We start from the raw sequence: 109,829 nt of genomic DNA on the forward strand, positions 1-109,829 counted from the left end.
TATTATAAAGTGGTCCCAAAAAGTCATTGTTATTTCTATTTGTATTTCTGCATTGTATTGCCAAGTTTGTCAATAGCTACTGCTCGGGGAAAAAATAGCACCACTCATTAAGGTTTAACTCAACAATATCATTATTTTGCCTCCAGAGTTGCTCTGCCACCTAGAAATGTTTAAAACTCCAACCTGCCAACTGATGAGATTTTAACCTTTAAACACTATCCATACCTTAATCTGGACATTCAGTGTTTTGGGTTACAAGTGTTTTCTCTTGGCTGCTTCCTGTATGACAGTTCCACTTTTTTGTAGAATGGGAGCATGTTTTTCCTCAACATCCACACAAAAAAATTCACATGTAGGGACAGACTAACTAAAGAAACCCCTCAGTTGCTGGCCTTCAGTGATCTAAGATGTGCCAGATTTCTTAATCATTTTAAAATGAGAACATTGGTGATGAAATTAGATCATTCACAAATAAACAAATGTTGACCTATATGCAGCCTCCTTCTTTATTCAGAATTTTTGCCAACTGTGAATTTGAGTACCTGTGTGGTCAGTGAAGCACCACCTACACGGGATGCAATGCAAGTAGGGGAAAGTTAGAGGTTTGAGGGGATCTCCCATTATAAATGAGTCTAAAACTTCCTTACAAGGTCAGAGGAAATGAGGACAATCCCCCAAGGTGAGGACATTTGTGCTGGTCCTCACTTCTACAAAGGGCTGCTCTGGGTCTGGGGATAAATGTAGTCAGTAGAAAGTCTTCAAATATAATATTGTTAATGCCAAACACTTGTGTATGCACCCCTGTGTGTGTGTGTGTGGGTGGGTGTAAGTGGGTGGATGGTGGTGGATATGTGAGCTTAGAATAAAATGAGAAAGAGGAAGCCTGAAAGTTGACTTGAATCTGCTCAACAAAGAACATACCAAATCTGTCATAAAACCTCCAGCAGCTCACTTTTAGTCAGCTCCTCTGATGTCTTTCACAGATGGGGTCCACCTTGAAAAAAGTGTGTTTTACTTTCACACTCTGTACATCACAGTAAGGCATGCACACACAAACACACAAACACACACACTCAGACCACATATCAACAAGTGGAGGGAACACAACACCAAAAGGAGGAAGGGAGGAAAGGAGGAAAGGGACCTTGGGCTAATTGTGAGAGATGACTGTGTTAGGCGCTCATGAACATCTGCTTCCTCCAGATTAAATTAAACAAACATTGAATGACCGCACTAATCTGAGAAGTCCCCTATTAACATGGCCAATGTATGTCAATACCCAACCTGACAAATAGAGTCCCACCCTCACACAAAAAACTAGTGTTGTATTTGCACTGTACTTGTAAGGATAGTACAGGTTTACCTTAACTGTGATGACAACTGCTAACCTTTATCCCAACCTAGACCACAATGTAATGCTGCAGTTACTTTTTAGATACTACCACAGGGGGGCACCAATTGTGGTTTTTGCATTTAGAAAATGGATGGGAAGCGAGTCTCCAGAGACACAGACAGATATTCTTTTAACTTTTAGATGCAGTCCAAAAACTTTAATATATTTCCAATAGACTCTAACTGAACCCAAAATCATGTTAGCTATTTAACTTGTTGTTCATACATTCCCTCATAATTTAGACCTACTCATTAGAATGTCAAATTATTGTTAACCAGCAATTTGTAAGTTATCACATTTACACAAGTACCATACTTAATTACAATTTAGAGGCACTTGTATTTTAATTGAGGACTTTAATTTCCTACCACTTTACACTTCTACCTCACTACATATCAAGGGGAAATATTGTACTTTTTATCCCACTGAATTTATTGTCAGCTGTTTTGATTAGTTACTTTTTAGATAAAGATTTAAAGAGTTTATGAAATACAATGCATTGTTACAGATTAAACAGTATATAACATTGTTAAAATTAGCTTCAACTTGACATGATCCAATATTAAAATGCTGCTTAAATGTTTATGACTTAATAATAATAACCTTTATTGTTGTATGATAATGTAACTCTGACAAAGGCCATTCTCTTGCATAATAGTTATTTATTTATATATTTTTTATTTATTTATTGTGTCAGCCCACATGGACTGACAGGATACCAAAACAGCTGCAGTAGTGAAACATTTGTCAAAAATAGACAAGAACAACACCTCTTACATTACATTGCAAAAAAAAAAAAAAAAAAAAATTGCTTCTGTACCGAGATCTACAAATAAAATAAGCTACAAAAAAGATTCCCTTCCTGAAACACAGCTCAAGTTTTTTTGTAATCATTCATCCAGAAAAAATAATCAGAAATTAAGGAAATTTGATTAAATAGTGTAGCCCTTAAATCATCATGTAATGGACATAATAAATACATTTGATACGGTAAGTACATTTTGTTGATTATACCTATGTAATATTTTGAATGCAGGGCTGTTACTTGTAATGGAGTGTTTATACATTGTGGTATTGCTACTTTTATTAAGATTAAAATTTCAGTGACATTGGTTCCAAAAATGCATTGAAACTGAACTGAGATCTGTTCAACCCAGTACTGGAAGCACAACCCTCTGGTTGTCAGAAACATAAAAGGAACAATCTAATAGATACAAGGGGAAGAAATTGAAATTAGTTAAAGGCTGCAGTCACAGTCAGAGTCCTATTCTGGGGCTGAGAGTTTAATTTTTGACAACTCTCTGTGTGAAGAGCCTGTTTTCCTATTGAGGCCACATTGAAGCTGTCTTGTATTAAAAGGGCCAGTTGGTCCACAGGGAAACAGCTCAGGGACAGCCAAAGGGCCTTTTAATGTGGTTTCCACTCTCCATGTTAAATATAGGACCACCCCAACTCCCTTATTAACCTACGAAATTAGGCTACCTTGCACATTGCACTTGAATGCCTGAAACTGGAATGTGGCTGTGTGAAAGGCATTGAAACAGGCCCAGAGAACATGTGAGGGGGAAATGGGTCATTTTTGCAGGAAGAACAGCTCAGCTGGCTGAGGTCATGGACATCTGGTTGCACTTGAGAAAATGGGCTGGTTTGGATCTTCTGTAAGGGATGCACAGCAGTCTCCATTCACACAGTTCCTGGAAAAGGGTGAAGTTAATGTCTTTAAGAGAAAACCAAGCATGTGGATCACGTATCCGGCAACCTGTCCCAACGTCTACAGGTCAGCATTTATGTGTGGTTGATGGCTCTTACCCCACAAGTAGACTACATGTGCATTAGTGACTAAAAATTTGCTGTTTGATCTCATCAGGAAATACTCACATTTGATTGTTTACCACCAACCACCTTTTGCCACAGCTGCTCTAATGGAGCATCTGTTTTACTCGATGTTTAGCTTATAAAAAGGAAGCTTATTTACTTCCTTTTATCTAATTAAGCTATGCTACAGCCTAGTTTTTGTTTTGTTCTGGCATCTGTTTACATGCAGCCATCTTGGAGGAGGATCATCTTTGAACCAGCCCAGCAAGGGTATCTTAAGTTTTTTTCCTCATAAGGTGTTCTTGGAGGGTTTTTCTTATCTTCACAGTGAGTCTAACAGCTGTTACAAATTGTACTATGGCTTTATGTGGTTTTGCATCATAGGTTCAAAGATAAAGCCACTCACAGGAGGGAAAGGGATCAAATGGTAATGATATGTTTGAGCATGTGTGAACATATAAATCTCAAAGACAGGCTTCATTGTATGAAGGGGAAACTTCCGTGGAGGATGTGACAGGATGGTGCTGAAACATCCTGTCAGTGAGGCTCTGGATGTAAATGTTGCTTCATCACGTCTCCCTTGAGCTGTGGAGAAAGTTTAAGTGTGTCTCTGGTTATATTCCCCAGGAGAGGACTTAGGGAATGACAGGAGGACTAATGTCAGAGAATCAAAGAGAAAGTCAGACATCTTTTATTAACAAGGGAACAGTATTCGGAGTGTAATTTATATGTTGACTTCATGGGTGATTTACATAGTAATATCTGCATTTGTAACCTTTACTTTTTTTTTTCAATGAGAAAAGCTATTCTTATTATTATCGTAATTGTTACTGCTAATAAACTAGCCTGATATGCTATTCTGAGATGCAATGGCAACCATAGTCATGACTCTTTATTACTCCATATACAACTAATTAAATCCACTAGTAATCAACTGTATATGATAAATTGGCTCCAGATTCTAATCACTTCATTTTTACGAGCAGTATCTTCCTGTTTCTCAGCCAGTGACCTATCCCACATCCTCTTCCTATCCACACATACATAAACAGGAAAAGCACACAGGGGGGCTATAATCCAAATATCCACAAATGAAGAGGAGGCCCATATGGACAAAGCACCTGAGTGTGTGGACTAATTAATCAACTGCTCATATTAGCATAACTATTAGATATCACTGCAAGAGTGCAGCTGCACATGACAGAGAGGAAGAGCAAGGACAGGGCCATCTGTAGAACAAAGCCTGACTGCATCAGGTCCTGCTGTAACCCCGGCAACGGAGAGAGGGATGGTGGAGACAGACAAAAAGCAAGGGGAGAGGGAGAAATATGGCTGAAGATCATCTGGCTGTGGCACTCTGTTATTGTTTGAGCCTGATGATGATCTCTGCGAGCTGGGTGGAGACAAAGAGATAAACAAACAGTGGTCGTGCAGGTAAAGCATTCATGTGGACCAACACATGAAAAAACATACAAACACACACAGAAGACCAGTCTTTACTTTGCTATACTTTTCCAACATCTTTAATCTGACTTTGCCACTTCAAAGGATTCTGCTCTTCAGGTTGACTTGGATCCAGTGAAGGTTTCTGGAGACATCCAGCATGACTGGTGTGTCATAAATATGAAGATGTAGCGGTAGGCAATATGTATGCATAATAGATACAGTCCCACCAGAGCATATCAGCTGCAGCAGTGAGAGAGAGGGGCTTCCCTGTTTCACAACCACCACCACCACCTCCATTTATACCCAGAATGAGGACAGAAACATGAAAAACCCTTCAAATGTGGAGGAGAAAATACTGCAAGGCTGAGGTTGATTGAACTGAGGACTCTAATGTTTTATCTGTATTGAAACTCTGGAGACTATGCAGGACTTTGATGAATTATAAAGCCTTGTAATTATCTATTAATTAGAGTGTTTGTCTCTGTGTTCTGCCCCAGTTAGACCCTCCTTAGAAATCAAATCTTTCTCAGACCAGAGAATCAGAAGAAGTAAGAGGTACAGCCATGAGAACAGCTGCTGAATAATTGCATTACGCGACTACTTACTTCATCTGTCAGTCTTCATGAGTCTCCCTTGATGGCAGATCTGGTAAGAGCTGGGGAAGCCATGTCCTCCCATGGTCTCAGGATTTTAAAAAAGCAGAAATGTGAGATCCCCATCACATCATATCACATCCCCTCCTTCCTCACCCCCAACCGCCACCCCCTCCTCCTCTTTCCCACGTTGACTGGCTCACACTTCATTTCTCACCTCATCTTCTCCCACTCCTTGTCTCTCACCTCCACTTCTCTCATTCCACACCTTATAATCTTTTTTCTCATCTGCCTAACTTTTCTGTCCTCTCCTTGGAGGCACAATACATAATCTCCTTTTTTCGCTCCCTCTCTCTGCTGCATACCTTTATTTTATTTTCTTTACTTTCATGAGCACCAAGGGAAGAAACACACATTTTCTGTATATTAGATTTTGTAATATATTACTTTTTTGCACAATCTCTTTGTGGCTGATCTGGTGCAATAATGTGATGCTTTTGAAGAAGAAAAATGTATTTCATAACATACTGACCTATGTTATTGTGCAGTCCTCTGATCTTATTTCATGATTTTATGCTATGCAATATTTTATTATGTATTTTGACAGAGTAACTGAATGGGTTCACTGTTGCAAGTGCTTGTTTATGTATTTTGATACATTTGTTGGGGGAATGTTTTTTTGTTTTGTTTTGTTTTTTATAAATGGAACATATTTGTACCCATCTGTGTTTACAGTTCACCTCTGTTTGACACGTTCCTCTCTGTGCCGCTGTCTGCTTTTCCACCAAGCCTCTGCTGAGGTAAGCCACCGTGTCCCCAGTTGGTCCAGATGATTGCTGGTACATGCAGCAGTGAGATATGCATCCTCAGAGGCGTACTGTCTTACGGGATGAACTTCCATTCTTAACTACCACATGATTCAATTTCAGACACAAATCAATTTAAAAAAATGTGCTAAATTGTTTTGGTTGTTAAGTGTTGGTTTTGCCTGGGAAAACAAGTAGATGATTATATGTTACACTTGTAGAGTCAGCGCTGTATACATTTGTAGTTTTCCCACATTGATTTGCTAAAGCAGCAATGTTTTACACAATAAAACCTGTTTTTTTGTTTTTCAGACCAAATAACAGATCCTGGTCAAAACAGAGGCTGGAGATGCTGTACATTCATCACAGTGTTTTCCCAAATCAATAATGTATGGGGCTGAAACAGAGTGAAACACAAAACCATTTCCTAAGCACCACTGAGCCTGCACTCCACTGAGAGAAAACCAGATTTACCAACAACCAGTTGGTAAATCTGGTTGTTGAACCAGATACATTTTTTGTCATTGCGGACAGTGACTAACTACAGAAGATCCACAGTTTCTGTATGTCAAATAACATTCAGGTGGTGATGAAAATTTACAATGTTATCTTTCACAGCCACATGGAGCCAACAATCTGTAAAGCTGCTAAGTGCAGCTTTAAATACAGCTTAGTTAAAGATTTTTGAATATACAACAATATAGAATCTATCGAATATCTGTTAAAAACGATGTAAAAGTCGCTCTTCATTTCAATATGCGAAACAGATGTGCACTCTTTGGCTTTGTTATCCTTTCAGCAAGTTGAAAAATTGCAGAGCCAAACATGTTACGCTGTAGATATGCTCAAGAAAAGTAGTTGAGTCAATGAAGTCATTTTCCTACCAGTACAACACCTGTGTCAGACTAATCTGTAGATATTGTCTTTCCCTCTAATTAAATTATTTAAGTTCTGTCCTTTTTTTGTGTCCTCATGTCGATCAGCAGGTGAAAGGGTCACTTAATGCAATATTATAGGGAATGAACGGAGGCTAGCTTCTGTATAAATGCATCGTGGGGGACTTCAGGGAAGGATGGCCTCCACTGTAGGCCACCCATCAATGCAATTTCCATGTTTCTCTACTGTGGCTTTCTCCCCACTGTGTGCTTTACAGATAGACAAAAAGGGAAAAGGAAGGTGTGTGTGTGTGTGGTGTGTGTTTGACTGATGGTACCATGGGAGGTCCATACCTTTTCAAAGCCTGCCTTGACTCCACAGAGGCAGAGGCAATAAGTCAGTAATAGAACTAAGCTGGCACACTCACACACACATTATGTGGCTGGAGCTCCTTGGTGGCCTCTCTGGCCTCCATGCACGCTCTCTGTCAGGCTGTACATCCTTGGTAAGTGGGTCAGCCTGTCTTTGCCAACAGCAACAGAACGGACATACACTTTTTTCCTTTATTTTCTTTTGCGTCTTTCACCTCTGATCACCTCTTAACATATTGGTGCATATTAATCTTGTGTCACCTATTTTTACTGTCGACTTTATCTCCTGAATTATCAGTGCAGGACATCTTGTGCTTTCAAAAAATGTGCATGCGAGTATACTGACATTCAAATTATCCATGCAAGTAATTGTTAATCCCCTTGAGTACAAGGTCACACAGGCAACACTACTATCATTGCAGATTCAGCAACTTTCATTAACATATTACAACACACATGACGAGCTAGCTCTTAGACTCGGTGCCATCTAAATAGCTTGACAAGGACCTTGGTACTATAATTATCATATGCATGCAAATGATGGTTAAAATTAGTCTAAGTACGTGCCATTTGACTTTGACATATTTGCTTACTTTGAAAAACCAGATTATGCTAATATTCATAAAAGCTTCCTAATTATTCACAGCAATCTGAGCTCATGTGGTAAATTATTACATGTCCAAGAAGGATTGATGGTCTTTTTAGGGTCGTACATGAAGAAAAGGAAAATGTAAAAAGAAAATGTCATATGTTTATACTTTTATAATAATACTTTGATCTGCTTTTTCACTTTTCTGGTACATACACAGATTTAAAACTGAGATGCGGAAATGACAAAGTGATACAAAATATGTATCTCTTATCTTTTATCTCAGTCTATTAATCTGGTTATGTGTACTACATTTACAACCTAAATGTAATTACTGTAATGCAGTTAACATTACATCTACTTATTTGTTATGAGCAGGTTGTTCTGCCCAGCCTTTACACACGGGCCTGAGCATACTATCATATTTTCTTACAGCAGTATAATCTTATTTGTCATTTGATTAAATTATGATCTCTGCTCTCTGTATTTTGAGAACTGCCTTTACAGTTTTTGCTGTTCAGGTCTGTGAGGATAACTGCTGGGCCTTGCAATAGCAAGCAGAATGGATTTCCTCCTGCTAGCAGATGCCTGCTGGGAGGAAACTTTCCCATCTTGTACTATAAGACTATGCTATAATACAGGATTCAGGACGGTGATTTTTCCAGCCCATTCACTGGCTCACTGTTTCACACAGTATCACCCCTGAAGATCAGAGGTGTGTAGTCCTACTACTTCCCTGCAGGAAGATCTAGCTGCACTCACACAAGCACCACTGCGTTGCACAATAATTGTACAAACAATAGTATTCTCAAAATAGTACAAAACAACCACTTGAAGTCCTCTGGGCAATGTTCTCACAACTGATGTGAGTGTGGAAGCTTGAAGTCATCATGTTTAACCTTTCAACAATGTAGAGATTAGTAGATTACAACAATTTAATTCCTGTCCATATCAAGATTATTTTCAATACAACTAATGTGTGAAGATTGTAGCAACTAGGATATTATGGATATCTGCATACCCCCCAATTTCTAAATTGATCTTTGCTAATCAGTTGTAGGCTAACGCCAAGGTTATGTATGAAAGCATAACTTTTTGTAATCCTGAGTGCAAATTAAAGTCCCTTGACATTATGCTCCAGATCATTCCTAAATCTAGAATAAGGCCTAAAAGGATCAGTGCAATTAGGTCTGCCTTTGTAATTGATATGCTATTATATGTGTTAATCTATCTTGTATCATGTTTTTTTTTGCCACAGCCTTCTTTTAATAGATCCTTTTTTACAAAAATAACCTACCATTGTATATTTACTGCAAATTAACAGTTTAATTTAATATGTTATTCCTTTTTTTTGTTATCAATTGTTTTTATTTCCAAAGAAAAAACATAACAGAATTTGTTACAATAACAACACAAAATAACAAAGTATAATAACGTAATATATCCCACTACAACGTGAAGGGGGCCCAAACTGATCTCACCACCGAGATGTTCAAACTCTCTTTCCCACACCTAATGGACAGTGAGAGGACCACACGAAGAATTCAGTAACAAGTTATTAACCTTGGAAACTAAACCACTTGACCAAACTCCCACATTAAATAAGAGATGGAGTTCATGGATGTAGAGAGGTTGCCCCCAGGGAACACCATGAGCATCCCTTGGGGGATACTGGGACATGTCAGCCTGTACTCTATTTAGAATGCCCCGAAAGTTTTTAGTTGTAATTAAATATAGGGATGGAAAAATATCCACTCCCAGATATTTGAAGGACTTCACCACTGGAATGTGTGGTCTGGTCCACTGGTCTGGTTGAGGGGTCAAAAAATGAATTTAATGGAAGTAATGATGACTTAGACCAGTTAATCTCATATCCTGACAAAGCATTAAATTCTTCGAAAGTATCCAGGACTTCGGGAAGGGAGGTTGGGACATTATCTAAGTAAAGTAAAATATCATCTGCAAATAATGATATGTGGTGAGATGTGTTACATAAAGTAATAGGAGAAATCAATGGATGCTGCCTTATCTTTTGAGCTAATGGCTCAAGTGAAAGGGCAAATAATAAAGGTGATAGAACACATCCCTGCCTAGAACCCCGTGATATGGGGAAGGAAGATGAAAAAATGTTCCCTGTAATGACCATAGCTGAGGAATAAGCATATAACGTTTTTATCATCTTAATGAACTTTGGACATCTGTCAAGTACATACCATAAATATTCTCACTCTAGATGATCAAAGGCCTGTTTAGCATCTAAAGAAAGGACTGCACAAGATGAGGGAATGTCCTGAGAGAAGTTGATCACATGGAGTAGTCTTCGTATGTTATCTGCCACTTGATGGGTTTTAATAAAACCAGACTGATCATGATGTAGTTTGGGCATATGTGTTTCAAGTCTGGTGGCTAACACTTTGGCATAAATTTTAATTTCGGCATTCAAAATTGACAGGGGTCAATAACTGTTACAAATGGTGGCATATTTGTTTGGTTTTAAAAGAACAGTGAGAATGGCAGAGTTAGTATCAGTATTTAAAAATCCTCTATCAATAGAAGTAGTGATCATCTGTAACATAAATTTACCTAAGCGACCCCAAAACACCAGGTAAACTTCAGGAGGAATACCATCCCAACCTGATGATTTGCCATTTTTCATTAGTTGTGTGGCATTTTCAAGTTCCTCAAAGGAAATAGGGGCCTGTAGTTGATCAGATTCCTCCTGATTTAAGGTCAGGAGATTTAGATTCTGAAAAAAAAGATCTATCTCTGTCTAGGGTAACTTCCGAAGAGTACAACCTTGCATAAAAATTTCTAAATTCACTATCTATTTCCTCGGGTTTGGAAACAGTATTATATAAGTGACTGGACTTGATAGCGGAAATAGTGGAGAATTTGTCATCATATCTCAATCTCTGAGCGAGAAGATGACTAGGTCTCAAGCCGTTAAAATAATAAATTCTTCTAGTTTTATGAATGAGAAATTCGGCTCTACGTCTAAGAAGAAAATCTAATTCTATGCGTGTTACCTGAATATCTTGGTCTCTAATCTCACGAAATGTTAACTGTTGTTGCTTTTCCAATTCAAAAAGCTTTGATTCCAATTCATGAATTTTACTAAATCGAGCTTTATTAAGATGAGAAGCAAAAGATATGGTAATGTTCCTAATGCATCCCTTTAATGCGTACCAAAATATCCAAGGATCATCCACAGTACCAGCATTCTCAGGCACAAATTTGTCAAGTTCACACCTGAAATATTTACAATAATCAGTATTTTTCAAAAGAGTGGTGTTGAATCGCCAGCGCGATGCTTTAGTGGGTGAATTTAATAAAATAAGTTTAACCAATAGGATAGAATGGTCAGACAAAGGAGAGGGAAACATTGTTGCATCATATATTTCAGAGATTCCTGAGGAGATGAAAGTATAGTCAGTGTGTGAGTAGGATCTATGTCTATTGGAGAAAAAGCTATACTGCTTAGCTGAAGGGTTAACCACTCTATATGCATCTAGTAAATTAAATTCTGATATCATATGTGACAAAGAGGTTGAAGCTGATATTTGAGAATGAGAACGATGATCCTTAAAGACTGAGCGATCTAAATTAGGGTCTAAGGCAGCATTCATATCCCCTCCCAAGATTAAAGCAAAATCCTGGAGTTCTGAAAGTATCCCACATAGGTTATGAAAAAAATATGTTCCTCATTTTGTTTGGTACTTATCTTGGTAAGGATAGAATACTATAATATCAGTAGTCTTTACAAATAAACAAAATGGTAAGAAAAAATGAAAAGGTGAGATGAAAAGGAGCAACTGCGTTATGTCTTCCACCACTGAGTGTGTTTCAACTGCTGCAGATTAACATGCTTGTCAGGACTGACTCAGAGGCCACTCCAAATACCAATACATGAGCACACACGACAACATATGACCACAAACACACGTGAACACACTGAACACATGCAGCCACATAACTGCAGCATCTGTCTGTGTGTTTGCAGGTCATCCACTGGTGTCTAGTCCTCCATCAGTCTTTCTCTCCTCTTGTCCGCCACTCACTCATTCATCAGACTCATCTTCCTTCCATCTGTCTTCATCCCCCATCACCGGCCTCTCTGAAAGGTGTTGCCTTGATAAATTATTCAGTTTTGGCATTTAGAAATCTCTGTCCTTGTGGACAGAGAACACACATTTAAATATGTGTTATGCATGTGTGTGTGTGTCCTCTCTGCCCATTACATGCCATTATGTTATTTTTAGTGTTCAATCACATGAAGACTTTATCACAGCATCGTTTTCCTGAAATGAGTGGCAGGTTGCACGGAAATGATAAAGTGCTTTACAAAGTGAGATAATAAATATGTAAAAAATATTTTGTGGTACAAATGTGCCAAGCCTGGTTCAAATAGTGTACTTTTGCCTCAGGTTGAATACAAAACATTAATGATCACAGACACAAATGTGTTCATTAACATTACAGTGTAAGTCATAACCAATTGTAAAAAAAAAAAAAAGATTAGGCATAGTTACTATAAGCCTCTTAATACATAACTGTGCAGCTAAATATTTTAAATATCATCGATGTGAACGCTAACATGATCAGAAGTATTGATTTTATTATAATACAAGAGAAGACACAAACATGAGAGCCGTTTTGACATTTGACATTACAAAAAATAGTAATAAAAAAAAATTTAAAAAAAGGACTGTGCAACAGACCTTGAATGAAAGCACTGAAACTAGGAAAATGATTTAAAATACAGATCCTATAATAGCTTTGCCCAGCAGCCCAGTCAGTGTTCCTGGGAGCAGTGATAACATTTTAATTGATAGCAAACAGTTATAATAACTCAGTGTTCTTGCCAAACATCCCCAAACATCCACCAATTAAATGTCAGAAATTCTATTCTTTCCTGAAACAACACATTTTTCTGCACCTCTGACTAAGACAGAAACAAGAGAGGCACATCCAACAGGCTCAGAGCCATTTACCAAAGTGGTTCCTTCTGTATGAAATGGAAATAAAAGGACATGAATTACAGTACACAATTGGATTGTTTAAAGGGGGGAATTTTGACAGTTAATTTCCACCTCACATTGCCATATTTAACTTGCAAGAGACTGTTATTACAGCAACTTCATCATCATAAAGCCCAATGACTTTTCACAGTTCACTGCTTTGTTAGTCTTGCAAGAAATATATCAACAGATTGCATACCTGTTTTTTTCCAAACAAAAACAGACATTTCTTTAATTCTCTTGTCACTGCTCTTTTTCTTTTTTTTTTTTTTAGCTGTCATTTGGTACATTGTGTGCTTGTGATTCAGTGCTGGTTAATTGGACACACAAGCTTTCTGTTCCCTGTTGTGAGAGAGGACAATGTGATGAAAGAACTAACCCAATTTCTCATAGCTTCCCATAAAAGGCTGCTGATATGATTATCTCAAGTTCACACACACACACACACACACACACACACACACACACACACACACACACACATATGAGGAGGTGCACAAACACAGCAACATATGCACACATACATGAACACATATATGCTTTTTGTCAGCTCTTGCAGTTTGCTGATTTATCCCTCTGTAAGCATGGAAGGATAAAACCTCTCCTGATGGATCCATGTTGTACTAATGACAATTTTTTTTTTTTTTTTTTACAAGTTCAGTAATCATTCAAGAGCTGGGCACTTCTACAAAAATAGAAAAACTTTCAAAACAATGTAAAGAACTTACTGTAAGATAATGAGTCCAGCATTCTATTTTAGTCAGTGGCGTCATTCAGAGGTTACAAAGTCAGTACATCTGTGCTTTTCACTCACCTCTGGTGGCCACTGTCCTGGGACCCTGCGGTGCTATTTCTATTCAGAAGAAAGAGGAGGACAGGAGGGTTGAAGCAGACGAGACATTACAAGTATAAAGTTATAGTAAGTACATAGAGTGTTTTCTGCTTTGTCTTTCCCCTCAGAACAGGGCAAAGGGCTAATAGCATTGAGACTACGGAAGTCCTGAGCAACTGGAGGAATCAGAGCAAATAAAAAATGCCGCACAAATGGATCCACATAGACATACATGCTGTAGAAACACACACTCACTCACTACAGACATCCCCAGCTACCCACTTTGACAGATGACTTCCTCAGGCATCTAGGGGATGTGAGACAGTGTGAATTGAATTTTAGGAGAAAAAAAAAAGGAAACATACACACACACTAATGCACAGAAATGCAGACACACACACACAGCCCATAAACAGAATGACATTGGCACAGTTAAATCTCAATTACACTGCAGCTATGGTGCCCTCAATCTTTATAAGACCGAACGTCTTTTTGTCCTTCATTGTGCCTTTCTATCCTTCCTCCATTTCTCACCCTTCGTCTCCTCCATCTTTCAATTTATTCACCGCTCATCCATATTCTCCTCCCATTCCAGGCTTATCCTGGGTGTATCTTGTGTGTTGGTGCATATTGCTGCATGCTCTTTTGGATGCGTGTGATTTTGTGCATCCATACGTGTTTATATTGGATGTTTATCCTAAGGGGAGACCCGTGTTTGAAATATTAAAAAAGCAGTCTGTGGCACAGGGGAACTGAAGCTGCAGGAACTATGATTGTTCTTGAGGAAGTAATTTCAGAGGCATGTGGCGGAACGGAGGCCTCAGAGTTGTAATTCTCACTGTCATTTCTCTGCCTGACCTCATTTACATAAACATACAGTGGCTAAAGGGCTCTGTTGGTGAACACATGGGGCATATGGGGGAAAAGTACACCTGGTAGAAAGAAGCCCAACAGGTGTGAGTGAAATACTGGATGTACAGAGGATTAGGGAATTGCACTTTCCTGCAAGTTCATTGTTGAGGTGAATCCAAATAAAAAACTATTATCATTTGCAACAAGTTCATGTTGAATCTGCACATTGCAAATAGAGTTTTTACATCCAGTGTTTTTTTTTAATATATTTATTTTGTTGATGTTTGTGGTTGACTGCACACATACAGTATATATATAGAGGAAGGAAGGAAGGAAGGAAGGAAGGAACTTTATTGTCCACTTTTTTGTTAATACAATTAACTTTATTGTTAATTGTATTGACGTTTAACAATACAGGACGCTGCATCAACAAACAATGTAATTTTACATAGATAATTACAGTAAAAAATTGTTAAAAAGCAAAAAAAAAAACCAAATAACTTGGGGTTAGGCTATGCATTTAGCATCCTCAATGCATTTGGCATAAAGACACATTTTTGGTCGCTCTTGCTTGTCTATAGCGTCTCCTGAGTGTAAAAGCACAAAGTGTGGGTGCAGTGGGTGGGAAGGATCACTAATACTCTGGGAAGCTTTACTCATTATTATATAGTAAGAGAATTAAGTAAATGTAGAAGAATACATTTATTTTTGAATATGCTTGTGAAAAAAAGTATTTTTTGGACACAGTCTTGTCAAAACAAACTGATTAGCTTTTTATCTAGAACTTATTACATCTGCATTAACTGAATTTGTGGCCACTTGGGGGCAGCGTAAAAAACAGCTGTGAAAATAACATGGACATATCACGATATCATCATGGAAAACTTGCTGCCTGTTTACACATCCAGCAGAAGTGCAGCAACTGGTGATCTGGTGAATGAAAGTACAATAACTCACTCTCCTTTTAGCTCTGTTTTTGGTCTCTATCAACAGCTGAGGGAAATATCCGTCTCTTTAGCTGCTAAATGCTCCACTATGTTCACCAGTCATTTGCTTACTTTGTCTGTCTGTTGCTGGGCAGGAGCATTTTCACTGAAAACAATAGTGACAGTAAAACAAAATAGTGAAATAGCAGGCAGTAAAACCAAAACAATGAGCTTAAAGATGCTACAAACACTCTGAGAGCGGAGGGGAAATGTAGAGTTGGGTGACTAAATACAAAAATATTGATTATAGCCACTTTAATATTGGTTGCCTTTTATTTCTTTTAAAAAGTGAATCATCCATTATTTTTCCAATATTAGTCTGAGTTTAACTATACAGGCTTGTATGTACTATACTGTATGTGTCCAGACTGGCCAACAAAGACACCAGAAAATATACATGACTTCTATGTCTATTAGTATATCCCTCAGACTAACTAAAGACACATCAAAAGGCCACCTGAAACTAAACTGTTCACCCCTGTGTGCCACTACCGGGCAGTGACCTTCAGGAGAACTGAACAAAGAAGAAAGTAAGAGGGAAAGAAAGGATATGTGGAATCATGGATGGAGGGATAGAAGGAGAGGGAGATTAAGGATGTGTATATGGAAGGGGGGTGGGTGGGGTCTGTTAGATTAAACAGCTCACTGTCCTCTGGCCTTTAATGGCCTTTGCCATAGCAACAATGCCCAGTAGAGATATGTTAATAATGTAACAGATAGGAGAATAAAGCTGCCAGTCAAAGAGCTTCAGTCCCTACTGCACTGAGTGAATTATTCACCACAGGCACTGATTAGAACAGGGGGAGAGAGCGAGAGAAAGAGACTGACAAAGGTGTGGAGGGCGTGACAAAGGAGAGTGATGTGACTTGAAGGGGAGGAAGAGAGACACACAGAAAAGACGAGAGGAAGAAAGAAAGGTATTCGCTTGTTATGTAACACAGGAGTTGAAAGGAGAGAGCAGAGGATTGTGGATCGTTTCAAAAAACTCACGACAAAATAACAGTCTTGTTGAAAGAGAGGGTGGAAACCTCATGGTACAGTACCGGTATGCTGGAACATAGTGCACTGCCCTTATATTTCTCCTCACGTAAAACCTGTTGTTCTGTGCTAAAGATGTGATGTCAGGCTTAACATGTTGATTTCCCTGCTCTGTTAACCTTTTCTTGACTGCTCCCATCTGTTCTTCGTGTTTCAAAGTCAGTTTTCTTACTTCTCCCTATTCCCATTGCATACTCTAAAGGCTGTGAGCTCTGTGTGTGTGTATGCACACACACAGAGCGCATATATAAACATGTCATCTTCTAGTCATTGATAGGAATGCAGATCTGTGTATGAGCAGCTGCGAACATGGTAGAAGACAATGACACATAACACAGTCATTTTCTTTTCTTTCCTCTTCACCTCTCTGTCTGTCTGACTCTCTCTCTCTCTCACACACACACACACACACACACACACACATAGTCTCTCTCGTCTTGACAAACACAAACACACCACCACTTCCTGCCCTTTCAATTAGCAATGTTTGAAACACAACGCTTCCTGGCAAACCTTTAGTCATTAGGATGCAATTAGAAACTTAAATACATTGAGCTCGTGTAAATTTAGCCTTTATATGATCACTTCATACGAGAAAAGGCAATGCAGGGATGGAAAGAAGTTGGTAATTAGAAGCCTGTGGCATTAAAGGAAATGTGCCACATAATCATTTACACGTGCATGCACACAAGACAGACATGTGGGTACACACACAGATGCACATACAAGAATTTTCCATCAGCAAATTTTTCCATAAGCTGAGGTTAAGGTTATTAAGTTCTTCTCATTTTTGAAATTTTCTTCAAGCCACTTCAAGTTTACTCAACTGTGCATGAGCGGTGTTTGAAACAAGGGAGATAAGTAATATTTCTATCAGGAGAAATGGTTTAAATAAGGTTTATTATTGTCAATATTCTAGAAATATATGTTTTAAATTTTTTTGTATATCTGCATTATTTTGATTTTCACCTTTTGACACAATGTCAAAGGTCAAAATCAATCAGGTTATGAATAATCTAACAAAGCAATAATTCCTGCCCAGGTTTATTACTATAGCCTTATCATCAAAACACTTCTGTGTAGCTCTGGACTGCACATCTAACACAGCACGTGTGTGAAAACACACCAGGCCACATGTGCTGCGGTGGTAAACCAACTCACCAGCCTTTCCTTCATGACCCAGTTTACTGTTTTTCCAGGATTGAGGGCAACCCTCCATGATGGAGCACTGTTAGATGAAACATCCTCTTTCCACATGTTGGATGTGTGTGTGAGAATGTGTGTGTGTGTGTAAGTCAGAGATAGAAAGAATGTGTGTGTATGCGTGTGTTTGCACATGTGTGTTTTGAGGGTGGTAAGACGTTGCTGAGCTTTGTTTTTGTCATGATTACACATGGTGGAATAACGCCTGAGGCAACCAGATGGAGTCTCTCTGTGTGAGAGCTACACAATCAAATTCATCTTTGCAGTCCACCATTTATTCATTGTGTAAGAATATCCATCCAGCAATGAAACCAACTGCACAAGTTGCCTTTCTTTGAATAATTATGTCCATCTCTCTGCCAGGAAAAGCGTATCAAAATAATACAGTCACTGAAATAATTGGATGGATGGAATGAGGAAACATAATGACCGGCTGGATGGAGATGTGAAGAAATCCCTAATACTTGTCATATATTAGAGGTAATTTTCCATCACCAGAAAAGGATTGCTTTATATGATCAAAAACAGAATGAAAGTCCTTAAAATTTGCATAGCTCTACTACTTTTCTTATTTTTCCTGTCAACTCTTTGCCACAAGAAGTTGACAAACCTCAGCATCTGTGTGGGTTCACAGAGGTCAATATTTGTATTTGACAAAGTACATTGCAAGAGGCTGTCAAATTCCTGTAATCATTTCCACAGTGCCCATGTTTACTTACTATCCTTTCATTAATGTTGGACAACATGGGAATTTGAGATTGGAAACTCATCCTCTGTGAGCCAATGTGGGGGGGAAAAAAATTGGCACCAGCTGTGTGTTTGTTTGGTGATTAAGAAGCACGCAAACTTTTAATTGCACTGGTAGCATGTCTTACAAAGCATCACTGAGGTAGCTGAGGAAAACCTGGACTGACTCCCATATTTGAGGGGTTTTACTCAGAAAAGTTCTCCAGGTAATTTAACATGTAACATAACCTTCATAATGGACATGCAAACCATCTACCAAACCTCAAGCGATATTTCACTATATTTATGATGAACCAGTAATGAAAATTATCAAGAAAGGTTACACTAGACATGTGGGACAGTTGCCTGAAACCATGACTTTTAACCTTACAACCTCCTCCTTTTAACCCTTTTAAGATTCAGATTCAGATCAACTTTACTATCCCACACAGGGAAATTTGTTTAGTTCTGTTTTCCAGGCATAAAAACACCATGAAATCCACAGTAAAAACAATAGAATACCCAAAAGGATCACAGCATAATCATAATAAAACACATGTGACCACATTGAGACAGAATAAAACAATAAAGTCAAATTAAAACAGTTAATCCAAAATCAGCCCTGGTTTAAAAGCCCCAGAAGACACATGTACGAAAGTTCTTTGCACAATTGTTGGCAAAGGAGAAGGGTGGAGTAATGTATTAATATTTAATTGTAACAAGGGACTTGTGTGTGATATTTTTTTGATTTATGCTCTAGTCTTTTGGGATCATTCATAAACTGAAACAATATAAAACCAGTTATGCTTTATAGAGCACATAAAAGTAAAATAAGTATAGCACAAGTGCAGTATGATCAGTGCAACAAGTCCCTGGCCTACCTCCATGTCGTCCAACAGATATATTCAGCACATTATGCAAACCTCTTACTCTTTCAGTCCTTGGGGGGGTTTGGTCTGATACATATCGCTGCCTTTCTCATACCTTTTATTTCTTTTGTTGCTGTGTACACCTAATATAGATGTGACATATAATACATCTTAAGTCATTTACCTGTTATGGAGCAGTTTGTGTGAGCAGTAAGATAAAAAGATCCTTAATCAGATAACTGCACATGCATAACATAGAGAGGGATTATCAGCACAAGTAAGATAGGACAGTTGAGGACAAGAAAATCTGTACTCAACCCTGATAATGTAGCCTTGTGTTTATATGTTTGTTGTACTTTGTAAGTATCACTCTTTAACTGACTGTAGACACTTCTTCTGTTAGGATTTTGCCACTGATACAGTGATACGAGGCTCCATTAGAGCAGGCCATGTTATGACAACAAGGCAAAACAGCTGAACATATAGATAGCTGGCCCTGAGCCCGATGTACACATTAAAGTGGACGAGCTCCAGTTTTATCCACTCCATGGCTGAGACACTTACCCTGTCAGATCACTGAACTATTAGCAGAGTAATCTCAAAGAGACTACTAAGAGATCAGCATCTGTGTGTTCCCACAGTGTGACACTGATAAATGACACTCCACATCCTAAACAGATCATTTAAAACCTGTAAGCCAAATACAGCATGACACTAAGACAGTTTATGATCCTTGTGGTTTATGAAGCTCCATCAAGGGTTTCATAAACCACAAGGCCTCAGACTGACACTCAGATGAATTGTTGCCCAAATTTTGTTCCAGCCACCATTTTCCACTGAGAGCAACATGACGACCACTGCTGCTCCCCAGTGGTCTTTAAAGGGAACTGAACAGGGTACACTTCACCAAAAGTTAAAAAGTTATGGAGTGGAAAGAGCTGCACATAATAAAGAAACGAGAAAGAAAAATTGTAGAGAAGGAGTGTAAAGGTAAAAAAAAAAAAGGCATTAAAAACATGAAGGAGGATAGGTGAAGAGAGTGAAATAAAGTTAAAAAAAAGCAACAAAAGAAAAGAGACGAAAGGGAAACAGCCCGTCTTTGTACTACAATACAAAAGAGCAGACAAAGAACCCTGGATACCTGATCACCAGGGCCTTGGACCAGAGAGAGAGAGCGCCCGCAGGAGAAAGAAACAGAGAGAGAGGCGGACGAGGGCATGAGGTGCATTTGAGTATGTGTGTGTGTGTCTGTGTGAGTGTGTTTTATCTGGGGAAGGGGTGAAAGCCAGGAAACAGGTCTCCATTGTGCAGCAGGGAGTAATGAGGGAGGTAATGAGGGTTTGGGTTTCCATAGCTGCCCATTACAAGTGCAACCTGGCTTTGCCCAAGAGAGCCAGGGGACTGAGTGTACAGAGGAGGGGCGGTGGGTATCAATGGAGATAGGGGAGCTTGATCTAGATAGCAGTGAACAGCCATCAGTCTCAAACTACCACACAGGGAGTACAAGTGTCACAGAGGATTTTAATGATGGCAGAAAATAGATGCTTGTGATTTCATATGTCTGTGTTTACATTTTCAATACAGCTAGCATATTTCTGTAAAATATGAAAATCAGCTTTTTCTTCAAGTAATGTTGCCACTTTGAGTAGACAGCAGGTTTGATTGTGGTATTCTTTTTTCATTCTTCTTGCGCTTGGTAGTATTATTATTGACCACCTGGGGGCAGCAAACAACACTGATGCTACAATTTTTCCTTCCAAGCCTTGAAAAAGGATCATGAACTTTTACCAGCACCGTGACTATTGACTACCCACCAGAGTTAAGCACATGTATACGTACACAGACATATACTCAAGGGGACCCTCACTGACAACTGTTCCCTACCTCCTACCATCACAATTACATGCCTCCAACCTATACCCACAACTTCAAACTACAACTACTTTTTGGTAATTTAACCAACACATCCTCATGATTCAATGACCTCATAATGTAGGTTGATTGTACTATGCGCTCCAGAACTACCCATAGGAGCATTTTTTTAAATATGCCGCCTTTATCCGTGCTTTCCAAAACTTTTACAAATCAGTTAAAAAATAATTATGTTTCATGGTGTGACAACATTGTGGTTAAGGTTTGGGTAGGTTTAGGCACAAAAGCCACTTGGTTAGGGTTCGGGAAAGGTTATAGTTTGGGTTAAAATGATCACTTGAAACATGGTGTGGGTTAAAGTTACTATTTCCTTGAAGTTAGGCAACTTTCATCGTCATGGCAACAGTAAACACAATGATAATCATAGTTACGGATTTTAAAAAACTGTCCTGACTTGTGGTTGAAAATGGGAAGTGAACAGCGGTCTCCTGCAGTTAAGTCTACTTTTTGCCATCTATCTAACCTAACCATTCACCCGACCCGCTACTTCCAATTATGGAAATTTGTCACCTTATATTAATTCAATCTGAACTGCGTCACTTCTCCGGGTCATTATCACTATAGCCAATAGATGCCATCTGTCACTCAAATGTAACTATAGGTCAGTTTTACTGGCTGAATTTTCGACCTATACTGTAATTTTTCTTTTGAGGACGGGCTGAATTTGACCTAAGGTATAGCAATGTGACATACTTTACAAGCTCATCATATACTGTATGTTGTATGAAATATTATAATCTACAAAGTAACAAGTAATTTAGCTGTTATATAAATGTAGTGGAGTAAAAAGTAGGCTTTTATATTTCCCTCTAAAATGTAGTGCAGTAGAAGTACAACGTTGTACAAATGGAGAAAAATTAGTAAAGTATGTGAAATTTACCTAAGTACAGTATTTGAGTAAATGTACCTCATTACTTTCCACCACAGCCAACATTTAACCAATACCTAATTCCAAGTTTAACCGTAAAACCAAATATTAACCACAACCCTCAAGTGAAATTTAAAATAAACCTTATTGTTATCTTAACCCTAAAACAGTGTCTAAACCTCTCTCTTTCTGTCCTTCATAGAAGTGAGGACTTGCAGGAATATCCTTACTCTCCAAAACGTTAAGGTCTAAAACTGCTTTTGTCCTCACAGACACAGAGGTACACCAAAGTACACTAAAACATTCTCATTGCACAGGGGATGACACAAAGAACACAAATTCAAATATGCCAAGGTGAAAGGGAACAAATGATGTTGAGGATGATGAATAAATTAAAACTGTTGACATACCACGCACACAAACACACACACACACACACACACACACACACACACACACACACACACACACACACATACAAACAAACACACACACACACAAACACACACGCACACAAACACACACACACACACACACACACACACACACACACACACACACACACACACACAACACACACATACAAACAAACACACGTAAACACTGAATGATGTGCATTTTTACTGCAAGACTGAGCCATAACCATAACTTCCTCTTCGACTTCCATAGCTAAACAACCTCCCCATAACGCAAACAATAACTTTTGCCTAATCTGAATGGCTGAAAGGCCATGGCGGAAAAAAAGAACACATTAATAGCCAGGTGAGGAGGGATTTACTGTAAAATACACAGTGAATTAGAGAGCCGTCATCTTTATGAAACAAGTCTGCAGGCAGTCCGCCCTGCTGACTCAGAAATGAAAGATTCACCAGCAACCCTGGACACATGCAGAGGTCATCTGATTGAAATCAGTCCAATCATGTGAATTCTGTAGTGACTCTTTGACGGTTAAAAGTCTCCCTCCTCTCAATTCGCACTATGTGTATGTCTTTAGAGCTTTACTGTCCCAGCTTTACAAGTGTTTGTCCAGAGACACAAATACCACCTGATTTATGTCTCTGTGTGTATCCATCAGAGCTGCAAAGCCTTGGATGTCACCTTGTCATCCTGGCTCTTCCCCCGGCTTGGTTGTCTGACTGTGTAAACTCAGGAGACTGACACTGAGACCAGGGCAGGACAAGCCGGCAAGTGGAATGTAAGCATTTGGGAAATGTGAGAACTTGTCTGCGACTTGCACTCTGTGTGCAGTCTAAAGCACGATTATGGTCTGTGCTTGTGCCTGTATGTCTGAATGTGTGTGTGTGTGTGTGTGTGTGTAAGAGACCTCAAAGTTTACCTGACTTATTTCTACAAAGATTTAAGTTGCTCGTGGTGAACATAATACTGCAGCTATAACAGGAAGAGTCTTGTGAAAATCTAAACACAATAGTTTTCCTGTGTCCTAAGCCACTTCGCAATCCCCCCTTCTCTCTTTTTCAGCACACATACAGTATGTTCAAGATGAAAAAAGATGAAACAGTGCATGAAGGTGACCAAGTTTAGAGAGAGGAGGTAAAAAGGTAACACCTTTAGGTTGTCTGGCATCTTGCCATGACCACTACACATTTTTAAGGAAACTGTGTGTGAGTGTATGCAATTCATTATACTATTGGGACATAATCTGTTCACATCATCACATGTGGAGACTCACCTTCCATATGGGGACAAAAATCCAGTCCCGAAAAGGTTAACTATTTTTGTTAGGGTTAACACTTTGTTTCAGGATTGTGTGTGTATGTGTGTGTGTATGTGTTCTTGTACTTCTATCTTTGCAGGGACTACTTTGGATTTAGACCTTGAGACATTTTTAGCAACACGACTCTTGGGACAGCAATGTCCGTCACTTAGTTGGTTCACCACTTTGGTCCAGACTCAAATGTCTCCAGAAATTTTGGATGGATTGCCATAAAATTTTATAAAGACATTCTTGGTCCCCAGAGAATGACTCCTAGCAAGTTTGGTGATACCCTGACATTTCATATAGTGACACATTGAGATATTTTTTATTTTTTTGGATTGTCTACAACTCTTGGATGTTGTATGACATTCATGGCCACCACAGGAAGACTTGTGATAACTTTGTTGACCCTTTTACTTTTATTTAGTGCTCATTTTGAGCTATCAGCAGGTTATAATTTTAATTTGTTCTATACTTTCAGTTATGACCAAATACCTGCAAAACTAATGACATACCCATTAGCCTCAGTTGTACTTTGTGTTTAGTGCTAATTAGCAAATGCCAACACGCTACATAAAATGGTGACCATGGTACACATGCTAAAAATCAGTATAGCCTCAAAGAGGTGCAAGGGTCCGTGTAACATTAATTTCAGTAGTTCAATTTTCCATATAGGTAATCAATAACAAAACATTCGAAAATTGAATTCAATCTAAGTGCCCCACTCAGCTTGCATCTGATCAGCTGGCAGGTCGCCTATCTCGCCCGTCATGCCTGCCTTCAAGCATTACATCTGGTCTGGTTACTCAGGAAATTATTGTAGATGAGTTACACAAGCTTTTTTTCCCTCGGTTTTCCATTGTTGATATTTTATGTGGAAAGTGGAACCGATAAGCATCAGCGAGGAAATATTTTGCCAGTCTTGAACTCATCAAAAGGCTGGTTAGAAGGTTAGGACTAGATTTTAAGATAAAGGTAATAATTAGGTTTAGGTTAATGTAAGGGTTGGGATTAGGTATGTAGTTGTGACGGTTGAGGTTAGTGCCTTGGTAATGTATACATCCAATAGGTCCCTCACAACTATAGAAGTACAAACAAAACATAGATCTTTTTACATTGTGACATGTGGGGACTTGACACCCATATGAGGACAAAAATAAAGTCCCCATAAGGAGAGCATTAAGTATATTAAATCAGTACTCATAGTACTCACTTTTTCACTCATAGTTTTGGCATGCATCAGTGTGCTGAAAGGAATATGAAATAACAGAGATCACCAACCTATTACAGACATAAATGCTGATCTTTGGCAGCATGTAAGAACATGCAGACACATTTTTCCACATGGTATGACTCCTACTGTATAGAACAATAATATGCCTCCATATAAAACAACATAACCAAAATATGATCTGTCTGTATCTCTTCATCTTTCCACAGCTATAATTTAGAGCGTAACATGCCACTGTAATTGACCACAAAACAATAACTGGCAGATCATTAGTTCAGCAGAAATATTTGAAAAGGTCCAGAACACCAATCTGAAAACAATTACTTGGGGGCAGGAGAGCAGCAGAGAGACTCGAATAGAAACAACATGCATTTCAATGTATGGTTATTTAGCATTTTGGCTACTGTCCATACCACCCAAATTCCACTTGCATTTATATAACTCCAGCACTGGGCTGATTTGGTTTGAGCTATGAGGCTGACTGAGTGGACAAAGGCTTTTAGGGTTGGTGATGCAGGCTACAGTTTGATGAATGAATGTATTAACAATTTGTGCAAAATAACTCCAAATTCTTTTCTTAAGAGGGGATTTGTAACTTTTCCCAAGTTGCAATTGCCTTTTTTTTTATTTTGGTCTTTGAATGCATTCCTAAAATGACTCCAAACTGTGCACTCCATAATTAATCAATACGCTCCAGATGTGTGTCTGCAAGTTGAGCTTTGTCATAGTGCTAAAGAGAAGACAGCAGCCTCCCTGTCAGCCTATTAGCTCTCAAATATACCCCTGACACTCAAAGCACACACCATTCAGCCCCGTTGCACAGCTCCTAGTTGTAAATTTCCCCCTTCTCTCTCTCTTATTCTTCTCTTCACAAACACACTTTTTGGCCCAGATCCCAGTCATGCTACTCCTCCATTAAGGGTCCTTGTGGCAATGGGGTTGCCCTATCAAATACCTGCATGCTGTTTGATCCCATCCTACATTTCAAAGGGGGACACCTGATCCCTGCCCTGGGTGAGGTGGTTGAGGTGGGGTGGGGGGGTCGGGCATTTGGAAAGACAGTGGGCAGGGAGTACAATGTTTGTAATAGATGGGTATAGGCAGGATCCTGGTCTCGTCTCTCTGCCTTTTTCTCTCTCTCTGTCTGCCTCTTTCTCCCCAAAGGATCTTGTTTCAACAGACAGGTAAAGATGGACAGGCAAGCAGGTGGACTGGGGTGGAGCTGGTTGTCTTCTCATATGTCAAATCCTCTACATCAGAGGCCTAATTTATCAGAGTTTTATGGGTGAACAGTGCGTGCTCTCAATTCCGCACTTAGAATCTGATTTATCAATCACTTTTTGTGCTTGAGAATGTGTTTGCGTTTAGAACTGCTATTACCTATGCATATATGAATAAATGTAATCATGGATAAACTGATTTTCAAGTCATGGACACAAAACCTCAACCACATAAGTATAATTGTTAGATTATCAACTATGGTTTGGGCTTTGACGCTGTATTCAATGCTGCTGCTGCAAACTTTAACATCATTTAAATCTCACGGTGAGTTTAAAACTAACTTTCTTTCATTATGACACTTTCACAAGGTCATAAGCACTGCTATTTACTCTGAGAACAAAGTAGTTTCTCCTACAGTGACATTTTGTTCTTTGTGATGCTGTGCCCAATGTCTCCATTGCGAATGGTGATTCACCATAGTTTTAAGGTCACCTATGCCACAGTTTTTTTTTTACTCTTGGTCAAGCTATTTGAAGATGAGACAAGTAAAAATGCCAAATAAAACATGTTGCTCCTTCATTTAGTAGTATCTCAATCTCACTGACTACATTTTTGCCCTTATTCCAAAAAATACAATATTCCTACTAAGCTGTGTACATGGCTAATGAAAATGAACATTCCACTAATATTCCCATTTACATGATGTTCCTTGATGTTTACTACACTGCTGAGTGTTTTTGGTGCATCACACCGAGTCGTCACTGTCAGTCCATGGCTGCATGTCAGGATAATAACCAATCTCCTCCGTCCACATTGTGGAGAAGGCACGCTCTGCTTTTCCAGCCTTCCTTGAACAGCTCTCCACTGTCCTCTCATTCCTCTCCTCTGTCAGCCTTCCTGCTCCAGCATATGTCATTTTGCCTGCCCAGGGGTGCGTTACACAACCAGCCTGTCATGCATCTCTATTCCAGCCTTGCAAACTGTTGGCTAGTGGGTTTGCTAAATGCAGAGAGTTGACCGTAAACAGGCAAGAGGGCCGTGTTTCGCAAACTGTGGTAAAAACCCCAACTGAGATGCATATTCTGAATGCACTGTGTACATGTCCAAAGAATGCTCCTAAAACCTAAATAATAGTGACATATTCCACTTGTCTTAATCAGAAAATGCTGCATGGATTAATTAGGAATATCCAAATGGAATATGCTGTTTACATAACCTGTATCAAATTCGGTATATTGTCATATTCAGAGTAATAGTGGAATATTAGTGTGCATGTGAACGTAGTCACAGTCTGTGGTGTTTGTATTCTTTATCTTTCTCAGTAGTCCTACATTAAAGGTACCAGGCCTTTTAATGTGATGTTGTGGTTGACTATATATGTCATTTTGGGGACATGTCTTTATGTAAATGAGCCAATTTGTCAGTCAGTTGGATGTAGAATATTTATCATGTCTTCTGTCTTATATTCATTATAAACAGGTGTGCGTACGCATGCTAAATACCAACATACCAATACCAACATTCTTGAGTACAGGCAGTTCTTATGCACAGATTTAGAGCTTGTTCTGGGCACACTTTGATAAATGAGGACCCAGGTTTAGATCGACAGACATTAAATCTCTACAATCCATCATTAGTAAACATAATTTCCGATGCAGCTTTTCTGTCTCTAAGTCAATGTTTTCTTTCTTCTGTTACCAGTTCTTTTTATCTTTATGTATTTTTCTTTCTCATCAATTTCTTGTTGCGTGTGTGAAGTGCTTTTAATGAAATTCTTGAGTCAGAGCGAGGTCAGGTTGGACGTGTTATAAACGTGGACCCTAGGGGCCTAATGTGCTCTGTAGCAATGGTAGGAATTTTTACAGTTTAAACACAGACCCAATCACCTTCTAAGCAGGTGGAATTTCTGCCAACGGATGCGACTGTTTTGCACTTGGGTTTTATGAATGTGGAAGGACTACCTTGGCTCTGATTGTTGAAGCAAGGCAGTAATCTGAAGCGCTGGCATCATCTTTTAGACATGTAAACAGGTGATTAACATGTGTTTGTTCAGACACAAACACAAATGGTGTGCAATCATACAGCATATACAGTATGTTATCCTTTACTGCACTCATCAGAGGAGGAACAGGTTGTTTCTTACAATATTTTGACATTGACATCCAGAAATTTGAGCCACACATCTTGAAACCCTGAAGAGATAAAACCTGAGCCAAAAAAGTGGTTAAATTTGAATAGAAGTGTTTCCATTGGACACAGACAAATTGTTTATCTCAGACACTTGACTAAAATCATCACTATCTCTTCCCAAATCTGAAATCATAAACAAGGAATACATGTTTCTCTCCCTACCTTATAAAGCAATGGAGAAACAAGGTCACTTGGTGCAATGTGGAAGGCAGTTCCACTGATGCATAGCTTACTGTTCTAATAAACTATGACCTAAATGGTCTTCTAAAGATAGATGGGAGTCCTAAAAGGATCACAAAGAAATCCTAAAATACCTTGATTTGTGCTTTCCAGTTTTCAGCAATCTGTAGTATACTTGAAAGAAATTACTTCAGTCATTATTTTGATTGATAAATCAGATGATATGTAGTTACATCATATCCTTTGTTAGATTGTTAGAGTGGTGAGTTTGCATTTTGGCCTGGATGTGTGTAGGGGTCCTGAAAATCTGCAGTACTGTGATTCCTCTATCACATGTGCATGTGTATGTGTGCCTGTGTGTGTTTATATGTGTTTAACAGGTAAATCATGCAAGGTCAGACCCAGAGGTGTCCCTGGTTTAGGTTGCACCACTATGTCACAGAGTCAGAGACACCAATGTGCACCTGTGTCTGGAGCTGTTCCTGCAATATGCACACAGCTGCTAAAGAGGACTGATGTTGAAAATACAGAAAAACAATATAGAAACCATTTTAATTTGATCAATATTTATGCACAGCAAAGAAGTCAGTTTTACACGTTTAATTTTGCAAGAAACTGCTGAAAAAGCACATGTTGATTTACAGTAATGGTTTGGAAAGAAGCTTACTCACACAGGGGAGTATGTTGGGATCTGTGGTGGTCCGTTTCCTTTTCTTTTATGAGGTGAATTAATGAAACACACAACAGCTCATTATGTGAGTCCTTTACTGCATTGGTTTAGTATGCAGCACCTTCTTTAATTTGTACAGTAATCATGATCTTTTACATGCATGCAGACAATAATATGCGCACATAAGCACACATACAGTATCCATATGCATGCGCACACATGCACACACACACACACACACACACACACGCATACACACACACACACACACACACACACACACACACACACGTACGTTCCTTAAAAGTTAAGTAATTATCTGCAATTAGGCTGTGAGAAAGTTTGCACAGTGGAAATATAATGTTACATCAATTAACTCCCACAAAGCAATTACAACATTAGAATTTCGAGCAATTACAGTAGCATTGCAGTCATGTACATTGTAATATTCTCTGCAGCATTTCCATATGTACTACACACACAGTTCACAGTACAACAGTTACACACTTCTGCTTGTTTTGCAAAATAGGACTTCTCATTATTACTAGCCTAGCATAGCTTGATAATGACATTACTGTGGCTAAACAGGCAAAACCATGGCTTTACGAGATCCTGTCTTAGTCATTAGCATTGTACTGTATTGAAGGCCGTATGGTAAGAGCATGACAGCCTGCACGTTTACTGCGTCAGTGTTAAAACCATTTGGACTGAATAAAAGTATGCTCAGCAATATGAACAAACAGATCTGTCTGTCTATGGGGTTTTATGGTGCTGCATAATCACACCTTTTAAAATAGTTTATTTATCCAATTATAAATAATGAGCCACATGAACAAAGAGCAAGGTGGGGCTGCTTTTCCCAAAACTAATCCTGTAATTTGTCATTATGGACTGTGTTTATATTTACTTTATGCATTGTGAGCCCTCACGATCTCCGCTCATCTACAGCAACACATTCCTCCAGATGGGACAGCATGTTTTTCAGTTTACGCTCCAAGTTCTTGTGCAAGTTCAGCACATCACCTGGAATTTCAAAAGGACCTGATTTTTTTTATGTCACTGTACTCTTGAGTCAAACAGACTTTCTGGATAAACAATAATGTCGCTGGCAGAAAAATCATCAGTGACAAAAATCCATGTGATTTAGATTATCTGGGAAAACATTAACCCCCCCAGCTCCGACCTGTGTTATGGTTTCCAAATTGAAACTCAAGCCTACAGAATGTCATACAGCAGTGCAATGCAGCATGCAACCCATGCTGTGCTCAGCATATGTGAGCAGGATTGGTTTACTAGGATCCAATGTTTTATTTAGCATGTGTCAAAGTGGTTTTGTGTGTGTGTGTATGTGTGTGCATGTCTGTCATGAGGGCATGTACCCGTGTGGTTCAAGGACCATCAAAGAACACTAATCAACAGTCTATTACAAACGTGATTGATGAACTTTGGCAGTCTACTGTAGCAGAAACTTGCATAGGCCAAATTGCTTTCTGTGTGCACATGTCTGTGTATCCATACGTGGATGATCTTTTATTCAGCAGATGTCACTGCCCCGGTCACACTCATCTGAACACGAAAACACACAGATGCAACCTAAAACCCCGGGCTTGGATGGCTCTCTTGTAATAACCCTGACATCATTAAAAATAAAGGGGGAACATGGCAATTACCACCTATTAGAGTCTGTCTTGCTCAGCCACACACAGTCCATATTGAGTATTTAGCCATGATGTGTGGTTGGAAGTTCTTCTGTGTGGACCAATTTTATTTGAATCATAATGTCCATAGTTAATTTTATGAGAGTCATTTTGAAAAACGTTTTTGTCAGCTTGCAACGTATTCTGTCTGTATTTGCAAAATACTGCTTTCAGTTATGGTAAGATTATGGCACGTCTATGACAGGTCACCTGAAAGCTTTTAAATTTGATTCTCCCTTCTTGCAAAGACATAAATAAAAACTAATTCAAGATGTAACATGGCCATAAATGTGTTTTACAAGCACATTTTTCACCAACATGTTGACCAGCATAATCAGAGCAGGAATCCTCCAGTGAGCCGACTCGAGAGGAGGGCGGAAGTCATTTGGTCTGAAAGCTGTGCTCTCTGGCCAAAACGCTACTCAGAGATGAATCTCTGGGTTGCATTAGCTCTGATCTTTGTTTATCTCTCCATCCACTTCAAGATTGACTGTGATGGATGTTTGTCCCTGGATATATAGCTCTCTGGGTGTGTTTGATGTCTGTGATTTTCAGTTCTATCACCATTTAGCCTTTTACCTGTGCACTCACTCTTTCTCTCAACCTCCCTCACTTCAATTGCTTCAAATTATATGCTTTCACGGTCCAATTGCCTGGAAAACTCAAGGTTTTTACAGCAGGATTATGCAATGATACTGGAAAGCCTTAAATACAGATACAAGTTCTGTATAAACCTTTTCTACCTTGTAATATAAACACTTTAAATGGTTCCAAGTTAATTTCCCCCACAGTGTTTGATGTTTGTAATCAAAAGTAAGCACATTGGGTTGTCCAGTCATGGTATTTCAGTCCACTGGAAACATGAATTTCACATCTACGATAAGGTCACAGTCAGGAAAACTGTGAACAAGACTCCGGCATGCCATTCTGACATAGATACGACCATTACCATAGTTAAATCATAACCAAAGGCTCCAGTTTCGCATTTGGTATAGACAAAACATAAATCACAAGAGAGGAAATATACACACAACCCCCCTCTCATCCAGATCAAGTGCATGGAAAAATACCTTTGCCTCTTTTAATACGGTCAATATGTGAATATTGTTGCCAAATCTGTATTGGCATTGACATATTATTTAATTGCGAGTGTCTGGTTATATGGTAGCAGTCCTGATTGCAGCATTGCTACCCGCTCAAGATGTATGACAGCACTTATTAGGATTTGTTTAATTGATCACCGCTGAGAACATTGTGGCAGTGATTTTCCATGGCTGTCTACCCAACCGCAGACATCAGGAATAAGCTTCCACCCTTGTGTGAATGTGAGACAGAGCTATAAACACATGTTAATGGCCATGGACACCTGTGAATACCTCACTGCAGGGCCTCTCTCTCTCTCTCTCTCTCTCTCTCTCTCTCTGTCTCTCTCTCTCTCTCTCTCACACACACACACACACACACACACACACACATTCATACAGCTCTCATCCAAGCTGCCCAAATCACATCTGTGTCCGTCAGAGTGGGTGTATGTAGTGAAAGTTAGTGGTTTTCCATGTCATTATTCTTTGCGGATTATTCTTTGTGAGTCATCTCCATGTGTATGCAAGCTCGCTCACACACACACACACACACACACACACACACAATCCCTCCTGCAGACTGATGATGGAGACCACCTGGTCACAATCAGTCAGGGCCAAGGGTTAAAATCATTGTGTCTTTAGTGTGGTGGAAAAGACTCAGAGGGATTGGCAAGGCAGGAAGGAGGATTGAGCTTGACTTGACAAAGAGTGATGCAACCACTCCTCAAAATGAACACCTTCAAAATACATTCATCTGTTGGTCGACTCTACCTCAGAAACTTGCCAACTTGCTCTTGGCCATGACGGATGTGGTTATTCTGTCATACTAGTTTAAATACAGAGAATTTCTGTGGTGATACTGTACACTTTCAGGCCTTTTACAGTCATAGCTCCACTTCCTTTACTCTGATGTGTTACAAAGGAAATAGTTTGTCAGAGCTTGTGATCAGGAAGGCAGTGGGTTAATTATCCACATTTCAAAGAACCAAACCTATGGGCACCAAGCTGTCTGATATTTTTACACCTTCTGACATATTACAGCAGACCTTTAATTCAAAAAGTAACATTAATGTCAGCCTATGTTATCTGCTCCCACAATACACTGCTGAGCCCAAGTAATCATCAGCAGCTGTCCACAAACACACATAGACAGAAGCATATGGGATTCTTTTCTTTCTTTTTTTTTTGTCAAAGCTACAGCTTTAAGAGCGAGCCAGCGGATTGACACTGACAAGAGCAGACAGTGGAACAAAAAATGGCAATCATGAAGCTGAGTCAAACAACGCAGGCAATTTCCTGCCACCTCTAGCCCGTTACGGAGCCTAAACCAGCCCCCGGCTCCTCCCACCGTTACACTGCAATGTGTCAATCTCCAGGTAAAAGCTGGAACTAGTCAAAGACAAACAAAGACGGTCTTGAGTAACGTGTTTTCTTTTTGCAGCTCTGTGATACTGTAAGTGCTTGTAAGGTAGGACAAGTGCCAATGGAGTCCAAGCGGCTTCCTGCAGAGCATGGAATGTTTCTGAGAGCACCTGCCTCTCACCATTCATCTCTGTCCAAACACTGAAGCCATACTGATTACTGTAGTTGTGTGGTTTGGACTCTGATTGACAGAGAGTGTTTGTAGGTGTGCGTGTGAGTGTGGGTTCCTGCAGACACTTAACTGAAGTTGTGCTTTCTAAACAGTTTGACAGCACGGACCCATCACTCTATTTTTGTTTGCCTGCTTCCTTTTACCACAGGTTAGAGTTTCAGAAGTAGCTGGAAGTCTTTGGCTTAAAATAGGGCTCATTCAGTCCCTGTGTTTCATCCTGCACTTACATACTCCTGTCTGCCAAATGGAGACTCAGTGCCATCTCTGATGTGGTGAAATCAATCAGTGGGATTGTCAGCTGGTTTTAATGGCCGCTTTGTCTCTGTGCCATGTCGTTCTTTTTGTCTGCCTTCTATCTCTAACTCTCCCTCTCTCTCTGTCTTTATTTCTTCCTTTCTCTTCTAGATCCTTTTTTTTAGTCAAGATGTAAACCAGAACTGGCCCCAAATGCCAACATACAAGAAGACGTTGTTGCTACAATAAGCATCTCTTAACAAATAAAGAAATAAATGTGTGAAAGCCAAGGCTGTTCGCTATAGCCCTCCGACATGTGGCCGACACTATGCAGACCTTCGATGTGGCAGCACGAACACGTGACATAATGCAAACAGGACATTTGTCATCCAGACATTGTTTTAATATTTGCTGAACTTCATTCACTATTTTCTTTCTTTTGGTTCTATTGAATCGCTTCCATAAAATGCCCTGAGTTAACTTTGAGTTTTTCATCGCATTGAGAAGTTCATATCTGTACATGCTGAGCATTCACAACAATATAAGACTATTCAACTCTGTTAATTGAGAGGCCAGATGTGAGTTGGACCTGACTGATGAACATTTCTACTACTTTTGTTTTTCAGATTATGTTATGTCTTTTTATGTATGGTCGACTGTGATTAATTTATCAGTGTGTTTTCCTTGTGTTGTTTTTAAGTTTCTTTGTACACAACACTACCTACAACAAGAATATGGGGGTTATAAAGATGAAACGTTAATCTTGTATCTTGTCCATGTTTTGAGACCAGTAGTTAGGAACCCTCAAGCTCATGTCATCCCTCTGCAGGAGGTTCTGGCTTTGACTCCTAGTTTTGGCAAACAAAAGTGTGCATGAGCAAGATGGAATGAATAACTGGCGCCTGCGGTTGCGGCTCAATAAATGACCCTGTGCTCTGATCTCCCCATCAACATAAACAAATAAATTGTTAAACATTCACATGGGCATTGCCAATATATTTTATTATATTTAAAACCACAGGCCACAAACTTAAAAAGGGCTTTTTGAAGTTAATTTGATATCAGACAGAAGCAAAATCTTCCTCATATCCCTGTTTCCGATTTTGTGTTGATATTGAGTATGTGGGTCATCTGATAAAGTAGGTCAAGAAAGATTCCTGGTTCATCCATGTCCCTGTTATACTGATGTCATATAAATACATGGCTTACACTCTTACATGATCATTGCATTTCCTATTTCTGTCGCTCTCTTTCACACGCAGACACACTCATATGCACATTGGCATGCACGCACATAGACACACACATAGACATGTCTTATATATGGTTTGGTTTGTGGTGATGTCATTTTACAAACATTCAGTGCCGCATGCTTCTCAAGATTGTGGAGATGAAAGCACGGGACGTTGGTAAGAAACTTTAAATCTTGTTCACAAGCAAAAAGACTTTGTAATTACATGAACGATACATTCTTACCCATTGTTCTTCATATTCAGTGCTCCGCAGCACTGCCTCAAACAGTAGCTGTGTACAGCCATGAAACTGTAACTGAGCACATGGTGAACTCTAGCTGACTGGAGAGTCGAGTTACAAACTGGTCCACTGACATCTGAAGCATTGCAAAAATGTCCATTTACATATACAAATTGTGAAGGTAAGGCCGATGGCTAAGCATTACAAAATGCTTCTTACTATTTTGGTCTCAGTTTTTCTGTCTTTAATGGTCAATGAGCACTCAAGGGAAGATTTATATGTGGTGAAGTTGGTTTAGCTATGTGTAAAGGTTATAAAAAAGCTCTGCAGTTAGTGGAGGATTTGGTAAAGGGTAGTAATGTTTGGCATGGTGTGGCTACAGAGTGATTGAGAAGTGGTCTTGTGTGGTCCCACTGGGTTAGGAGTGTGGTCCCATTTGGTTAGGAGTGAGTTAGTCAGAGGTTTATGAATGGAGTGGAAGAGACATCTTTATGGCTCTGAGGCCCTCTCTCGCCACTAGACTACACTAAATGCCAGGAGAGCTCAGTGCAGCAGACCGCTGGGAGCCCCACACATGACGTGTATGGATTTAAATGTGTGTGTGTGCACGCATGTGTGTATGTTGACTCCTCCATTAAGGGTAGATTTAATTTGCAACTATCCTTACATTAAGAAGAATAAATTATGTAGGGCCACCATTGCTGAAAAGTTAGTTGAGCATCCATTCTGTCTCTTTTTAGTGACTCTACAGTGTCAAGTAATGAATGTAATATTTAATATCACAGAGGAAAGATCCTAAGATTTGGTCATCATCTAATAAGAATGTTTTCTATGGCAAAGTGAGTGGAAAAACACGGCAGCAATTACTGTAAAAGTTAGGCTTGGCCATAAACGCAGACTGGAAATGCTTACTGCAACGCTCAGTGTAACACAGTAAGCAGCCCAACCTTTCATTGCGTAGACACAGGATATTGAAATCTCTTTGGGGTCCATAATGAAATGATTATGAAACAGTCCCCATCTTTGAGTGAAGTGATGGAGCTCTGTGCTGAACGGTGGGCGAAGCCGCGACATCTTTTCCCTGTTAAAGAGGCTTAGAGAACAGCCATCTAACTCCAGTGACCTGCGTTGATTAGAGAAGTGTCTGGCACAGAAGCAGGGCGTGTCTGCCAAGCTTTCACCACCCAAGAATAACGTTACACACACACACATACATGCGCACACACACGCACACACAGGGTGAAATTAAAAGAAACGCATTCCTTTTATTTTAGCAGACAAGTAAAAGCTGACTTCCTGAAAATATAACTACCCCCCTAATTTTGGGAACTCCTACCTCAAATGGCAACTGCGGATTGGAGGGAGTCTGGGTTCCACATCATTTCCAGTCAGTCAGGATCAATTAAGTGTTTCATTCCATTCCTCTGATGTTTCCTTCAGTCTGCATGAGACTCATGGAGACAGTAGCATCTTGTGAAAATTTGTAATGATAAAGACATGAGAGTTGATCAGTATTCGAGCAATTACAGACTGTTGCATTTAACCTGGTCTGCTGTGTTAAAGTACATACACCACAAACCAAATGAGCCTCTGCTGAGATGACAATTGTGTCAAATATATATTTAAATCAGCCTTTATCCCAAACCACAAAACTGAGATAATTGCACAGAGATATCTCTCATTATCCTGCATTTTTCCCATTACTCTTTTCTTTGTTTCACCATTTCAGTGTTTTCTGCCAACCCGCCCTTCATACTCTTCAGTGAATGGAAATCTCATGAGTTTTTGACCCTGCCTCTCCCACTCTGAAAGAAGCACATCAAATAGCTCAGAAGAAAACCAGACAGATGTATGTTTGAAGAGAACATCTGTCCAGACCTATCCCCGTGTCAAATGAGGTGCCAAATACAATGAAACTCCCAGAAAGTTTCTCTCAGAGGATTGAAAAAAAATATATGGAAGCTTTATGTATGTGAGGAGCTCTCTAAGTAGACAATTAGACACAAATTTCCTCTTAAAAAAGGGTTAGTTTACTGAGCTTTGGCCCAAGATATCTGCAGCAAGAGTAGCTTTGGATGCTGTGTGAGTATTTTTTGGCTGGTTGCACAAACACTATCTCCAGCCATTTGAAGGCCAGAAAGTGAGAGATTTTTGGAATACAAAGAAATGAGGTATTCAGCATTACTTTGAACACGATTTTGGTCTGAGAAATGAATGATGGCTCTAGGGATAACGTTTCAACATTTTACACAAGCCCTTGTGTTCAGCAGTTGTTATGTTCTAACAGAAAACATCCCATTGCTCCATTCCACTTGAATACAGCTGGCTTTTAAAGGATGATTCCCGGGTATTACATCTTTCTCTTATTTTCATTGTTTTTGGCCTTCCTTTCTATTGGTTATTACAACATTGCACTCAAAGTAATTGCTGAGATCGGGAAACATGATGACATTGCTACAATGAGGTGTGACAGAGCAGAAAATACAAGTGGCCGGAGGATCCAAAAGACATTTTGTAAACAAGCCAAACCTAAAATGAAATCACCAAATGTCTTGTATAATCCCTCATTGCAGAGGAAAATTTTGTGTGTGCACATTTAGGAAAGTACAGTAGATCAAAGTTGAACCAAGGAGTCGCTCTGTAAACTATGATAGATGTTTACAACTAACAGCTTGGGTGATGATCTTACATATTCCCTTTGTTTTCTACTCTGACTACGTTTGACTAAATTATGGGTTTTCCATGTGAAGCTTCTTTTTACTAGTGTCACCATTTTCCCAGATATCAGCAATGCAATTGCTACATACAATGTTATTAGTAATAATAAAAATGAAAGCCAAAACTACAAATATGGAACCCAAGTTGTACTAAAAAGATTAGGTGAAAAATTGACATATTCCCTTTCTGTTCAATTCTGAAGAAGTTTGGTCAACTTGTGAGTTTATTTAAAACCAAAACTAGCTGAAGATAAAACTACATACAAATGTATGTAGTATGGATTCAACAATTAGAGTAAGGGTGAATGGGTTCATGTATTTCAAATTGCAAAGAGTTAATCAGGACATGACTAAGTAAATTCCAAAACTGATGGATCACCATTTGATGTAATGTCTGTGTTCAATGATCCTGACCTGCTGTGAATAGTTGGTCGCCAAAGTGGAAGTAATAAAATGTGGAAAGAGAGAAAAATAACACCATGTGTGAGTATTGCCTTCCCCACCTGCATGCTGACAGAAAATATTTGAGACTTATGGCGGCGTCTAGACTCCGCTGATTTATATTAATCTATTAATCCCATCAATTTAGCAGGATTAGCCTCAGATATGCTGGATAATTTGTGTTCTATGTCCCCATGCTGCAAGACATTGTGCATGCACTACCTTCTGTCACAGCCAGTTTATAGCAGTCACAGCCGGTTAATAGTCCTATGCAACTTGTTTCACCAGATATATTGTGAAGATCTGTGTTGGAAGAGTCCATGAACCCAAAGAAGCTTTTGCCATGATGCTCTACAGCACCAAACAAAAGACATCTGCCTGAAATCCACCCAATACACACTATACTCTCCCCCCGTTTATGTTTTATGGTTTGGAGATTCCTTTATCCCTTCGTGACAGACCTTGTCACCGAAGGTCCAGTTGCTCATTGCTCTCTCAGTCAATACTTCTTTCTCTTCCCTTTTCACCTCTTTGTGTCCTGTCCATCCTTCACCGTGGAGCTGTAATGACTTTAGCAGATGCTTTTTTGAAGTAGCAGATCGTAGCTACTGTGTGGCAGCAGATGTGTCCTGTGTTCTGGGTTTTTGTTTATGTCTGTAACTAAGCCCTGTAGGCCAGTACCAGCCCTGCTGTCTGTCAGATATTAACTGCAACCCGCCACACACACAGACGAATCGAAGCACTTAACTTCTACAGAAACACTTATTGTTCATTAATTACTGACAGAACATAAAATTAATATATTGAAGTGAATGGGCTTAATGGGAAAGAGACAAAAGTTTGTTGTAGCGGGAAAAGACGCACATCCTTAATTCTAATCCTTGAAGTCAATTTTTTTTCTGATTTCAGAGGAAGACTTACGTAATATAAGAGGATTTTATTTTTCTGTTTGTTTGGAAACATTCAAGAGTTATCTGAAGTATGTTTTGAAAGAAGCAGCAAGTGCATGTAACCAAGAAATTCAGAGGAATCCATATTACTGATGCCACTGTTTACATCAGTAATTCACTGTGTGTAAGGCCTTTCCAGTAAACTCTGTGCTTTCATTAGATCCAAACAAATGACAAAAATGGTCTTGAAGACTTATACAACCTTGGGCATGGTAGATCTGGTGTGTGTCCCTCTTAATTGTGTATAAGTGTGTGCTGGTGTGTATGTGAATTATCCTCCCTACTCGCAATTCATCCCAGTCCCTTGGTGGCTCCGAGAGCAAGCTGGTGAGCTCATTTCCATTACATGTTGTGTGTTACGCTTGTATTTCCCATCTAATCCCCCTTGCTGACCCAGTCTGACACTGATCTCTTTTTGTCTAAGCATACAAAAGGACAGCTCAGGACAAAGGAACGAGCCTAAAAGCTCATAAAACCTTCAGATCAAACATACTGTTCATTTTCAGTGTTTATGAAAGACATTCTGGATCTTCATGTCTAAGTCTTGTGCTATGTAATTCCTTTCCAGGCTCATCACTTGATTTATCAAACATGGTCTTTCCGCATTAATGCGTACAAAATAAAGCTGCGTGATTCTATGATTTTTGTTATTGTCGACAAATGACATGAAAAGACCAAAAACCAACTACATGTTAGTCCGTCTTTCAGACTTCCCCAGCCTGTCAGTGGCACCATTTGTTCTTCCCGAAGATGTAAATCTTATCTTTTTAAAAAAGGATTGATTATTTCTTAAAATAACTGGGCACTGTGGTTAAGCAAACCTTAAACAGGAGTGAATTGTGTATTTGTTGCAAACTGTGGATGTGCTGCACTTTTATATTTACAGCAGACAGTGTGTGGGACTGACTTAAAACAAACTACAGTGCCCTAGTTAGTTGTATTGAAGGAACAGGTCACTTAGTGCAACAGTGTGTCTCACGGATGTGTTCAAGTACTATGGAAGTCTGTGGTGAGGAGGAATAAACAATATCAGGTTAGGCCACGCAAACAGTACTTTTAGTCAGAATTAGTCAGATGAATTCATTGCTGATTTGGTCTTTTCATGGAATTTGTTGATAATAAGAAAAATATAGAGTATCTCCAGACATATCCTTTTAAGGCTATTTAGTGAAAATCTAACTATAGTGAATCACAAATAGGGTCAAAAACTGAGAATGTGTGGTATAATTTAAATATTCACAATTGATACACAATCTAAATGCAGTGAATTAAGGAGAAAAAAAATCTAAAATTGTGCAGATTGAATGGTAGGTTTTAGTAAAATATGTTTATCATCAACCAGTGTGGTACAAGTGTATGCAATTATACCATGAAAACATACATTAAGGCAGATGCATAGATTATTTTACTTATGTGTCTTGTCCTAACTGCTCATGCTTCATTTTTATATGTGTTGACTTTACAAGGTTCCTGGTATGTTTTTGGAAAAAAAACCCCTCCCTTTAAGTTAAGTTACTCTCAGTGTCTGTCCTGTACCCATATATTGCAGTATTTGAGTCCAAACCAGTAAAAGACATTGGGTTGAGTAAGTGAATAACTTGTTAGTAGTTAGAGTACCTTGCATTTGATTTCACTGAGATCGGAGAGGGTGTGCCACACCACATGTATTTGCCAGTCTAGGAGTATTTTTGAGTAGTTGATAAGTTGTTATGGAGATCGGAGCAGGTCGACCTGAACACACGAGAGTGCAGTCAACAGAAACTTGAAGAATAAATCTTTATTCAAGACTTAAGAACAGGATACAGAAGTGCAGGCAGACAGAACCAAACAGACCAGAACAAAGCATCCAACAACACTGAACTGAAACACAGGACTAAAATAATAACTGAACTAATGAGGAGATGAGGTGCAGGTGGAAAGATGGGCGGAGAAACTCTGGTGACGGGAATAAGGTGATGAACATGAAACAGGAGAACAAAAAAGGAGTTCATAGGATGGAGAAAACACTTGGAACCAAAAAGGGCTAATGAGGCTGATGCAGGACAGCTGTGGTGGGAAAAAGCAGGCTGGGGAGGAGCACAGGAAGAAAACAGCGCAGACAGACAACCAAAAACGCAGAAAACACAATAAATTGGCTCAAGAAAGTCTTAAATGCTAGCAGGCCAAATGCAACACAGAAACACTCTGTGCTACAGAGATAAGTGGGCTGCAAGATAATCTGAGAGACGTGCTAACTCATAATGTCCAAAACATAGTTCTGTTCCATTACACAAAAACTGATCACTACCTGGCAGCTCAATGAAACCAGCCTGAAACACATTCACAAAACAATCTGGTCATTTAACAAACATTCTCATTCTTAACCAGTTGAAGGTAAAAGTATATCAGCTTTCACTTCTGTTCGCTCCTCCAACTGAGCACATGCATTATGAACTAGGCAGTTAAATGTCAGGAAAAAAATTCAATGCAATGAGCAACAGTTTCTCATGTGGTTCTTTAATATAATCTATCTTATCTGTCCTTCTCCCACTCAGCCTTGAACAAACAGGGAAAAGCCTGTAGGGCAACTGGTTGACTGGTGAAGAATGACAACTAAGGGACATAGAGCCAGACTGTGACAGGATCATGACATTAATATTTTGAGTAGTGTACATTCCTGCTATGTACAGTAATTACCCTCAGGGTTCCCACACTTTCACTCTTAACCTAGTTGGAAAACTATTCGGATTAGTCAGAGATGGAAAAACCCTGGGCCACGTAGTGTCATAAGGTTGCCATCAAATAACCTTATATCTGTCTGGAATAAACAGATAGTTTCCTGCTCCTTACGGGGCAGGAAACCCATGGTAATGGAGCATCTGGTGTACTGTAACATATTGTGGTACCATCCCAGTTTATTATAGCAGTGATTGTGTCCCTGGTTGCGTGTCAGATACTGTAGACCCCTACAACAAAGACAGTGTGAAGATGTGCTAAGTAGTGTCAGATTTGTCAGACTCAAACACGTTACATTGGTTACATTGGTCTCAGTGTCAACACGCTGGGAGACAGAAACATTAAACCTATGTCAGTCCAACAAAATGAAACATGACTGCACACTAGACAGGTTATGTTTGGACCTGTTTGTGTGTTTATGTGTGTAAGAATATCTGGGTGTATATGCGTGTATATGTTGACCTGGTTTAACCCTTTAAAAGACTCTCTGTGGTGTTTGCAAGAAGTAAAGCCAAGCCAGCTGCTGCTTTGTTCCTCTCCCAGGTGTCTCTTTTAGCTCACCCCTCACAACTGACTCTGCCTTCATGCCTTTCTCCTCTCTCCTCCCCCCTTCACCTTTTACAATTCACCCAAACTATCCAGTGGTGGTGCAAGGCAAATATTACATAGAAAGCCAGTCAGCTTGGTATGGAGATCATATCGCCATGTGATGGCATCACATGGATATATCATAGTTACTTGCTTTCAAAAACCAGAATGAGCAAGTGCCGTTACTGTGGCAATGCTTCTCATTCCCTTTTGTCAGGAACAATAGCATTTACAAGGCTTTTGTGGACTACAAAACAACACAAAGTGTGATTTATTTTCTCTCCAAATACTGTACAATACGTACACTGGTTAATAACAGAGGAATTATGTGGATACCCCTATGAGGGGACATCAACGATATAACTGCAATCAGCAAGAAACAACAATGTTGTTTTCTCTAAAAGATACATGCACAATCACACACAAAATAACAATGACTAAAGCATTAGATGGATCATATTACAAGAAAATATGTTTTAAAGACAACAACCTACATTATCAAAACAAAGGTAACTTCCTGCTACACACAAACTTACCGTTGTAAGAGAGGTCTGCCAGATGAATGAATCCTGCTTTGCTCCATGGGTTGTTCAAGGAGCAGTTTGACCAGTCAAACAGTAGGCAATGCTAGCAGAAAAGCCAGTTTAGCTTCACGCTTCCTGTTAGCTATTTCGTTTTTGCGTAGTTCCCATCACAAAAAGACCTATCTTTTCACTTAGCCCCTGAGTCAGGTCCAGCTTTGGGGTAGGCCTACCGTTCTGTTTTATCTTCAGTTGCAGCTCAAAAGCAAGTTTAGTAAAGTCATTTTTTATGAGAAACTTGAGGTCCCCATCTCCATCAATTCTGATAACTTGCTAACTGTTGCAGTCAGGTTGGAGACTCAGTGCAGAACCATTCAATGTTTAGCTTGGTCAAGCCTGGCCTCAGTCTCTAAACTTTTACTTTTTTTCTCTAAATGAAGCCAGGCAAAGCTAGCCTCCTTTGAGTGATGCATTTCACTGATGACTAGACAGAGCAGAGGACATCAACTACACATTGTAATGCATGCAGCAGAGGGGTGCTGTTTTGCTTGCTACACCAACTAAAGAAGAAAAATATGATGTTTTGATAACAAGGGATTGGCAAAATCAGTAAAAGACACATAGGTGCAAATGATGAATTTCATTTTCTTTATTACAATGTATTTATGGAGAGGCCAGGGTTCATTTGGCCTCCAAGAGAAACCACATCTGAAACTGTCTCCTGCATATACATAGACATTTCTCCACTCCAGCTTCCTCTGCATACTTAACTGCCGTTTTCAAATAGCACTCTCGCATTGTAGTTTTGAGAGGGATACCAGGGCCCACATTTATCAAACTTTAAGTATAAATATTACACTTAAGACAGAAAGACATAACCATCTTAACAATAAAAATGTTCTTCGCTGACTGTGAGCAATGAGACACATTTATCAAGTGACTTCCTACTGACAGTAAAAGTAAAGTCTAAAAGTTACTTTTAAGAGCAACTCTCAGGTGATCACATGATTGCTCAGAGAGGGAACAGCCAATTGGAGATATGAATTGACCCTAAATTGTACATTCTTTTTAAAAATCCCTACTGTGTATTCAATAGTATGTTATTCGGCAAGGACATACTGTATACAGAAATCTTTAAATCTCCGATATCTATTATATTTATAATGTATGAATATATAAATAAGGATGAAATAATGTTGGATATTGCCTGAAATAGAAACAAAATCTGCTGCAAGACAGTCTGGTGTTGGTAGATGAGGTACGTCAGAGAAATTAAATAAAGTGCAGACGATGAAGACGCTTGGCAAGTGATTGCAAATAAAATCAGATACTAGATTTATAATATATTGTAATATCCTAGCATATGCTCCAATGTAAATATTAGGCAAAAACTTTAACTATTCGTAATTATTATTATTCATCCTGACCTATGATATTTAGTACAATCACACAAAAAACAGGCTCAGCTGTCTCTGTACTGCAGCCATCTACTCTTTAACCAACTTAATTTCAGTTCAATTCAATTCAGTTTTATTTATATAGCACCAAATCACAACAGAGGTTATCTCAGGGCACTTTTCACACAGAGCAGGTCTAGACTGTACTCTCTATTTTACAGAGACCCAACATTCCTCCATGAGCAAGCACTTGGCGACAGCAGCAAGGAAAAACTCCCCTTTAACGGGAAGAAACCTCAAGCAGAACCGGGTTCTAGGTGGGCGGCCATCTGCCTTGACCGCTTGGTTTGAGAGAGAAAGAGGGAGGGGGAGAACTTGAGCGACCTCTCCTAAATTTGAGAGCATTTTTAATGAAGTTTTTTTTTTTACATTTATCTTTCACTTAAGTCCAAATTTTTACTTTAGCAGTTAGATAAATACAGGCCCAGAGACTGTTGAAGTTGTTTAGCCTTTTGAGTGGGTGTGCATAAGGCTGGAACAATACTGTCAAAACTGTGTCATAAGATATAAACATGAATTTAAGTTTCAAATGAAGACCTCACATGTAGTGTTTTTACCAAATGTTGAAAGCATTTCTAGCATTTCACAATTCATGATGCTTAATTATACTGTCAGGCAACTTTACAACTTGAGCAAGGGAAATTATCCATGACACTGTTATTATTTCACTGTTATTATTTCACATTTTTACTAGCAATTTAATATCTAAGGCCTGCCATGTTAATGCTAAATTTGAGTTGTCAGGACAGATTAACCAAAATTTGCCTACTGACAACAGTCATAAACCTTCAGACAGTTTATTTCATGTTCATGTCAATTTTCGTGATACTATGCCAATTATGCATTCAAGTTAAATGTTGCCACAGTGGTTACTGGGAAGCATTTATGACCTTCAATGAAATCCTGGTTTTATACTTGCACAGTCATCTGGCAAAAGAAATGGATAAGTATTACATGTAATCAAATGTGCACTACAAAATTAGAATTCTTAGAAAGGCAAGATAAAAGCACGGTAAACTTGGAGAACAGAGTGAAGTACTTCATGGGAGATTAAAGGAAGCCATCAGACATGGAATTTGTCATTCAGATATAGCTGACTTTTACAGAAATATGCCTGATGGGTAACATATTAGCCTTATATTTGCCTATTTACACATCTAGCAGATATGCCGCAACATTAACAATCACCTGATGAGTTTTGAATTCAATATTCACTCTCCTTTTAGCTCTGTTCTGATTTCCACCAAATCCTGAAGGAAATACGTGGCTCTGGTGTAGCTAAATGCCTCACTTTCCTCCCCATCTAGTTACTTATTTTGTCTGTCTGCTGTTGCTGGGAAGCTGGATGCTGGGAAGGTTGTCCGTAGCCACAGCTTTGGCCAACAAGTCTTCCTAATTAAGTGACAAAATACGTCGTTAATCCATGCAAACAATACATAGAAGCCTTTTCTGATCTGATGCCCCCCCATCAGCAATAATCGGCAGGACATCATTTGTCTGTGCCTTCCAAAACCATTACGTGACAATGCTAAGGTTAAGGTTTGGTTAGGAAAAAATCATGATTTGATTTAAAATAAGTTCTTTGTTATGGCTAGGAAAACTTTTCTCTTTTCTCTGAAACTTTTTTCCGTTTAAATTGACTACTTCCTTAATGGTAGGGACCTTCGTCATCATGGTTACATGAATAACCACGTGGTTAAGGTTAGAGGAGGATTGTGGTCATGTTTTTCTTTTATTTTTTTTTAGCTATTGACTTTCAGTTGGAAAAGGGAATTAAAGTGCAATGTTTTGTCAACCAATCCTTCCACCCTGACCTTCTTGCATTTCAATACGTATTCTTCTGAACTTATACTTGCTATTTTGAGTGCATAAGTGCGTTCACACTGACAATTATGGCAAAATGCACTATGAGTACCTTGATGGTGTACTCAGAACGATCAAAAAGTTGAGTGTGGAACGCTGGACACTTCTCAATGGTCACCGTCTTAGCTACGTAGCAGAAAGGGAGGGACCCTCAACCTGAGCTGATGAGCTGAGCAGCAGCTCTGTGGTTATTTACCCCTGGCTCTAATGTTTCCGTAGCATTTTGATATATGATCTACTTCCTTTTGGAAGATACATGTTGGTCTCACAAATGAAATCTAATTGTAGCTGCCACATGAATGTAAAGTGAAGCTTCATGTTTTTACTGGACAGAACAGTGCTGCCTCTGGGGCTCTATATGTACATATATCACCACATTTCAATAAATATAAATGTATTAAAATGAACAGATCTGTTTATACTAAATTTCATTTTATTTTATTAAGCTACACAACAGTTTGGATTTTTATTATAGCTAAATTACAGACCAAATAACACAATTTACTTCATCTCTCTGTCAATTAGGTTATTTTTTTGTGAGAGGAAAAGTGTTAGTGGAGCTTTGAGTTGAGATTATTTTGTCACAGTACAGTCAGGTAGGTGTATGTTGAGAACTTGGCAAGCTTGACTCTGGAGTACAAACTTCTGAGGATGGGAGGATGTTGAGATCATCACTTCCAGTTTGTTCAAGTGTACAACGGCGATGTTCGATTTGAGACATCACTACCCTGTCAAAATTCCCACACTACACAACTAAGTACATAGTGTACACATTGTACTATATGGAAGTGAACTAATGGAAGTATCTGAGTACACTGAAAACACAGTGTTTGTCACTTTGAATGTAAACATACTGTATGTTGTTTGGGTAATTGCTGGAACAACTGATTTTGTAGTTTTTCTTGGAATAACAGTCTCACAGCTTATGTGTAAAATCCTAGAAATGCTATTTTCTAATCTACTTCTTACTGTGAGATGGGCTAAATCTCCAGAGAAGGTTGTCCATATGATGTTGAAGTCATGTTCTTATCAGTTTGGAAAATTACAAAGTGATGTTGTGACATATCTGCCGTATGTAATTTTAAATATAGTTTTGATGGTTGTCACATGTTGTATTTTGTATGATACTGAGTGTTTGTTGGCAACAGCACAAAGGAAGGGGCACCTGCATGCGCTTGCCCAAGTGACGTGGTGTTAATGACCACAAAGATGGAGTAAAAGTGAATGGGAAAAAATTCTTAGACAAACTGAGATGAAATAATTATCATTGTGATGTGTAGACGTCAGAGGGATGGGGTTAGGACGTGTTCTGACGTGCATGTGAGTCACAGAGGTTTCACGTCTGGGAAAAAATGGTAGCTTTTGAGCCCTTGTGGCTCATATCTATGGAATTCATGCTAAAGGGGGAAAAACACCCTCTAAAAAGAAATCAAGGGAGTTTGTGGGAGGGACTGATGGAAATTGGATTCTGTCAAAAATTATGAGATACAATGTCCTTGTACTATCTTGGGCATGACTGTGTGATTGCTGCTAGACAGTTGACCACAAAATAGATTTTGATATGTTGGTAAGGACGTCAGCCAAGTGATTTCCTGCTCATAGCTGGTTCCATTTTTTTGTAGATATTCCACATGGGAAATGTACTCCATGCATCTTGAGTCTGCTCCCAGATTTCTGTGATTTTATTAAAACATTACTGGCTCCTGTCTTTGATTGTCTGTATTAGGCTATATGGGAAATATACTGTATGCACTTTGGAAGGATATGCAACCGCAACAATGTGTTTTGAGGCTGAGATCTAAGCCTCCATGTCTATGAGTTGTGAGCTGTGAAGACACAGACCCTGAGGCTGGGGTTCCATTACAGGACACAATGCCCCCTGTGTGTGAGAAGCAGCCAGTTGTTAAAGAACTTTGCTATAGAGTTGGGTCATTTGGACACTGGTCATCATGAATCTATGGTCACAGAATGAGATAATGCTGACAAAATGGCTTGGATTTTCTTTTTCAGACACTGGTCATGTATGAAATCTGCAACTGATTTTTTATCTACATTTCCAAATGAAATATAATGTGCATAAATATATAGAGAGAGGATTCTTTATGCTCAGTGAATACATCTAGAATCCTATTGAAAACAGTAACAGCAAGAAAAGTTGGAGCTAAGAATATAAGAAAATTAATGTGTTTAAATGTTGAAAATATGATGTTTAAAATTCTCATTGAAAATTCACGGATATTTCACATAGAAATAAGTAACTGTTACAGGGTCATCTGACATGAATAAGGAGTCCATATCAGTGTCCATCTCTACAGTGGGATGTACAAAAACATGTGATCTTAAGACTTGCTCTCATCCCTTAACTTTGGCGTTGACCCAGATGCGAAATTAACACAAGATGTTGTTCAATTCAACATTTTTTCCAAAATCTCTGGGAACTGGTTTCAGTAGCAGTGGGGCATGTCACAGAAACAATGGTGAGAGAGGCTAAAGTTTAATACGCTTACTTACCCAGCACACAGAACCACAGTAACAGACGCAAGCACACATAAACACACAGGGACTTTGGATTTAATGAAGTGCTCGGTTTCCACTGAGAGGAGATTAGGGTTGGAGGGCAAACTGTGGGAACAACTGCAAACTATTCAGCTTATGAAAAACCTCTTGATATTATGCGAGCAAATGATGTATTTTCTATATGTTCAGGTATGTTCTATTGTATCTCGGGATCTGTACAGCATCTGTACGTGCTGTGCACAGTGCACATTGCGCATGAGTGTGAGCCTGGTTGTTTGCTAGCCTCTGTACACCGTGATCCGTCCTTGGTGGGACAATAGCGGGATTCTGCATAGTGAGGCCGTGGGAGGAAGGGGACAGAAGAGTCAATGAGTGAAGAGGCTTCTGGGATGCGTCAGCGCAAGGCCATGATGAGGGTGTAGGAGGACGAGCCCTCTAACTCAACAATGCACGGAGGAACAGCCATTCAGTCGCCTCGCAGGATGACACGCACACAAGCATATGACCATAGGTACACACAGTCAACAAAGGTGCAGGTGAAATTAAGCCATTCATCCACCTTCCCCATGACATATGGATAACTGAGCCAGAATGCCTCAATCAATGACTGATTCTTTGGCATAGGTTTTTCCTCGCCATTAAGGAAAAGAAAGAATGAATACTATGGGAAATAATACAGGAGATGTGTCATTAATTATTTAGCAGAGTCTGACCAATGCTTATGTAAAAAAGAAAAGATACATAATGCAGAGTGATTCATGCATGATGCCCATATTGAAAAAGCAGGGGTGAATAGTCACTCTGTCATCTATAATGCCAGATGTATTAGGGTAATAATGGAGTGTCATAGCAGCACAATGTGTGCTGCACATTAATTCTGCAGGAACATTTTTGCTCACATTATGTCCTTTACTTGTACTTTCTCCTTTGAGAATGTTATCAGCTCTTTTTCGATGGAAGCTTCCAGTTTGTGACCATGCCAGAGACCAATGAATATTTTTTCTTTTGAATAACTTCTAATTTTAAGGGGGGAAAAAAGAAAGTACTTATTTGTGTCATTAGAAACATTTTAGGGCAGAAAATACTTTCTACCAAAAAAAACATCAGCTTCACTTCATTCCCACTGGCCTGAAGAACGGCAGACACAGGACATTAAAAGGGGCGGTTCATCCAAATTGAAAAAATAAAACAAAAAATATAATTTCTCACTTACCAGCTGTATCTAGGCATACTGATAGCTCTGTACTCATTTACTTAGGTTTTGAAATTGAGATTTTGAATTAAATTTCATTTTGGTGCTAAACAAATTCCAAAAACAGTGTCACCATGGCTCTGGATATTACTTTTTTAGTACAAAAAAAGTTCCAATCTTAACAATTCACAAGGATTGTGACTGACTGGTAAACGTACAGTTTCAATGCTTTGAGCAGCCTAAACAGCCTAACCCTAAATCTCAGGGATGCATATCTCAAAATATTGACACATAAAACCAATCTGCATGGCTAGATACCACAAGGAATACGTGAGAAAATGTCTCTTAGAAGTCTTGGTGAACTGACCTGTTAAGCTGCCTTTGACTTAGTACTTTTCGATGTACTATCACACGGAATAGAATCTTCATAAACAAAGGCAGATGACGCTCAAATTCACAGAAGCATGACATCATTCTTGGAATGATTGAGGTGAATGGGGATGAGTGATTCAACATGGGTGCATGTGTCTCTTTCGGCAGGCCCGAGTGTCCCTGAACAGCATCTTTGTGCCAGGGAGAAACCTGTCCAACCACTTCCTTCAGATATAATTGAGATACATATCGAGTGTGGCCAAGGATTAGCTTGCTGTTAAGTGCTTGGAATTAAACAGTGGGGGTATTTGGATTTGGATGTGAACGCAATGCTGGTGCGCTGCACTGGTGCCCTACGGCTGCATATCAGAAAGGAATTAACTCACATATTGTTTCAGACCATGGAAATAATGTTGTTACCCAAACCTCATGTATAGTTATTTATTTATCTTTTTGAAAAAAAAAAATTTAATTGTATACTTATTTCCTGGAAGTTTTATGTGTAGTGTATTAAACTGTTATTTTTTGGCATTTCACAGAGATGGTGGTGCAATTTGGTGGAAATTATAAGAAAAAACATTTTAAAAATGGTTTAGTAGGTAAGTGCTCACATTGTAAAAAAAAAAAAAAAAAAAAAAAAAAAGAAGGATATACAGATATTTGCAGTAATTTAGTAATTTGCTCTTAAAATTACAAGTTATTAACCATAATTTAAGATTACATTAATATTATGGTTTTTTGAATGGTAATTTATTGTATTTGTACAAATTCAAATGTAATTTGGCATAAAATGTGAGGTACTATTTTACAGATTTTGCCTGTTCATGATAATGAAGAAATGCATGTAAAATTACAGAAATCAGTAGTCATTCAAAGTGTTTTCCTTAAAATTGCAGGTCATTAAGCATTTGTGGTTAAAGTGATTTTTTGTTTTCTAAGGGTAATTAATAGTATTTGTACAGACACACAAGTAATTTATGGTAAATTACTGTAGACAGACAATTAAAAAATATTATTTTACAGAAAGTACTATATTATTTTACATACTTGGAAGTACACTGTAATTATCGTCTATCCTATGATTGCTATCATATTTGGGTTCATATGTAGTTGTGAATTTGCAAAAACTTTTAATAATTATTAACTGACAGAAAATACTTTTTCAGTGCATAATTTTGTGTGTCAAACTATCAGCATATAAGGTACATTTCCTGTATACTACCAAATTACAGAATCCTTTCAAATAAATGTCCTAAGAATTAACAGTTACACAGCAGCTACTTTTTGGAAATTGTTGATTTCTTATTATTAAACTATTAAACAACTTAATATGCTATATGAAGTTTGACACACAAAACTACACACTGAAAATGAATTGCCCTACGGCTGCATATCAGAAAGGAATTAACTCAAAAAAATTTTCAGACCATGGAAATAATGAAGATGATGTAGCATTGCACAGAATGCATCACAATAATTATGCACTGTGTGGTGGCATCAGAACAAAACTCAAGTTGTTGCAGGGAATTTACTGGAATTTATAGAGCTGTAAATCGAAGACCGCACATCAGGGCTGGATTATGACTCATCCCAGTTATTATAACACATACACACATATGCACGTGCACCATTATAATTATTAACAGCATGTTTTACTGGACCAAACCCTGACACAACCACAAACAGCCTTGTTTTCATGTTTATGAGAATGTTACATTTTTTTTGAAACATAAAAACACAACTAATTTGTTGGCATTATCAAAAAGTTATATCTCAGTGATATAAATTACAGTAATAAGTGAGACTGAATGACCAAAACATTAAACAACGATACAAATGTTCAGCAACTATCAGCACTTTTAAATCATTTAAATCATTCAATTTAGATAAATCGCCCTAGGCTAAGTAACCTGATCAACACCTGCGATTAGGCCCAGACCTGAAAAAAGGTCACACTCATGCACATAGCCCATCCAAAGCAGTCCTGGCATCAAAATGTCTGAAATATGAGGATTTTGGCACACTCTTGACCTCCTCTCTGCCCTCCCAACCCAAAGTGCTCACCCCTCCTCTGCATTTCTCACCCTTAACCAACCCCGGAGTGGGGTGCAGGATCAAAGTTCACCGTCTGGGGTTTCCCCTTTCAGACTCAGCCTCGATAACAAGGGCCAAGGCAGTTTTGACAGTGACACACACTTGTACACACACACACACACACACACACACACACACACACTTTAGGGAAATGCTCATTTGGGTTTGAACTCAACAGTGGGGGTCAAAATTCTTGTGCAGAGAGAGGGAGACCCCTCTCAAGTTAGCACCTGTGTTGTTTCTTCCAGGGCCCATTTGCACCCAATAAAGTTTTCTCATTAACACTGAAACAAGCATTAGTGTCTCAACTGAAAGTAAAGGAATTCCATTTTCCCAAGAGAAGGAGAAAGGGATGACACTGACACACAATCCTTCCTTTCTCTCATTTCTCTCTGTCTTTTTTTCCCTCTCTCTGTCTGTTGGAGCAAAGGGGTGGGATGTCTGTCTGCTCAGCGCCAGGGGCTCTGACAACGATACGTTTCAGGTCAGAGAGGAGCTGTGAAAGAGAGAAACGCATAGAACCTGAAAGAGGGTGAGATGGGAAAATAAAGATGCATAAACAAGAGAGGGAAAGAGAGAGAAATGTCAGAGAGGGACTGTTGTGATACTGGAGCCTGGAGGCCCTACTGAATGCAGGGTGTGGCTGATCTCTACCCAGGGTGAGGGGATATCATAGTTGGGTGGTTTGACTCTCCTAGTTGCTCTATTTCCCATTTTCTCTCCATTTCCAATTGACAAGTAGCAGGGATGAATTCCTGGTTGCAACAGACCATCAAAGTTCTATTCTTGAAAGTCAGAATGCCCCAATAGCCAAAGGGTTACTACAAATACTACATAACTGCAACATCCCTGGTTCAATTCCAGCCAGGGAACTTTGCTGCATGTCATACCCATCTCTCTCTTTCCCCTTGTTTCCTGTCCGCCTCTTCACTGCCCAATATCCAATAAAAACAGGACAAAAATGCCAAAAAAAATTGCTTGTAAGTTTGTGAATTTTATTGGAGTGTAAAGGTTTTGAATGTGTGAATGGCAAAAGAATGTGCATGTTTTATCAGCTTGTTAAAATTGGCAGTGCACCACATTTTCTGAAAAGATTGTGGAGTTGTTTAATTGAGCTTGCCTCCACAACCATTCTTTACAGCAAGGACCACCATATTCAAGGGTATCTACGCCAAGGTAGCAATGACTCAGGTGTGGAACAACAATGACAATCTTGGGAAGCTTTCACTGCACAGGGCAAAGCTTGACCGCACTATTAGGTGACGTCAAGTCTCACATGAAAAGAAGTTGAATCATCCCCGGGTGAAAGTTTATTTCCACCAATTTACGCAAAAGGGACAAATGGAAAGAGGGAATGAATAACTGCAGCTAGGTGTAAATTAGGAGCAGCTGTGCTTTTTTTTCACAGAAGCACGTGGAAGAAGTAGGCACTAGGACCTGCGGTGAGCCACACAGGAGGGAGGGAGCAGCTTTTGGGACTCCTCATACTAAACTTTTAGAACAATCCATTTCCCAAAGAGTGTGGGAGGGAGACAGACAGAAGTGGATGGCCTGAGACCTGGATTCACAGCTTTAAAAGCAGGAGCGGGATTTGGAGTTTGGGATAATTCTGCCCTTGGCCTGGAGAGTGAGGTGGAATATAACAGACTTTCTCTGGAAGTTTTCACTCACAGTGGAGAAAACGCAAGGAGTATTAACAGGGTGGTGAGTACTATCTTGTTCTTTTAAAACTGTAATTAAGCATGGTGTGAATGTGTGTGGTGTGTAAATATTGGATAGAGAAATAGAGAAACAGAGGAGATAAGAGAAGAGTTTCTCTCAGAAATGTGGACCTAAAGTTTTCTCCATACCTGTCATTAAGTGAAAGTGGAGCCTCTGAATTGGGATTGAGCTCCGCAGCGGCCAGTTAGTCCTCCATTGGGGGTAGAAAATTCCAGTGGACACACAGGAGGCACTTAAAATTTATGAGTTTAAGATTTGTTGGCTATGTTCTTTAATTGTCTCCAGTCAAATGCAATAGTTTGCCAGGTGTAAATGGATGGAAGAGGAAAGGGTGTAGAGAGAGAAAGAGAGAATAGAGGTGAGGATTAGAAGAAAAGGGGTTCTCCAAACTTCAATGGGAACCAGTTCAGTGTTCAGAAAACTCCTGGGACATCAGGTTACCTTCTTTCTCTCCCCCATTTTTTTCTATCTGTCTCTGTCTCCCCCTCTTTTTCTATCTGTCTTTCTCTCCGCTCATGTTACACAACCCTCAAAGGACTTGTAGATTCTGATGAGCTCCAGTGTCCAACATGAAGTATGTTGGTGAGGTTATCCTTATGTCTGGGTGGGGCCCGGTGCTTGTATGTGTGTGTGCAGCTGATCAATTTTTTTATATTCTGATATGTATATTTGTGTGCAATTGTGTATTTGTATGCAAGCATGTGTGCTAAACACAGACCTCATGCCTGCCACTCCTACCAGGGAATTCCTTGCGGGCTTTGACAGGGGAGGAATGTCACCGCAGACCAACATTTACGCACACAAACAAACATCACAAGCCAAAGGCTTTGTTTGCAATAGATGCACTAACTACATTAGACCTATTGTGTTATTCTGATATAATTAGAATCTGGAGCAGATGAAAGGATGTAAGCTGTATTGACTTAGGTTTTATACAATTCAGATGGAAGTGACAAGTGAGTTAGCTGTCACACACACATAACTGTACATTGCCCACTTCTGCAGCATTGTATATACATGTGCACATCTGTGTTGAATAAGAAAACTTATCAAAATTTTGAGCACACGCCAGTGAGTATAGCTCTCTCAAGAGAAAGGTGCTTCAGTCTGTACAAAAAGAAATTTTTGCGCCAGGGGGGAGCTGACTGTGTTTTCATCACTTCTCTGTTGGTCCACAGAGGAAGAGAGAAGAGAAAGCTGCAGCAGTCTGACCATATATCTTACATGATATCTCAACAAATGCTGTACTTTGTCCATGTGGTTGACATGGGATAATTCAGACCAACTCAAATGAATCCTGTGGAAAAAATCATCACACAAAACAAGAGAAAATTACATTTAATACTCTTTGATCTCATAAAGGCAACCCCTGTCTTTGCACATACAATTCAACCATCTGTGTAAATGGTGAACCTTTTAGCATATATGCAGTCACAACATTTTTACACTTTGTAGTAAGTAATGTTCACTGATCATCTGCATGATGGTGACTCAGAAGCAAAAGGACCATGAATGGTAAAGCACACCAAATATAGATGACATGTGATGGCTATTTTATAGGTTACACAAAATCTAAATCCACTTAGTCTGCAAATTGTCTGTCTTTACTCACTGTTCATTTTTATTAAATCTAACTTTCTTCTTCATTAAACCAGTGTACTCACAAGTCCAGGAGGCAGGAAAAACATTGAATGAGGGTTTTTTTTGAAGACTTAGTTCATAACATCGTGGCAGATGATTCTTATCCAAAAGATACATCTCAGCCCAGTCCATTACCGGCCTGATGTGCTATTTCCTATTTACACAATGTTATATCCTATATAACTCTATGACACGGTCAAAAGCTTATTTCAATCCAAATTTGTAGAATTCTTTAACTTAAGCCTGGTCCACCTATAGTACGCATTTAAAATATACATAAACTGTTATATGAACTTCAATAATATCTGAGCATATATAACATGTGATAACGACATAGACAATTTACCAAAAACAAATATTTGCGTGAGTAGCTCTTACTCTACATCTCACAATAAATATCTCTTATCTCACACATTGGCTTGTGGAACAAGCTGGAGACATCCGTATAGCCAACATCATATTGTGAGCCACATATATCAGACTTTTTTTCCCAGTACCACTGCTGATATAACTTTAATTGGCTGTCCCTTGGCTTGTAATCTACAACTGAGTAAGCATTGGCACCCCTGCTGGCTTAGCTATCTGTCAATCATGCATAATGTTTCAGATGTTTGGAGACCAATGGGGCATTTCTGATATATCTATGTTAGCATAGTTTTCTTTTCCGCATATCAACAACATTTATTTTTGACGGCATAAAAGTCTGAGATTTTTTAAACTTTGATAGGCCTGAAAATGGAAATATTCATACTTGATATATTCTTCAAACCCAAAAATGCACCTAATGGCATTGCTAACAGAACTAAGTCAAAACCTAGTATATGACTGGACTGTGTATGAAACGCTAGAGGGCTTTAAATTTGTACATCGCCTGGTTACCATCAGACATGGACATCGCCAGCGTTTTTAAGATGTTTATTTGTATGTAACAATCTGAAAAATGATAACTAATGATAACTCAGTAACTATCAAATTAATCATTAATGCTAAGTGTAAATGACCCTGATACAGTGTATTTCATGTGTGTAAAGTTTTCATTTGCAAATATATTTGTTATATTACTTTTATTTTATTTACCATGAACACGGAAGTGCTTTATTTGGAAAAGACTCTAGATGCATGTAACATGTGGAAACTGACAGTAAGTTACACTGGCGATGGCGCACAGATCCTCTCTTCTCACGTAACTGTCACACGACAGTCTCCTTCAGTAGGTAATAGTGGCACTATTCTCGCCTGAAAAAATATTAAAACTTAATAAAGTTACATATTAACAGTCCTACAGCGAAATTTACAACAGTTTAATCTCCGCCATTGCTGCTTGCCATCAGTTGGTGTGAAATGCATTCTGGGATACTTAAGCTTCAGCTGACCAATGGTGTGACTTCATCACTCAGTCAGTCAGTCAGTGACTCAGACAGACAGATGTGTGTGTAGGGCTGGCCCTGCTGTTGCTGTCCAGCCAAAAACGACATATAAAATGGCATAAACAAACATAACCTAATGTGTGTATGTGTATGGAGGACAGATGGACAGTGCTGTTTTCCCCCTGCAGACAAAGATGTCTGTGATTATTCATGACCCTCTCAGGTTTCCCTTTGAAGCTGAATTACAGCTTTCTCTATCTATTCTCTGTTAGTACTGGTGCACCAGTGTGTTTGTGTGTGCATATATGTGTGTATATGAGAGAGGGAGAGAGAGAGAGAGAGAGAGAGAGAGAGAGAGAGAGAGAGAGAAGAGAGAGAGAGAGAGAGAGAGAGAGAGAGAGAGAGAGAGAGAGAGAGAGAGGAGAGATAGAGAGATAGATAGAGATAGATAGAGATAGATAGAGATAGAGATAGAGAGAGAGAGAGAGAAGGAGAGAGGGAGAGAGAGAGACCTTTTTTCTTCTCCTCCTTTAAGCATAATTAATGCAATTTGCATTACAAAATATTGTTAACATGGTAGATAAAATAGCCAGACTAGATGCTTACCAGTTAATCGGTAAGCTAGACAGTGGTTGATAGATTTGTGGCTTGGTATCTCTGGATTTTGTGTACCTCATTGTAAAGTTTTATGTCAGGTGAATTGGTACATGAATGCATTGGTAAATTGTAATACAATTTGTGTCCTACTAATTATCTTATCAATTCTGATCAATAGAAGTTGTGTTGTGTTGTGTGTTTGAAAATTCCTCAGTTCCAAACATAACAGAGATTTCAACATGTACTTTGTTTTGTTCACTGCTCTTCAGTATGGAGACGTGCCCCTTAAACACATAAAAGGTTGGAATGGTGTGAGCTGTCTAGACTGCAGTGTTGTATAGTACACCTGGGCCGGGTAGGGTGAGGCTGCGACAGCACACCTGGACTGTCAATTTAACCTCAGGGTCTAACACTAACTGCAGGAACCTTTAAAGACTACAATTACAGAAATCACTGAATAAACAATGTATATTCAAAAATAATTGTAATGGTCCTATAATGATTTTGCCTCTATAAACTACACATAACACTCTGAGGTGTGTCACAAACTTTATTACTTACGTAACCCCTGCTGTGAAACCCACCAGGTTAACTTTTGGTAATGCACTGTACAGGATTTTGTATGCTAAAGCACAATGTGCTTATAGGGACACATATGTCCCTATAAAAGAAGCGAGAGGATTTACATTGGGGCATTCTTTCAGCAAGTTCATTGTTTCCTATTTTTCACAATCCTCAGATCATCTTTATTTTTACCGCAGAGTGCAGATGTTGCACTTGTAAAATAGACACTTTCCAAACATAGCAAAAAGGGAAAAGTGAGAACAATTGTCTGTTTTAAACCTATTTTGTTTAACATGGTATCTTTGGTTGAAGTATCAGTTACAATTTAACCGTTTATGCAGTGTAAAGCATCAGGGTTACAATGGACACTAATTAGAATAGCGATTTAGACCAGTAATTATTGGAATTATGTAACTGAATTAAATTACTAATGTTGTCGTGGAGAAAGTGTCCTGCAGTACTACACTGCTACACACATTTGTTACAGGCCTCCCGGAAATTCCTTGTTACTTGCTAATGATACCAAACCACTAGACTTAGTTTGACACAAGTACAAGTGTTACTAGAAAATCTGGGACAGTGCCAGCTGGCAACAACAAAAAAAAACAATTAAGGGTTTGTTCACACAGAACAGTGATGTCTGATTACTCTTATCAGATCACAGAAGCTTGAGGCAGGCTGCTCATAATCTTCTCCCAGTAGACACAGCAGTTATTAGCCTTATTAGTGAAGGATGTTGTTCATAACAATTGGTCTCAGTTAAATATTCTTGATGACCTGACTTTGAATCATGCATGACCATTACCTGCAGACCTGATCATCCTCTGATCCACTTTTCTACACTTTTTCCTAAAGCATCCTCTTCCCCTGCTTCCTGGACATTCACAGTTTTGGCAGCACTGTCAGCTACCAAAAACAAAATCCCATTTGTTTTTGACCCCAGATCCAAGAAAACCAAATTGTTATGACTCAGGCCTATCACGTAAAACCACTGCTTTCCAACTGGATGACCTTTTTATAGTATTTATATAGTATTTATAGAGTCATTTTGTGTCTTTGCATACTGCTAGCATTATTTATGTCAAAGCACTGTGGAGTGGCATATCAATCAAGAATTTTTGAGTCACATATTAGTCAGAATATAACACAGTGTGTAAAGCTGCATGATAACCAAAGCATTTTCAAACCTTGTTGAAAGCCAACAAAGAAGGAAAAGCATTTTAATAAGAGAAAGAAAAAATGTAATTATTAAAATCCTATTATCCTCTGTTATTTTGCTCTTTAGCTTAATGCATTTGTAAATAAAATAGTTGATGCATGTTTTGCTGAAACAGTGAGTACAAAATGTAGTTATTAATGTCACTTCTAGTCCAACCTTAACTTAGATGACAGATGTTACCTTACAATAATAAAACATATAATTTAGCAAAAGAACTTTTTCTCTGTCTCTGTGAGAAATATGCAATGTCTGCTCATCTAGAACAAAGCATCCCTGTTTGGGGAAAAATGAGGAGATGATAATTCATGGGTCAAAACATAAACCCAGGCCCTACTTTGGTTATCTTTTGGGTTACCAGAGCTGCAGTCTGCCACAGGTCAACACACAGAAAGGGATAAGAACATCTGGTGTAAAGTGAACCAGCTGAAGTGTTCAGTCTGGAATCAGTGGGAGAGGTAAAAGGTCAGAGTTCGGGCTCAGGGTTACATTTGTGTTTGTGGAGGAAAACGGGGATCCAGAGGTCACCACATGTCAGGATCCCGAACAATGTGGCACAGGAGCGGAGAGCACAGGGCAGAATGGAAAACACTGAAATGTGACGCAACCTGCAACGTTATTTTCTGCAGTAATTCTTGTTGACATTTCCTTTACAAACAACTTCTCACAATGTTTGGGAGCAAATTTATACGATGGAAATCACAGCTAACATTGTTTGACATTTGTAAATTACTGGATATTCTTGTCAGACATAGGCAGAATTATTTTGTCCCAGCACCTTTTTCCCATATGGACCTGGTTTTCAGCTTGTATGCACTGCACAAAATCAAGAATAATACAGTCCTATGTTTGGACTTTGTCATGCATTGAGAACTAAATCCAGGGCTGTTAATGCAAGTTAGTCTTTGTGTTTGACTGTTGAAGATCTGATTTCGACAGGTGTTCTATCAAAGGGTTATGTTTGCCTGTGTCTGCGTGTTTCTGTTTCTATGTCTGCACACATGTGCGTGTATTCACTGTATATGCTGTAAAAAAATGACAACTAAATGTGCAGACATGCCTTGTCATTCCACATTAAATGCCTCTATGACTTTCAGATATGGCTTGCTTTCCTCTCATGCATGTGCACGCAGCCCAAACACACAGTAGCTGATAAATCACCAAATTACAGCGTCTGTGCTTACTGCTAGAATAACAGTGTTGTGGTCTTAATCTGTTGACTTAGTGCACGTTTAGTGTATTGAATTGTTTCACCGCAACTCCTTTTATGTGTGTGTGTGTGCTTATGGATTGGTGTGATGACAGGGCCTCGTTCTCACTTTCCTTCCCTTTCTTTCCTGATTGGTAGGCTGACTACAGCTTGTCTGGACATGAAACTCTCCCTCATTGCCATCAACAGAACAAGAGTACTTGATCTTTTCAAATATTCAAATTTACTTCAAAGCCTCAAATAATAGAAAATTAGCCTTTGCTTTTAGATGCTTGTGTTTTTTCTGATCTTACATATTATTTATAGAGATCAAGTTTACTCAAACAAAGAAAATACACAGAGGAAATAGAAACATAAACCACACCAGCATTGGAGGAATGTGGTTTGTACAAGTGTATGAGTAATTGACATGTGTGTACGTGTGTATGTGTATGTGTGTTTGTGTTGGATGTGCATCAAACACACACACACATACACACACACACACACACACCTTAGCCCCAAGGATACAAGTGAAGCCACTTACTATGCACTTATTTGGATTATGCCGATTTGAGAATGCACAGTATGCAGGAGGATGAGCCACTGGCTGGTAATAACAGATTGGTCCCCTACACAACAAGCACAAATTAATAAGGCGTTCCTATAGTTGTTTTAGCCGGACAGGATGCCAACAACTACCGAGGTGTGAAGGTGTGTCATCAAGTTTTTTTTATTAAAACCTGAAGATAAATGGTGTGCCATGAGGAGTTTTGGGGGAGGTTGAGGCTGTAGGAAGCCAGTTCTCTCTGCTGGATTCTCTGTTAAGCCTGTGTATCAGACTCCACAGTAAATATTAATTCATGTTCACTCTGGCTGCAGGTCACATACACACACAAACACACATGCAGGCACACTGGAAAGCAGTCACTTTATCTCTTTCACCATAGCTCTGCTCACATGCTGGACATGGCATGCTGCTAACAGACAGAGGATGGGCCTGGGAGGTCCCACACAGACAGGTGGTTGACATCAGATAGAGGGGGAGAGAGACGGAGGGAGGGGAGATATGAATCGAGGGAGATAGGGAGGCAGAGAGACACAGAAGCACAGAGAGAGAGAGAGAGAGAGAGAGAGAGAGAGAGAGAGAGAGAGAGAGAGAGAGAGAGAGAGAGAGAGATGACAGAACGATGTGGAGACCACACAGAATAGAAAATGGCCCGGTCAAGTCTTTAGAAAGAGGGGTGAGACTATAATCTCTATAATCAAACTGTACAACAAAGCGCATTGTACTTGTTTTCTTTATAGAGAACAAAGCTCAATATTCAAAGCAGGTACAGATCTAAAAAATGATGACATCTAAAATCATCTAAGATCTAAAAACATTGATTGTGAGCATCTTACTGAGAATGACACAAGATGTTAAAAGTGTGTCCTTTACTTTTTGTTTTTGATGTAAGCTCAAAAAGAACAAGACAGTTTCAGCTATACTCGCAACTCTGTGAGTCTGTATTTAGGCAAAGTAGTGCTTTGAGCTAAACGCTGTCAAAATGCAAACTTGCCCACCATGACAACGCTAATATGCTAAATAGCTTTATTTACTATGTTCACCAGCTTAACACTTACTGCTAATGAGCATGTTAGCATGGTAATGTTTGCTAATTCTGGTCTTCAGGTCTATAGTCATTAACCATTCACATTAACCAATTAGTCATTAACCAAAGTATTGGACAAATTGAAATGTCAACCCGATGATGGCTCCAGATGGAAAATCGGGGGATCACCAAAGTCATTGGGATTCATTATCTGGCATATTTGTGCCAATCCATCCAGTAGACGTTGAGATATTTGACAGGATAAAAGAAAACTTTAATCTGCTGGTGGCACAGGAGGAAAAGGGGATCTCTAAAGTCATTAATCATCCTCTGGGGAACATGGACGTTTGTACAAAATTTCACAGCAATCCATTTGATTCTTGATGAGATATTTCAGTCTGGACCAACTGACATCGCCATCCTTAGAGCCATGCTAACAGTGCAGCTGAAAAACAGATCAAATAACAAGAGTAGGTTGTGAGGTTACTGTAAAGAGGCTGTCAGTTATGCATGATGGCTTTTTAAGGCCTCATGGCAGCAGGATGTCTCCATGCGAGTGAGGTTCTTTACATATTTTGCTTCAGTGTCCTGGAGCGAGATACTTAATCCCTTCTGTATATGCTTAAGATGTGCCGTGCTGGCTGGTCGACCCTTTGCCCCAAACCACATGGCTAAAAGAAAATTGAATTAAGTTTATCAAATAAAATCTATGTTACACCAATTTAAAGTGGAAGGCATCGCTTAACGCTAGCTTGCAGCCAGAGCACTTTCACTGTATTGTAACTACATTTCAAATACTGTTCTCACTTTCATGTAAAATTAACTTATTATCATAATATGCCTTAAGAAAAAAAGTAGTATCAAGCCAAAGTGTAGTCATCATGGAGAGGCTCCATATTTTGATTCTCTGGACTCTGCTCTATACTACCTGCGGTCTACTCCTGCAAACCAAGCAGGACAACAGGATTCAATACAACCGAGATTTCCCCCTCCAGTGAAAACAAAACAATCTGCTGGCTCCTTCCCAGAGGCCGATCTCTACACTTTGGACAACTGGAGTAGTGAATGGTTAAGAAATCCTCATAAGCATCTTCAAAATGATAAAGTTAGGAAGAGGGGAGTAAGACTATGGTAGGGGTGCAAGAGAAGGCTAGTGGGCGTACTGTTCCCTGTGGTTCCTTTGACAATAACACTGACCTGGAAAATGGACTTAATGACTTTTATTTGAGATTTGATGAACATGACTTTAAAGAAGAAGGTTATTGTATCAGTGCACGTGGGTCCATGGAGAACCAATTGTTGTAGAGCAGTTTGTGGTTTTAAAAATCACTCAAATCTACCCACATCAGAAAAGGCCCTGGCCCTGATTGTGTTAGTGGTAGAACTCTAAAGTCCTGTGCCAGCCAACATTGCAACATCACACACCACATATTTCAGACCTCTCTGAATTTACAGAGGGCACCCAGGCGCTGGTAAAAAAAAAAAAGGTTTTGTCATTCCCATTGCGGAAAAAATGTCATCAAATCATCAAAACTATTATCAATAACAAAACGAGAGCCATATTGGACCCCATGCGGTTCACCTATAGGAGCAATAGGGGATTGGAGGAAGCTACACTCACCTTGTTTAACCTCATTTACAGCCATCTAACAAGGGTAAACTTGGCTTTCTGAGTTGCTTTCCTCCACTAGTTCTCCTCAGGGTTGTATTTTATCCTCCTTACTGTACATACTGTATACTGACAGCTGCAAGAGCCTTTATTTAAAATACGCTGACGATTCTGTTGTTGTCAGTCAGCTTCACAATGATGGGTCTGCACACAGGAAGGTTTTAGATGACTGGTGTAAAGCTTCTCACCAAAAGATCAACACAAGCAAAATGAATGACATGCTGATTGATTTAGAAAACTCCCACCTACTCCATCTCAGGCTGTCAAGCAGATGACACAGTTGATATTGTTAATACCTACAAATACCTGGGTACAATCATCACCGACAAACAGCGATGGGAGGATAACACAAATGCCATCCACTCCAAAGCACAACAAAGACTGTGTTTACTGAGGAAGCTAAACTCTGTCCTCTCTTTCTTCTTTTTTTCTCTTATTTGAATCAATTTTAACTTTTATCCTGATCCGCTGGTTTGGGAATCTTAAAGTGAGAAGTAAAACAAAGCTACAGAGAGGGGTGAACACCTGCTAAGATCACAGGGGTGTCCCAGCTCAGTCTCTCTGCTCTGTACAACAGACACCTGGTCAGAAAGGCCATCTCCATCCTGGCCCCGGAGTTCCATTTTCTGCCCTCTGGGCAGAGGTATAGGGTCCTTAGGCTCAGGAGCTCCAGAGCTCAAGGCTCCTTCATAAGGCAATTGCTGCCATTAACCATTAACTATAGTCCACCTTTTATTGTTGCAATCTGTACTTTATACTACTTGCACTTTTTTACTCATTGCACTTTGTAAACTTGATGTTTATTGCAATTACTTGTTGTTTATAGTGTTTTTATTGTTTTCATATGCACAGAATGTTTCTCCCATGTTTTTTAAGCTGCACCAGAATTGCCAACTGGGGACAATAAGGATTTTTTGAATTGAATTGAATATATAACCATTTTACGTCTATGGGCCCACACCCATGCTCATGGCATCAGGTGAGAGTGCATCACAGGTAGGGCGTAATGGAAAAACTTGGGTGTCTGACTGAGCACAACTGTCCATTTACGCACTCATTTCACCCCATGTTCTCTAGAAAATTTACCTGGGTGACTCATTCATGATCTCTGTTTTTTTTGTTTTTTTTTTCAACAGCATGCAGTCAAAGTGTCACATGGCTCGATTTCATTGAACTGAATAGAATATATAACCGTCTTTCAAAGCGCACACCCTTTGAAAGACACTTTCCGAGCACAGATATCAGATTGTAATATCAGCCGATGATGAGGACGATCAGCGACATGAGTCTTGCATAATGAGTTCTCACATTAGTCAGTGATCTTTATCAGAAACAGGATTTATTTCAGCTGATAAGTGTTAACAATTTTAATCACATGCACATTGACACTGTTGCACTAGGATTAGTATCAACATGAGTGAACCTGTGCAAAGCCAACATAGATGCTTTTCAAATTCCGCTCCAGTGGATGCCCTGAGAGTAAATAAGCAACATGAGCTACATCAGCTCTGGCACAGTTGGTTTGCTGTCGGCTGGAACAAAGACAGAAGAAATGTTCTTTGCTGTTAAAGCTATTGGGAGATGAAACACCATTTGTCCCATACTCCTCAACGCTTTGTAACTCCCTGCAGCCTTTATTACTTCTTCCTCCCCTGCCCTTGAACTTTTCTTTGTCTCCCCTTTTGCTCCCCTAACATTGTCCTTCCTTGCTCTGCTTCTTTCTATCAAATGCTCCTTTATTTGTTCAAGACATCTCATTGCCCGTCTGTACCCCACCCTCTATTACTTGTTGCCTCTCCCCATCCCTTGATATTTTTGATTCCTTCCTCTCCATCCCTGTCTTCATCTCTCTCCATACCAGACAGGCATTCTTGCCTCTGCCCCCCCCCCCCCCCCCCAGAGCTCCACTGTGGGATCCTAGATTCTCACCAGGAAAGGGGAGTTATTACTACAGCCATGCCAAAAGATTAACCACTTGTCATGAGAAGATTGTTGAATGTCAAGGTCATAAAAACTAGGGGTCTGGAAAACATGTTAATCATTGTGTTCATCCTGCCTTCAAGGCCTGGAGGACTGGCCTCCCACGTCTGCTGGTCCAGTGCAGGGAGAGGCTGGGGTGTCTGGGGATGGGCCTGGTTCTAGGGAGGGAAAAAACAGGGGGAGAGAGAGTGGGAGAAGGCCTTTCACTAACACAGCCATGGTGCTCTGGCTGTGGTTTTGCTTCATTGCCAGAGGAACCTCATGCCTAGAGTTTTTGGTTCCAAGACAGCAGTCAAGAGTTCATTACGAGGGCATAAAACAGCATTGCACCACTGAAATTCACTGTCTGTGAGGTCCTTTTGTGTAGTAAAAGTAGAATTAAAGATTGACAGTGGTCATAAACAAAATGTTAGTTTCATTGATGTGTGATTGTTCTCAGTATAACATAACTGAAATAACATATAATCTGTAGCCCACCTGTTCATAAACAGCTCCAGAAAAAAAAAAAACATTGTATTACATAATATATTTTAAACAAAGTATGCGGTTTTTCTGGTAAAGTGCTGTAAACCACATTATTAAAAAAACAACAGAAAAAAGAAGTAAAAAAAAAACAATCTTATTCTTTGATGTACAAAGGCTGCATTGTGTCAGTTTACAGTTTCTAATTGCTACTCATCCCTGTCTTCCAAATGTAATTACTGTTGAGTCCTACTCTCAGCTAAAATGTTTCTTTTGGATTCCCTTCACAAACACCAAAAGGTTCCAATCTTTGTATTATGATAAATTATTGTTCCACTTACTGTAGGACAATGTGTGACAACGGGGAAAAGGCTGAGATTACATTGTAGTCATGTCTCTGCTTTGTCTCAGTGTTGTCCATACAAATAAAACACGACTTTGCAACGTTGAGACGAATATCGTGCCAAGAACAGCCTTTAAAGTTTTGCCACATGTAGCATTCTGCGCAGCTCAAGACGTGTGAAATCTCAGCTGAAAAGCAAATTAAAAAAGATCTTCACTGGGCCGGAGAGATACAGTATACGCCAAACTCAAGGCCTTGTGGTTCCTGGAACTGTATTTCAGTATTTGGATAGGAACAGGAGCTTTGTCACTGTTGAAGTGCCTTTGAGCCTTGATATGTCAAAGAAAAGAACCTTACAACTCTATGGTGACTTAAAATTCACAAATGTAAGTTATTGCCATTACGTGGGATGGAGCAGGTGAACCCATGTGCAGATACTCAATTGCGAGGAGACAGGAATATAATAGAAATAAGTTATTTATTGTAAAGGCTTGGGAAAGGGAATGCAGACCAGGGGAAACTTGGACAGGTAGCTGGAAAACTGGGTCTGAGGCATAGGCTGGAAACTGGGAGGAGCAGGGGTCCAGGGCAGGGAAGAAGGGCCGAGGAGACGAGACAGCGGCCAAGGACAGAGCAGACTGAACTGCAGGGTTAGGCAAGGAAAAGCAGGCAACAACAGGAAAACAGGATAAATGCATGAGAAGTAGCTTGAAGCATAGTAAACTGGCAGAATGGTAGCGGCAGGGCTGAATATTTGAAGAAGGCTTGATTACTGAGATGAGGTGCAGCTGCAGTGACACTGCTCTGACTTCAGGACACCTGTCTCCACTCACACAATCACACACACACACACACACACACAGGGAAAGAGAGGGAGAGAGCGACACAGAGAGTAGTAGTAGGTTAGGGAGACACAAGATCATGACAATTGTGCCCCATTTTTGTCAGGTACATGGGGTGGATTTAATTAGTAGGTATTTTCATTCAGCTAAACTGAATTGGCCTACTTTTTCTGTCTTGACTCAATACTTGGACATAGACTTTTCTTGGGCAGTTTGTATTAGTGAAACAGTAAAAGTGGAGCCATATGCACAAGACACAAGTCCAACAGTTTTAATGATCCCAGTTCCAAGACAAATTCCTTCCACTGGGATGGCTATTTTAAATCCTACTGTATGTGTGTATGTGGCATGTCTTTAGAGAAATCACATTACAGCTTCTGAAGCAGTAGCCAATTATTTGTAGACCACAAATATAAAAAAAAACAACACACACAGTTTTGGTTTGAGACGGCCAAGTTGGAACAGAGACAGGGGGATCAGATCTCCAGAGAGAGGGCCTAGTTATAGTTAAATGTGGGGGTGCAAGATTAGTGACAGGCAAGGAGTGTGGGGGAGTGTGTGTGTGTGTGTGTGTGTGTGTGTGTGTGAGAGAGAGAGAGAGAGAGAGAGAGAGAGAGAGTATTATCCAAGTCTATTAGTTATGTAGTGTGTTACAGTAGCTAGCTAAACAACTTCTCAATTTACTTCCTTGCACACCACACCATGACCTATAACATCAGCCAAGCTAACGTAAGCTAGTTAGCTACTCCAATAACACACTACATAGCTAACAGACTTGGATACTGACTGTCTTAGCTTTGACATCCAACAAGCTATCTAATCTACCTGTTCCTGTGCCTCAGCATCATCAGGTCTCATTTTCTTGCAAGATCAACTTTGATGTTTAATTTTTAGCCTGCACCAACAGAGTCAGAGTGACTGTCTGACATTGATCTTGACTTGTCCAAGTGCAGCAAAATGACTGAAAACCAACCAGACAGATATTCAGAATGCAGTAACGTAATTTATTATCTTATGTGGTTCTCCAGTTTACGTAGTTCTCCGGCTGTAAGAGACTAGGTAAGGACGGGATGCTACAAATGTAATTTTTAATTCATATACTACATATGACATGGCCAGATAGAATTATTTTTTTGATCCAAAATAGCTCAAATGTTTAAAAATAGCAAAGTTGTGTGATCAAAAAGTGGGGATGCAAAAGCACACGTTTGCTCCCTCAAATCTAATAGTAGAGGTGCAGCTGCTCGGCTTGCTCCATCCTATGGATGTGATCAGAAATTGGTTGTGTAAGTTTTACTCAAGATGAACACGAGGAAATAATAGAGCAGATCCAACCAGCCATAGCAGTGCTCTGCACCTGCCAACATATGCTTAAAGTGTTGAAATCTGTTATCGCTGTTAGACACAGAAACGGCCATGTATCCAGGAAGTTATCGCTGGCTTTTAACCGTGAGAAAGAAGGCGAACATTAGGTCACATTTGAGGAGCACAATGGGAGAACCTGGATAAATGAGAGACAGATCGACAGAAAGAAACAGACACAGAGAAAGGCATGAAAAAGCAGGATGAAGAGACTGGCTGATTGCCAACACTCGTTCTTTTTAGTTTCCACACCTTGGCTCCCTGCTTCCCTGATATTCTCAAGATGCCCTGCACAGATATACAACCTTTTATTTTACTACAGCTAATGAAGAGAAACACCTGTGTAAAATGATTGTATATATGTTAAAAAAAAAAAAATCCCACATACACCAACCACACATATACTTGCTAATCAAAACAAGAAATGAACTTCAAATACAGACTTCTTGATACTCCTCCTCCCTGCATGGCACCAGCTTCATTTATGGTTTCATTACAGGTAAATTTGTCTGAAATGGTTGGTCATAAAACCTGAGGCCACAGATATATTTCAGAGGTCTTGTTGGCAGTGTGTTAGTGAGCTGGGAAACGTTCAGAGGATGTGTGAAGTACATGCCTCCGTGTGGCTGCCAGTACCATCCAGCTAAGTTGAATAAAAGGTCAGTCTTTTGAAAACTATGTGTTTCTAGAGAAATACATCTCAAAGTTGGAAATGCATTTACCTGCGTTGTACACGCCAGGACATATTTTATGGCTGTGCCAAGCAAACCCTTCATGCTAATACAAGATGATGTCAAGTACTGCATATGTTTTTCCCTCCTATATCCTAGCAGTTAATAACATGATACTTTGTCCAATAAATGTTCTTTTGTTCTGGGTATCTTGCATCATTTCTCATTGCACTGAGGAGTCAAGTGCTTTAACAGGTTGCGTGTTACTGTCAGTTTGACGCTGCCTGTCTCTCTTTTCCTGTGTCCTGAGGCTAGAGCAGCAGAGTTTGCTGTTTGAAGTATCCCTGATGCACAACAGGTGCCTTGGTTCTCACAGCAAATGTCTTTTAAACACGAAGACGAGGGGAAAGGACAGGGCAGAAGCTGATCTCTTTCATCTCTGCTACTCATATTACAGCTGTCACATGCTATAGACTGATAGCGCTCACTTTTGTTTTTCAGCCAGTCTTGAATTATAGCTATGGGCAGACGAACAAAGGTGCAGAACAGCTCCTCAAATGGGCTCGTTGATGTGTAACTACAGTATTATCTGTCATTGTTTCATCTGATAATGAACAGTTAATCTTTACTTGCTCACTTAAAGCTACACAGTTGCACTACATCAAATAAGACTCAGTGATAGGAAATCAAATTGGAATTACAGGAGGAAGGAATAATCAGTGGCTTCCTTGTTTCTCAAACCAAATACTTTCAGTTTGACTACGATTAAGTATGCATTTGATTGCATTTGCAATTATAGAATTGTATTGAAATGTTTATGAACCACAGAATGACTGAAAAACCATGTAGTTCTGTGCAACTATGGACATTTCATTTCAAGCTGGTTCTTCAAATAGTTTTGTTTATTTTAAATCCTGTCTTCATATACTTCATTGATAGATGAATGATGTCTGTGTGAATGGACCAAGTCTGTGTAACATCACATTTCGCAGAATCATAAGGAATGCGCTATTGTGCTTTATTTTTGACTGATTGTCTGGCTTATCGAAAACATGCATTTTCCATAGTTTGTTTTACAGAGTTTTTCTGACTGTCTAACCTGTGATGCGATTTCCCCATCCGAGACTTTTAAAGTGTTTCCAAGAATAACCAGCTCACTGACAGCCACTCAAGAATGTTTGGAGAGTGTAACTTTTGTGCTTTTAACAGACACTGCATGACATCATTTTGCATGACTTAACTGTGACTGGACAAGAAATGGAGGCATTACAATTCTAAGTATGGCTCTGTGAGGTGAAAAGAATACCATGAATTGTTAATATAATGTATGTGCATTTGATCATGTTAATTCTGTTGCAACCCTTCATTTTTCCATTTCAAATAAGACATTCAACCTGCTCCAAAAAACTTGTTTGGTCCTGGAAGACCAATTGCAATTTTCAAACATTGATTAATGAATATTGGATACAATTTCTTTAAAGTATATATCTTCAAACATTTGTGGGTGTGTGTAAAAGTGAAAGAGAGCAAGTTGACCTGGCGTTCATCCCCCGTGATAATTATTTCCAGTGGATGACAGCAGGAGGAACTACGCCACACTGAGCTGATGAAAGACACAGAGAAACTGTTGACCTTCCTCTCTTTTTCACCACATCACCCTCTCTCTGTTTCTTTTCTCTCTTCCTCTCTCTGTCTCTGCAGCTGTCGGCCTCTCTTTCTCACCCGCTCATAATCTGATGCTGTTGTCATCGCGCCGAGGCTGAGGTGTGTGTTTGTTTGAGAGAACTGTTGACGTGCCGCTCCTGCACGTCTTTTAACAAGGTCTTGTAACTAATGACTAATGTATCACACAGATAGGAAGAAAGCCCCGCCAACTGTAAACTAACCTCGGACTGATAGCAAGCAATGCTCTCCTTAACTGCTCATGTTTTGGCCCACCTGCCTTGTCATTACTGTACCACAGTCAACACACTGTGCTGCAGCCACAAGTAGTCATTTGGCAGCTTGTAGGTACCAGAATCTGATCCGTGCAGCATTTTTGTGGACTGGCAGACTAAATGAAAATGTGTTACTGGCTATTACTGTATAGTCAGCACCAGTAAATGTGTGGCGGGTCTCCACTGCCTTGGGCTAAGTAATTAGTCTCTGTCTCAACTGTTTTCCTCTCATGCTCCCTAATGATTGGTTTTCCAGGTCATAACCTAGCCGCTGCGTGACTTTGCACACACTTTCATCAACTTTGGCAATCTTGTTTAACCAGATAGTGCCTTGTGGTGCCTCTAGCGCTCATGTCATTGTAGCATTTGAAGGTGATGGATGACCCAACTGAAATGGTCTTGATTTACAGTTTGGCAAAACTGGGAAATCAGCCTGTTGTGAGGAAGGGATCTTCTTTACAAATGGGTACAAGTTTCTTCAGGTTGTTTTACAAAGTTTGTTTTCATAAACATCCTCCTTGGTAAACTTCAGAACTGTACAATATATGAATCATAAAACAATTTTGAACCACCGCTTTGTTTATACCAGTGTGTATTAATACAGTATTTTGCCTGTCTGGAAATATGAACCATACTGTGTCTGTTATTTGGAATACGTATGTCATTATTTAGTCGACGATTTTTCTGCCTGGACTTTAAAGCGGAAAGCCGTTCCAAGTCCATGGCACGTCAAAATGCAGGGAGCCTCACACACACACCATTCAGACTTCCTGTTTTATAAGTACCATATGGATCACTTTTCCCCCACAGTCTGATATAGGATGTATGTTAGTATGTAAAATCCATTGGACCATGTCATCTAACATTTTCTGTTCCAGGCCCAGTCATCACCCTGCAGATGTGGCTAAAATATTTAACTTTCCATACACAATTTCTGGAACAGAGTAGGGTTTTGTTTCCGCAAAACTATAAAACAAACAAACAGCATTGGGAGCACATCCAAACCCTGCTCACTGAAATACTAGAACACCTCAGGAGCATCTCGCGACTTTGTGTATGTATGTTTGTATGTATGGTGGTGCCTGTATGTTTATTATTTGCATACAGTATTTGTGTGAGAGGGTCGGGGGGATAGCCAGACAGATTCTGATCCAGCGCTGAAGTAATCCTATAAGTCAGAGGTGCTCTATAAACCACTCTGACCCCTGTGCTCCCGCTCTGCAGTGTTTATGCTGGCTCCACTGGCATTAAACACAAGCCACATAGTTTTAACATTAGGATCCTCCCGGCTCACCCTGGGCCATGTAAATAGTGAGCTGTTCGTCAGCCTGGATCAATCAACTTACTGCTTGTTTGGACCAGCTCCATGTGTGTATGAGAGTGTGTGGGTGTGTTTGTATGTGTGTGATTGTGTTTATTGAAGCCGAAAGATATCACTAGTAGGTCAGTTTATCTAAATTCTTAAACAATGGCCCTCTCCATCTCCCAAGATTACTTAGTTTTGCAGATGCAATGCCAAACTGACCATGTGGCGATAAATATTCAGATCTTTTATTTAAGTAAAAGCAACAATACCACAATGATGAAATAATCCATTACATACTAAAATGCATAGATGTGTATTATTTGCAAAAAATATATTACAAGAAAAGTACTCATTATGTAGAATGACCACACTTTTTTTAGTTTTCATTTTGTGGCTATTTCAGGTAACTACTTTACATGCTTTTGGGTCGTTTAATCTACAGTAATGCACCATATTTGAAAGTTCGTCATATGATTTGTACTGAATGAAAAATCTTAATCTTAAGTAAAATAACAATTATATAATCATATATTGCGTAGATTACAATATATGGATATATGTGAAAAGCTGAATCGTGGCTTAAAAATCATGACCAGTACTTATAATATGAATGTGATGGAGAAAAAAGTATAATTTTTCCCTCTGAAATGTAGTAGAAAAGAAGTATAAAGTAACATTAAATATAAATGTTCTAGTAAAGTACAAGTTCCTCAAAACTGTGCATGTATCTTACTTTCCACCACTGCCTTGCAGACAAACCATGTGTAGAAAAAGGGGTTCAATGAACAGAAATCTCAAGGAAGCATTCTCAGCTTAAAAATGATTAAAATGCTAAACTTCTCTCATGCAACTGAGTTGCTGTTTCTGATGGGAAAAGGGCCAGTGTCATTTTGATATTTCTCAGCTGTTGGATGTTATCTTTGAATTCTGGGCTACATGTATGCAGGCGCTGCAGGCAACACTGACCTCTTCTGGTTATTATCATGCAACACTAGGAGGATTTCAATGCAGGTCATTTTTCGAGAAGACCTGGTTACTACAAAAGATTAAATAAAAACTAGATAAAATTTAATCTTTGCAAAGATCACCGGTCACGAATTGTTTCCTATGCGTTTGATGTGGAGCCAGAAGGTCGTACCCTTCACAACAAGGTAATAAAATTAAACATTCCAACCGAACCAGCAAGATGAGTTTTACAGAACAGTGCAGATAAGTCAAAAATACTGACACTCCAGAGTCAACTCACCTCAGTGACCTTCTGAGTGTTTGTGTGGGAGGATGTGTGTGTATGTATTCACATATCACGGCATCTAAGCATGCAAACTATCCATAAAAACATGCTTACATGCATACCTGCATGCGTATGTATGGCATGCATGTCTAAGAAAGACACTGTTTGCATGTGCGACAGAGTTTGTGCGTGCACGCATGTGTTCATATTAACGATGCATGATGGAGTGCTTTACTTTGAATATATATGTAACAAGTAATGAGGTGTGAAATGCCACACATTCTAATGTATGGCAAGTCCAAGCTCTAAGAGTTAAACATGGTGAGTGTGTGTGTGTACTTAGCAAGAGATAAGGTCAGATAATGGTAAATTGTGTGTGTCAGTGAGAGGAATGGTGGTCAGAGGAAGAGAGTTGACAGCACAGAGTTTTGCTGTGCTCTCATAATCATCTCATACACTGCTAAACTAAAAATGTCTTTTTACGTCACTTGCACCCTTCTGGTACTTGTGCTTTACGACTTAATGTTGAAAACAGTCTGAAAGAGGAAAAGTAGATATGTCCAATGTACCATGTCAGTGATATAGAAAATGAGCTCCATTTTGTTTTCTATTGTCCTTTTTACTGGGAACACATTGTCTTTTAAAAGTAACCCCAATCACGTAAGAATCATTTAAGTTAAACAGTTACTTAGAGAAACATTAGGTGAAGAGGATAAAAGCCCCTTGTCAGGATAACAACTTAGGCTTTTAGCAAGGGCATTTTCTTTCTTTCTTCTTCAACAACTAGTTACTCGATTTAGTAGAAAGGTTTTACGTAAACAAATCTGAACTTATCTAGATTTATAGAATGTTGTGAGTTAGGTTTTTACTCTGGCTTTGTATATTTGTTACCAGAGGATGTCTTTAATGCTTTGATTTTTGTCATGCAGCAGTGTCTTGTACTCCGTGTTGAGATGTGCCAAATATGTGGATGTTAATAGAAGTCACTAACTATGCGTACATGCAGAAAAAGAGAGGTTTTATGATCTGTGTATTCTACATAAGTGTGTTCCGCTCTTGAGTTTAAGTGTAGTCTATTAGATTAAATTGTGTGTGTGTGTGTGTGTGTGTTACAGAGCTGTGGTTCAGGGGGTCCAGATGGCAGGCATGAGGGGCCCGGCCTGCACTGGAGTCTGGCTCTAGAGTCCACAGGGGCTCCCACTTCAACTGGACACATTCCACAGGTACACATAAACACTCACCACAGCAACACACAAATCAACATTCAAGTTCAAGAACCCAGGATGTTTTCTTAGTACTGAAAATGGACATAACATTTGTTGCTCAACCAGAGCCCTGAAGTGGCAGAAAATGCTTCTTAAGGCTGCTCTAATCAGTATTTTTGGGGGTCCAAGCACCTCTAACAATGTCTGGATGTCAGAACCTACAGGTCCCATACTTAGCGTCCACATTTACAAAGTTAGGCACCAAAAATCTCATCATCTCACCACATGGTGGTGCTATAATTCATGTTTTCCCATTTTTATGCATAACTTCTGAATTGCACGAGCTAGAAACAAAATTTCTTCTCCACTCGATTCTGTGGATGATGTTGCAATATTTGAGAATAGAAACCCTCTCAGATCACGCCATTTTCCGCCATTTTGAACTATGTAATATGTACTGTACAAACAACATGTTCTAAATAGCCAAATGTGTGATCAAACTTCATGAACATATCAGAAAACATTTCTTTGTTGATAAAAAAAAATCATGTGATTAGTTTTTCAGCTATTTATCTGTAAATGTGTAATTTTGGTGAATATTTGAACTTCAGCTGCATTAATTCCCATAGACCTCCGTTATTAAACTTTGAGATTGTGAAAACAAAAGACAGCACATTAACCAGCAGAGCCGATAGTTCTGGGGTTAAGGATCTGACTATGAACCACACAGTGCTGGTTTCAATACCAGGGGGGACCTGTGCTAGTTGTCACTCCTCTCTCAACTCCTGTCTCCATCCGCTGTAGTTTGGGAGTTAAAGGCGTAAGAGGCCGCTGTAATAACTTGGCATTTTACAAAATCACGTCGCTGATCACCAGCAAAATATTTCATAATGGTTAAGTGTTGCAGATGATTAAGTTATTCACTCTCATTGACTTCGGGTACTGATTATGTGGCACCAAGGTCTATTTCTGCCCATCTGTTGTCAACTCTTGTGGTTTAAAGACAATAAAATTATGTGCTTGGACCCTGCTTTGTAATAGTTTTTATATTTTATTTATTTTTATATTAGTAACGCGATGAACCCACAGAGAATTGTCACCCGACTGTGCAGCCCCCTCAGCCCTGTGCAGTGTTTTGGCATCTTTTAACTCACTGTTTTTGGTTTTCTGGCTGTTTTGATTCATTCTCATAGTGTTGTTTCTCAGCACCAAACACAAAGCACACAAAGTCAGTCACTAGCTTGTGAACATAGAGGAGCATTTAGCAGTTAAAGAGCCAGATATTTTTCTTAAGAATTGTTGGAGACCAAAACAGACCCAAACAAAGAGTGAATATTGGACTTATTGGGTGGCTGGTAACACAACTCCAAATAAATGGTGATGTGAAGTATGTGCCGGATGTGTAAGTAACTGTTTGCTAGAAAGTTTGCCTTGATATGGATTTTTAAAGGTGTTGTTATGTCGATTAGTGCTTGCTGCTCATTTCTGCTGCAGTCAAATGAGCAAAAAAAAGTCAGTTATTGCAGGTTTAACTCATTCAATACTAATGCTGCTGTTAAAGGTTCCTCCTTGATGATGTATGTATGCTTGGATTGTAGCTAATTATTACTTTTCACCACTTTCAGTTAATCTGTGATAATTCTTCCAATTAATCAAAATAAATTTAATACATAAATTAATAAAGAATAATTTCATTTAATACTTAATTTGTCTGACCAAGAGTAAAAAAACATAAAGATATGAAAATCAGCTACCTAAAAAATAACATTCAATCCTCATTGTTAATTATCTGGATTGTGTATGTAGAAAAATGTTTTTATGAAATGGTATTTCTACTTGATAACGATTAGTCAAAGTAGTGATTTATAACAAGCATTGTTCATTTGCTTTCAGTCTATCCACAGTTTCAACAACAATGTACTCCTTAGGTGCTTTAGATAACTTTTTTTCCTCCTGTGTTTGGCTCAGGACGTGTGCCCATGAGGTCGTCACCACTGGTCCTGCTCCTCCTGATAGGCGTCCAGGCTGTACTGAACATGGGAGATGGATTGGCCCGGAGCACCGGGGCAGCCAACTACAAAGCAGGACAGCAGACGGTAGCCAATCACAGAGCAGGACAGCAGCAGACCACAGCGGAGGACCAGCTTTCTGAACATTATTCTTCACAGGAGCATCATAGGACCAGCCACCACAGGACCAAGAGGCCTCATCGGGTAGCTTTACACACCCACGATAGGAGCCCTGTCGTCGGGCACTCCACATCAGATTCCACCCCTGACCCCTCCATCCCAGTGGTGGACCCCAAGCTCTTCTCCAAGAGACGTTACCGTTCTTCGCCCCGTGTTGTCTTCAGCGAGGTGCCCCCATCACACGATGCCCTGGAAGGCGAGGGCTATGACATTGAAGGGGTGACGGGGGTGAGGGTGAGGCGCAGAGCAGGACCACACAACATGCACAGAGGAGAGTACTCAGTATGTGACAGCATAAATACCTGGGTGGGCAACCTGACACGGGCTACTGACATAGCCGGGAATGAGGTGACAGTGCTGCCCAACGTTACAATCAACAACGTGGTGAAGAAACAGTTCTTCTATGAGACCACCTGCCGATCCCCCACTCACAGGAGCTCCGGGACTGCAAACGGGGGAAAGCCAGCAGGACGAGGTGGCAAGCAGGGCTCCAAATCAGGCAACTCAGGCTGTCTTGGCATCGACAGTCGCCACTGGAACTCCTACTGCACCAACACACACATATTTGTAAGCGCCCTCACCATCTTCAAGGAACGGACAGCCTGGCGTTTCATCCGCATCAACGCCGCATGTGTGTGTGTTCTCAGCCGGAAGTCTTGGGCGGGACGACTGGGACATTGACAGAGGAGGACAACTCCTGACCACTGAACTATGAACCAAGCACACACATTTCTCCTAAACAGCCACTGCAGCTTTATTGCCAATACTGTAATCCTCTTCCCCACCTCCACACATACACTCACCAACACACACACACACACTGACCATAGCATTCAAACCCACATACACAAACACACATACACAAACAGCTTCATCTATCCAACCCCTTGGCCCCTGACCCTACCTCAGTCTGAGAAGTCCTGGTTGTTTTAAGTTATGAGGACTGCATGTCATATTTATGGTTTATACAGTCAAATATGAAAATATATACAATTTGTGTATATATACTAAATGAATTCAAGCTTTTAATGTTGTTGTTATTGTTGTTGTGTTGTTCATGCTGTTATTTATTAAACACCTCAGTACTTGCCTGGTTTGTTGTGTCAGTTATAATGTTGATTTTCACATTTTAGCTTTAAAGCTGCTTGTAACAATAGTTGTATGTTAACAATGGAAGAAAGTACTTGGGGGAGTTGTTTATAGTGATGAACTCAGAGAATCATCACCCAACTCTTCAGTTCCCCTCAGCTTTAAGGAGCTTATTTTAGCATCTTTCAGCTCATTGTTTTGGTTTTACAGCCTGCCTGTTTACTGATTTGGTTCAGTCTAACCGCTCTCATCAGTGTGATTTCCAGACATAGCAGGCTTATACTTTTGTGAAAAGCTTTGATTAAGCCACTGTATGCAACCTGCCCAATACCAAACAGCAGACACACACAGTTAGTGCTTATCTAGGGAATACGGTGGAGCATTTAGCAGCTAAAGATCCAGGTATTTTCTCAGGAGACCAAAATAGAGCTAAAAAATAGTGTGCATATTGGACTTAAATTTATCAGGTGGCCAGAAACATGACTCTGAATTAATTCAAATGATGCTCCATGTCTGCTCAATGTGTAAATAGACAACTGCTTGCTAACAAGCTCACTATATCACCTTTATAAAGTGATAATATGAGATTGTGTTAATAGATTATTTTGCTGCCCCAAGTGGCCGAAAAAAGAAAAAAAAATTAATGCAAAATTTTAAAGTAAAATCATTGGTTAAAGTGTACTCTAAACTAGTGGCTCCCAAACTTAGGGTTCGGGCCATATAAGGGGTCACAAGATGAATCTAAGGGGTCATGAAACCATTAGCGGAGTAGGAAATAAAAAAAATAAAAAATAAAAATATTTTTTAACTTTTCTCCGGTCTTAGCTTTTTCCAAGGGTATACAGTACAGTTTGACCTGTTCATGTCACAGAAAAATATTCAAATTAAACAAAGGGGAAAATCACTCTTTGACAGGAGAGTTCACACAACTCAACATGCACCATGTGACAAGGGGCCACAAGTAGACATTGCTTCATATTAACCGGTTACACGAGAAAAGATTGATAAACATCTCTCTAAACCCCAAATCCCAGATTCTCGCAGTGCAAAGCTTTTTAAGACAGCTCAAAAAAGGCATGACATTACCAGACACTGAGTCAAACTCCGTGTTTCTTCAAATATTTTGTTACTACCAGTGACTGTTCTAAATATCAGGTGACTCATGTCTCAATCGGAGCCGCAGCACTGAGGAGCACAGCACAGACAGACAGACCTTCCCTTGCACACTTGTACATCCATAACTGATTCAGGAATGTCATGCACACCATGCAGGCCTGAGAGTCCAGCTCTGCATTTTATACACACAGAGGAAGATGGATTGGCTGTAGTGTTCCCAGCAGTAAGGCAAAAATTCCTGTCACCTTGGAAAACTGGTGTAAACACAGATGTGAGAAATGCCTGTGAGTCTGTGTGTGTATGTGAGGGAAGGATGGAGGTTAGATGGGACCAATTAAAGAAAAAAAAACGACAAAATGAAGTTAGGAAGGTGCTGGTCCACCATGAGCCACCAAAACAGCTTCATAGCACCTTAACATAGATTCTCCAAGTCACTTTGCTGGAGATCTGGTGACTATGACGGCCATAACATATGATTCACATAATTTTCCTGCTTATCACACCATTCAGACCACCGTTTCTCTATATACTGTATTTTATTCAGGTTTTTATATTTGTATGGTCAAAATAATGGCAGTAACAGGGTAACCAAATGTAATTCCACTCTTATTCCTTTCAATACAATCAAAACTCACATGTAGGTTTGGCATTAACATAAGAAAAAGTATTTCACAACACATAGGGAAAGCACCATATACTTTATAGTATATCTAGAGCACCCTGTGGACAAACTCTACCGACTCCCCTTTTGTGGTAATTACAAGCACAAATATATTAAGGAATATGGACGAATATGTACATATTAACACAAGACTCCTCTAAAAGACAGGTAGACAAAAACAGTAATAATGCTTTGACCTGTCCTTATAATTTAGGTTGATTTTGTGCTTTGGTAGTGCATATTTCCAAGAAACTGTTCAACTGAACAAATATTCACAAACCAAGGGATACACAATAAATATGGCACCCTCAAGATCTTTCCTTGGCAAGTAATCTGTTTTTGAATGCTGCAAATTACCTCTGGTTAACGAAGGAATGAGAGCCAGTCACAGATACACACGGAAGATGAGAACAAGAGCATTTAATCTCTGCCAAAACCTAATATAATACATGTACAATAGATGCCTCTTACAGAATTTTTTCACAGAACATACTACCCTCTTGTGGTCAAGTGGAAAATTGTAGCTGCAAGATGTTAGTGACAAAAGAATCAGGAAGGAGATCCTCGTGGGCCTTAGGTTTACTCATTTGGGTCTAAATAATTGGATTTATCACATATTTGCAGCACCTCAGTTCATTTTCAACTATAACAGGTCCTCCATCCTTCATCTGGCCTTGAAGAGGGACCCTGTGTCAAAATCTAGTTTTTTAAAATACCTTAATTACGTTGGTTTAAGGTTATGCTCATTTTTTGTAAAGCTGTCTTTTATCAAATTGCGCATAAAACCTTGATCAATTTAGTATTATTCTATCATAGGAGTACTTTAAGGCTGCAACCAACTTTCATTGTCAATAGGTCTGACAACATTTTCCTTTTTTTGATTGATTTCTCAGTGTATGTAATGTCAGAAAAAGAGAAAAATGCAGATCATTATTCCTTGAAGCTCAAGCCAAGTTAAGTTCAAATCACTTGCTACGTCTGACCAACAGTCAAAATCTAAAGATGTTGAGTTTACTATCATGGAAAACTGAAAACTAGCAAATAGCTAGAGTATTACCATGTAAAATGGGGCCCCATCTTGTGTTAATCCAGCCATGAAAAGGAAAAAGGAGCTTTTATAGAGCTCTTTCTATTTCTCTCTCCTCACTAGAAGTTAAATTCTGCAGCTCTTGTCACATCATCACCTCCCCAGGTGCCTGTCTGTGCTCTCACCCTCACTAATGCTGCTACTTTCCAGATCATATGCAACATTATTCAGCTCTGAATGTGTTGCCAGGAAACCTCATCGCAGTAAGGTTGTCTCATCAAAGGCTGTTCAGCGGGTGACCTCAGATAACCTTTTACTTTGGCAGAAGCTGCAACTAGGCGGTGTAATTTGTTATCCATTCCCCGTTTCCTCTCAATTTTGCTGCAGTAGCTGTGAAGTTATGCAAGGCTGTAACCTGCATGTCAAGAGAGAGAAATGGAGCGGAAATTCTGGCTGCAAACTCTGATGATGATGTTATAGCTTGTGCATGAATTCATGTCGTAATTTATCCCATAATTTACATTTTTCAAAATGATTTTCAAGTGTGCAAAGATGGGTGAATATGCTGAATAAACAGCACTCCCCTCTGTCAACAGCTGCTGTCGAAGTGCCTTTAAGCAAACACTGCAGTGTGCCTGAGCAGCTCTCAGGCATAAATGTGCAAAATGGTTTATATGACTAAAGTGCACAGCTGCTCAGGTGATTTTCCCTGATAAAAAAAAACAAAAAAAAACACATTCAATGTTTGCAGAATGACCAGTAGGGGGTGGTATGCTGCCACAGATAGAAGTCTCATTCAATTTTAGACTCTAATGCTAGTTTGTTGATGTAATGAAGGTGTTTTGATCACAGCTTGATTAAAATTATATCAAAATAGCCTACTGTGTTGCAGTCTACTTTATCTTTATTTCTCTTCTGACAAAATGAGACTAACAGATATCATAGTCTGTCATCAATAATGACCTCAGAGGAAAAAAGTCCAGGCCCTGACCAGACAGGCAAAACAACAGCTACTGATCCCACCCTTTCAGGCGAGCAGAAAAGCATGGACTTGATTATACGTGCTGAGGCGCTAAGTCAAGGGCATATTTTCAATTCTTGAAGACAAATTGTATGAGAGATGAAATGTCTTCAAGAATCTAAAGCAAGTCCAGTTGCCCTTGACTTGGCTCTTCTAAAAATACCATAACCTGGATGACTGAGAGTCTTCACAGACCATAGACTTAAAGGATAGGTTCACAGTCTTTCAAGTCTGTCTTAAAATAATAGTCAGGTGTCCATATGAACACCGAAACAGGTTTTGCTTGCTGTGTTCATATTGACCATTAAAAGATCCCTTCCAAATGCGCTTACAATGTAAAATATGGAGGACAAAATCTACAGTTCTCAACTTGAGCAAAGGTTTATTTAAAAGTTCATCTGAAGATAATATGAGGCTTCAGATAAAGTGAATATCTTCCACAGTTAAAGTCTTTTTAATACAAAATTCCCTTGTTGTGTCTTGACGAACAATGTTTTCCTGTTCAGCTGCAGTGGAAGGATCATAACAATAAAAGGGAATTATGCACTAAAAAGACACTTTGAAAGACAATGACTAATTGATTGATTTGATTTGACTGATCTGAATAATTTGGATAGCTGAAGCTTCACATTAGCTTCAAGTAAACTTTTAAATACATTTTTGCACAGGAAGGCTGTAGATTTTGTCCCTCATCACTTATATTGAAATTATATTATGCAGGGATCTTCTAATGGCCAGTATGAACAGGAAGAATGATTACAGCGAGAAAAACATGTTTCAATGTTCATTTGGGCACCTGACTGTTGTTTTAAGTAAGACTTGAAAAATTGTGAACCCATCCTTTAATTTAAATTCTGACGATGTTTACAATAGACAGCGCAACATGACAATTAACTTCCAACATGTCTCTGTCTCTGGTTATATGAGGCTGACACACAAGATTAAACCAAATATAGTCGTACACAACGCAACCTATCTGCCTACTTAAAACCCAGAGCCATTGTAGACCATGTCAACCCCATGATGGGCCTGTTAAGTATCATGTTGAGCTGTAAAATGATCTAGTCTGCTATTTGTTATCTATTTTCATGGAGGTTATGACCTGCAAGCATTTTTCTTATTCACATGGCTTGGAACCACATAGCAACTGAGCCACCAACAGCCAACAACAACTAACAAGCAAGGACACAATGGTCTTGTCCCAGTCTTATCAGCCTTTCCTTTTTTGGTACTGCCCTGGTTAGCGTCCAAACTAAACCTTTTAATTTTCCTTCCGTCCTCCACAGTTCCACTGAAGAGTCTCAAAAGACAAACTTTGCTGCTCTAAGAGTTACAGATGGTTCACCTTTGAGACCTCCACAAGTGAATGACTGAAAAGAGCCACATGTTGGTGATTATTCACGTTAATACATCATCTATGCATTTTTTTCTAACACTTCTCTCCATCGTCACTCCTGTGTGACTCCTCCTTCGCTCCAGTGTTCAGCCTGGCAGACTGCTTTGTTCCTCTATAAGGACATTTTCTAAGTGCCCAAATTTCCCTGCGATAAAACTAACTGCTATTTGGATGTTCCCTCCGCTCTCCATGGTTGTGGGGGAAATATTTATGTTGAAAATAGTGTTGCTGCTGAGTTACATGCTCCCAGTCTCTGATGACACTGAGGGAAGAAATCCAGCAGAGGGGCTACTCTTTCCATTTCATTACAGTAATAGTACATTTAGTTAGGGGAAGCCTCCTGTTGGAGCCTATCCACTACTTTACACCAGGTTGAACCATGCTCTGAGGAAAAATGAGTTAACTGTGCGTTAAATAAACAGAAATGTGTTGTTTTAAAAGACTTATTTTCCCTGAGCACTTACTTATTTAAACTGATTTTCATTAAATCTTTAGAAATTAAATCAAATGAGGAGGCCACAGACGATACATTTGTATGTCCCTCTTTAACTCATTACTAAGGACTGAATTCAGTGCCATGGGAACAGAAAAAGAAGCAAAAAATGTTTAAGGTCCCACTTCATCATTTGAAAATTAGTCAGTCTACTGATGAATAAACAGGCAACTAAATTGTTTTGATAACATTAACATTTCCTGTACATTTAAACCAGAAGGGACACATGTGACACATATGTCCCTTCTGGTTTAAATGTACAGGAAATGTTTGAGAAAGTACTGTACTATTGTTGGGAAATATCTCTCAACACCACTTTTTTCTTGTAAAAGGGAGTTGTTTCTGTAATCAAATGATCAAGCAATCAAGTGATTACAAAACCTAACGGAACTTTTACAACTATTCATACAAGCTGTGAGCTTTCCCTTGCTTAATCACTGTTAACAGCAAGCGTGTTCTGTGCATGAGGTTTGAATTGCAGCAACTCTTGTCATCAAATAAGCTGTTTCCCACATACTTCATATATGCATGACGAAAGTGTTGGTTAATACCCTACTATGTCGTAATCATGAGAAAAACGGCCCACTACATATTGCAGTCAAACCATGAGAAACTGTGCAGGAATTATAGCAGGCAAGAAAATAACACAAAACTCACTAATTTGTCATTTGTCGGACACGTTTTTTGAATACTATAAATATTTAAAGAATATCACAGTTTTAGCTTTATGAGATTTTACCATTTAAGTACCATAAAGTGTCGTATGCTAATCGGTACGTAATAAGGAGGGTTTTTTGTTTGTTTCAGTGAAAGCGACACTTGTGTAAATATTTGCCAAGTCCCCATCGTGTAGTCTCGGTCCCCCCTCTAGCCCCCCCTCTGTATTATTGAAAGGGGCGGGTTGGAAAGAGTCTAAGCGGATCCTGTGGTGTTTTGTGTACGTGCACGCGCGCGCATGTGTGTACGAGAGCGAGAGAGAGAGAGCGAGAGAGAAAGAGAGAGAGAGAGAGAGCGAGAGAGAGAGAGAGGGGCCACAGAAACAACGCGGCTTGGTGCACAAGTGTTGTGACCGGGGTGGACCGTTATTGTCACGTTGTGCGGAGCGAATAACACAGCCGTCAGAGCATTTTGCGAGGATAAAGGCAAAACACTGAGACATCCAGCCGAAATGGGGAAGGTGGAAGGAGGAATGAAATGCGTGAAATACCTTTTGTTCGTGTTCAACTTCATATTCTGGGTAAGTGCATGTTCGGCGGCTGTGGTGATGGAGCAGATGCAAGCTGTGCGTAAATGAACATGGAGCAAGTGCAGCAGTGCTCACTCCACACAGCTGCTGACTTTCACGCGCACGTGTTATTTTAGTAACGATGCTCACATTGTTTACGGCTTTTGCTCTTGTCCGACTGTTCTGTGCTTTATTTAGCAGCATTGTGCGGCGTGGGTTCACTCTGCGTGGCGCGGAAAGGGTGACAGCCAGATAGGTTTTTAGTTTTGACTCGCCGGACTCAAATCAGATTTTCCACAGAGGAAAAACCCGCCCCCTTTTTCCCGGTGAAGCGTGTTTTTGAAAGGAAGGGCTGAATGAAAAGACAGAGCCAGGGAGAGAGATTGAGAGACAGCATGGAAAACAAACTCAGCAGTTGGCTTCTTGCGCCCGCGAGGCTTCATTAACGAACACCGCAGAAGTGATTGATAAACGGAAGTCACTGAAAATCTCTCAACCGCTTCCTCTTCAGCAAAAAAGCAGCGCTTGGGTACTCATGAGGCACAAGAGAGTCACTTTACTTAAGACAAAGTGTCAGGTGGATGTGAAAGGTGTGTTTGTGTGTGTGTCCTGTACACATGCTTTGCACATGTGCCTTCACAAACCCCGAGGTCCTTGGTGAAGTCCATTCATAGTTCATGCTGTGAATGAACTCACACTAATCTCTCGCCATCCATTGTCTGCATGGATAACTTTGGTTGTGTGTGTAAGGTTGTCCGCTCTCAGTCCTCAGAGGGGAAGTTCCTTTGTGTGTGTGTGTGTGTGTGTGTGTGCGCGCGAGTGTGTGTGAGAGAGACATTTTCCAACAAGCATCTGTGGAGTGGATCAGGCACTGAGGGTAGAGTGAATGGATCCATTGTGACAGCGGGACAATAGCATAACTTCAGTCTGCTGCTCCTGCCTGCATAAGCAGTAGAGCCTGCTGGAGCCCTTAATACAGCGGCCCCACCAGTCCCATCATTGAGTTGTTCTATCTCCACTTAGAATTGCCACATCTCAGATGGGTGTGGCTGATATCTCCCTTGAAACATCATCTCTGTCTCTGGACACAGAGACAGAGATGACAGACAGATGGAGGAAGACGACAGGTCATTGCCCGACAGACGAGCAAATGCTTAGTGAGAGAAGAAAATGAGAGAAAGGAAGACAGAAAACGTGATGGGAGAAAAAAAGGGTCATTGGGAGATTGGAAGGGATATTCATGTGCGTGTGTGCGTGCGCTCACATGGCAAAAAGAAGAACAGTTGGCATGAACTTGACCCAGATAATAATAGAATCAGTAGATCACTATGAGGACAAGTGGATATTCTGTTGATATGAGTGTATTACGTGTCACAGGACCACAGCAATATTCAAGTGATTGGATGCTCGTCCACTTTTTGGTGCTCTCTTCATATGCACATTCCCTGTACTCTTTCTGAGCAGTGATCACTCTCTGCTCATGATCACAGCATCCCAATCCCCCCTGGGCTCCAGCCCCCTCTGTTGATGGTGGAGTGAGAGAGGATGAGTGTGAATGTGTGCATTGAAAGCGGGTGGAGGAGGGGCAGATATGATTCCCTTCAAATCCCCCCATGAGCCCCGAGTGGACAGTATAGTGCAGACAGAGACAGGCCGGTGGCGCTTCTGTTGGACAGACTGTGACACTGAATGCTGTCAAAACATGAGCGCTGATAGACATACCCACACACACACACACACACACACACACACACACACACACACACTTAAAACACAAAAATGAAGTTGTTTTTTACCTGAAAGATGAAGAGTTTAACCTCCCTCATTTCACAAAAACATACAAAGCGGCTCTGTGTTTATATATCTTTTTGAACATCATGATGAAGTGAGATTCTTGCACAGCCCTGTTATTGAATTTTATGGTAACACAGGCCAAGCTCTTGTGTATATTACTCTGATAGCTGCAAATACAACAGCTTGTATCAGAACATCAATGCCTAACTTGCTTGTCTGGTCTGTGTTTGCCTGTTCTAGTTCAATGACTTCCCTATTTAGTCAAAAATTAAACCGGTGAGTAAACAGCATTGGGCAAACATTGCATCATAGTGATATGCGTGGAAGGTGCACCGTATGCAACTGTCACATGAATTTTACCCCAGTGTTCTTCCTCATCATCAAAAAAAAACTGATTGGTTCATTTTTGCAGTGTTCTGATCATGATTCATTTGGTTAGATAATGAAAAAGCATTAATGTGTTAGTTATCTGTCCAACAGAAAAAAAGCAACATCAGCATCACTCAAATCTCTTTGTGCAGCTGCAAAGCTCTTCACATTGAAAAGGCCACACCAGTGTTTATGCTTGTTTTCTGCATTTCTTGCTAAGTTTTCATTTTTTGTCATTGTTGTTTAAGGCCAAATTGTTGTAGACTCAACAACAACATCAGGACCTTTAAGCTAAATGGTCCTCCCTCAACCAAAAATTAAAACCGTGACACAAATGTTGATTCTTGCTTTGTTATAGGCGGTCTTTGTCAGCATAATCAATATCTGCCCAGGCTGACAGGAGTTTTAATATTTATTTTTCTGTGTTATTGTCCATGCCATTGCCTCGCAAACCATATTTAAACTATCAAGATATCCATTTCAACAATGTGACATTCAGCAGACTGGAATACTTTCTTCTTCTATATGCTTTAAGACTTCACTTAAAGACTTAATGACATTGCAAAAAGCTTTTTAGACTTAAAACAATTCAATTCTGTTGTCCAATTAAAGGTAATTGTTCTTTCTGATACAGCAATGTGCATAGTTTATGTCTTGAGATAAAACCTGTGATCAGTGGTGTCCCCCAAGGAAGTGTCCTGGGTCCATTGTTGTTTTTATTATATATCAGTGATAAATCAGTATGTCATTCGTTTCTTGATGTTGACAAGTCTTCATTATTAGTTTCTTTACATAAAGGTAGAATTGTGTCAGTTTTATTTAGTTCAAAACCAAAATTAAACAACTTATGTAAAGCAAGCATAGTTGTAAAAGTGTTCAGAAACTGAATCCAGGGACTAAGTTCCTTGTCAGTTCCTTGTTCCTTGCATAGGGATTGTTTGATGCTGCTGGCATCATGTCTGGTACAGGGCTACTTTGACAGAAGCCAGTTTCAATAACTCAGTTATCGATAGAACAGGATCTGTTGTAGCTGATGTTACAGTTTGATTCAATAGGAAGTTATTTATTTATTCAGGAGCTGTTAAAATGTTATATTTTTATTGTTGCATGTAACCATGTTATTACATCATGTGGACCATATTTTATTGTCCATAACAAACAGCTGAGAGTAATACTTTTTATTGTCAAATGAACTTAACTAAACTAATGTAATAAGAAAATTTAAAACAAAATAAAGCAAGAATGTAACATCAGATTGACAAATTAACTGATTTCTCAATTTGGAAGAAATTGTTTTTCAAAGTTAACACAGCTTTACAGAAGAGGATTAGAGTTCTGACTTTAAAATTGGAATTATGACTTTAAACTCATAATTCAAATACATTTTTCACATGTGGCCATAATCTTCTTCTATACAATTTGGAGATCAATTATTCAGATTAGTTGGCAATTAGTTGAAATGTAGAAGAGGTGTCCAATATCTTGAATATTTCTGTTAAAATTTACTAACGTTAAAATCAGCGTTGACTCTGAAACTAAATTGTTCCAGTGCTCAGACCTACAAACACACTTGTCTGTACAGTATGTTTCACTACACTCCCCCACCCTCGCCCTATGGTAGAGTACAATGGGATTTACTCCACCCGTAATTATCTCACTCCTATTTACAATTTCCCTCTGCCCATCATTTTTAATGTGCCCTTGTGTCTGTTTTCCCAAACATATGCTAGACTGAGGACTATTTTGAACAAGCTTAAATCACTCACCAGTGACTGCTGGATTTGAAGACGTAGTTTACAGCTTTTTTGCTTTCATATTCTGCTTTTGCTTTAATTTACAGCAAAGCCCTATTTTTTTCATGAAAATAAGGTCTAACCTAGAAAGCGGATAATGCCACAGACTGTCTCTGACCAAGACCACAGCCCTGTGTCAGCTCAGCCCCTGCTCTCATGGAAATTCCCCCTCACAAAAACACTATTTAACAGCACTGTTAAAAAAGTACACCATAAAAGAACCTCAATAAAGCTTCGAGATTTCCATCCCCTTCAAGAAATACCCAGACATGCAAACTATCATCAGAGCTGTTGGGACAGAAAGAGAACACAGGTTAGAGTTATATCTGAAAAAGATGCTTCTTTAGTCCGTGTCCGCGGGCAAAGAAAAAAGATGATGGATCCTCTAACAACTTATTCTCTCTTTCTTTCTCCCTTCCCTTTTTCATGATCTCTTTCATTGTGTTTGTCTGTTTCCCTCCTATTGTGCGCCAAAGCATATAGTCACAGGGAGACACTGGGTCTTTGTCCCACTGTGATGTTAGGAGGGAGGGGTTGAGATGGGGTGGGGTAGAGGAGGGGGATACATGGAGATAAGTCAGGGGGTGGCGGGGTAGATTTGGGAGGTAGAAGCAGGCAGAAGGGAGGGGTGTGTCTGGTGTCAGCCAGGGTAATGATGATGGACAAAGTGGTGGGGGGTATTTAAGTAGTGAGGGGGTTAATGGGACCTTTGGGATAGTCAGGCTCGGGAGTGCCAGGATTGAGAATGTACTTAGCATGTCAGCTACTGACTAAAATGAGAGCTTTCAGTGCGGTATACATCAATAGATCTGGTTTAGAAAAGGTTTTTAAATGTAGCCATAATAGTAATGAGGTTTGGCTGAGCACTAAGCTCTTTTCAACTGGGAAACAACCACCTGCTCCCCTGTACAACACAAACACAATCTACAGTAGCTTGGGATGACCCAGCGCCTCCAGCACTAGGTGCATATCCACACAATTCAGTCGGCAGCAATCCTCACCTCACACCTCCACCAACACCATTGCACCATCAGGTGTTCCGACAAATACCAGCACTAAATAGATCCAGAGCCCATATTCAGACTAATCCAACAAGCCTACAGATCCGCTGCCTTCACTTCGTCATGCTTTATCACTTTGGACCTGCTAATCCTGAAACCCCAAGAGCTCAGCTGTCCCATACATCAGCACGCATGACACTAAATCCTCAGTTTGGGAGGAAGCCGGCTTCCCAACACCTGCATGCTGATGGTTTACAACTGAGCTACTGGCTTTACTTCAGACCAACACCATAAAATATAAACTGCGGATTGGAGTGGAGGAGGACAGGAGTGTAGACAGTGAGGGTGAGGATAAGATACAGAAGATAAAGAATGAAAAAGGTTTGCAGAACCAGAAAAAGGCAGAGATTTGGTGAACAAGAGGTCACGAAGATTCAGACGTAGAACAGCTTGTTATGTCTAAACTTGGCAACAGGGTTTGTTTCAATAAATTCACTTATCACAGCATAAGGACACGGAAACAGTCATACAAACAGCGGTCTACCTAAATACTGAGATCTAGGACACAGAGAGACCATGTGACAAGCACTCCTAAATACTCTCCATTTAGACAAATCATTTTATTTCTCTGCGCACAGACACACATAAACACTGTGTTGTTTTGAAGCTCCGCTCAGAGATTTTTAGACTAGATTATCCTCAGGGGGCATGGGCTCAGTGATCATTAAAACCTCTCGGTATTGGAGCATCCGTGACAGTTTCTGTCCTTCAGAGCATCTCAGATCACAGAGAAAAAAAGCATTTACTTCAAGGTCCTCTGACATTAGAGAAAAATAGTTTGCTTTAAAGCGGGGGCATTGCAGGGAGTATGATTGTGTTCAATGTATACTGATGGTGGTTTACATGAAGGAAAATATGAGCTACATGTAACCACATTTCCAAACAAACAGGAGGGCCTGTTTAAGCTCAAGGTGCCACACTGCTGCCCACAGCCAAGCGGGTCATTTTCTCCCTACTGAGAAGCCAGAGATTGTTACAGGGTGTTTTAAATTTCAAAGTCACTTTTTTTTTCTGGCGTCTGCTGGTCTAAAACACTTAAATCATCCACCCCTAACATAGACAGATATTCAGACCTATTGTTTTGACACAAAATATTCACTTTTAGCCTAACTAGCCCTTAGTGAAATTATACTTCTGTTGCCTGAGTGCAAAGGGTGGAGGGCCAGAGTGGAAACTCCACGGCACCGTTTGCTTTATTTATGTGGAAAATCACAATTAGGCAGAGCAAAAGAACAAGCCCTCTGAAGGCCGGGAAAAAAACATGCACTCCCACTGTTCTACTTGAGATGAAAAAGTTGTTGCATTTGTAATGAATGCTGAAACCAATTTGCTGCAATGATGTCAGATCTGAGCCCTGATAGTGAGAAACATGCTTTGGTATGAAATACATAACATAAAATTGATTATCAACTTCAAAGTTATTGACTGTATTTCTGCAACCACGCGCTATTTTAATGATTATTACATCTTTAACCACAGAAGAGGAAAGAAGATGAGGGAACACTAGTGTGGGAAAACAGTTGGTATTTATTAGGGTTTGGTTTAAAGCCTGCATCCACATGAGACTTGACAGTGCATGATTGCAGACCACTGGTTCTCTATTTTTCTGGTTTTTTATGCATTTTCTGTAATAAAAACGTAGCAAAAGCTTATTGCATGTCTTTCTGTCCTCTCTCCCTACAGTTGATGGGATCCTTGGTTCTGGCAGTGGGACTGTGGCTACGTTTTGATCCAAAAACTGTGTCTCTGCTCAGTGGCGATAAGGCTCCAGACACCTTCTTCATTGGTGAGTATTATAGCACACCTCAGATTGTCTTCACAGTTAAGGAGCACACAGTGTAAGTGTGTAACAATATGCTGTATCAAACTGTATTGCTTAATACAAAAACAATGATTCAATGCATGTGTTGAACAACGTACCACACATTTTGTACAAAATCTGTTGAAGTACTGTTGTCGACCAGAACCTGTTTTTGTCAGCACATCAGGTTATTTTTCTTGAAAAGAAAGAAAGTTTTCTTGCTTGGGTTTGTGTCTATTTATGACTTTTTATGGGTCTGTTAATGGATCAAGAAAAGTGTTTGACTGGCAATATAAAAGGAAATTGGAAATGTATGGCACATTCTCCTTATTTTTGCTGTATTAAACCATGAATTTTGCAAACTAGGAACGATCCTTAGAGCAGGGAGGAAAAGTGAAGACTGACTTTTGACTATGACTTTTTTATTTTAAAAAAAATAAATCTATAAATTAAAGCTCCTATTGTATTTCTGTATGATTTTTTATGGCCTACATACATATCAAAAACCAAAATCAATTAAATGTTGTTGTCTTCTTTATCATTCTCAGTCTGGAGAAAGGCTTAAAAATGTTTATTGACATGTTTCCATGCAACTCCCTTCGCCTCTAAATAAATTTCTGTCATTACGTCAGAGGGGATATCCCCACCCCTGTTATGGAATTTTCCAACTTTAGGGGTTACAAATTGGGTTACTCTGGGTCAAGTCTGGTCCTTGAGGTCACACTGTAATTCTTAAGCAGGAAGGGGACATATTCTCCTCTCCTTGAGACTCCAGCTGTCTGTGATGTTTTGGGGAAAGCAGAAACCTCTCTGATAGAGGGTAAATCAGCATTGCCATGGTCACCAAGGTCGAAGGAGGCTGTCCTAGACAACACAGATAGGTGGATGTCACAGGTAAAATGCAGTTCCTTGTTTAGAAACTAGTGAACCAATTAGACAAATTTTTCATATTTTAGGCTGATAAAGACTAGGACTCAGACGTACAGGGGCGAGAACTGAAAGAGACAACATTGGAGCAGAACACTCTGGTGTTTACTGTTTTCGGTTCTCCACTTGGCCAGGTGCTTCAATAAACCTGCTGATAGTTTTAAAAGTGTGTACACAAGGCAAATAGCTTGCTTCGTCCATCTGGCTTTAGACCACTGCTACTGTACCAAGGAGAAAAGTGTGAAAAGAACTTTGATGCCGCTGAAGATGTTGTTGAAATCTATTTGTGTGTAATGTTTTAATGTGTCTGTTGGTGTATAATGTCTTAATGTGTGAGTGTGAAAATGGGCAACAAGGCATCCAAAGCAGTGAGTAGAACAGAATCTACAACCGAATTAATCAACTCACCAAAAGATAAGAGGAAGACTACTTGTGTTTCAGTAGAAAATAAACATAGCAATTTGTAACTGAACAGGTTTATTGAAGCACCTGGCCAAGTGGAGAACCGAAAACAGTAAACACCAGAGTGTTCTACTCCAATGCTGTCTCTTTCTGTTCTTGCCCCTGAAGATCTGAGTCCTAGTCTTTATCAGCCTACAATATGAACAATTAGTCTAATTGGTTCACTAGTTTCTAAACAAGGAACTGCATTTTACCAGTGACAGTTTATGTCACGTTGCATGGAACTTCCGCTGTTTTGGTTTGAATGTCTGACTGTGTCAATAGAATCTACGCATCCACCTATCTGTGTTGTCTTGTTGAATATAACACACACACAGGCCTTGGGTATAAAAGAAAACTATCCAAAGTCTTGGTAAGTCTGTCAGTGAATGTGCAGAAGGCTGGTGATTGTTCTGATAAATTATAGCCACATTTTGGCTTCCATACATGGATGAAGTTTTTTTGCTTATTAGGTGTGTGCATGCCTCTTTCATGCTGGCGATGAGTGTGAATATCAGGAAATGACAGCTGTATATAGAGCGTAAATACACTACAAGGATGCTAACCACCTTCCAGTCAGTCACTCTGCCCACATGAGAGACAGGAGGGGAGGAGGGACAGTTAAAAGGCATATGGAAGAGGACAATCATAGAAACAGATGGGGATCCATGGCAAAGATTTGAAGGAAAAACAAGACGGGATGTCACATGAAATAACTGGGCAAGAGAGGAGAGAGATGTGTTTAGCTGCTGAGTGTAGGACTTGTCTTCTGCATCCACGCACAGCAATTTGTGTGAAAGCAACGATAATGTCAGTTATTTTAACAGTCTCCAGACTAAACTATTCTATTCTTGATTGGTACTTTATTTTCTTGCCTGAAGCCAGCTTGATAAGGTTGTGTAACGTTGGACTAGTGTTACAGAAAGTTATTTTCATACATTTTTGTCATCACTTCTTCATCACTTCTTTTTGTGTGTGCATGTGCGCTAAGACTCAGATCGCCATGTGGCTCGACTTAGGATGGTTGGCATCTGTCAGGTCCTCTGAGAGTATAGTGCTACACATGGCTTTGACAGTGAGAGTGCTGTCCCCACAGGCGCAGCTGAAAGCGCTCAACAGTTGCTATGTCTTGTTCCCATGGCACCAAGCCAACACAAATCTTTTTTCTTTGTACTTCAAAATGATGTATTGTTAAAAAAAACCTCAGAGTAAAAGCAGTTTGTGAGTGCAACTACATCTCATGTCACCAGTTGTTATGAGTTAAGAGCTGATCAGCATGCTAACTGATCATTTGACACCTCAAGCTGCCAACTGAACAACAAAAGGAGTGACGCTCCAAACTCAGTCACTGTATCACATCAAGTCTTTTTTTTGACGCACTTGGAGTTCCTATGAACCATGTTCTTCTCTTGTTCCCACCTGAGCCCACATCACCTGGGGGCTGAGACGTCCTCTCTCACCCCTTCCTCTGCTGAGGCGTCGCTTAGCAGCAGACTCCACCTGTACGAGGGCACACTGGTGGAGCCGATCTGTTGTTGAGCTTCTCCCTGCAGACCTACCCATGATGTACTTTTCCTAATCAGTGGGTTAATAGGACTTCAAAGCATCCCCACTTAGACCTCCCTAAATCATGCCAACAAGGCTTTTTATCATCTCATATGGGTACACTATTAGAAGGCGCAACAAGTGGGTCCACTCTAAAAAAGGATTTGACAAAGCACCAATCACTTTGCTGCCATTTGTTCGCCTGACCACAGAAATAGTACAGTCTGAAATGTTAATGCCACTGTCTGAGCTCTGCTTGGCAGTCTAGATAGAGCGACTCTTTCATTTTACATTCTCAGCTCTCTGCTGCCTCCTGCTGGTGTCTTGATATATTAAAATTGTAGATTAACTGAATGGCCCGTCTCAGGACTGAGCATATTAAAAAATATGTGGTAGGTGATCAAACAGCACCTTTTTAGACTGACAAATCTTACTTGTGTTGATCTATGGAATATATCAGAGTGCAGAATATGCTGATGCTGGTTTTTCACCTTATAATTAAAGACCTGCCGGTTCGTTCTAGGTGTGTATATCCTGATAGGTGCTGGCAGTCTGGTAATGCTGGTTGGTTTCTTTGGCTGCTGTGGAGCTGTTAGAGAATCTCAATGCTTGCTGGGTTCGGTGAGTACAAATGCATACAAACACATGAGTAAGAAACTGAACTGAAATGCACCTATAAACTATTTACAAGAACTGTATATTTATTGTCATCTGTGTATTTTTTTTCAGTTCTTTGCCTGTCTGTTGATCATCTTTGGAGCTGAGGTGGCAGCAGGGGTGTTTGGATTCCTAAACAAAGACAAGGTACATTTATTATTTCACAGCTGGAGTAGTTGATATGATGTTTTTGCATAGTACAATAATTCACCTTTCCTCTCTCATACAGATAATAGAAGATGTTCAGAACTTCTACACAACAACCTATAATGAAAACAGTAACAGCACATCAATCGTCTCATACCAGAATGTAGTAAGTCAAAAATAACAGATTATTACAGTTTTTTTCGTTACAGCACATTAATACAGTGCTCTTAATGTAGAAAAAAATTGCATATTAAAAGGAATTTAGCATTTGCTCATGTACATGCTTTGATCATGTAACGTTTTACTTCTCACTTTCAGCTGAACTGTTGTGGAACTCGGGCTAGCCCCTGTCCTAATAACAAATCGGACATAAAGGTGAGATCTGTCTGCTCTAGACTCAAAATGCAAATTAAATTCTGCTATTTTGTTGTCCTGTGAGTGAATCATGGTGCCATACAAAACATCCTGGTTTACTAGAACTTAACACTACTTGAATCCACGTATCTTTGGTGAACAGGACTGTGAGACAGGCATCCAGGACTTCTTCAACAGTAAACTCTTCATCATTGGGTACGTGGGCATCGGCATCGCTGGAGTTATGGTGAGTCAGGATCTGAGAATAATTGAAAACACTCAAACACAGGTTGTGATTGGGAATGTTTTTGTTTTTTTTTAAAGTTAAACATCTACTTTCCTCTTAACAGATCATCGGGATGATCTTCAGTATGGTGCTCTGCTGTGCTATTCGGAACAGCAGAGAGGTCATCTAAGCTGCCCCTCACCCCTAATGTACCCAGCCCAGAAAGACTGTACAGCCTTCAAATCAGATGTTAACCCCTGTCCATCATCTACCCAGGGACCCAGGAAATAGACCATGTTCAAAAAGTCCTTCCCATTATGGTGCTCAACCCAGCTCTCCTGGTCTTTCTCTATTTTTTCTGTATTTTTTTCTTTATTTATTTGCTGTGACAAGCAAAGTAGTATGCTGTACTCTTAGTCATTCACATATTCAGTGGGAACAGTACCTCTATTTGTGATGTTGACCCTACAATCTTTCAAATTGTTTTTCCTCATGGCCATTTGGCTACCACTACAAATTTTAAACCACATACTGTTGCAGTGGTGTCAATGCTTTTTCACATAGTCTTGACACTGACCCTTTGGCTGTGGGAAACTTAAGCCCTGAGAGAGCAATCTGAGGTGAAAGCAGCTGAGTTTGCTTGTCCGTTTCACACAAATGAACACACACACACACACGCACGCACGCACACGCGCATGACACACAAGCACAGCAATGTTATGCTACGTGAAACCACGGCCTTAAAAAAGGTTGTCTGGCATCTCGTAGGGAATCCTGATTGGTGGAATCGGAGTGGAGTGGAGTGGAGAGGGAATGGCAAGTGAATGCTTCGAGAGTGCATCCATCATGCACACATCACACACATATAACACACACACTGTGAACTGTGCAACCAACACAAATTGCTGTCTACAAGACAAATCCACAGTTATCATAAAGGGATAGTTCAACATTTGGGGAGATATGCTTATTTAATTTCTTGCTGAGAGTTAGGTGAAAATATTTATAGCATTCCGAAGTCTGCATGGTAAATATGAAGCTACAGCCAACAGCCAGTTAGCTTAGCTTAGCATAAAGACTTGAAATTTGGGGGAACAGCCAGGCTGGCTCTGAGGGGAAGTTTGTTTTTTTTTGAGAGTGGTATCAGTTTTCTCATCTAACTCTTGGCAAGTAAGCGTGTTTCCCAACATTAGAGTCATATGTTGAACAAAAATAAATGCAAAAGCTGCATGGAGAAGTAGGAAAAGTATATCCAAAATTCTGCATTTGAAAATGGTTAGCAAAAAGCATAGATGATTTGTAGTTAAGGAGCTAAAACTTGCAAACACATTGGTATGGTCCTTTAAAGATGATTATAAAAACAGCCTCAGGCGAACGGAACTACAGACTAAATTCTCTCTTTATCCCAAAGGAAAAGCTCCTCATCTGTTTGGCAGAGCGACCTGATGACATAAATACCACTTCCTACCCTTTCTTTGTTGATATGTATGCTCTCTTAGACTCTCTTACATAAGAGAGCGCCCATGAGTCTGTGTTGACTATATGTCAAAAAGACCCAGATCAGGTGGACATGTTTACAGGCTAAACATATACTAGGTTGTTAACTGAGAATAGGCACCGGGGCTGTGAAATTCAGTTATCCAAGCCAGGCCTTTGATCTCTTCCCACTTCCATCTTTTTCCCCTCTGTGCCTTGAAAGTACACCGCCTACCATAAAAACTCAGAGACAAACCTTTATATTCCTCTCACCTCATCAACATCAGCAGATAGGAGGGCCGGACAGACATGTTCAACCTGGAATCACTTCCATTTATCCAAGTTCAATCAGGACACTGTTAATTCTGCAGGGTCTATTCCAAGTGTCAGGACTCCGTTATGTAAATATGTGTGAGTTTTTTGTAGTTGTACATTATTTGTGGCTGATTTGACCGTTATTATTTAACATGCCGTGTGTAGACAGAGGCTTGCAGTAGTTGTACAGTGTTGTAGTCATGACAGTGTTTGCGATAGTCAAACAGAGCCAAAACAGCCCCTTAACGTGCCTTTCTTTGATAACAAGCTATTTTTGAACAGCAGGCTGTCTGGACGTAGCGAAAGAACGTAGCAAAAGTGTACATATGTTTGTAGAGTTGGACTGCAATTGAATTGTCACACACATTCGACGAGTAGCACATACGGCTCGATTGACTTACCATTACTATTTTAGTGTGTAAAAGTGTCACACTCAATTGTGTCTTCCAAGCCAAGAGAGCTGAAGTGGTGAAAGCAACTCATTCATCAGCCAACTATTTCAAAAGCCTCTTGACACTAAGAAAATCTCAATTATCTTAATATTGATTATATCCAAATGACGAGAGGCCAGTAGGCGGTGTTACATCTGAGGAGACAAGACTATCACTTCAGAGGCTAGAACAGGTTAGAACTGGATGAACTAGAAACAGGTTTAGTGCTACTCAATCCACAAAGCTGTTACTTTGTTCTTCAGTTATTTGTTGGAGCAAATCTAAAGATATAACATACTGTGCACCTAAAAACATTGTGTACGCTGTCGAGCCTTTCATAGTTGATTGTGTGTGGTAATTTATTTTAATACCATTCCAGGCTTCTCAGGAAGATAGGTGTTTGAAGTTTAATAAAGCATTTAAAGTTTTACATAGTTTCCTGTGTCTCATTTCATCGCAGAAGTTCTGGTATCATTTACTGTTATATTGAAATGTATTATCTTTTCAGAGGAACTGGCACAAGAAGTACAGATAAGTCCATTAGTAAAGTGATAAAAAGATGGATATCTCTAGCGTGACAGCATGTCACATCATGTTCTAGGAGCTTATACCAAGTAACAGGTTTTTTGAGTTATCTGGATGACTACAGCTTCAAACCCAGAATAGAACATCAGTTTATGTGCAGGATTCGAGGGGGCTGTCGAAAGTCAGCAAAGTTATCCAAATAACTCAGTAAACCTGCTTCTTGGAAAACATTTAAGGGTATGCTTGGCAAAAACAGAAAACATTCAACTTAGGCATGTTGACTGAGCCTTGTCAAATGCTTTTCACATGTACATGTCCAAATGTACTGAGTTTGGTTTTCAATAACAAAAGTATCAGAATATTTTGGCATATAAGTCATTTTAGTTGATTCTGGCAAGCAGCTTTTTTTTTTTTTACTTTGTATGGATTTTTTTTTTTTCAATATTTGAAAACTTCTCTTATAGCATCAAAGACATCTCTTGATCCTGATACCGGTCTGCATCAGAGTCCTCCATTACACACACAGCCCCAGTCACATACTCTGCTTCCTGCATTGGTTTCAGGGCCTGAAAGTATACCAGTAAATCAACACAAGTCCTTTCCAGTACTGAAATACATCCTCTATACCTTGCCAAATATAATTCATGTAGGCTGATATTTTCATCAGATTACATGTGAAAATGTGTGCATGAGAATGTGCAGTGCTGACATTAAAATAAGTACATAAAGGATGATTTTTATTCCCTCTGAAGAAAGGAAAATACACTTTTTCAATTCTTTTGAACAGAAAATAAACATGAATTCCATCAGCATACATCTATCAACTAAACATGTAGTAGATATCCAGTTGTAGTGGAGTATACTGTAGTTGTAGATACTAATTTAGAATCATCAGTCACATGATCTCCAGGAAAGCCAGTACTAATTAGCTGTAGTACATAGTATACGGTATCAGGAATAAGGTGCTTAAGGTGGTAAAAATGTATTATGTTTTAGCAGAGTATGGCTTTAATGCAGCTTGTAAAGAATCAAAATGACCCACTTAAGAGAATTTTCTTTTAATGTTTTAAAATCACTTTCAACCTGTTAACTTACATCGTAAACTAATTTGCATTATATTTCTTCCCAACCGATTGTATCTGATATCCCCTGTGATTAAGTAGTTTTCCAGGTTTAGTAGTGTGAGGCTCATGTCAGAGTTTCACCTTTCTCTACTTGAGCTGAAAGGACAGCTGGATATTTAGTTGAGGGGATAGATATGCATGCGGTGCAGAAGAGCCTGCAGGAATACCCCGGGTAGAGTTTCTCCAGCACTGCAGCATGAGCATTTCTACTGGCACAAATGTATCCATGTGGGTGATACATGTGCAGAGGAGTAGGGTAACACCTTTCAAGCTTGCGTGAGAAACCGTATTAGATGGTCTCCAGTCAACCTGCTGCTAGTTTCCAAAAGCTCTATCTGAGAATACATTACTGAATGAGTTCCATCTCTGTGATTGTAGACTATACACACACACTGCACAAATAACACAAGTAAACAGTGCATTTATTAATATTTATTCAGCATGTATAAATCGGTATTTACAAGTGTACTCAGCTGGTTGAAACACTTTCAACAATTTGAAAATATATAGGATACATATTTACAGTGGTAAAGTTGTTAAAAGCACCTCGACCCACTGAATTTTCCAGAAGAGAGAGTGCAGCACTCTGATCTGCATCTAAATGCCTCACATGATACATTGAAGTGGGCTTGTGTGTCAATTACAGACAAGAAATCCTGACCAGTCACAGACAACCACTGTCAACTAAAAGAAAATGGCCAAGTGTGGATTATGTTGCACTTTTTCAGAAGACTTGGTCCCGAAAGCACAGCGAATCCCATCAATAAACTCCTGTCCATCATCACTCTAGTTAGCCTCCATCAAAACAACATCTCCCTCACCATAAAGAAGTGGGTCTCCACTGCAGAAAGCCTTGTGGAGCTGTTTAGCTGCAGAGTTCAAACTTACACGTTACATAATCAGAGTTGTGTAGGCTGCCATAAGAAACATTCACAGTGCCCGGAAAAAAAAACCCAAACACCTAAAGCACAAGTGTTTTGAAAAATAAACACCAGAAAGTATCTATGGTAAGCTACCACCTTGTGACCAACTACAGAGAAGTGTAGATCATGAGAATGGACAGATAATTTAGAAGCACGGGAAACCAGTCTTTTTAACAGAGAGCAGTAAAACACAGAATCCCTGTTTAAATGGCGGATAAATGTTTCATTGTAAGCCATGTTTTCCAGATCTTTTCCTAACCAGGGTGTTTGAAGGGCAACATGTGGCAATCATTGTGAAAAAAAGTTATTTACCGAATCAAATCAACTTTATAAACAACTACACTATATACATAAACAGGGATCAACATCCATGGCGCAGTTTTACATATAACCCTTTAAAACAGGATTGGAGCCATTCAAGTCAAGTTTTGATTTCTTGTCATTATTCGGAAGTTGCCCCCTGGCACACTAAGTTCTCTTTTGCCACACCATGTAACACTCATCACATAGTGATTGGCAAGATGGGGGAGTTGGAGGGAGAGGCAGGTTAGGGTTACATTGAAGGGCAAATGATAAGACACGGATTTAGCGGTAGGGTCTAAATCTTATGAACCACAGAGAAAGGTTTGCTGCCACAGGAGTAAAGTCAAGTCTTATCTGGGTGAAATGATGATCAGTGAGAATAGTAACTCTCTTTTCTCGCAGTAAGCTCCCCTGAAGCCCATAGACCCGAATGTTTCAATCTGAGTCTCTTAAGTACGAGACAGTCATGCTAAAGGCATCATTTGAAACCACTTTGAAATAAAATGACGTCTCCCTGGTCCCTTTAGTGTTTTACTCTGAAAACTCCAACAATAAATGAAAGATACACAGTAATAGAGAGCTGGATCCATGACTATGCCCAGGGCATAGCTGCCTGTAATTTAATGAGGCGGCAGAAATGCTAGGAAACAGCTTGTTTATGCAGAGTAGATGTTGTACGGGGTGTACCCCAGCAGGAACTCTCCAACTCCTACAAAGTACACAACCTGGGCAATGCCAAAGAGAGGGGCAATGACGAGCGCCCGGCAGCTGGCCCCCTTGAGGAAAGCTCTGGGACCCTCCTTTCTCATGATCTTTCTGCAATGGAAGCAAAAGCTTAGAGTTAGCATGTAACATAAGCAACTTACACCAACCCTGTAAGGGCAAGGGGATATGTTTCAGCCCAGTTACAATTTCTGAGAATAAGGTGACCATTTTACCTGACACAGTCCACCACTCCATTGTAGGTTTCCTCGTTAGCTCCTTTTTTGAGTGATTGTAGCCTTGTCTTGACCACTGCACAACCATGTAGAAATGTTTAGGCAAACCATAATAAAATCAGTTAAACAACTTCAGTTAAAAACAAAACTCATTCGACACATTTAAGCAAATGCCCAAATTTCAAAACACTGATTGTTCCACTAACCGTCGCATGGGCTGACAGCCACAGCGGCAATGGATCCAGCCAAGCATCCAGACATGAAGGACCAATAGAAGGGCACAGTTGGATTTTCAGATGACTGTTGGCCGAGCTGGTGCAGATGTGCAAAAAGAGGGAAGTACACGACCGAGAAAGGGATGTCCCTACAAAAGGCAGCAAATAAGCATGTTCACCATATTAGAGACCGTTGACTAAAGATGGAAAGCCATGTTAACTAAATGCAAGCATTAAATATCATCTCACCTCATCAATGTGGCCGCGAGTCCCCTATACAGTGCTGTGACACCTTTAGTCCTCAGCAACTCTCTGGTGATCTGCATGGCCGACACTCGGATGACTTGAGGTGCAGGGCTGGCGTTGTAGGAACGGCTAAGAACAGCACTGGTCCCCCCCATCTTCAGAGTCGTTACCACGCTAGGTATCACCCTCTGCTGGGCCGCTGGCAAATACAGGAAAGATACTCTCACTGTCTTTCACCATAGCATTAAAAAGACATCTAACATCAAATTTCTAAATGTATTATTTCATACAAGTAATCAGTTCTACTGATTTCCCTTTAATTTACTAGCTGCAGACTGCCTTACCTAGCCTGCCGGCATCCTGAAGCTGGATCTTCAGCATCTCCATAGGTGTGGTGACAATGACTTGGCACATTCCTGCACAGCATCCTGCCAACATCTCTTTCAGCACCGTCAACTTACTACCGAAGACAAGCAAATGCACATTTGTGAGGCTCAAATCCAAGCACGATTTTGTCGTGTACACCAAGACTAAGTCCTTTTTAGTGGCACTACTCACCCATCTTTGCTCAACTGGTGGCGGAAGAAGTCGTTGGCAGCTAGTTTGATGGCCTTCTCAGGGGTTACCAGGGTGAGATTTACTGCAGCACCTACAACAAGAAGTATTGTTCATGATGAACTTCATTCTTATGAGATAAACATACAACCACTCTCACATTTCAAACAGACAGCAATAGTTTATGTTAATGCTTTTATCTTCAGTGCAGGCTGTGCTGTGAGCTGTAATATTTGAAAACAAAATAGAGCTGGCCAGTGCCAGATACTGTGGCCCACAAATAATTTTTACTGTCTTTCAAGGTAGACCGCTGATCCACTTACATTTAGCCATTAACTTAACCATTTACATAGAATTTGAACCACTGAAACAATGTCACAGCATATCGGCTCAAAGAAAATTAAAGAAGGTTGACATAAAAAAGCTGAAGTGTTCCTCCTTGAGAGTCTCATTAAATTGGTAGGTTTGGTATAGGCGACACGCAACGTCTTAGTTCCATTAATTTTAAATATGGTAAGCCAATAAAAACATATCACAGATCTTTTGTACCTCTATATGATACCTTTTCAAGGAGACTATTCAACTGTCATATCTCTAAAAATGCCAGTATGGACAGTGTGACGAGCTTTACCTCTGTACATGCCAAAGTAGCCTTCAGATTTAACTGTCTTTATTAGGCAATCCATCCTAGGAGGGAAAAAACAAAACAAAAATGGATTAGTTGTGCAAATTATTTATAATAAACACTTGATGTTTGTGCAATCATAATAAAGTAACTGTAGGAAGTTACAATTAGAGCTAGAAGTCATAGTCCTGCTCCTGGAAAGAGCTTTCATACCAGGAAAAAGTTATATTCTGCTTTCCCAAAATAGTCTATTCACAAAAATGCATTACTAAATACTGAGAATCTAACTTGTCCCCAACATGGGTCCAATAGCACTTGGTAACCTCAGTCTCTCAAGCTTGATACTTATCACAGAGACAGAAGCTGTGAAGGTATCACTATGTGGTGATGATGAATTGACTTTTAAGAAACTTGCATCATTAGAAAAGGCTATTGTATGAATGTGCATTTCATTAAGTATACAATTTCAAATCAAGAGAAAGAACAGGTTTCTGGCAACGCACGAGGTGAGTGGGAAACATGACCTATCAGTAATCTTTCTTTTGTCGAGTGTGGCTCTTACATGTTCTTGTATAGTTGCTGCCCACTGCGTTGGTTCTGCAGGCGGGTCTTGGCCAGGTCGATTGGGAACACACAGGTGACTCCTACCATGCCTGCAAACCCTCCATTAATCAGTTTGGCTGGGAGGCTGTACAAAGACAAGTCAAAACAGACATGAGCATAACAATCATTCCTAAAAGTGGAGTAGGGTAGGGCTGAAGTGACCAAACCTGCTCAAACCAACACTTTATAATTATTTTTGGCAGTGGTCCTTAACTTAATTAAAAGAATCAATAATGTAAACATACTCCATTACAAGTAAAAGTCCTGCATGAAAAATCCTACTTAAATAAAAGTACATAAGTATTAGCAGCAAAATGTAGTTAAAGTATTGCAGTAAAAGTAGTGGTTTGGATCCTCTGACTAATATATTATTATATATGACATCATTAGATTATTAATACTGAAGCATCAGTGTTAGAGCAGCATGTTACTGTTGTAGCTGCTGGAGGTGGAGCTAGTTTGAACTACTTTATATACAGTCAGCTAGTTTAGTCCAGTGGTTCCCAACCTAGGGGTCAGCCCCTTCCAAAGGGCCACCAGATAAATCTGAGGGGTCGTGAGATGATTAATGGGAGAGGAAAGACGAGAAAACAACAAAAAAAAACAAATCTGTTTTCAGTTTTTGGACTTTTTCTCTAATCTTTGATTTTTGGTGAAATATTAGATCATTCGAACATTTATTGAAATGAAACCATGTGAGAAGTTTAGAGGGAAAAATCACTACTTTGTGGAGCTGCTAACAACTCATAGATCATCTGAAATGTGACCCCGACTACACACTGCTTTTTGTAAGACATCAATAGCCAAAAAGGTTGGAAACCACTGGTTTCATCTTTAACAATGTGTTATATTTTAAAAGCTTGTTATATTAATCATTGTGTCAAATCTTCATCTAAAAAGTAACTAAAGCTGTCAAATAAACAAAGTAGAGTAGAAAGTACAATATTTCCCTCTGCAGTGTAGTGGAGTGGAAATATAAAGTAGCATCAAATGGAAATGCTCAAGTAAAGTACAAGTACCTCAAAATTATACTTAATTACAGTACCTGGGTAAATGTACTTAGTTTCCACCACTGATTTTAGGCACAATATCAAGGACATACTGTAGACAGACAAATAATTCATTTTGGTTTTTAAAGTGTTTTTAAAGTATGTAAGACATTAGCCAATGGGGTTCTATATTGTAGAGTCATTGCATCAGAACTGAGTATAGAGTGACTGCCCCTAGGAATCTGGTCATCCAAAAATAACTTGTAGAGAGTAAATCAAACAACATACACATTTTCATGAGGCATTACACATCCTGTAAGGCTTCTATGATTTATCATTTTAGCTCTTAAAAGATTACCAGATGGCAAACTAGAACTGTTTTCTATAATGATTAATAGAAGTAAATAACCAAAACATGCTTTACTCCTATTTTACTATTTGAGAAGCAAAACATATAACGTTGAAGGGTTTGGTGTATTGTTGTCATCGAGAGAGCAAGTTCTTACCTAATCTGTTGTTGCTGGGCCATGGTTCTTGGTTGTTGTGAGTGCAAAAGTTGGTCAGCACAAAGACAGAGGCCGTGGAGGGAGAGCAGGCTGAGAGTCCCTGAGAGACACAGAGCAAGGCGAGAGTAGAAAGAAGCTCAGGGTTATATATATAGGTGAGCCCAGCCCTGTAGATCCAAGGGTAAATTCAACATCACTCTCCACCCCCTGCCCTGCCAGCCATGAAATGGAGCCAGGATCAGCCATCACCCTACTGAAATCAAACCACAATCCAAGAAGCTTCCAGGGATGCACCTGCCTACTTTGTGAGGGGGATAGTTTCAGTTGCAAAGACAGCTTCTGTCCAAAGCTTCATTTTTACAAAACACACTTATTGAACATAATATTGGTTACTCTTTTCATGAAGTGGGTAAAATCAGATAAAATCCACTATTCACTATTTATCCACTATCTTATTCAATTTCTTGCAGATATAAGCCTAAGATAAAGAGAGTCAGTATAGTAAAATACCATGACTTACGTTATATATGCAAAAGTTGCTGCAACATAATGTCAGATTAATTTCACTCATAGACAAGTAGTATTAGTACTAGTATTCAAGAATCCCTTCTTAGACTGGAAATGATAAAATACACAAAGGGCAACATTCAAGTCAAGATTTCTCCACTTTTATTTCAAACTTAAACCTATTTGGTCCTAATGTACTTCAAATGATTTCAAATTGAGCTTGAAAGCACGCCAAATGTTCAAATTGTAAAACAAAGCGATTCTGTAATCTGTGACAGGTGAATCTAGGGGTCAATAATGGAAAATAGATGTATGTTTTGAGAAAATATTGAGGGCCACCAGTTCCTGCTATCACAATTCAGTTCAAAACTGGTTTTGCTATTTAAATACTATGAACATTTTAGGTAGCCTGACCGCTGATAAAAACTTTTGGCAGTGTCCTGATCAGACACTGGATCTCACAGGTCACAGATTAAGGTGTAACATTGATTTCTGAATATATTCTTACGTTACACTGCTCTAAACCAAAATTTACACATTTTGCACACCTGCAGTGTCACTTTAACAGCCGGCTCCAGGATACTGACAAGGACACCTAGCAAGCTGGATATCTTGATAAGAGCATGCATTAATGCATTAATGACTCACCTTGAGATGAAATCAAAGATTTAATTTTGCTACGACAAAGTTTAACTGCCGACTCTCCCCACATACAGTTGAATAATTGGAAGGAGCAAAACAGCACATGCAAGTCAGGGGCGTTTCAGATCTGAATACTTGGCCAATGATCAGAGTTCCTTTGTAAAGTGGGTCAACTCATCTCAAGAAAACCAAGACGAGCATGATGCAGCATGGTTGGTGCCAGATCAGATCAGCTGGAGGGAAGATTTGCAAAACTCTTGAGAGAGAGACTAACCTTAAATCTTAACCTAACCCTAACCCTAACTTTAACCCTAACCGCACTCGCGAGAGCTCATCTGTCCACCTGATCCAACCTAGCATTTACCATGTAACATTTCTTCGAGGTTGTTTAATTTCGGGGACCTTTCTCACAGACTTGCCTAACACTGGTGTAACTAATTAGGCCATATTAATAATCACTGCATTTAATTTCAGTGTTCCAGTGGCAGGGCTGTGGTATTGTGCATGCTGTCTCTCTGACAGCTTAATGAAACATTGAGACAGCCATCATTGATTTTTAACTTATACACCTGTGTCCTCTGGAAGAAAGGTCCTCTATGTGTACAAGTAAGTCTGTGTGAAACCCTACAGAAACCCTGGTAAATCTATATATATGAATAAGGTCATTATCATCATCAGTATGCACAGACAGTAGACTTTATTTAATAGGGGAATGCATTTATTTTGCATTCATTTATTTTCTTGTATCCATTACCATTTCATTCATGTATACAGGCAATACAATCCACAATAAAGCTCTAACGCATGCTCAACAGAGTATTTTATCGATTGCAATATCTTGGCTAACAAACTAGAGAAAACATAAACATGAACAGCTGAGGAGCTGAGGTGCACCACAAACACTGCTGGTCCATGGTAACATGGACCTGGTCCACGGTAGCAGCTGCATCATTTGCCATACACGTGAATTGCTGGTATCAGTATTCTGGTTCAGGTTTCCAAAGCGGGCTGGTTCTCATTCTTCAAACTTCCAAGTGCCATAGTGCACCGGTCATGAGGGATTTGGCTGGAGCGGACACAGTGGTGTGTGCGTGAGTCACAGCGTCTACAGCTACAACAGAGGGCCACAGGAAAATACAGCTGTGGGTTGACATTCTGAGGACAGCCTGGAAAATGAACAGCTTGGTACACCAGGGAGAGAGGCACACAGCTACGCTGGATCAGGAAAGTCCTTCCAAACCGTCCTTTCAAATTGGTGTCCTGGAGTGGGGGAGACAGCTGTTTGAGGCTGTTCTGTGGTTGAAATTATGACAATGTGTCAACTTTTTTCATGAGTTGGGAAATGTGTCAGAAGAGATGGTGATTGAGAGAGTAATGCCTTTTCACCTCCATATTTCTTTCACTCTGTTTTCATTATGATCCAAATATTGATCCGAGATGCTGTATCAAAATATATATTTGCAATATCTCTACCATCACCTCCCTGTTCTGATGGTGCCCAAACCACAAGGCTGTTGCATCAAATATTCTTATAATGTACATCACCTCTTCAAAATCACTTTGTTTTAAACATGCCTCAACATTGTTGAAATTGACATTTCCACAAGAAGTGTGTGAGTGTGTACCGGTTGTCACCTGTGTGTAACAGTAGCCACTGCAGATGGTGGTGTTGATAGCCACACACTGGGCACAGTCGTGCCTCTCAATCCATATGGTATGATTCTTCAGCATACAGGCACA

General features: G+C 39.6%; 3 protein-coding genes across 3 annotated transcripts; 2 read left to right on the plus strand and 1 right to left on the minus strand.

Annotated features, from left to right (window-relative positions):
* Nucleotides 1-54,449: 54,449 nt before the first annotated feature.
* Nucleotides 54,450-79,112, plus strand: ngfa (nerve growth factor a (beta polypeptide)). The gene is made up of 3 exons (XM_067592353.1): nucleotides 54,450-54,639; nucleotides 75,745-75,852; nucleotides 77,803-79,112. The coding sequence occupies exon 3, from the start codon at nucleotides 77,814-77,816 to the stop codon at nucleotides 78,702-78,704; it is 891 nt and encodes a 296-aa protein (XP_067448454.1). The 5' UTR covers nucleotides 54,450-54,639; nucleotides 75,745-75,852; nucleotides 77,803-77,813; the 3' UTR covers nucleotides 78,705-79,112.
* A 6,719-nt stretch (nucleotides 79,113-85,831) lies between these two features.
* LOC137184565 (tetraspanin-2-like) lies at nucleotides 85,832-99,818 on the plus strand. Its single transcript, XM_067592355.1, has 8 exons — nucleotides 85,832-86,063; nucleotides 92,752-92,854; nucleotides 96,306-96,403; nucleotides 96,512-96,586; nucleotides 96,669-96,752; nucleotides 96,905-96,961; nucleotides 97,104-97,187; nucleotides 97,291-99,818. The coding sequence occupies exons 1-8, from the start codon at nucleotides 85,995-85,997 to the stop codon at nucleotides 97,354-97,356; spliced, it is 636 nt and encodes a 211-aa protein (XP_067448456.1). The 5' UTR covers nucleotides 85,832-85,994; the 3' UTR covers nucleotides 97,357-99,818.
* A 1,636-nt stretch (nucleotides 99,819-101,454) lies between these two features.
* On the minus strand, nucleotides 101,455-108,198 carry LOC137184563 (mitochondrial glutamate carrier 1-like). Its single transcript, XM_067592354.1, has 10 exons — nucleotides 108,096-108,198; nucleotides 106,941-107,040; nucleotides 105,405-105,530; nucleotides 104,849-104,904; nucleotides 104,221-104,311; nucleotides 104,007-104,122; nucleotides 103,666-103,861; nucleotides 103,408-103,565; nucleotides 103,202-103,277; nucleotides 101,455-103,079 (listed from the first exon to the last, which is right to left on the minus strand). The coding sequence occupies exons 1-10, from the start codon at nucleotides 108,157-108,159 to the stop codon at nucleotides 102,920-102,922; spliced, it is 1,143 nt and encodes a 380-aa protein (XP_067448455.1). The 5' UTR covers nucleotides 108,160-108,198; the 3' UTR covers nucleotides 101,455-102,919.
* Between the last annotated feature and the right edge of the window lie 1,631 nt (nucleotides 108,199-109,829).

The sequence above is a fragment of the Thunnus thynnus genome, chromosome 6 (assembly GCF_963924715.1).
Source record: "Thunnus thynnus chromosome 6, fThuThy2.1, whole genome shotgun sequence".
Classification (NCBI taxonomy): Eukaryota; Metazoa; Chordata; class Actinopteri; order Scombriformes; family Scombridae; genus Thunnus; species Thunnus thynnus.

What these genes read in the sequence shown, in the direction of transcription:
- ngfa (XM_067592353.1), top strand. Translation starts at nt 77,814, where the DNA reads ATGAGGTCGTCACCACTGGTCCTGCTCCTCCTGATAGGCGTCCAGGCT.
- LOC137184565 (XM_067592355.1), top strand. Translation starts at nt 85,995, where the DNA reads ATGGGGAAGGTGGAAGGAGGAATGAAATGCGTGAAATACCTTTTGTTC. An exon ending in TCCAGACACCTTCTTCATTG is followed by an intron (nt 92,855 to 96,305) that starts GTGAGTATTATA and finishes GGTTCGTTCTAG; the next exon opens with GTGTGTATATCCTGATAGGT. An exon ending in TCGGCATCGCTGGAGTTATG is followed by an intron (nt 97,188 to 97,290) that starts GTGAGTCAGGAT and finishes TCCTCTTAACAG; the next exon opens with ATCATCGGGATGATCTTCAG.
- LOC137184563 (XM_067592354.1), bottom strand. Translation starts at nt 108,159, where the DNA reads ATGTGGGGAGAGTCGGCAGTTAAACTTTGTCGTAGCAAAATTAAATCT. An exon ending in CACCAGTTGAGCAAAGATGG is followed by an intron (nt 104,123 to 104,220) that starts GTGAGTAGTGCC and finishes TGTCTTCGGTAG; the next exon opens with TAAGTTGACGGTGCTGAAAG. An exon ending in GGCTGTCAGCCCATGCGACG is followed by an intron (nt 103,278 to 103,407) that starts GTTAGTGGAACA and finishes ATGGTTGTGCAG; the next exon opens with TGGTCAAGACAAGGCTACAA.